Here is a 144179-nt window from a genome sequence, read left to right on the forward strand (position 1 = left end):
CAATACCTGTTTTTAATGAGACGTGTGGTTTTTCAAAATGAGTTATTATTTCTTAATAACAAAAAAATAAAACTTAAATTTTTTAAGCAAGTATATAGTAAAAAAATCAATTTAATTTTTCACAATTTTAAAAATAATGACAATAATACATATGAATTTTTTTTATGTCGAAACATATTTATAAACATTATTACAACAATTGATGGTAGATGTTTCGATCATGGATTTGAATTTCAAATATTGTGTTTTACTCATTTTATTTAAATATTTGCACGAATATTTTTGAAATAACATTTATCATCCTTAATAATTAAAGTTTTTTAATCATTTCTAATTCAATTACTATCAACTTAACTTGTAAAATTAACAATTAAAAATCCAATAAATAGTAAAAATAAATGCAATTAGTGTCAAATCTCCAGATTTTTGGTTGAAAATATAAGAATAAGAAGAAAATCAAAGAATGGGGTTAAGAAGTATTGAAAAGAATGCCTATAATTCAATTATATTAAATACAGTGTGCCGAACATTAATGGCATGGCCCCTTATTCAAGATTTCTAGCGTTAGGATATTGGTTTATGGCAGCCTACCCCTTTTTTATATAATCAAAATCATATGATAATGCATGCAATCAATTCTTCATTGGCCTCCATCAAATGTACCCATTTAAGCAAAGATTAAGAGACATGTGAAACTAGACTTCATTTATTGTTTTTACCCCCCAAATAACTTTAGAAAAAATTAATTATCAAATAAAAGGTATTTTATTGTTAAAAGGACGACTACTGATGTAATTATACACCATCGATGATTTATCATTAAAATTAAATTTAAAAGATTTTAGTTTTATAATTTTACGATGATACGTCGTTTTTTATCATGCAACAAAGGTAAAAATAACTTAAAAGGCTAGTATCAGTCTCCTCAAGAACTAACGTTGTCACCGTATCCGGTGTTGAAGAAGATAAAGGTCCCCGACTGATTTTTCATAAGTCAAACGACATTAGAATGTCCATCACTTTATTCTTCTCTCAGACCACATGCCAAGGAGCACAGAATAGAACCTTTGTGCGGTGCGAGATTTTGAAGACATCAGCTACGGGGGGGGGGGGGGGGGGGGTCTGAGAAACGGCAGTCCGCAGCAGCTTGTAGAGACACACGCCAAGGAGCTTCTTCCACCCAAAACAGATCTTCATCCCCTGGTGATAGTTCACTAGCCAAAAGATGCGCCGCTTGATTTCCTTCGGTAGTATGAATCTGAAGACCGAGAACAAAAGGGATGTTGAACAACCTTTGCTTCACTGATCCATGCACTGACTTCACTAAAATCTAGTGCGTTCGAGGAGAGCATTAGAAGAACTGAGCAATAGTCACCTTCAAAAGTTACATGCAAGAACCCCATGTCTATTGCTAACTGAACCGCGTGGACTGTCGCTACCGCTTCCACCGCGAAAGCTGAGGTGATGTTATTACTTCTTCTTCGACAAGCTCTCATAATTTTCCCTATTGAATCACGGATAATAACCCCTGACCAGGATATGTTTCTGTGTGCAAGAAATGGGTGTCAAAATTTACCTTCACCCTCGGTTCCTCCGGAGGTTGTCGTTACTAAAATCTCGCCATGCTTTGAAGAAGGATGATTCTCAAACATCCATTTGAGCCAATTGGAGAAGGTCCACTGATCAGTCAAAACTGGCCATTGAAAATGTAATCTGTCTCATACTGACTTTGCAAAAGTGTTAGAGTTTAACTCAAATTTAAAGTGATCCAAATTAATTAATATATAAATATTAGGAAGATAGGAAACTAGTAAATTTTTTTATTAAAGTAGATTTCTACTTTATTTAGTTTTTTTTGTGTAATAATGTATCTATTTTTATAAATATATATTAAGGGTTAGGGTTAGAAATCAAATTCTTTTCTTTCACCAAAATCATCATGTATTTTCTTCATTCATATTAATGAAATTCTTCTCCTCTGCCCGTGGTTTTTCCCTTTTGGGTTTTCCACGTAAATCCTGGTGTTTTTTGTTTTTTGTTTTCTTTTCGATCGTGTTTATTTGTTTGCCAACAATCATCGTTCCGATATTATAACAAATTGATATCAGAGTTTCGGGTTCAAGATTATGACAATAATGAAGTATGATATTTCGTTGTTGGATCGAAATACTAGGTTCTCGCTATGACAAGTGAAGATTCGGGATGTTCTTGAAGAGTTAGATCTCGACGATGCAATAGAAGGATTTGATGAGAAGTCGATAACACAATGGACGAATGAGGAAAATCGTAAGGATCGTGCTATGTATGATATTACTCGCGATGAAACATTTGTTAGCAAAGTTGGCACTTATGATAACCATGTCGATGTGAAGAATAAATTCAAGCCTAGAAAAAGCTTGGACTTGATCGGTGTCCGTTACTAGAGATTACCCATTTGAGGGGTATTGTGGAAGATGTGGAGAACTTATTCGTTGAAGTGAAGAATTTTTGTTGTTGAGTTTTGGTGTCACATCGAATTCATGTATTTTGTCTCGAAACCTTTGCATTTTCAGAATTCGTGTCAATGTGGAGATTTGTTAGAGTTTAACTCAAATTCAAAGTAACACAAATTAAATAATATATAAATATTGGGAAAGTAGAAAACTCAGTTTAGTTAAAAAGTAGAAAACTTTATTAAAATAGATTTATATTTTATTTAGTTTTCTTTTGTAATCATGTATATATCCCTATAAATAGATACTAAGGGTCAGTGTTAGATATCAAGTTCTTTTCTTTCACCAAAATCCTCTTATATTTTCTTCCTTCATATTAGTAAAATTATTCTCATCTGCCCGTAGTTTTTCCCTTTTGGGTTTTCACGTAAATACTTGTATTTTTTGTTTTTTCTTTTCGATCGTGTTTATTTGTTTACTATTAATCATCGTTATGATATCATAACAAATAATTTGTTATATTTTGACCCAAATTATAATTGGTAATTAAGTTGAATTTTATTGTAATTGTTTTAGGTAAGAATTCTTATGGATTAAGAATTCTTGGTGACTAAGTATTTGACTTTATAAATAGTGATAATGTCATAACCTAATTAGTAAAAGAAAATTATTTGGGAGAGATGTAATATTTCTGGGATCTTTGTAACTTTTGGAGTTTATGTTACAGATATAGTTTTGTAGGGATTGAGAGAGTTTTTGGGATACATCGGGTTTTGGTATCTATAACGGGGTTTTAGGATACATTTGATATCATGTACTTGTACTCTTTGTGTTCTCTACATCTATAATGGATTATTGTTCATCTCGCCCGTAAAGGTAAGCAAGGTTGAACCACGTTAAATCTCGTCTCATGTGCATGTCTTATTTTATATTGATATCGCTTTGATTATTTTTCTGCTTATATATTATAACTAGTGGTATCAGAGCTATGGTTCAGATTGTGAAGCTTTTAAAGGAATTTGTTGTTACATATTTTGTTAACGATTTTGGAGACATGTAAGGTGAATTTACTTTAACGAGTTTTCAGTTACAGAGAAGTAATTATCGATTGATATAGTGATGCTTCAATAGATATTACGTAAGAATTGAAGTTGTTGAAGACTTGAAGACCAATTTTTGGATGAAATTTGGGTCAAGGAGGAAGTTTGTTATATTTTAACTCAAATTATAATTAATAATTAAGTTAAATTTTATTATAATTGTTTTAGATAAGAATTCTTATGAATTCTTGGTGATCAAGTATTTGACTTTATAAATAGTGATAGTGTCATAACCTAATTAGTGAAAGAGAATTATTTTGGAGAGATGTAATCTTTCAGAGATCTCTATAACTTTTGGGGTTTATGTTACAAAAATAGTTTTATAGGGAATGAGAGAGTTATTGGATACATCGGGTTTTGATATCTATACTAGGTTTTGGGATACATATGATATCATGTACTTGTACCATTCGTGTTATCTACATCTATAGTGGATTATTGTTTATCTCGCCTGTGGTGGTAGGCAAGACCGAACCACGTTAAATCTCGTCTCCTGTGCATGTCTTATTTTATGTTGATATCACTTTGATTGCTTTCCTAGTTACATATTATAACAAGTGGTATCAAAGATATAGTTCAGGCTATGGAGTTTTTAAAGGAATTTATTGTTGCAGATTTTGTTAGCGATTTTGGAGACATGTAAGGTGAATTTGCTTTAATGAGTTTTCAGTTGCAGGGAAGTAATTCTCGATTGATATAGTGATACTTCAATGGATATTGCGTAAGAATTAGAGTTTTTGAAGACTTGAAGACCAATTTTAGGATGAAATTTGGGTAAAAGGGGAGATTTGTTATATTTTGACCCAAATTATAATTGGTAATAAAGTTGAATTTTATTGTAATTATTTTAGGTAAGAATTCTTATGGATTAAAAATTCCTGGTGATCAAGTATTTGACTTTATAAATAGTAATAATGTCATAACCTAATTAGTGAAAGAGAATTATTTTGGAGATATGTAATTTTTGTGAAATCTTTATAACTTTTGGGGTTTATGTTATAGAGATAGTTTTGTAGGGATTGAGAGAGATTTTTTGATACACCGGGTTTTGGTATCTATGTCGAGTTTTGGAATACATGTGATATCATGTACTTGTACTCTTCGTGTTCTCTATATCTATATTGGATTATTATCCATCCCACTCGTAGAGGTAGGCAAGGACGAATCACGTTAAATCTCATCTCCTGTGTATGTCTTATTTTATGTTGATATCATTTTGATTATTTTTCTACTTACATATTATAAAAAAAGCACAAGAACACACGATATGTTTATATCCGATTCTAACACTATAAAGACCTGACTTTTTACCACTCCAAACCAACCTGTCTATTCCATTAAAATTTCAAATAGGGATAATAAAAATTATTGTAGCATCTTCAATGCAAAATTGGCCACTCTTATGTTTCCTTCTACTGATTCATTTCACTATCAATTAAGTCTGAAACCCACGTCAATGTTCCATGCGACAAGCTAGTCACGTGATGGGGAGGGAAAACAGGCAGTCAAAACTCGTTCCACACAGAAATAGAATACCCCGAGCCCACCTTCCGCCATAGTTTCTTCTCAAGAAGGTCTCTCGCACTCCAAATGCTTCGCCAAATGTACGACGGATGAGATCCTAGAGGTGTGTGGAGAAAGTTTGTATTGGGATAATATTTGGAACAAACCAATCAGCTCACTAAAGTGGACAAATTAGGAATTAGTCTCTACCGTTATTTTGCCAAAAATGTGATATTAAACTTTGTTAAATCTTTAAAACCCATAACACCATTAACTTTCAGATTACTCATAACCTCCCACGAGAACCAATGAATGCATATTTTATAAGTAGACTTCTACCACCAAAATTGAGCCATGATTCCTTCAAGCTCCCTACAAAGACTCATAGGAAGAAGAAAGCAATTCATAGCAAAAAAGAGTAAGGCTTGGAGGACCGATTTTATAAAAACCTCTATTCCACCCTAAGATAAGAAACAATTACTCCATGAGTTAATCCGTGTTAAAAAAACGCTATTTCAAATACATAAACTCCTTCTTCTTTTGACGTTCCACTATTGTTGAAAGCCCTAAATACTTTTTGGGGTTCGACATATGCACTACTTCCAAAATTCGACGAACATCGCCTTTAGTCTCATCAAGAACATTGAAGCTAAAGAACATTGCTACCCTCAGATGAGCTTCTCCAAATACAAGGCAATCGTCAACAAATAATAAATGGGTAATAACCGGGACATACCTATTGATTTTGACTATATTCAACTGTTTAATGTCCTACGCTTGCCTAATAAGTGAATAGAGGCCCTCTTTCTAAAAAAATAAATAGAGGCCCTCACTATATAGAAGAAAAAGATAGGGGATAAGTGGATCCTCTTGCCACAATCTTCTTTGTGGTATAAAAGTGTCACCCGCTCGTCCATTGTTGATAATGCTCAATCCCTCATAGTATTGGAAACACTATTGGGAATGGGTATTTATAGTATGGAATTCTCACTTCCTTGTTGAGTGAAAGAGAACAAGGGGGACTCTCGCGCACCGCCGCCGCCGCCGCCGTCCGTCTCGTCTCGGCACAACATGGCTCGGCTCGGCTCGTGGTCGTGGTAATAGGTGTCTTCAACACGTCCGCGCGGATACTATCTTTTTAGAGAAAATTCTTGAGGAATTTATCTTTGAAAGAAACAAATGGAAAAATGTGAAAGATTTCAACTGATATTTATAGGCTGCTGAGGACAGTTTAAATTCAAATGATAACAACTGGTTTATGAGAGTTATCAAAAATTAAACAGCTTTTCCTAAATTAAATAAAAAAACGTTAAGATGTATCTGAACTGATTTCCAGCTTTGTACATAGGGGACAAGCTGTTAATATCAGGAGTTATTTGATTTAATTCCAGGGGTTACATGATATAATTTCGGGAGTTATAACATCTTAATAATGATGCAATGAACTTGGACTATTTTTTAGTCAGGTTCATCTAGACGTTTCAGCTGTTACAAAAGAAGAGATTTAATCCTGAAATTTTATGGACGATTTTAACCCTATTTCTAGCCTATAAATATAGGGTTATATTTAGCTTCTCAACTCACTCTCAACATTCACAATTCACTCTCAAAGTGTTTTTTGTAATTATTCTTTCTGTGCTTTCCGATAAGAAGAGCAATACCACCGGCAGTCCACTCTGATTTTGGGTGTACGAAATTCAGAGCGATCGTGTTAACCTTGGGAGACAGTCCGCCTACTGCAGTGATTATAAACATCAGGGCGAATTCGTTTCTAAGGCAGTGGTTATACCACGACACGGTTTACGAATCTGTTCCTTTTAATTACTGTTTATATTTCCAGTCAGTGCTAACGGTGTAGTTTTGCAGTTCATATATCCAACAGTTTAGAAACGAATTCGATATACTGCAATCATGTCAACACCTTTGAGCAAGCTTATTCTCGATCTTTCCAAACTCGATGCACTTGATGGAAAGAATTATAGAAGGTGGTCCTAGTGAATCCTGATTTTCTTTGAGCAGCTTGATCTTGACTACGTACTGCTCAAGCAACCACCTACCATACTGCCAACCCTACTGCCGGTAATGATACGGATGCGGTCCTTAATGATGATGCCTTAGCAATTGCCGCCGCCACTCTTGCTACCTACGAGAAGTACGAGAAAGATAATAAAACGATGCGAGGACATCTGCTCAGTCACATGTCAAATAAGTTATTTGATATGTTCCTTAGAGAAAGGAGTGCCAAGGTAATATGGGACACTCTCGAGAAGAAGTATGGTGCGGACGATGCGGGCATCAAAAAGTACGTTGTCGGTGAATCGCTCAAATTCCAGATGACAGACGACAAGACGATAATGGATCAAGTCTATGACTATGAGAACCTAGTCGCTGACATCATCGCCGAAGGGATGCAAATGTGCGAGGTGTTGCAATCCAATGTTCTCATTGAGAAGCTGCCCAAGTCCTGGTCTGACTACCGCAACTCTCTTAAGCATAAGAAAAGAGAAATTTCGCTTGAAGAGCTCGTGGGCCATATGAAGATTGAAGAAGCCAACCGTTTAAAAGATAAGCTTACTAATTCTATGAGTTATTTATCTTTTAGAGCTAACCTGGTTGAGTCTAAATTTAAGAAGATCATGAAATGTGGGAATCAAGACAAGAAGACGAAACCTCAGAAGGCTACCAACTTCAAAAAGTCAGGAAAGGCCAAACCTGAAGGAAAGACGCTCAAGTGTTATGTCTGCGGTTTACCCGGCCACAAAGCTTACCAATGCCAACACCGCTCAGATCGCCAGAATGACAACAAGCCACAGATGTACGTTGTAGAAGAAGATGATGAGATCATTGCTGCGGTGGTCTCAGAAGTTAATCTGGTGGAAAACAATTCGGAATGGGTTGTTGACACTGGCGCTTCAAAGCATTTCTGCGCAAGGAATGAGTTTTTCACCGAATTCGAGGATGGGAACGAAGGTGAACGTGTGTACATGGGGAACTCTAGCAGCTCTGAAGTGCTAGGTAAAGGCAATGTTTTGTATGTACTTGCCTTGCGTAGAAATTTGATAAGTGGTGGGCTTCTGAATAAGGCAGGCATTAAGTTAGTTTTTTAGGCAGATAAACTTGTACTTTCCTGAAATGGTGATTATGTTGGGAAAGGGTTTTTAAACAATGCTTTATTTGTCATAGAAACTCAATTTAATGAAAATAAAGCTACCACTTATGCTTATATTTTTGAATCCATTGATATGTGGCATGCTAGATTAGGACACATGAATATTCATGCTTTAAATAAATTGATAAATATGAATGTTCTGCCTAAACTAGATACAACTAGCTTTAACAAATGTGAAATTTGTGTAGAAGCTAAGCATACTAGACCTCACTTTAAGATTGTTTCTAATAGAAAGACTGAGCTGTTAGAACTTATTCATACTGATCTAGCAGATTTTAGAAACACTGAAAGTAAAGGAGGAAAACACTACTACATAACTTTTGTAGATGATTATTCAAGATATACAAAAGTTTATCTCCTAAGGACTAAAGATGAAGCTGAAAAATTCTTTCTTATTTATAAGGCAGAAGTTGAAAATCAGTTAGATAGGAGAATCAAATGGGTTAGATCTGATAGAGGTGGTGAATATGAATCTAATTTCTTAAAAGATATTTGTGAAAAGAATGGCATAATTCATGAAACTTCAGCCCCCTATTTTCCTCAACAGAATGATATAGCCGAAAGGAAAAATAGAACTTTAAAAGAGATGATGAATTCTTTACTAATAAGTTCAGGGTTATCTGATAACATGTGGGGGAAAGCCATTCTATCGGCAACTCATATCTTGAATCGAGTTCCTCATAAGAAATTAGATTCTACCCCATATAAATTATGGAAAGGATACACTCCTAATTTACAATATCTGAAAGTGTGGGGGTGTCTGGCTAAAGTGGGTTTGCCAGACTTTAAAAAGTCCACCATTGGACCTAAAACTGTTGATGCAGTGTTTATAGGGTATGCTACGAATAGTGCTGCATACATATTCATGCTTTTACAAGATTATTCTATTTGTGAGTCAAGAGATGATTTTTCTTTGAAAATACCTTTCCTTTAAAGGAACCGAGATTAAATGTCGAAACACAAATAGAATATATTCCATCAACTTCTTCTAGTAATCCTGCTAGGTCTTCTGAACAAATTGATTTTGAGCCTAGAAGAAGTAAAAGGCAAAGAGTTGAAACCTCTTTTGGACCAGACTTTATTACTTCCTTTATTTCTGAGATAAATGATTTAGACTCCATTTCAAATCCTATAATTTAAAATTTTCTATTAGATGAGGATCCTAAAACTTTTGAAGAAGCTATAAGATCTATCAATGCTAGTGTTTGGAAAAGCGTTGTTAATGATGAACTAGAATCGATAATGTCTAATCATACTTGGGAATTAGTTGACTTGCCTAAGGGATTCAAACCAATCTCTAACAAATGGGTCTTCCGGAAGAAACTAAGGCTAGATGGTTCGATTCAACGGTACAAGGTAAGGTTAGTCGTCAAAGGGTTTACTCAAAGGTTTGGTTTAGACTACTTTGATACATACTCTCCCGTTACGAAAATCTCAATGATTCGTGCATTATTTGCGGTAGCCTCTATTCATAAGTTACAGGTACATCAAATGGATGTTAAGACTGCTTTCTTGAATGGGGATCTAGATGAGGAGATTTGCATGGAGCAACCACTAAGTTTTGAAGCACCTGGTATGGAATGGAAAGTCTGTAGACTTAAAAAGTCACTTTATGGACTTAAGCAGGCTCCTAAACAGTGGTATAAGAAATTCCATAAAACTATTCTTAGTTTTGGTTTTGTTGTGAATGGTTCGGATGCTTGTGTGTATTCGAAGATGTTTGACACTGAATGTGTCATCATAAGCCTGTATGTTGATGACATGTTGATTTTCAGTTCTAACATCGAGTCCATTAACAAAGTTAAGAGTTTCTTGTCCACTAAGTTTGAGATGACAGATTTGGGAGAAGTTGATGTAATCTTAGGAGTCAAAGTTACCAAAACTGAAAAGGGATTTTCTTTAAGTCAAGCACATTATATAGAGAAAGTGCTAAAGAAATTTGACAGTTTTGATGTCGTCCCTGTTCGAACTCCTTATGACCCTTGCATACATCTTGTTAAGAATAAAGGAAGTAGCGTTTCCCAAACTGAATATGCTAAATTAATCAGAAGCTTAATGTTCTTAATGTACAATACTCGGCCTGATATTGCTTATGTTGTGAGTAGACTGAGTAGATATACTCATAATCTAAGTGGTGAACACTGGATTGCTCTTAAACTCTTACTGAAGTATCTTAAGGGTACTTTGGATTGGAAACTTGAGTTCGTTGGCTTTCCTGCGGTACTGGAAGGATATTGTGATGCCAACTGGGTTTTTAATAATGATGAGGTAAGCTCTAAGAGCGGGTATGTTTTTACTTTGGGTGGAGCAGCAATCTCGTGGAAATCATCAAAGCAAACTTGTATTGCTCGTTCTACCATGGAGTCAGAGTTTATAGCTCTTGACCTAGCTGGGCAAAAAGCCGAGTGGCTCAGAAGCTTATTAGCAGATATTCCATTGTGGGGAAGACCGACTCCTCCGGTTTCATTATTGTGTGATTCACAAGCTGCGATATGTGTGGCTAAGAACCAAGCTTACAATGGTAAGAAAAGACACATTCGCATAAGACATGAATCAATTAGACACTTAATAAAGAATGGAGTGCTCTCTTTAGAGTATGTGAAGTCGGAAAGGAACCTAGCAGATCCGCTTACCAAAGGGTTAAATCGGAAGTTGGTCCTAGATTCGTCGAGAGGAATGAGTCTAAAGCTCATTGTTTGAGGAACTCATGGTGGATACCCAACTTAGTTATCTAAGTAAGATGAGGTCAAACGAAACCATGGAAAGACTCATAGTGCACATTCCTACTGCCTATCGCTATGATGAATAATGTGCATGCCCAGGATGAGCTTAATTGCTCTTAATAAATTCATAGCCCAGGATTTGGGTGGTCTCAGTGAGAAAGACTTGATGAATTTACCGATTTTGGCTGAATATCTATTCTTAATAAGTTCATAACCCAGAGTGAGTGGGTAGGAAATGATGAACTTACCGACAGAAAGGTTGAGTTTGTTAAACTCTTAATAAATTCAAATCCAAGTATTTGGATGGTTCTAATGAGAATGACTTATTGAATTTACCGATAAATGAGGTTGAATATTTATTCTTAATGACTTCTTAGCCCAGAGTTTGGGTGATTCATTTATAATGAATTTGAAGAAAGTCACCATACCCTTTGTGAGGTTGAGCTTTTATAAAAGCTCTTAATTATTTCATATCCCTGTTAAGGGTGGTTTATATCGAGATAAACTTGATGAAATAACCTATGTAAGTGAAAGGGTTAGCCGCCTTCTATGAAAAATGTTGGGCCATTTTTCTAGCACACTTACTAGAATCCTGAGGTAAGATGACCAAATATATACTTTTGTATATATATATCTTACACATCGAGGACTCAGATGGATGAAGGGGTTAGTTGTGTGTTATGAGTTTACCCCCATCTTAGAAAGTTCCAGACTAGTTTCACTTATCTAAGAGAAGGATTGCTCATCATCACTATGTACTAGTTCCAGATACGTTCACTAGTGCTTAAGCAACTAATCTCGCTATTGCTCTTCTGGAAAGTTTGTTTTCGAGTTTCAGAAGAATTCTTTTGCATTAGTGGGGGAATGTTGGTAATGCTCAATCCCACATAGTATTGGAAACACTATTGGGAATGGGTATTTATAGTATGAAATTCCCACTTCCTTGTTGAGTGAAAGAGAACAAGGGGGACTCTCGCGAACCGCCGTCGCTGAGGTCCGTCTCGTCTCAGCTCGGCACGGCACGGCTCGGCTCGGCTCGTGGTCGTGGTCATGGTCGTGGTAATACGTGTCTTCGACACGTCCGGGCGGATACTATCTTTTTAGAGAAAATTCTTGAGGAATTTCTCTTTGAAAGAAACAAATGAAAAAATGTAAAAGATTTCAACTGATATTTATAGGCTGCTGAAGACTGTTTAAATTCAAATGATAACAGCTGGTTTATGAGAGTTATAAGAAATTAAACAGCTTTTCCTAAATTAAATAAAAAAACGTTAAGATGTATCTGGACTGATTTACAGCTTTGTACAGAGGGGACAAACTGTTAATATCAGGAGTTACAGGAGTTATTTGATTTAATTCCAGGGGTTACATGATATAATTTCGAGAGTTATAACAGCTGAATAATGATGCAATGAACCTGGACTATTTTTGAGTCAGGTTCATCTAGACATTTCAGCTGTTACAAAAGAAGAGATTTAATCCTGAAATTTTATGGACGATTTTAACCCTATTTCTAGCCTATAAATAGAGGGTTATATTCAGCTTCTCAACTCACTCTCAACATTCACAATTCACTCTCAAAGTGTTTTCTGCAATTATTCTTTCTGTGCTTTCCGATAAGAAGAGCAATACCACCGACAGTCCACTCCGATTTCAGGTGTACGGAATTCGGAGCGACCATGTTAACCTCGGGGGACAGTCCGCCTACTGCAGCGATTACACACATCTGGGCGAATTCGTTTCTAAGGCAGTGGTTATACCACGACACGGTTTACGAATATGTTCCTTTTAATTACTGTTTATATTTTCAGTCAGTGCTAACGGTGTAGTTTTGCAGTTCATATATCCAACATCCATTAATAATAATAGCATAAGAAACTGAGCAAACACGCATTCTCAACAACTCAATCTAATGTGCAAAAAATCCCATCCTAATCATTATTGCCCAAACAAACGACCATTCTACACGATTATATGCCTTACTCATGTCCAGTTTGAGCGTAAAGTAGCCTTTTTGTATCTCATGTTTCCGAATAAAAGAGTGCAACAACTTATAAGCAGTGATGATGTTGTCCAAGATCAATCGACCCAGAACAAAAATACTCTGGGTCTCATCAATGCATCTCTACAATAGACTCTGCATCCGATTGACTAGCATCTTGGAAACAATTGTGAATAACACATTGCAGAGACTAATCGGTCGATAGTGAGCTAACTTTTTTAGAGAATGGATCTTTGGGTTTTGTTGATATCCCGCATTTGGTATTGGCCATTGAGGAGCCCAATGCAAACTTCGAGATATCGGGGCCGATAATGTGCCAAAAGCGTTGGTAGAAAATTGCGACCATCCCATCTTCCTCGGAAGCCTTCATCGACGCCATTGCTTTCATAGCCAAAGTCACATCGTCATAAGTAAAATCTCTGTCCATCATCGCATTCATCTCCTGTGTGATGCAAGGGGCGATCCCTTCCAGTATCTCGTCATCAACCGGATTGTCGGTTGAAGTGAATAAATTCTGGAAATAGCGTCTAGCACATTCCTCTAGAGCTACATCACCTTCGAATTGCTCCCCCTCCTCAGACTCCAGGACCCTCATTTTATTTTGAATTACTCTAGAGTTATAGAACATTCCTCTAGCGTATAGCTCATTCTAATGTAAAATAATTTCACAAATCGTCCTAAAATGATAAGTTAGTATTCTTAAAAATTTTAAAATAAATATAACACTTGTCATTATCTTAAATCTACTCATAATTTATTTCTAATAATTATATATCAAATAATAATCCTCTTCTTTAATGAAGATATTATCATATCTTGGGTTTGCCTTTGAAGAATGGAGATGTGGAAAGTTTCTTTAAAGTCTCTATCTTAATGTTAAAGGGGAGATTAGGTGAAGGATTTGGATGACAATACAGGGTTAGTTGAACCTTGTAAGGAAGATAATAAAGAAGGGTTTAAAATTAATTTGACCCTCATATATACATTCTTCATGTTAGTCCTTAAAGAAAAAATTATTTGCAATTAATTACTCAATTTGTATTCTATCGATGAGTTACCCCAATAGATCAGTTTCATTAAGTTAAATGCTTATGTATTTCAGTAACCAGTTAACCAAGCATAAGTATTCCATTTAAACCCCTAAACTTAGTAGTTTAAATTCCAGAGTTATACAATATTAATCACCTTTTTGGATAAGGAGGGATAGATTGTTTGTATGTGTAGACTTCCTGAAATTGATCATCCATTTTGCAGTCCCAAGTATCCATAATTCATTGATTGACTAAGTGAGAGCACTTGTAAAATAAGTGCTCAAACACATGATTTAGTTTTAGTGTTGGGCACTACCTCTAGTGCAATTGGTTGTTCATTTCCTTTTCTTTTTTTAATCATTCAAACCTTTTCCTTGTTCCGACGATCTCTTAGTCTATTGAGAATGCACATACACCTTGTAAATGCTACTACTCGAACTCAGAACCTCTAGAAAAAAACAACACTCTCCTCTATCACTGAGACCACTTAATAGATTCTTGAAGTTTTCATTTAAATACTCTTATCCATATTATAAACGTACCCATATTAGACACCAAGTAAAATAGTTCCATAGAATGTCAAATGATACAAATTAATACAACGTAGATTAGAGTGAAAGCAGGAGTTGCTGGTCAATTATTCAGTTCGAAGTACAAATCTTATCTGCATAGTCTAATTTTACTCAAATCTGAACCAACTGTAAATGAAATATCTGAACTGGTAATTTCTTTCATAATCATTTTAATTAATCTTCTCATCCATGGAGGAAAGCAGCCCCCAGATTATGGTTCATGAACTGAAGACTTATCTTCTTCCTCCTTAATGGCGTTAATCATGGTGGCAACCTGGTTAATTCTTGGCCTAGACTCAGGAGCCTGGTTGACACATTTGATAGCCACATGCAGCAGATTCAGCATCTCCTCTTCACTCGCGCCCTCGGAAATCAATGCCTTATCGAAAACTTCGACCGTCCATTCTTCGTGAACCACAGAATGAACCCATGAAGTTAGATTGACTCCATCGTTCTGAACCAGCTTTCCGGTAAGTAGCTCAAGCAGAATCACACCGAGGCCATAAATGTCTGCTTTGAAACCATTAGTTGCAGTGTCCTTGGTTTGTTGCTGCATTGAAGAGGGTTCTTGAGGGTCCATGACCATCAGCCCGTATTCGCTTATGCAAGGTTCCATGTTGCTCTTCAGCATGATGTTTGAGGATTTCAAGTTACCATGATGGATTCCATCGCCATGAAGTTCATGGTGCATGAATGCCAATCCCTCTGCAATTTTGGCTGCAACGCTGAGTCTGCTGGCCCATTCGAATCTTCGTCCCGATTGGTTTCCTAAATTACATACTCGTTTAGCTGCTCAAATGCATACGTACCTAAATATGTTGATTACCATTTTGAATGAAGAGAAGAGTATGGTTACCATGGAGAAGAGTGAAGAGACTTCCATTCAGCTGATATTCATAAACCAGAAGCTTCTCATGCTTCGAACAATAGAAGGCGAGAGGTGGCAAGACGTTCAGATGCTTTGCTTGATCTAGCCTCAGCATCCTCTGCTTAAACTCGTCGTTCGAAATCATCCAACCTTTAATCCTTTTCACAGCCAACACCATCCCATTCTCGAAGATGACTCTGTAGAGGGTACCATGTTTTCCCCTCCCAAGCAACTCAGCCGGAGCTCTAAGCAAGTCCTCAAACCTCAAATCACTTACTGTAGGACTGGTCAAAACCACTAGTGAGGACGAGACCATCGCACTCTCGGTTGAATTGATCGAAAACTCGGATTTACTCACATCGGTTTTCAACTCAGCCGATGTAAAACTAGGCTTGGTGTCAACAAAGTCATCCACCGATGCTACCTGATTTGGACTTGGAGCTGGAGCTGCAACTCTTTCCACTTTCTTCCTAGTGAGCCTGAAAATAATCAAACCAACAATAACCAATCCCAAAGCAATATAACCTGAGAACATAAGGATATCCTTATTGGAAAGACCCTTAGATTTCTTTTTTGAAGTTGGACATGTCTTCTGTAACATTTCTCCACACAATCCAGGGTTGTTGAGATAGCAGTTTGCAGGGAATTTCTGACTCACATCAGGAATTGGACCCTGGAAATTGTTGTTTGAGACATTGAATTGATCGAGATTCGAGAAATCAAATTCCGGGATCTCCCCTGTAAGCTGATTGTTTTGAGCTAAAAACATCTGGAGACACGAAATCCTTGCCAAACCTGGCAGTTCACCACCAAATTTATTGTTTGATATGTCAAGTTGTATCAGGTTACCTAACATTGCCATTGAATCTGGAAGTTTTCCAGTGAACTGGTTCCCTCCCAAGAACAAACGAGTTAACTGTTTGCACTTTACAATATCAGCTTTGATTTCACCACCAATGTTGTTCAAGCTAAGGCTAAGAAGATTAAGCGATGCAGCAATGGAACCAACATTACAAATAGCAGTGACATTAAGAACACCTGATAAACTTGAATTATCAAGCACTATTTTCTTAACCAAGCTGTTGGTCTTATTGTCACAAGCTACACCCTTCCACTTGTCCCTGCAAGGATCCGAACTCGAATTCCAACCGATATTTGGGTCGTACCGGGCATTGTTGTTGGACAGCCCTGTAAAGAATGTAACCAACGAATCCCTGGCTGCATCATCCACTGAATCTGTCACATGAATGAGGAGAAACAATGAAACAAAAAGAACCCAGATTGGAATTTTTTCCATTTTTTTTCTTACTCTTCTTTGGGATGATTCTCTTTGAAACTTAGATTCAAACAGGTTAGGTATGGAAGTTTGAGTTTAAAACGAAACTGGAATTTTCATTGGTTGGGATTGTGGAACATGGAGGAAATCTCGAGGCTTTTGATGATTGCCGGAAATAATATAAAAGAGCTTAATGATCCATTTGGCTGAATATACAACAAGAATTTGTAGTTTTATGCACTGGATCAATGTTATAGAATCAGGCATTTGGCTTTCAAAGATATAAGCCGGCTGCAACTGGAAAGATGAACCTCATGTGTCATGGCTTTTTACAATGAAGAATATTCTTCAGTGATGCATAAGTATTCTTAGTTTGAATATCTTGTTGTGAGGTGATAGCATATTTTTGTAATACTCTATCTGAATTTATATGTTAATAGATAAAATAATGATAATTATACTAAAAAAAAGTTGAAATCAAATATTGAAATTTAATTCTTATTTTTTATGCATGAAATTAGATGATATATATTTTTATACAGAGCTGGCTTCATTAGTTTAACTTTATATTTTACTTTTTAAACCCTTTTTCTAACTCTTCTTTTGATTAAGATTTAAGTTTATTAAACATAGGCATGATAAGGATGGAATTGAACTGAAAATGACATTTCCTTGTCGGAATTTCTCAGGGATTGGCAATTGACTGAAAATGCCTTATAATATACGATTCTAACCAATTTTTTTTGGATTTGCGAAAATGACCAACAAATTCGCAACGCGAACTCTAATTTCGCAACTCAATTTCCAAATTCGCAACTCGATTTCTGAATTCGCAACGCGAATTTTGTTGTAGCAACTTGATTTTTGAATTCGCAACACGAATTTTAATTTCGCAACAGGTTTTAATTTCGCAACACAAATGTTTTGGGTATATAACTACGCAGCAGCAACAACTCATAACCTAAATCCCTAAATCGCAACTCATTGCATCTCCATCTATCACTCTTTCCGACAACATCCGTTCCTATATCCAACGACATTCTTCCCCATCTCTATTTTTTTTACATAATTTTATTTCTATATAATTTTTCAATGATTTCTCTCCCAAATTATCAATTATCAACTTAATAAAGGTATGTTTTTCTATAAGTTAGTGATGATATGTAGTTTATAGCTCGTTTGTTTAGTAAATTAATTTACAATTATTAGAATGAAATCATCTAATGTTGATCATGTTTGGATAGATTTGTGTTTTGGAGGGTCATGGGAGAATATTCGTGGTGTTTTACAATATATGCCTTTACCCATGAATCTTCAACTAAAATTGTCATTAAAAAGTTAACTTATGAAACTCTAATGTTACGTGTTGCAAAAAAATTGAATTTAGAGCCTTTACGTGGATTTAAGCTATCTTATCAGAGAAAATGTAAAGTTTATTTGTTAACCGACAATGAAGATGTTGAACGATTCATTGCTTACATTAGTGTTTCGCAAGAAGATGATGTTACATTGTAAGTTGTTGAACCTAGAAGTAGTGAAGTTGAGTCAGTAGCGGGTAGTAATCAACTAAGTTCTTCAACCCCAGTTTATGGTGCTCACAATGTACAACGTTGTTATGAACATCAAAATTTAATGGTTCCACCACAATTTCATCACCAAGAAAATTTTGTTTCACCACATTTCCAATACCAAACACAATCTCAAAACCCACAACATTTTCCTAATCCAAATCTCAATCAACTTTCAGCACCAAATTATGTTTTCGTATTGACCAGTTAAACGATTATGAGCCAACAGAAAAAATTGTGAGTGCTAGTCATTATTCAAAATTTGATCTTGGTCAATACCCAGACTTTGATCTTGGTCAATACTCAGATTTTGATGATGTTTCAGAAGAAGAAACAGACCCTGTGTGTAATGATTTTGATATTGGTCAATACCCAAATTTTGATGATGAAATAGCCGTTGCCGAGGAATATGTTGTTGATAACAATGAGGAGGAAGTTACGACTGTGAATGAACATGTTGAACATTCATTCTGTAATTCATATAACCCTGAAGAAGAAGAAAAGAAGAAGAAGTCCCCGAAGAAAATAAAAAAGAAAAGAAAATGCCACGTGAGTATAACTGGAATATGCCAGAATTACTTCAGATACCGGAAGAAGTTGGTAAAGATAGCAGTTGATTGTTACACACAAGTTATTTGTATCAAGAAAGATGATTGTTTTGATACAAAGGAAGACTTGAAGATAGCTTTGTATATGAAATGTGTGGAAGATGGCTATCAACTAAAAGTTAACAAATCAAGCAAAGATCGTTTCAAAACAAAGTGTATGATTGACAAAAAACTGTACGTGGCGTATGATTACAAAGAGGATAAAAGATTGCGAAATGTTTCAAGTTAGGAATTTTATTGATAAACATACATGTTCAAGAACCCAAGTTTTTCCTCACCATAGACAGGCAAACAAAAAGGTGTTGGGTGGTTTTCTGGCTGAGTTAATGTTTTTGAATGGCAGGGTATATCGGGGACATGAAATTATGACTAACATGAATGCTCGGTTCAAGATTAGTATCTCATATTCTCAATCTTGGAGAGCCAAATGTTATGCCTTGGAATTGTTGAGGGGGTCTCCAGAAGCATCGTTTGCCCAACTGCCGGCTTATTGTCACAATTTAAAGCTGAAAAATCATGGGTCGGTAACTCATATCAAAACAGATAGAGATGGACGCTTTGAGTTACTGTTTATCGCCATTGGTGTTGCGGTTAGTAAATCAATATAATTTTGTTGACTCATTTTTGTTAGTTACATGCATTTCACATTTAAATGATTATGTCTTGTGTATATTATTTTATAGATTCGTTCTTTTATTACTTGCATGCGCCCAGTTATTATAGTTGACGGAGCACATTTGAAAGGTCAATACCTTGGAGTAAACTTATTAGCAGTAGCCATGGATGCTAATAATGGGATACTGCCAATAGCTTACGGGGTTGGAAAATCTGAAACCTCTGATTCATGGACATGGTTTATGGGGCATCTTAGGGATTACATAGGTCCTATTAGCAATCTGACAATCATATCTGATAGGGCAAACTCAATTGACAACGCTGTTAGAAGGTGTTTCCAGATGTTTTTCATGGACTTTGTGGTGTTCATTTGTACATAAATCTAAAATCAAGGTCTGTTGGTATAAAAAATCACAAATGAACATACTAGAAGACTGTAAAAGCTTATCGGGAAGTAGATTTTAATAAGCATATAAATTGTTTAAGATGTGTTTTGCCTCAATGTGCTCAAACACTAGAAGATGTCGGGTTTGAAAGATGGTCAAGAGTACATCAACTTGGAGCAAGATATGGTTTCATGACGTCTAATAGTGCAGAATCAATCAACGCTCTAAGTCGTCATTCCAGGAAATTACCCATTACTATGTTAATGGAGTTTTTTCGAGCCTTTATTCAACAGTGGTACTACAAGAAAAGAAACCATACATGTATTATTTCTTTAAATTCGTAACTTATCATATATTTTACTAAGTATTATTTATTTAAATTTACAGGAACATTGGAACATCGTGTTACACCATGAACTGAAAAAAAGATAACGAAACGTGTTGTGAAGTTAACGTCATGTAGAGTTGAACCATATTCAAACACTTTGTTTGAAGTATTGAATAATAAATTAAATGGGCTTGTCGATCTAAATACAAAGACGTGTAATTGTATGAAATGGAAAACATCTGGTTATCCGTGTAGCCATGTTATAAAAGTTGCTCTTCATCTAAACCAAGATGATTCAAGCGCATACGCTATGGATTGCTACACTACAGAAGTATATCGACAGACTTATGCTGAGATTGTCTACCCTATTCCACATCCTTCTGAGTGGGACATATCAGATGACTTACAAACAGTTTTGCCACCAGTCATGGACAACAGGCTACCTGGCCGACCAAAAAATCACGATCGTATACCGTCTAAGGGTGAAGAGAAGAGGATATCGACATGTAGTCGGTGCAAGGAAAGTGGTCATACAAGGTTGACCTGTAGATCACCAGTGCCATCACAATCATCTTTTCCTCTACCAAAATATGGATCCTCATCAAAATCCAAAGCTCATATGGTGCCAAGCAAAAGGAAATCAAAATCGTAATCAAAATCAAAATCGCAAGGAAACCGGCTTCACCTTTTGGGACTTATTAACTTAGGTGATTTTTAAATGCAATCGTTGTATTATGTGTATTTTGTGTGAATGCATACATTTCAGTTAGACATTCATTAGTAACTTGAGTTTGAACATTGCTATGATCTGTTTAGTTGTTATCACTTATCAGATTTTTTATTGTGATTGTTGCGAAAATCAAATTCGCGTTGCAATTGTTGCGAAAGTCAAATTCGAAACGCGAAATCGCAACGTGAGTTGACTTTTGTGTTGCGAATTTGGCTTTCACATTGCGAATTTGACTTTCGCGTTGCGAAAGTGTACCTTCAACATGTATTTTTTGCCTTCGACATAATGTTGATTGAAATTTAAAACAACAAATCAACTTTTACAAATCAATTAAACAAGCAAAAAAATAAGAATTATTTACACATCAATTAAACAAATCAATTAAACAAGCAAAAATAATTCTTATTTCCTCATCAATTAAACAAATCAACTTTACAACTTTTACAAATACATCAATTTCACGCAGACAATTGTTTATGCACAAATACATCAATTTCACGCAGCTCACTTCAGGATTAGGATTAACCTGCAGAAACCAAACATTTGTTTAAACAACACTTTCTAAACATCTAAAACCAACAAACAACAAATTATCTAGGTACATAACCAAACATTTTCAAACCAACAAAGAGTATGTATGTTAACAACACTTGCTCAAACTTACAAATTTGTGTTGTTTATGCACACTTTCAGCACGCGGATACATGTAGGTAGCGTCTCGCATATATCGCTTAGCCATAAAATGCCGAAACCACAAGCCTACTGCACCTCTATCTCTATCTATGGGAGGTAGAAACTATTACTTCCTGTCGTCAAACGTTCCAAGCATATGCATACGAGATGACCACAATCCCCTCTGGCTCCATGTGTTTGTTGTGGCGCGGACTCGTCTCTGATCATTGTAACTTTGAACTTCTTTGGCTTCTTGTTTCCAAAATTAGTCCAATAATCAATCGCATCCAAATATTTAGCCAAATGAGCGCTCCATCCCTTACAAATAATATCTATCAAATAACACAATGGTATGTAATTCAACATGCTGTCATATACCATTGTCTTCAGGGATAGGAGCTGAAGCTTGACGAGAAGCCAATGACGACGTTCTAAAAGGGATAAACACCTGCAATCATAAATAATAATTCAATTGCGCACATCAAATTTTTATTTATGAACACCTTTAAAATATTCAAAAATAAATATTAACCTTATCGACCTACCACCACGCAGGATAAAGTTTAGCTTTTCCATTACCTAACACATATGAAATGTCTCTATGATCCTTCAAGTGAGCTACGTGAAAAGACGTTGGTATAATAGTCCATCGCGTATTTTTTTATTTTCTTCAATTTCTTTATTATCAGAAGACGTGACACACATGCATCAATATGTTGTTTTATAAAAAAAATACATATATTAGTGAATTTCATAAATTTAAAAAAAATTAATCAAAATGAAATATAAGAAGAATATAAGACTTACCCCCCGTCGAAGTAGCCATTGTCTTCAACCCCTAATAACACACCCCACCAAGACCGATCAAGAAACAAATGCATATCATCGTCGAGTTTGCATATGTCAGCGTATCACCCCTGGCTCCACTCATGTATATAAAAATCAACTGCAGTCTTAGCCCAAAGGGTATTATCCGAAATTGTGTCTGGTAGTGTTCTCCTCTCCACTTCAGATACCGGAATGGTACTGACTGGTAACTCATACGAAAGCCAACTCTCATCCATCATGTCGGGCACGTGAGGGGGTTTATCAATATGTCGACATATTATGCCATGTGAATTGGGCTCTCGAACGGTGGGAGGACCTCTTGAACAATGACAGGGGCCTTTTGAACGGTGGGAGGGGGGAGAGGCCTCTTGAAGGATGATATGGGCCTCTTGAATGATAGGAGAGGTCTCTTGAACGATGACATGTGCTTCAGGCTTCTTCTTATGGAGTCTTGGCACTATTGGGGTGAACAGAGACGTAATGGCACGTGCACGACGTCTGATGTGTGAACCCCGTCGTGCAAGAAAAACCTGACGTAAAGCATCTACCTTATTGGGCCGCTAAAAATAAATTAATACATAAATCAGTAAATAAACAAATAAATAATGCCGAAAAAAGGTTATTTTCATTTTTAGTATAGTATTAAACAAACTTACCTCATTGCGTAGAGTGTGAACCTCATTCTGCAACAATACAACAATCTCATAAAGCGGCTACCTCATCACGTAAAGTAGATACCTCACCACGTAAAGTACCATTGTCATCGCGTAAAACCTCTACCTCACCACGTAAAGACCGTAACTCATCATGCCATGCACCATTGTCTTCACGTAAAGTACCGAACTCCTCACGCAAAGCATTGACCTCATCACGTAACTCCCCTAACTCATCCCGTGGAGGTGGAGAACAGTGAGATAAATGTCGTGGCATCTTTGTCGATCGCCTATAATGAGGTGATAGTGGAGAAGAGGCTCGATGATGTGATTGAATAGGTGATGGCTCTAGTTGTGGAGGTGTATAATCGGCTCGATCAGGTGATGGCTCTGGGTGAGGTGATGGCTCTCGAAGTGGGGGTTGTTCATCATCTATGCCATCAAAAAAATGCTTACTAGCTTGCCACCAATCAGTGGCAAGCTCAGCCTCTGTAATAGATAGTTGGCCTCCTAACAATATAAAAGCTCAAACAAAGTTAAACGCCTACAAGTAATAACTTGTTTATATATGGTAGTATTTGTGTTAACTTACATCACTCATCGTCGTATATGGTAGTAACTCTTCCCAATCCAACTGTCGGATCCTCCTCCAGGAAATATCCCTAGGAATATCATTTGAATTTTTGATTGCATATGTCCGCATGCTGGGAAAAGCCTAAAAAATCCAAATCTACAAACAATATAATACACAAACATTAGTAATTTTTAAATAATTAATTATAATTTTTGGAAACATTATATATAAATTCTTACCTTAAAGGCCCAAATAAAGCCTACCAAAGTGTATTTGGAACCATGGCCACGCAAACTTTTTCGGTCCTCAAAAGCAGACGACAACTTTTTCCAGGTAGTTTTCCATAGATATGAACCCCACAGAAACAGGTTCCATGCATTTAGGTCCTCTACCAATAATATTAGGTCCTCAGAAATAGGTTGTCTGGCCTCTTTGCCTAAAAAGTCGGTATGCAAAAGTAATAAATGGCATACTCGGACAACATCGAGGTCATCCATCCGAGTAAAACCATCTTTAACAAATAATCTCTTCAAGTCGTCGACGTGTAAACTCGGCTTCACCTTTTCCAGCTCAGGAAAAACCCAAGATAACCATGATGGGCGGGCGATATGACTAGTGTACCGACCTACATCATCGTTCCGAAGTGTAAACCAATGATTAAGCAAAACTCCTCCTGCCCAAAACAAGTATACGCCGGAGGAAAATGAAACCAAATCTCTTCATCACCACGTTGTATCCTCTCGGGTAGATCATTAGCCATGGTCTAAAGAAACAAATGGGTCAACATAGCATCTCCACCCGGATGTTGTACTTTCAGCCATGACCCGAAGCAAGTATCATTAAACAATTTTCTTTGTACAGGTATAAGCGTCGACGCAATTGTAGTGGCTAAGCTTAATTTATTCCTTAAAGTCAATGAAGCCAAAAAAAAAATTTTACAAACACAATAAACATACCAAGTTAGATATACCAAAAACTACAAATTATACACTATAAACATACCAAGTCATTATTCTATCATAGTTCACAAAATGCATCAGATAACATTGTGAAGTTAGTATTTGTCTTTGTTTTTTGGTTGAAGTAATGCAATTCATTCAAGTTTCAATTTGCAGAAGAAGAATAGTTTTTGAAACTTAAAATCGCAATGCGAAAATAAAAATCGCAACGCGAAGTGAAAATCACAACGTGAAATGAAAATCGCAACGCGAAGTGAAAATCGCAACGCAAAATGAAAATCGCAACGCAAAATGAAAATCGCAACGCAAAATGAAAATCGCAACGCAAAATGAAAATTTAACGCAAAATGAAAATCGCAATGCAAAATGAAAATTGCAATGCAAAACTAAAATCGCGTTGCGATTTTCAGTTTCGTGTTGCGAATTTAAGTTTCAAATAGTCTTCTGCAAATTGAAACTTGAATGAATTGCATTACTTCAACCAAAAGACAAAACAAAGACAAATACTAACTTCACAAGGTTAAAGACTAAACAGTTTAGCACTATTGGCAGTAACAGAATGAATTTACTAAGCAATCTAAGTGAAATGGTTAATCTATTATTGAATTTACCAGTAAATTTATCATCAATTTAAATATGAAAAATCTAATAATAATACAAAATTTCAAAATAAAAATAAATAAAAAACTAACCCTCAGTGGTTGAATTTCCATTTCTGACCGTGAATGGTTGTGAGGGTGGCTTTGAGAGATGGAGATAGACGGATTTCGCCGGAGATGGGGACTGTTGGGATTTTTGGAAGCTCGAATCGATAACCGGAACGGTTTGCAAAGAGGGGTCAGAACGGTTTTGTGTTTTGGGAGTAAGGAGATTGAAAGATAGAGAATTGCACAACGATTTATAGTGGTTCGACTTTCTCAACCAAAGTTTACGTCCACTACCTTAGCTCCTCACCAAGGATTTTCCAACAAATTCACTAATTTGTTCTTTCTTTTGAGGACAAAGAGATAACCTTACAACTCCCTAGTTTTTCCGGGCTAAACTAGAACTTTTCCCTAGCTTTTACACGGGATAAGCTAGAACCTTTCCCCTTTATAAAAGGATCAGAAATATAAACAAGAAAACCTCTCTAAGGTAGGTTTTTACAAGATTGAGCTCACAAGAACAAAATATTTACAAGAGAAAGATGAAATAAGAATAAAAAACTCTTCTCTTGTGTTTGATTGCTTGGATAGTTGTTCTCTTGCTTCTTCAAGTGTCCTTAGGTTGTATTTATAGCTTGGAATGTGTTTGATGTTGTATATAGCCGTTAGGGATGTTTTGGAGCCGTTTGGGGATGATTTTTCTACTCAAAAAGGTTGGCCATAACATGGTGCATCGGTGCACTATCATGGTGCATCGATACCCCTTCATTAAATTTAAATAAACTAGCTGTTACAACCTTCGTGCATGGATGCACAGCAAGATGCATCGATGCACAGCCTTGATGCATCGATGCACAAAAGGATGCATCGATGCACTAATTGCATTCGGTGTTTGAGTGCATGGATGCACTGCATGGTGCATCGATGCACTGCAGGGATGCATGGATGCACTGCAGGAGTGCATGGATGCACTTTGACACCCTTTAGCATTTTGGCTCAAATCAATTTAATGGACTTTGAATTATTTTTGAAACCTTTTAAAACTTTGAATAAATTCAATTAAGTCCAAAAACATTTTGTAAATTAAATTCAAGTCCAAAAACCATTTTTTACTTAAATTGTTATATCAAAACATAGTTCAACAATCTCCCCCTTTTTGATATAACAAAACATTTAAAAATTTGTTTTTTGGCAAAACTCCCCCTTAATAAATTGTTTAATGAAAAAGATATCATCAATTGTTAACAATTGTTGGAAAATATATGAAAATGTTAAGCTTCCCCTTTTTCATTTAGAAATTGAATTTTTCAAACCAAACTTCTCTCCCTTTTTGTTATATAAAAAATAATTCAATCTTTGAAGTTCAAAATAACTTTGGAGAGTATGTAGTAAATTTGACATTTTAAAACTTATTTGAAAAATCAAAGCTCCCCCTCAATAAATGCATTCCAAACAAAATTTACCTTTAAGAACTTGACACTTAAACAAAATTGAATTTCAACAAAGAATAACAAACATGTTAGTAGCTCATGAAATTCAATGTATTCAAGTCTAAATTACTTTATGCAATACCGGAAGAACACCCTTACTGAAGTCGATAGCTGCACTGATACAATTCTTTTAGCCTGAAAAGATGAGTAACAGAGTGAGCTTTGGAAAGCTCAGTAATACAGAACTACCAGATGATGCTAATGAACGTGCAGATACAGATAAATATATATTTCCTTATTGTTTCCGAACATTTATAGATTTTTATGCTGAGTAGAGATCTTACTGATATTTCAGGTGGTAACGGACAATGAGCTTTCAGTTCAGAGAAATATTTCGGATGACTGAGTTTAGGAGATCAGAATACGTTATCTAGTGTGTTCCCAAAAAACCATGTAACTTTTCAGATCTTTTTAAAACATATATATATATACCCCCATCCCAACACAACATAGTGTGTAGGTTCCCCAGAACCATACACCCAACCCATACAACTTGTAAGACCCTGAGCACAAAACCAAGGAACCTGTGAAAATACTTCCTTCAACAATAACCCCCAATTAAAACATTTTTTCGTCATTAAACAGAGATATCAGAAATCAAAACAGAATTCAGAACAGATATCAGAACAAAATCCAGATCAGAAATCAGAACATAATTCAGGTCATGTATCAGAACAGAATTCAAGTAGGAAATCAAATAAAAATATATATATGATTAGGGAACACACCAGAGTTTACACATATTATTCAGAGATACTGGATAATTTTATCGGGTAGAGAGACATGAATCATCATTTTACCGATAGAATGTCGGAAGTTAAAATCACTATTTGAAAAGTTCATTAACTGACAGAATCATCAGTTATTCAATATATGATTTATCGGGATCATCTTATTCTGACACTTTTCTGAAGCTCTACGAAATCTGAAAGTATTCATAATCTTTACAATCTATGACGATTAATCTGATTATCGAATAACTCCATATGCAAACTTATTCCAATCTCTAACTTAATCCTCAGTCTTTGAGGCTACTTAGTTCATTTAGCAATCAAGTCCTTTATAATTACTTTAGGGTTTTTTTATAGTAATTCAGACTTTTGAATTTCATATACATATTACACTTCCGTTCAATTCAATTTGGTAGTCGTAGTTGATTTGTCTAATGAATATCCACTTCTTAATATTGAATGCGATCTAAAGTTTAGCTGAGCTGAATACTTCCAAAATTATCATCAAGCCACACTTAAGAAGACGAACACATATTCAAGTAATATCTATATCGTCCAGGTACTTACATATTATTACGATTGATCAACTCACTTAAGCTGTGTTCCATAACTTTTAAAGGTAGTCCAACACCTATGCTTATTTGGATTACTTAATTAATCCAAGACATTTACTTATTCTAGGTCATAAGGGTATTTTGGTCATTATGATGCTCAATCTTATTCCATTCATTTCAGAGCTCGAGGATATCCAATCATTCCTGATCTTGGTGATATTATTGGGTCATTTCTATTACAGGGGTATTTTTTGTCATTTTATAGATTCAGTGTATTTTAATCTTTTTCTTTCGTCCGATCCTACTATTAATTCAATCTTATCATTTAATTTTGTCCTTTCGAACAATTCTGACAGCAGAATACTCCCGATAAATTATTCTTCAGGTATTTATTCATTACTCAGATATTTTCGGGTCAAGTGCCTTCTCAGATTTTACTAACGGAATATCATGAATTTTTTTTATAAAGACATAATCTTAACAATTAAATTCGTACTTAATCAAGTTAAGTATAAATCCTCAAAGTACTTTCTCATTCAGGGTCAACTAGGACTATTTTTACCTCTCAATGCATTTTCATAATTTCTTAACCAGATAACTTCGGTATTAACTCTTAACGAACATACTTATAATTTAGAGATCATATGGTTAATTGCTTCCTCGGACATTCTCTGATCTTGAAATGATTCCTTAATAGACTTCTAGTATCTTGCATAAACCCTCTTAGGGTTAAAAACCGGTTATCCAGAATTTCCAAGTAAAACTAATATTTCTTATGCACATCACTAGTTTTATCAGATCAATATGTCTTTTCAGATTTATTAATCCACTTCCAGTGACAATTCTTGTCATTTTCCAACATAAGGGTAATTTCGATGTCTTTTCAGATTTTAATCCACTTCCAGTGACAATTCTTGTCATTTTCCAACATAAGGGTAATTTCGTAATTTTACCTAATCAAAATATTCTCATAATTTATCATCTAAGTACCTTTAATGAGATAAATTATAATCTACATATCAATGGTTGATTCTTTTATCACTTAATTCCAGAACTTGTAATTTAATTATAAGTGTCCTCTAATTTCTTATAATAGTCATCTGAGCCATATTCAGTTACCTACTTCATATCGTATTTGTATCTAGTGTAGAACTTCATTAATTACACATATGAGACCAAATATTTCCATTCATACATTTACCAATACCAACATGTTCTATAAAGCATAAAGAGGTAGTAATATATTACCTCGAATTTTGTACAATATCGGTCGACCATTTAAATTCCATTTGAATGCCCTCGATCTTTAATTCAAGTTCTAATATTTTCCTCACGATCCAAGCCATCAAAATTACTAACTTGTATCTAAATAATTTCTCTTGCCATAAAGATAGCTTATTAGTATTGAAATAATAATTTGGAAACCCAATTAGTATAATAGAATACTTGTGGAGCTACTTTAATAATTAATCAATACAATTAGGGATTGAACCGAATTAATTTGCGCTATTGAGCCATAAACTAAAACTAAAGGAAACTATGAGACAAGACAAAGTTCTTACCAAGCCTTGAGGACCCATGATACGATTTTCCACTTATTTTTTTAGCTCCACCAACATGATTTCCTGTTGGAATCATAACCCTATTTTCCCCACATTTCAATCTCATTTATTAAGGCAAAAAGTAAATCCATATTGAGCACTCCAAGAGATTCACGAACGTGTTCACGCAAAAACCCTTTTAGCCACACTGTCTTCTGCAACTTGCATCAGTTCCTTGCTATTTCTTCAAACGTTCTGGAGTCCTATTCTTCTAGTATTCAGTTGTAACATGCGAATCAATCATAGGACCAACTACAAAAGGAAGATGTTTTACATAGTCTAATTTGAAGTAATGGCGTCATATTTCATGGATTCACCACAACACCTTAGGCAAAACACGATGAACGTTTTTTTAAGAACAACATCCAGTCATTTCCCATCAACAGCAGTGTTAAGAACAACCAGATTAGCACTTAGAGCAGTATCTAAAGCTTTTTTCCCCTAGCCAGGAAAACATGTACTCCTCTGTCCAACATCTTATGTTCTAAACTATATATTACTTCATCTGTTTCAAATGCTTTTATAATTGTAATCCAATAAACTTCAGCACCAACACTTCTTAATAGAAATGTCAGCTCCATCAGCAACAGTGGTCCACCAGAAAGCGAGAGCTCGTGCGACACCAGCTGAAAGGCCTTCGACTTCATAAAACTGAGCGGACTCAACTTTGTAGCAGTGATCTACGATGTTCGTTTCTCAGAGGCTTGAATGACGTTCCGAGCAAAGCCGATACCATAAATAGTAGCATAAACGTTTCGATCACATGAATCGAAGGCAGGTCTCATGAAGAAGGTAATAACAGTTAAAACAGAAACCATTAAGAGAAGAGCAAAATGCCAACGGTTCTGTAAGTGATGGTGGTTTTGTAGGTAAATAAAAGGTGCATGGAGAGGAGTTCACGTCGTTGTCCATTGAGCAAATAATTTGATATAGTTTTTCATGCCATCTCAAACGTTGATTGTTTGGGGATTTTAAGCTTGAAGATAAGGGTTTGGTGGATATTGGCCGAAAGCGAAAGTTGGAGGTAATCTCATTATCATTAATTTAATCCCATCACAACCAACAATTTGTCCACTTCTACATATTCTATTATCCTCCATTTGTTTAATAAATAATGGTCTAATAAAACAATTATTTTCCAACCAATTTCATATTTAATCTAGAAAAAACATAACCCCTAAATTAGGGTGTTACAATTCTCCTCTCCTTAAAATAATTTCATCCTCGAAATTCATTCATGTCACCGAATTGCATAAATGAAACTTCTATCAGTTTTTTCATATCTTCAAGTAGCTTTTACAAAAGTATGGATCATCCACTAATCCTTACCCGTTGAGTATACATTCTTCATAACTCTTCCTCATTCCAATAAAATAATCAAAATGAAAATATCCTTGTAGAATCAATTCAGCCTTGGTTACGAAAATAGGCTCATGGAGCTGTAACATATTTAAATTTCATTTCTAGAGTTGGATCGAAATTTCTCAAATGAGTAACTATCACATGTCTAGTAATGTACTTCACAAAATTCAAATAAATGTTATTGGTATTCCTTTATGCAAAAGTAAAGTCTTAATGGATAAAAATTTAGGTTTGCTCGTTACATATAGGGACTCAACCTTGGAGTTCCGGCTCAAAGAAGTACGATTGTAGTCTAGGGCATGTACTGACCAAACATCTTTTTTTAAAATTCGATCGTCCGGTCTATCATGAAAATTTTGACTCAAATCAAAGCTCTGATATCACTAAATGTAACCCCCTCAGACCGATACGGGTAACCCGATCCGATCTAGAGTGTGACATTAGGGCCACCGGAGCGACCCACTGTAAAATCTCAGAAAATTAAAACTTTTTTTATCAGAAGATGTAAACTCATAAAATCATTTATCAGTATTTAGAAATAAAACAAATTTTTCAGACTCATATTTAAAACAAAATACAATTACATGCCCCCTAATCACATGTACCATACTCTGAAAATAGCACTGGAAGAACTCCTTTACTTAAGTCGATAGTTGCACTGGTACAATTCTTTTAGCTTGAAAAGATGAGTAACAGAGTGAGCTTTGGAAAGCTCAGTAATACAAAACTACCAGATGATGATGATGAACGTGCAGATACAGATAAATATATATTTCCTTATTGTTTCCGAACATTTACAGATTTTTATGTTGAGTAGAGATCCTACTGATATTTCAGGTGGTAACGGACAATGAGCTTTCAGTTCAGAGAAATATTTCGGATGACTGAGTTCAGGAGATCAGAATAGGTTATCCAGTGTGTTCCCAAAAAAACCATGTAACTTTTCAGATCTTTTTAAAACATATATATATATATACCCTATCCCAACATAACATAATGTGTAGGTTCCCTAGAACCATACACCCAACCCACACAACTTGTAAGGCCCTGAGCACAAAGCCGAGGAATATGCGGAAATACTTCCTTTAATAATACCCCCTAATTAAAACATATTTTCTTCATTAAACAGAGATATCATAAATCAAAACAGAATTCAGAACAGATATCAGAACAAAATCCAGATCAGAAATCAGAACAGAATTCAGGTCATGTATCAGAACAGAATTCAAGTCGGAAATCAGATAAAATATTTATATGATTAGGGAACACACCAGAGTTTACACATATTATTCAGAGATACTGGATAATCTTATCGGGTAGAGAGACACGAATCATCATTTTACCGATAAAATGTCGGAAGTTAGAATCACTATTTGAAAAGTTCATTAACTGACAGAATCATCAGTTATTCATGATATGATTTATCGGGATCATCTTATTCGGACACTTTTCTGAAGCTCTACGAAATCTGAAGGTATTCAGAATCTTTACAATCTATGACGATTAATCTGATTATCGAACAACTCCAGATGAATAGCTCCCAGAACCAATACTTATCAACTTGTCAATTTATTAACCTTCTAGGGTATTTACTCTTTAATACCAAATATTCTTATCCACGGATCATCTTCTGAGTCATCACTGAATAGATCTTAAGGAGACAAATAAATATTCTAATGGTCTTTATTTCATTTCCATGTTTCAACTATACCAGGAAATGCTGACATACTTGATTTGTGATTCATAATCCATAGGGATGATACATCATATAAGTTCATCCGAGTTTCCAAACTTATTCCAATCTCTTACTTAATTCTCAGTCTTTGAGGTTACTTAGTTCATTTAGCAATCAAGTCCTTTAGAGTTACTTTAGGGTTTTCTATAGTAATTCAGACTTTTGAATTTCATATACATATTGCACTTCCGTTCAATTCAATTTGCTAGTCGTAGTTGATTTGTCTAATGAATATCCACTTCTTAATATTGAATGCGATCTAGAGTTTAGCTGAGCTGAATACTTCCAAAATTATCATCAAGTCACACTTGAAAAGACGAACACGTATTCAAGTAATATCTATATCATCCAGGTACTGACATATCATTACGATTGATCAACTCACTTAAGCTGTGTTCCATAACTTTTAAAGGTAGTCCAACACCTATGCTTATTTGGATTACTTAATTAGTCCAAGACATTTACTTATTCTAGGTCATAAGGGTATTTTGGTCATTCTGATGCTCAGTCTTATTCCATTCATTTCAGAGCTCGAGGATATCCAATCATTCCTAAGCTTGGTGATATTCTTGGGTCATTTCCATTACAGGGGTATTTTGGTCATTTTATAGATTCAATTTATTTTAATCATTTTCTTCCGTCCGATCCTACTATTAAATTCAATATTATCATTTATTTTCGTCCTTTCGAACAATTCTGACAGCAGAATACCCCCGATAAATTATTCTTCAGGTATTTACTAAATACTCGGATATTTTCGGGTCAAGTGCCTTCTCAGATTTTACAAACGGAATATCATGAATTTTTTTTACAAAGACAAGATCTTAACAATTAAATTCGTATTTAATCAAGTTAAGTACAAATCCTCAAAGTATTTTCTCATTCAGGGTCAACTCGGACTATTTTTACCTCTCAAGGCATTTTCATAATTTCTTAACCAGATAACTTTGGTATTAACTCTTAACGAACATACTTATAATTTAGAGATCCTATGGTTAATTGCTTCTTCGAACATTCTCTTATCTTGAAATAATTCCTTAACTGACTTCTAGTATCTTACATAAACCCTCTTAGGGTTAAAAACTAGTTATCCAGAATTTCCAAGTAAAACTAATATTTCTTATGCACATCAATAGTTTTATCAGATCAATATGTCTTTTCAGATTTATTAATCCACTTCCAGGGACAATTTTTGTCATTTTCCAACATAAGGGTAATTTCGTAATTTTACCTAATCAAAATATTCTCATAATTTATCATCTAAGTACCTTTAATGAGATAAATTATAATCTACATATCCATGGTTGATTCCTTTATCACTTAATTCCAGAACTTGTAATTTAATTCTAAGTGTCCTCTAATTTCTTATAATAGTCATCTGAGCCATATTCAGTTACTTACTTCCTATCGCATTCGTATCGAGTGTAGAACTTCATTAATTACACATATGAGACCAAACATTTCCATTCATGCATTTACCAATACCAACATGTTCTTTAAAGCATAAAGAGGTAGTAATGTATTACCTCGATTTTCGTGCAATATTGGTCGACCATTTAAATTCCATTTGAACGCCCTCGATCTTTAATTCAACTTCTAATATTTTCCTCACGATCCAGGCCATCAAAATTACTAACTCGTATCTAAATAATTTCCCTTGCCATAAAAATAGCTTATTAGTATTGAAATAATAATTTGGAAACCCAATTAGTATAATAGAATACTTGTGGGAGCTACTTTAATAATTAATCAATATAATTAGGGATTGAACCAAATTAATTTGCACTATTGAGTCATAAACTAAAACTAAAGGAAACTATGAGACAAGACAAAGTTCTTACCAAGCCTTGACTCCACCCACGTGATTTCCTGTTGGAATCATAACCCCATTTTCCCCACATTTCAATCTCATTTATTAAGGCAAAGAGTAAATCCATATTGAGCACTCCAAGAGATTCACGAACGTGTTCACGCAAAAACCCTTTTAGCCACACTATCTTCTGCAACTTGCATCAGTTCCTTGATATTTCTTCAAACGTTCTGGAGTCCTATTCTTCCAGTATTCAGTTGTAACATGCGAATCAATCATAGGACCAGCTACAAAAGGAAGATGTTTTACATAGTCTAATTTGAAGTAATGGCGTCGTATTTCATGGATCCACCAAAACACCTTAGGCAAAACACGATGAACCTTTTTTTTAAGAATAACATCCAGTCATTTCCCTGTAACAGCAGTGTTCAAAACAACCAAATCAGCTCTTAGAGCAGTATCTAAAGCTTTTTTCCCCCTAGCCATGAAAACCTGCACTCCTTTGTCCAACATCTTATGTTCTAAACTATATATTACTTCATCTGTTTCAAATGCTTTTATAATTGTAATCCAATAAACTTCAGCACCAACACTTCTTAATAGGAATGTCAGCTCCATCAGCAACAGTGGTCCACCAGAAAGCGAGAGCTCATGCGACACCAGCTGAACGACCTTCGACTTCATAAAACTGAGCGGACTCGGCTTTGCAGCAGCGATCTGCGGCGTTCGTTTCTCGGAGGCTTGAATGACGTTCCGAGCAGAGCCGATACCATCAACAGTAGCAGAAACGTTTCGATCACATGAATCAAAGGCAGCTCTCATGAAGAAGGTAATAACAATTAAAACAGAAACCATTAGGAGAATAGCGAAAAGCCAACGGTTCTAAAAGTGACGGTGGTTTTGTAGGTGAATAAAAGGTACATGGAGTGGTGCTAGCGTCGTTGGCCATTGAGCAAATAATTTGGTATAGTTTTTCATGCTAGCTCAAACGTTGATTGTTTGGGGATTTTATGCTTGAAGATAAGGCTTTGGTGGATACTGGCCAAAAGTGAAGGTTGGAGGCAATCTCATTATCATTAATTTAATCCCATCACAACCAACAATTTGTCCATTTCTACCTACTCTATTATCATCCATTTGTTTAATAAATAATGGTCTAATAAAACAATTATTTTTCAACCAATTTCATATTTAATCTAGAAAAAAACATAACCCCTAAATTAGGGTGTTACACGCAATTAGGGAGAAGTACAGCCAACACAAGGTAAAGATTTGGTTGCATCAAACTAATACTATGAAAACCATGTTTCTTTGCTGAAATGTGCTGCATTTTGTTTTGGAGGGACAGTATAAATATGTTGCAAAGAAGTATTTCCCTCCTTCAATACCATCAGATTTCTTCCACAACTGAACATTATAAGGCATTTGATGACATCAGCAGCAGCACACCTGTTACGACATCAGCTTGTGCTCCATTATTACAATGCAATTAGTTTAAAAAGAAAAGGTAGATGAAAGGTACGTGTGAACGTGCATACATAGTCCATAGTAAACCAGTTAGCTGCTTCAACTTCAAACTCACAATTATGTAATAAATAACAAGACCTTGAACAATGTGTCTACTGAAAAGTATTTTTGTTGAAATTGAAAGAGCAAGATTGGTCGAAAGAGGATCAAGGCCTTATTATTGAACCTGCAAATTTATTGCAGGAAATTGTAGTGGAAACTTTTGGTGACTGAGTACCGAGTCTCGAGCCCGACCCAAAAACCCAGCAAAAATTAGTGGATTTGATATATATGAAAATTCAAATACTTTCAATATGAATTATCCGATACTAAATGATTCTGAGGCTCTGGATGAATTAACTCTGAATTTGACATATTGTTTGTTTACTGGCTCTGAATCATTCAGAATGTACTTCTGTGCTGAATCATTCAGCACTGTTTTACTGAATCAATCAACACTGAATCATTCAGAAGTACGAAATAATAAATAATCCTATTAAGAGGTAAACAAACTGCCCTGGGTATAAAAAATTATAGTAATTATTTTTTAAAAAAAATCAATGTAAGAAAGTGGGTAAAAGAAATGTACGTAAGTTCGACGCCGTTTTATCAATCGCTCAGCCTCTTTGGCGGCAATGGCAACGAACTTCATGGTAAAGTTCTATAATTCGACAAACAAAAAACAAAATGTTTGAAAAATCTTGCTGATCAAGCCAAAATGGGAGTTCACGGTCTCTGGGAACTACTGGCTCCCGTCGGCCGCCGCGTGTCCGTTGAAACTCTAGCCGGAAAGAAACTCGCCATCGGTAAACTCGAAATCCCTAAAACTTGCAATTGTACATTGTTTTAACAAATTATTTACTTTTTTTTATTTTAATTTTTTGAAGATGCAAGTATTTGGATGGTTCAATTCATGAAGGCGATGCGAGATGAGAAAGGAGAAATGGTTCGGAACGCGCATTTGTTAGGGTTTTTCAGGAGAATTTGCAAGCTTTTATATCTAAAAACTAAGCCTGTTTTCGTCTTCGACGGTGCCACGCCGGTTCTCAAGCGCCGCACTGTTATTGCTCGCCGTCGGCAGCGAGAAAATGCCCAGGCTAAGATCCGCAAAACCGCTGAAAAATTGCTCCTCAATCAAGTAACATTTCTTTCCCTTTTTAGGTTCATTTTTTAACTTTCTATGATGGAATGCTGAATTTTCAAGCTAATTTTGGTTATTTACTATTAGTTTTTTTTCTTCTAATTGTCAAAATAAAAGTAAAGTAATTGTATTTAATTAAAAAGGAATAAATTCCAAATGATTCAAGTAAATGTTGTTCTTTAATTTCTTAAAAATATAGTATTTGTATTAGTCTTTTTTAGATTAGAAAAAGGGTTAAAACTTGTAGCAACCGAATCAAATGAAAATTGCAAATTTCTTATGTTAATTTATTTTCTACATGTTGCCTTGTTATTATATAATTTGTAATGTGTGGTGGAGATAATGATTTTTCCCCTGTTTGCATCGAGCTTCATTCTTTTTTGGGTTATTATTCTATGTTTTATTGATTAATAGCTAAAACAAATGAGATTGAAAGAGTTGGCAAAGGATCTCGATAACCAGAGGAGAATGCAAAAGAATAGTAATAAGGGTAAGATGGTTTCTTCGGATAACCGCTCTGACACTAACATTCCAGGATATAATGCCAATGTGGAATTGACAAAAGAAGATGATGTAAAGCTGAAGGGAAAGTAAGCCGTCAATTGAATAGTTTCTTTTTGTTTTAAGGATATTATTTTACCATATTTGTTTTTAAATGGGCTTTTTTTCATTTTTGATCACTTTGTATCTAGATTAGAAGTGCCTAGTACTGCAAAGGATGGGGGCCACAAGGACAATGAAGATGAAGATGAAGATGAAGTGATAATACTGGTTAGAGCTTAATAACTATATACTTGTATTTTCTATCCTTGTAGAAGTGTTGCTTTTCACGTTTTATGCTAGATTGAACCACTTTAATGGAAGTATCACTCAAGTTCTTGTTGGAGAAGTACGCTATATTCGGGTTATCAAATAAAGTGTTTTTACTGCTCATTGCTTTTAATTTTTTTCAACTTATGTAGTTTATGATGGCTATTGTACTTGATTTGTTTGCAGCATGATATTGATGGAAATATTGATCCTGATGTTTTATCTGCCTTGCCACAATCAATGCAACACCAACTTCTTAAGCAGGTAGGGACCCCATATTTAGGCTGGTTTTGAGATTTTGCTGTTTCTGTGTAATGGATTTTATTTTCTCCATATTATTATAATTTGATGGTTGATATTGGTTAGTTGTTGTGTTTGATTAAATTGCAGAATGATGCTAAGGGTAAGAATATTCTACTAAATAACCCGAATCAATCTAACATTGAGAGGAGTAGCATAGAACATGACACTACGGCATCAATTAGTTGCAATCAGGAAAAGCTGGATGAAATGTGAGCAACATTTTTAGTTAAATTCAGACGAACTGCTCAGTTTGACTGTTTTGTTTTGATTGTTTTAATGAGTTAATTTAGGTTGGCAGCGTCTCTCGCAGCACAGGAAGATAGCAGCTTAGCTAATAATGCATCAGCATCAGTTGCAGCTATCCCTTCTGAGGAGGATGGTGATGAAGATGAAGAGATGATACTTGTAAGTTTTTCCTTCGAGAAAAGAATGATGACAGTATTGTGGTCAAATGTTTTGTTGCCCTCTTTGCTAACTCAAGTCTCTTTCTGTGGTTACTTGATCTTATTAATTCAGTCCTTTCATGATAACATATTTTTATATATTTCTTTATTGATCTTTTAATTTTATTTAACTTTAGCCAGCAATGCTTGGGAATGTTGATCCCACTGTTTTAGCTGCTTTGCCTCCATCTCTGCAACTTGATCTTCTTAGTCAGGTGAAAATATCTGTATAATATGGTTATATGTTTTTGTCATTTCTGGATTGTCGCTTCTTCTTCACAATATATTTTGATACTTATTGTTTCATTCCTGTTTATAGATGCGAGAAAGGTTGATGGCTGAAAATAGACAAAAGTATCAAAAAGTCAAAAAGGTAGATTCTTGATGATTTTTTTATATGCAATGAGAATGCATACCATGTTGAACGAAAGCTACTGGATTCTGCTGAAGGTGTTACTTGTTTAACTATCTTGTGTCTTCCATTTGCTCAATAACAATGACTATATTAATATTTGTTGGTTTATAGTTTAAGAAGCTGCCCCCTCCCTTTCTATTCATTTGAGTGCTGAGCTGTTTCTGCATGATTTTTTTTAAAAGAATTGGAGGTCTCGTTAAAAACCCCCTTCATAATTACCCTAGATCGGAGAGATTTCACGGCAAAAAGAGGAAGGGGGGAAAGAGTACCTCAGATTTTATTGATAGGGGATAAAAACCAGGATTACAGAAAATAGAAAACGAAAAATTCCAGTCTAACTGGTCAAAAAATAAAACCAAAACACAACCAAACCCCAAAATTAACCAATTCCCTTTTTTTCCAATTCATCTGCCTCCCTATTGGCATTCCTACTTACTGCATGATGGAATCAACAAGTTAATTTTATATCACTAATATCAGGAAGTCTTATAGAGTGGATTTGTTTCATTAATGACTATGTTAGGTTCGACCTAACACATTAAAAGTATGGGTTAAACCTACATATTTATATTTTATCAAAGCTTACCTCGTCGCTGATGCATTTTTTTACCTTAATCACTCTGATTTGGTAGATTTATTTGAGCCTTACGGGTTTTCTTTCCTTTAATCTCTTCTACTCTAGGCGCCTGAAAAGTTCTCTGAGCTACAAATACAATCTTATCTTAAAACTGTTGCTTTCCGTCGAGAGATAGATGAAGTTCAGAAAGCTGCTGCTGGGAGGGGGGTTGCTGGCGTACAGACGTCCAGGATAGCCTCTGAAGCCAACAGAGAATTTATTTTTTCATCGTCATTTACTGGAGACAAACAGTAAGTTGTAATTTTGTTGTTTTCCACATGACCATGCAAGCTGTGAACTTATTATTAAAACCCAGATTTTAATGCTTGGTTTGCATCTTCTTCAAACAAATACTGGTTCTTTGCTTGCTTTCTCTTTTTTGGGGGGTCGTTTTACAGGAGTAATAACTAGTTTGGGTGATACATTCTTAAATTTTCCAGGGTACTTGCATCTGCTAGAAAAGAGAGAGATGAAAATAAGCAACAAGAGATACATTCAGATCATCCTTCAGGTTCTTTGTGTAGTGTTAAACCAAGCTGTAAGTCTAATGTGTTAACAGACTCAGTCCCTGATGAATCTACTAGTGCTCCTGATGACGATGTTGGGACATATCTTGATGAGATAGGCCGTGTATGTGTCAGTAGAGTGAGAGGTATGGGGATTCGTATGACTCGTGATTTACAAAGGAACTTAGATTTGATGAAAGAGATTGAACAGGAAAGAACAAATTTGAATAAGGGTGTGAATCTGCAGTCTGTGCCAGATAAGAACAAAATTGACACTTCAAAGAGTGTATCTAGTGGAAACCATTTTGTAGAAATTTCACATGATGGTAACTCTGAATCTGTAAATGTGAATGAGAACCAGCAGTCTGCATTTAAAACTGAAGCTTGTATGGAAATAACTTTCGAATATGATGGAAAGAACGAGTATTTTGATGATGATGATGGTGATATTTTTGCAATGTTAGCAGCAGGTGATCCTGTGACACTACCTTCTCCTGAGGAAAAATCTTCGAGAAAGCAGGCTTTGGGTTCTGATTCAGATTTTGAGTGGGAGGAAGTTGTGGTTGAAGGAAATGGGAATGGTGTTACTCTTGGTATGAATGCTGAAAAAACTCTTTTGAACAAGGAAAACAATATTACTGATGAGAGTGAAGTTGAATGGGAGGAAGAGCCATCTGATGCTCCCAATAGTTCCTCTGTCCCTGTTGAATCGGGTAGAGTGCTTTCTAAAGGTTATTTGGAAGAGGAGTCTGATCTACAGGAAGCGATAAGGAGAAGTCTTACAGATGTAGGCGTTGAAAAATCTAATTATTTTCCTTCTGAAGTTGTTGAATCAAAAACCTTAGGAGAAAACTTGGATGAAGGTTTTGGATCTCTGCACGAGAAGGGTAATATGGATGGACCAAGTTTTCCAGGGGATAATGTTAATAGTCAGAATAAATCTTGTGAAAATTTAGATAGACTCCAGAAGCTGTACACTGGGAATGAACCAAATATATCAGAAAGCTTAAATTCTCCCAAGGGCCCATCACCTATACATAATTCTGATAAAAACATGACACTACTGAATAAACCTTCTGAAAGATCTGATGGTTCTCATTCTGAACAATCAAGGTGCAATGCAAGTTCGGAATTAGTTGCAACAATTGAAAGGCTCAATTTTCCTACAGGGAAGCACTGGGCTGCTTCTAAGGGAGTTGACAGGGTGCCCACCATGTCTGACATTGGGTTTAAGGACAGTTCTCATAGTTTGTATACAGAACATGGTGAACTTCCTGGTGCCATTCTGGTTGATAAGAAAACTGGTTCTGAAGATGAGCTGTCTAACCTGGTCAGTGATAAGAAAAGTAATGTTGTTTTGGGTCAAGATAACAAAAATAATTTTGAATGTAAACCATCACAGCAATCAATTGAGGCAGTTGGGTCATCCATTCCCCGGGTACAGTCTTATGTGAATACAATAATATCTGATATTCACATTGAGCAAGAACTAGCAGGGGATATACCTTACAGAAATTGTGTCAACGAAGCAGAGCAGCATAAAGACATGTCTACCATTAAGAACAATGATAGTGAAGAAATTAAGTTCTCGGAGACTAGCTTGGATGAGGAACTGCTAATTCTAGATCAGGAATGTATCAATATGGTAGATGAGCAGAGGAAGCTTGAACGTAATGCAGAATCTGTGAGTAGTGAGATGTTTGCAGAGTGTCAGGTGGGTGTTCTGAATTTTTGTTTGCATTTTAGAACATTCATTGTCATGATCAACAGATCGCTTGCTTTGGCTTGTAATCATCTTTTATGGATTCTGAATGATTACTAACATGGGGAAGCCAAATAGTTGGTAAGGTAGCATTCAAGTCTATAATACAGTGACAAGGGTCTGAGATATAAAAATTGATTATATATTTCTGAACAATTAGTTGGCACATAAAAATCCAAGAGACGTGCTACTTGAAATTTATGTTCACCACGCACATGTTTGGTTATTTCTCTCTCTTGTAACTTACATACTAGGGTCTAGCTTCTTAACAAAAGGGATATAACATGATAGAGAACAAACATGAAAATTTTATCTAACTTGGTTCATATTGAAAGATTTAGGTGTCTTTGAATGTTAAATTCTCTATGCCTAATATCTGTTGACATGACGCTCTGCAGGAATTGCTGCAAATGTTTGGCTTACCCTACATTATTGCACCAATGGAGGCAGAAGCTCAATGTGCTTATATGGAGCTTACAAACCTTGTTGATGGTGTTGTCACTGATGATTCTGATGTATTCTTATTTGGAGCACGAAGTGTTTACAAGAATATATTTGATGATCGGAAATATGTGGAGACTTACTTCATGCAGGTCAGGATCTTGACAAAGCTACAAAGCAGTTATTTTCTTCTTGCACCTCAAATACTTTTCATTTTTGGCAACTCTTTCATGGTGCAAGATTAATACCAGTTCTCATTTCTTTTTTAGGCTTCATAACAGTAAACGTGTTCTGTGAATTGGGTGGATTTGGGGTTTTCAAAAGTATTGCTAGTTTTTCTAGAATCTTTCCAGTGCAAACTTCATCTGTCATGTTCTGCTTCCTTTTTCCCTTTTGGTGGTTCTCTGGGGCCCTTATCACATACAATATGTTCGTGGTGTTCTTACTTTTTATTTCTTTCCAGTAAAGATTTTTTACTGTTGACTTTTCTTTTGCATTATTAGGGCCTACGTTAAGTGCCTTGTGTGTTCATTATGTTTGTCTTCCCCCCTTCCGTTTCCCTCGATTTTCTGGTTTACTTATTTCTCTTGTTCCAGGACATTGAGAAGGAGCTTGGATTAACAAGGGAAAAGTTAATGCGAATGGCAATGCTTCTTGGGAGTGACTACACTGAAGGGGTTAGGTGAATAATGGAGGCATTTTGACTCTACTGATTTCATGAATTAAAAGAAATATAATTTGACCGTTTAATTGCCAACTCCTTTCCTAGACCTGCTTCATTTGGAATCGTTTCTTTTTTTTTTACGTTTGGATTTCTTATCAATATTTAGTTCTTAGTTGGTGCTCTTCTGCATTGATAACCTTCAAGTATTTGGTCTTTAACTTATGTACATTCTAACGCAGTGGAATTGGTATTGTTAATGCTATTGAGGTAGTGAATGCATTCCCAGGAGAAGATGGACTTCATAAATTCCGGGAGTGGATTGAATCCGCAGATCCTACTATCTTGGGGAAGCTTAATGTGAAAGAAGGATCCAGTGCAAGGAAGAGAGGGTCTGAAAGAAGGACCGGAGATCAGAAAACGTTTCAAGCTGACAAGAACAAGCAGTCTACTGATTGTATAGATGACATAAAGCAGATTTTCATGGACAAGCATGTGAATAACTTGTTTCCTCGTTACTTTCTATTTCCTTTTTATCACAAAAATATTATTTTTTTCCGTGTTCTATGAATTTAATTTCCTATAATGTACAGAGGAATGTGAGCAAAAACTGGCATATACCCTCTTCATTCCCAAGTGAAGCAGTTATTTCTGCATATTCTTCGCCACAAGTCGATAAGTCAACTGAGTCATTCACATGGGGAAGGCCAGATCTTTTTGTCCTTCGCAAGTGAGTTACCTTACAATCCTTACAATTCGATCTTAACTTTCTTTAAAAATGACTTTAAAGTATTGTTCATGGCTCTGCATTTTAGCAAACACTATAAGAACAATTCTAATGTTAACACCTTTGCGGTTCTTACTGGAGTATGCTCTGTGCTTGAATGAAAATATGTGATAATTGTTTTCTGATCTGCCTTGATTGTATGCAGACTGTGCTGGGAGAAATTTGGATGGGGTAGTCAGAAATCGGACGAGTTGCTTCTGCCTGTTTTAAGAGAATACGAAAACCGTGAGGTTAGATTATTTCTCCCTTTATCATTTATGCTTGGTCTCCACGTGACTCTAAGCATTCACAGCATCACCTAGTAAAGAATCATGAACAGTAGTGGTATTTTTCATGGTTTTTTTTTTTTGGTTCAAGGGACTTGTCAGATGAAATTCTTGATACATTTTATTTTACTTGTTTAATGAAGACTCAATTGCGAATGGAAGCCTTCTACACTTTCAACGAAAGATTTGCGAAAATCCGTAGCATGAGAATTAAGAAAGCAGTTAAAGGAATCACCGGAAACCAGTCGTCGGAGCTGATAGATGATAGCATGCAACAAGGTTCTAAAAGTAGGAAAAAGAGAAGAGTTAGCCCAGTCCAAAGTGGAGATAAAAATCAGGGGAAAGTTCAAACATGAAAAGGAACATTTCTCAATGTCAGAGCAAATCCATGGAGAAAACAGTGCCTAAGACATCAAGGAAACGGCAACACTCTGGTAAGGATGTTCCATCTCAAATGAGCACTCCAGAACAACAACAGATGTCGCAGAGGCTAAGAGCCCCAAACAATCAGATGGGAATGGAAGAGGTAGAGGTCGTGGTGAAGGAAGAAAAAGGCGTAAAGCAAGTCGTGATTTTCAGCAGTCTGAAACCAGCTCTTCTGATGATGATAGTGGTAATGATAATCGGGAAGTTGATGAGAAGTTAGATCAGCCTCGTGAAGTGCGAAGGGTAAGCTATTTTCATTTTCTTGGTTTAATTGCCCCTGAAAGGAACTCCGAGTGAACTCATTTTGGGGATATTAATGATTTGCTTCAACTCTATTTGTTTCTTCAGTCCAAGCGAACTCGAAAAGTTGTGAGTTACACCGTGAATGACCTAGAAGATGAGGCTGAAGTGAGCCATAAAGACTCCTCTGGTGAAGACGCAATGGAGAAAGAAGCAGGTAATGGTGTAAAAGAAAAGATCCAATCTGAAGCTAGAGAGCCTTCTTGGCGATCGATGGAGACTATCTTGAAACAGGAGGTGGATTCTGCATGGATGAGAGGGCAACTGATCAACCTGATGAAAACCAAGAAGTTGATCCCTCTGAAACTGAACCAGCTAATGATTACCTGAAAATGGGAGGCGGATTTTGCACTGGAGAAAGAGACGATGATCAACCCGAGGCAAGCCAACATGATCCCTCTTTTGAAACCGAACCGACTAACGATTACCTGGAAATGGGAGGTGGATTTTGCATGGAAGAAAGTGAGACAACCAAGGATCTAGATACTGGTTACTACCAAGATCCTGTACAAGCAACCGAGTGCTTTGCTTTTATGGACAAAGCCAATGATAATAATAAACCAATTGTTGCACCGTGTCTGGACTATCAAAATGCTGCAAATAAAGATGATTGCAAGGAAAGTGCACCACTTCAAGAGACAAGCTCAAGTGGTGTCAGAGCGACATTCATAGGCGGTCTAAGGGCAATGCCTTGCTTGAAGAGAAAGCGCCGGAAGAGGTGAACTGCAGTCGAATTTCTGGCTTGTCTGAAACAATTAGAGCATGCAAGTTATCAATCTGTTTTCTCTTGGGACTTGTGTAAATTAAAAATTCTCTAGACTCCGAATATTGGACTATAGATGACAAAATCTCAAAGCTGAATTTCAAGAAAGTTCCAAGACTTTCATTCATCAAAGTATACCTCAAAAATGTTTGAAACAAAACAATTATTTCTTCTATTAACAAAATTTAAAAATATAAAATGTCACTAAACATAATAGATATGGAACACGTTGTAATGTTTGAACTAGCTCTTATCTCGACAATGTTAACCCTGTCAAATGTTCAGACTTCATGCTCAAAGGGTGTTAAGATGAGACGAAAGTACAATAAGGAGAGTTATTTTAACTGAGGACGCGGAAAAAATTATGAGAACCCGGATTGCCCCATCCAATTTCAATAAGCTTATTTGGAGCCCTCATACCTCGGCTAGATCGGGTTACAGTTGACTGCTTCTTCGGAACAAGATCCCTAGGGATAATGAAAGAATCTTGAAGACCCTTACCAAACTTCCCGTCATGTCAAAAATCAAGATCTTTGGATGGAGGTTTGTCATGATGCGGTCCCAAATGCACCTTTCTGAGGAAGCCTGCCCCTTCTGTGGGGATACTTTGGAAACGTTGATTCACGCCCTAAAGGACTGCCCAAAATCGAAGAACACTCTGCAACACTCAAGCCTTAGGACCCACATCATCGAGTGGCAGGGAGCGTCCTGCAAATATTGGTTAGATTGGTCTGCTTCGCAGTTGGATCACATTGGAATGGCAATTGGTTGTGCTTCTTTGGAACTTATGGAACAGGCAGAACAATTTCTTCATGATGGAGATACACTGAATGACAGAGAGGTGATCATTGCAGCCTGAAAATCTACTCTGAATTCCTTGAGGTCAATGAAGGCTGGACACACAAACCGACGACCACATTCCGCTCTCGAATGGTATAAACCGCTAAACTCTACCATTAAGATTAATGTTGATGGGGCCTACAGCACTTCTAGCAATGTTATTGTCATCGAAATTGTTGCAAGGGATAATCATGGAATGGTGGTTGGTGGGATGTGTTGGCAAATCCCCTACACATTCACTGTCGGGTCCGCAAAAGTTAAAGCGTTCACGCAAGGGATCAAGTTTGCACTTGAGATTGGTTGGAACATCGCGATCATCGAAGGCGATACGATTTCCATTATCAATAGTCTCACTAATCAAAGCGACACAGACGGATTGTTACTCAACGAAGCACGAGGGTTCCTTGCCTCAAACAATGGGCTTAAATATTTTATTAACCGAGAGGTAAACAAGGTGGCTTACAACCTCACCCAATTTGCTTTTTGAATCCCAATCCTTTTTGGTTTTATCATGACGAGTCAGATTATATTAAAACAATGTAATCTATGACGCAATTGGAATAATGAAATCTACGTTCCTAAAAAAACTCCCTCTTAATGTATATTAACCAATGTTATTTTCCCATTTAATAACATGATGACACGTTATCATCTTATGAATAAAAATTAAGAAAGTATGTTCTAACCAGATAGAAATGTGTCATCATTTAATTGAAGATTAAATTTATTTTAATTGAATTAAATTATGACCAAATTGATAAATGTATAAATATTAAGGATTAAATATGAAATTACTAATATTTTTAATTGTCACGTTATCTCATCCGTTTAAAATTAACGAGTAGTTTGATTGGAACATTTAAATAGTTGGATGGTTTAATTGAGAAAATCGAAATACCGATAAAAATGAAATGGGTAATAATGAGTGGTCACCATGTAGTTTACCCATAGTATGATATTCTGACCATGACAATTAGTTAGAAATAAGTGGTTAGGTAAGAAATAAGCGGTTAGGTAATATGATGTATCGTAGCCGTATATAGAGAATATTATCTGTTTTATTTGTTAATTAGAAAAGTATTGTGTTGTCACGGCAAGTGGGAATTTGTCAGGTACAGCTTGTTATCTAGGAGTTGAACCAAGTAAACACTTGTATAACTGCATCTACAACTATATTTTCCAATAACCTGATCAATTGGAGAAAGTGTGAGATGTTCATCTTTAAGTAGGTTTTTTTTTATTAAGATAAGGTAATTATAAAGTAGCATATGTTCTAAATACTTTCAACTATTTGATAATGAAACTTTGCTACAGATTCCGATATTCGAACCTATGACCTCAAGAAACAATATTGATTTCTTTAACCAATGAGGTAAGTTGATTCGTACTTCATCCTTAAGTTAAAATCGGGAAAACGTGATCCATTTGTTATATAAGAAAGTGTAAGAGGTTCATCACTTTATTATAAGGGATTTGTTTCACGGAAAATATTATTATTAAGGGGATTAATCTTTTTGGAATTGTATTCTCATATTTGGTTCACATAAAAGATCATTATTAGGTAATAATTTATTACCAATAGTGGTATTTTGGATAAAATGGTGGGAGAATGTCATTACCTCCAAATTTTAGGTAATGAACAATTCTACCACTTTGGATTCGAATACCCCTAAAATAATAAATTTTTCATATAGAACCTTCTAAATTCTTATTCTTCGTAATTTACTCAAAATTATAAACTTAATAATAATAATAATATACAAAGAGTTTAATTTAGTAAAATGTTGATAAATTTGTAAAGTTAAAATTATTTATATTTTTAATATTAGTATATTAATTATTTATAATTTTATGAGGTGAAATATCATTTTGTAAAAATATAATTATTTAAAATAATATTTAATTTTGAATTATTAAAAAACTAGATCTATACATTAAAAATAATATATTTTTCAATTGAGATCACAATATATTTTTCATATATATGATATTTTAAATAAATATGATACTTATGAAAATTATTTAAAATTATAAATTGATATACTAATTATATTTAAATAAATATTTTTTTTTTAAACTTAGATGATGTAATAATTAAAATATTTTTTAAATTTTCATTCAAATATTTATAATTTATAATTTAATTAGTTTTAGTTGTTAAAAAAATATATCACAATGATAATTTGGTAAAATGCATTCAAGTAATCTTATTCTCAATCAAACAATAATCTTACATTACTAATTATAGAATTATATGTTAAATATATTTTTTTTCTTTAAACTTAGATGATGTAATAATTAAAATATTTTTTAAATTTTCATTCAAATATTATAATTTATAATTTAATATTAAGTTTTAGTTGTTAAAAAACATATATCACAATGATAATTTGGTAAAATATGCATTCAAGTAATCTTATATCTCTCAATCAACAAGTAATCTTACATTCTTAAAAAGCAAAACTAAACAGTGTGATACACATTCTCGGAGTAATATTATTATAGTAATCTTATTCTAAAGATAATCTTACATTCTGTGAACCAAATGCATCATAATTGGAGAAAGAATAAGATATTCGTCCCTCGGCTATAATTTTGGAAAAAAATTAAGGCGTTTATTCCTCCATGAATTGAGAAAGCATGAGACACTTTTGACAAGATACCATCTAACCTATATATGTTGGGCTGAATTTTTACAATAATGCAGTTGAAAAAATTAATTGCTCGAATAATGTACCCAAGAGATTATTTTGTGAAATAGGATGAATGCTAAAGTGTATCCCGAAGTCGCAATGTGATCCAAGCAACTTACCGAAGACGCATTGGAGTCTAAGTGTTTTTCTATGCTCGACAAAACCCATGAAGACGCATTGAAAACATGTTCAATGTACAAATGATAAATTACACCATTCTTCATTCAACTTTACTCTCTCTCCTATTTTACTCACTGTACTTTTAACTTTTTCAATTTAATCACTTAACTTTTGGTTTGCTCATATTTTGGTCACTCTAATATGACATGGATTATTTAAAAAAATTATATGATGTGGCATAATTTATTAATATTTTAATGCCATATAAGATTATAATAAAAATAAATTAATTAAAAATCCAAATTATACCCTTAATTTTAAACCCAAACCCTAAATCCCAAAATCATACTTAAACCATATATCAAACCCTAAATACCAAGTTACAACCCCACCTTCAGCCTCACTCTCTTGCCGGTAGACGATGGCTCATCGACGGTAGTTCATTTCTTCACTTTTTTCTAATTTTGACTGGAGCCTTTTAATGCTTTTCATCATAGTCTTTTATGACTGCATTTTAGTCCGTATTTTCCGAACATACATAGGGCTTGATTGGGGCATCATCTTTTTGCACGGAATGAGAATCGAATTTGTGATTTCAGTATTGGGCACTCTGGTAATAGGCTTCATTGAAGTGAAGCTTTATTCATGTCGACTGGACACTTGGAATTCAATGCTACTGCAATGTTTTGGACAACAATTTCAATTAGAAATTATGTGAGCACGATGTTGGTTTCTTTAGTACACAAATTCAATGCTAGAGCTGATGGATCAAATTGGCTTCCATCTAATAACTTGAACAATGGTCGATGAGTGATCAAAATAGGAGTAAAACAATCCATGTCATTGTAGAGTGATCAAACTAGGAGTAAAACAAAAGTTGAGTGATTAAATTGAAAAAATTAAAAATACAATGAGAGAATTTGGAGAGAGAGTAAAGTTGAATGATGAATTTTGTAATTTACCCTTTGTACATTTACATTGTAATGAAAAAAAAGTGAAAAGATGGGGAAGACGCATGGAAAGCCATGCATCTTCCTTTGGCAATCGTGCGTCTTCGAGGGGTTCAGTTGGGTCGCTTAGACGACAGCGCGTCTTCGGAGTACACTGTAGCATTTGTCCGATTTTACGAAATAATTTATACACAGTATTATTCGAGTAATTTTTTCCAATGCATTATTTGAAAAATTCGGTCAATAAATGTTGAATTGTTACAATAATGCAGTTGAAAACAAATAATTGCTCAAATAATAAAACATCAGTTATTGAATATATACAAAATGAATGATTATGTATTTTTATACAGAAATTCTGAATGGTTCTTATCAGCTTCGAGAGAATTCAAGTCTTCATAATTTTACATGCTACTGCTCAAAAAGGGGTAAGCTTCAACCTTCAAGTTGTAAAACTAATCTGCAGAGTAATCCATCTTCCTCCAACTTTCAATATAGAGGAGGTAGTCTATTTCCTCTTAAGAAGATGATTTTAGTGTTTTTTAAGGCTTGCAGTGAACCGTTGATTTTGTTAATTTATTATTATTGTTATTATTATCTCTGCAGATTATTAGAGTCTTTAACTAAATTGCTAAATAAGAAGGAATTGATTTTTTTTATATATCGGCTGAGACTATGACCAATAATTCTATTTGTAAACACTAATTTTTCGTTTATTATTATTAAAATTATTATTATTATTATAAATATTATTATTAATATAATATTATTATTATTATTTATTATTAAATATATATATATATATATTACAAATTATATCAGAGGCCCAATCCCGTTTACAAGCCCAAATCCCAGGCCCAACCAAAACCGACCCAGACCAAAATGAAACCCTAAACATTTAGGGTTTCAGCTAGGGTTTTTAAACCCTAGCACTGCTGCCGCCGCCTCCAAGATTCCAGAAGAGCCCAGCTGCCGCCTCCAGGTGTTCCACCCGCTGTAGCCACGACACCACCGCCTCTTCAAGACTCCAGAAACACCACGCCGGCCGTCCACGTCGAGCTATGGGGTGTCACCACATAGTTTGGTGACTCACCAGAACTCATCTCTGGAACCGGTCCAACGAGAGCCTCGGTGGTGGCTATAAAAGCCAACCCAACTGTAAGAAAAGGGCGACCACAGCAGAAAACAACAGCAACCAAGAGAAAAACAGAAAGCAAAAACAAAAAAAAACAAAAAAAGAGACAGAGCCAAAACAAGCGAACAACAACCCCAAAAACCACAAAAATAAACAAGGAGAAGACGGAGAGATACTTACTGCAACATCACCGAAGCCTTCACACGTCATCGGAAACCTTCGAAAACCGAAGGTATTTTCGTAGATTTGCTCCGATTGGAAGCTTTTAAGGAAAAAGAACACCGGAAACGGTTTTAGATCGTCCCGATCTATATTTTGGTGTATTTTTGTAATTTCCGGCCACCGTTAACGGTGGCCAGCGGCGGTGATCGGCACCGGAGTACGGTGGCCTATGACTGTCGGTTTCCCTCCGGTGAGGGAAATTAGAGAGAAGCCAGAGAGAACTCTGGTTCTTCATTTTAGAGAGAGAAAGGAAAGAGGCAAATGAGAAGCTTTGGCCCTTAGGGGCCGGTTATGAGGGTATGTGCGTAATTTCCTTCACGGGAAAACCTCGTCCGCGGTCACTTCGAGTTTGTATTATTTACAAATTAGTCACTACAATCAACTTCTAATTATTTAAATTTAGTCTTTACTTTTTATTTATTTAGTCCTTATCTGCATATATTTATTTAGGGTAAATACCTAATTTAGTCCTTTACAGTTTAGTAAATATCATTTTAACCCGAATTAATTAAATAAGGCTAAATTATATTATTAGCACTTAGATCTTTTTATCATTCGAGTTAGAACCTTTAATTTTAATAATCATTATTTTAATCATTATTAATAATAGGGTTAATTACATCATTAGTAATTATATTTTTATAATACTATAAATAAGGGCTGTAAATTTTAATTTTTAATATTTTTTATTTATTTAATATGTTTAGTCCCTTTAATTACAATTTAATTTGTATTATTATCATTCAATCCAATATGTTTAAATGATTACTTTAATTATTATTTATTATTATCTTAGTCATATAATATATATAATAAATAATATTATTTATTTATTTTCTTGTTTTCTATGAAATAAAAATCCTATTATGAACTATATATGTTAATTTTATTTTATTAAGAAAATGATTTAGGTATTTTTTATTTTTTGCTCTTTCTAATATTTTTAAATAAATAAATATCTTACTATATTAAATAAATTTTTTATTTTAGTTATTTATTTATATCGAAGAAAATAGCTGTCTTAAAGCACCTAGAAGCTCTTTTCTGATATTTCTAAATAAATAAATATCTTATTTATATATATTAATATATTTTCTTAAAATTATAAATTTGAAATAAAAGGATTATGAATTAAATATATTTGAATTTTTTTTAATAATAGAGACAATTTATAATTAAAAAGTACCAATTTTGGGCGTTGTAGGGGTGATAATCCTTCCCTAAACGTAACCGACCACGAATCCCTTTTTATTTCTAAAAAGAATGAATTTTTGGTTAAAACGCAGATCAGTTTATCTTTTAACTGATGTTTTCTTAAAAACTCTTTTAAAAGATAATTTTTAGGTATTCGACCTACCTGACCCAAAAGGCCGATGGCGACTCCCAAATTATTTTAAAAACCATTTAATCACATTATTTTCCCGCCAAATAAAAAATTCGTGCCCGGACGAAAACCGGTTACGACAGCTTGGCGACTCCGCTGGGGACTGTCAAACTTTAAAATCAATTGTAAATTGTCTCTATCAGTTGGAAATTAAAAATTCATATATTTAATTTTTAATTCTTTTCTTTCAAATTTTTATTAGTTATTATTTTTATATTATTTTATTAATATTGTTTTATTTTTATTCAGATATTAATTATTTTATTTGTCTGTTAGAGGTTTGAACATTTCTCCTCACACACAACACTTGCATTGCATAACATAAAGCTCTATAATTGAGTTTGTCCCTTTTAAGTGGGAGTGAAAGCGACGTCTTCGTGAGAATTTATTCTCCGTGTCAGACCTAGCAAGTAACTTTCGGGATTCATATGTTCTATGTCTTCGTGAGAATTTATTCTCCATGTCAGGCATAGAGAAATGTGTCCCCTTGATTTGAACTCGGTCTGCTTAAGTCTGTAGTGGACTATGATTGAGGGTTGGTAGCCCAAGGGGGCATCAACAAGGACAATTCGAGTACCTTTACTCCTAGAACTAAAACCCTGCATATAATAAACCTTAGAACTTCTCCTAATCTAAGACAGCACTGAACCTCTATCCTTAGGTGTACACAAAGGAGAAATAAGCTTTAGCTTTTAATTTTTTAATTTATTATAAATGCCTGCGAACTAAAAATCATGCGGTTAGTTTAATTTTTCCAAACAAAGCATGGAACTAGAAAGCATGAGGTTAAGATTTATACCTTGATAGATAGATTTTTTCATTAGTTGGTACTAACTATTTTATTTTTTCTCATTTCTTTTGTTTGCATTGCATGATCATAGCATAACCAAAAGGTGTCTACTGGAAAGATTGTTCATCGTATTGGAAAGAAATCGTAAATGGAAAAAAAGTTTTATGATCAAACAAAATATGATGCGGCCAAGAAAAGACATCCTGAGGAAACTCCAAGGATAGAAGCAAGCTATGCACCCAAAGATCGTATGCCCATTGAAGAGAAAAAGGAGATACGAGAAATAAGAGAGCAAATGACCAGGATGATGGATAGAATATTTGTTTTGGACAAAGGAAAAGAAATTCCTGCACGGAAAGAGAAAGAGCTCAATGAACTTAACCCTGCAATTTCAGATACGCAAGGGACTTCGATTCTTAATCAATTTGAGAAATTACCGACAGTCATCATTCGTATTCACAAATCGTCTGGAGATATCAAAGAAATGGTGACCACTGTAAAAGCTCTCAGAGATGAGAAGAAATTATGTAATCAGAAATCATCAAAGTTGGGTCTGCTCCCGATGTCTAAAACTCAGGTTCAATCCAAGACAAAAAGTGGTTCTCATGTTGATGCTATACCTATATCATATAAAGAGTTGTATGAGAAGTTACTTGAAGCACGAGAAGTGGATCCATATTATATAAAACCGTTCCAACCTCCGTATCCAAATTGGTATAACATCAATGTTTATTGTAAATATCATGCCGGAGCTCAAGGACATACCATTGAAAATTGTCTTGCCTTCAAACGTCAAGTCTAAAGTCTTTTGGATCAGGGAATCTTGCAGTTTATGATAAATGATCAACCTAGTTTGGTAATTGAAGATCCTGCCAGATCAACACCAAATGTATTCAAAGGTAATAGCATCAGTAGGGACGTCCAGACGGAAGAAGATTTGCTGAGATTCGAAGCCCAAATATGTCATTTGAATGATCAAAACGATAAATTGAGCACCGAAATGGAAAGCATACAGGAAGATTTCCAGAAAGTCAGTCAAGCCTTTCGAAATGCTGGCATAGGAAACACCCTATAAGAGTGGATCACAGGGGTACCAAGCTGAAAAAGAATTGTAACATACATGAAGGTCGAGCAAAGAAGTTTTATCATGATTTACGAGTTGCAGAAGAAATACGCAATACGTCTGTCAGTGAATTGAAAAGATGTCAAGTCGAAAATCAAGTGTTGAATAGTGCTATGACCAACATGGAAGCATCATATCAGATCTATCAGCATGAGATTGATACTGAATTAAAAGCCAATATAGACAAGAACAAGGCATTGAAGAAATGTTTAGATGATTATGGAGATCTTGTACGAGAACTTTTTGAACACAAAGATTCTCTCACAAGAAAAAATGAACAATATTGTTTACAACTTCGAGAATTGACACAAAGGATGAAGGAAAAAGACAATGTCATGAATGAAGCTGCTGCTCAAGCAAACAATGTGGCTCATAAGCTGGTAGACTTAGCTGGCTTCACGAGAGAATTAAAGCAGATGGATAACTCTACACCTAAGTATGAGTGGAAGTTAGTTTGGCTTTTAAGTGAAATAGAGAAATTAGGAGTGAAAGCTATTCCCTACATGTAAAAGTTTTGTTTGATGTACCGAAACTTTTGTATTCAATGAAATCTGTTCTAAGATGATCACTCTTGAGTAAACACCTTTTCATATATGCATTTTCATTTTGCATCTTTGCATTTTTCATTTTGCATTCATACTTTTATGTTTGCCTTTGAATTGCACATTTTGCATTCTTATTTTTCCATTTATGCATTTTCGCATTTACATTACATTTGTTATTTTAAGTATTTTTATATACATTAAATATAAAAACATGTAAATAATTCATGAAAGGTTCTGTAACAGTAAAAACCAAGACCATTCATTCATATTACTTTACTATCATCATGAAAACAATGGAGCAATCTTATAAGGGACTACAAGACCAGTGGCCAGAACAATTGACATGGTTACCTCGGGATACAAGGAAAGAAACGTCAGATTCAGTACCATATGGATCAGATCAAATTATTCAGGGAATGAAATCTGATAAAGAAGAGATAACTGCTAAAGAGAAATCGTGCTATCAAATTGAAGAGTCGAGAAAGATAACATACCCTGGGGCATCCCACTCAAACCCAAAGAATAGCCTCATTAATTATTCACAATATGAGGAGAGAGTCAAGAGGACAGAGAAAGCAATCAGAAACATGAAAGATGTTAGTGCCCACCACAAAGAATTAGAAGCAAGAGAGCTCAGCTTGGTTCCAGATTTGATTATTCCCCATGAATTCAAAATGCCTGATTTTCAGAAATATGATGGCACCAGTTGTCCCTTAATCCATTTGAGAATGTTTTGCAGAAAAATGGAAGGATATTTGAGTTCTGATGATCTATTAATTCACTCTTTCCATGATAGTCTTGTTGGCCCAACAGTAGTCTGGTACAATCAGTTGACCCAAGAACATATCAAGAGATGGGTGGATCTAGCTGATGCATTTTTGGGACAATATCGGTATGTTAAAGGCTTAACTCCAACACGTATGGATCTTCGAAGAGTAAAGAAGAGAGCCAATGAAAGATTTCAAGAATATGCCCTAAGATGGAGAGGAGTGGCAGCACAAGTTCAACCTCCCATGTTAGAAGAAGAGATATCACGTATGTTTCGTGATTCCCTTCCCGCTCCTTTCTGCGAGTTGATGCAGGCAAATCCGACAAAGGAATTTGGGAATCTTATGACAAGTGGAGATTTAATTGAGAATGTAATTAGTGAAGAAAACTCAAAAGTCACATCGAAGAGCCCGACTGATCAGAAAGCAAAAGCTGATCATGTGAATGAGTGTCGCATCCAGAATCCCCGCAACTGCAAAAGAAAAAGAGCAAGTAACTGTTCGGATCGACCAAAGAAAGTCATGCGATCAAGAAAAACTTTGGAAGTGTTCCAAACTTCCATTTCAGACTTGTATCCTCATTTGGTTAAAGGTCAATACATCACACCAAGACCAACTAAAGTGACATCAAACCCTTCTGCTCATAGCCATGATCAAAATAGTGTTTGTAATTTCCACTTGGGGGTAAAGGGGCCTTCTATAGGCAATTGTAGGCCACTATTAAAAGAAATTGAGATGCTTGTTGACAAAGGGGTTTTGACACAAGAAATGATCAAGAAATGGGGGGCAAATGAAGAAAAGAACCCTAATCCTATTACATACCCAACATTATAGGAATAATGAGGCATGATGCATAAACAAGTGGAAGTGTTATCTACCACTGTAGTACTTTCTATTTTCAGCATCTTGTTTGAACTTGTTTTTTATTTTGTTCCTTTCTCCGCCTTTTGTGCAATAAATAAATTTGTGTTGCTTAATAAGGTTATAAGCATTGAATCAATTTTGTAATCTTGCAGTTCTTTGAATATCAACTGGATTAAAAACTCTTCATGATTAGAGTTATAATCTTTGACAGAATATCAGGATTGAAAACCAGAAAAACAAGGACCATTGACCTTACCTCAGAAGAAATACACCCAAACACTATCCTATTACAAATATGAGATAGCCTACTCCTATTGAAAGGAATTACAAAAAGGCTTGGTATTTATATATAGGAGCGTACAACATGGGGCATCATTGGTGTATTACATTACAAAACCGACTAAAGTATTTTTCTATTGATGACGTTCAATGATGAACGTAATCTTCACAAATAGGTAAATCTAGTTTAAGTCAGTTGAGAATTGAATTCTAACAAAGATTTTCTGAATTCCACTAAACACCTAGACTATAACAGGTTCTTCTTAACAAGCTTAAGAAATTGGATTTGACACCCATGTTATATTATTATACAATAAGCTTGAGTTGTCCCTCTAGAGCAATTGGTTAATCGCCCTGGCTTATGGATAATATTCAGCTAGTCTATATTACTATTATATGCAATAAAGCTGTCCCTCTAGAGCAATTGGTTAATCGCCCTGGCTTTATGGATAAGTTTCAATTAACTTGATAAAAGTGATTATTATATACAATAAGCTGAATCAGCTAGCCAAATGGCAAATGTGTTAAGAGATGGACTAAGGGAGTTGTGAAACACCTGTTATAGTCAACTTCACACAATCACTCAGAAATTTCATTTTTAGACCGATATTTTTGCACTACTTTGATTAGATGAGTCTAAATGAAAGATTCCATAGAATTGAAATGGAAGGATTCTAGAAGGTCTAGTGATTGGCAATCCTAGTTGCGTTATTTTGTACGCAACCGGTTAAAATACCAAGTCCTCAAAGTGAGACATGTGACAAGGTTCACAAAGAGTGAGAGATGAGTGACAAATAGGAAGGCCATCCTGAAACCAAACCAAATCTTGATACTTGTCAAAGAATTATAATTATCAAACATTACAGAGTTGTTTATTCTTTTGATATTCTTTGAATTCATGCTTATGATTTGATTCTATTGTGAACCTGTGATAGGCAACATTTTACAAAATTATTTCATTCTTCAATAAATAAAGGAGAAAAACATTTTCAAACAGGAAAGTCTCAAATGAGGAAGGTCCTTGAAGCAAGACGATGCATATTCTACCTCTGTTGTAGAAAAAGAATGAACGAGGCCAGAATAATGAAGCACTTCACATTTTTGAAGGCAAGTGGTCCAAGAAGCCAGAAAGTCTGAAGAATTGAACTTGTGACACTCTCCTATGACATCATTAGCAATCCATCAGGAAAGATTATCATTTATCTCATGCTGAGGTCGATAAGCATCACCAGAAAAATTATTTTCCCCAGCCATCAATCCATGTTCTCTAGAAGATTACATCATAGAGCCATGAACAAGTCACTACCTGCACTCTGGTTATACTGTGATGCTGACTCAAGTCTTGATACATCATTGCTACTTCTTTCATGCCGATCATTTTCTTTGTCAAGATGATATCCATTATGCCCTTCAGAAGATTACTGAATTTGAGATTGAGAACTTATGGCACAGAATAAGACATTGAAACAGATTCTACATTTGTATGCCTTTCATATTGGGTAACATTGGTTACATGATTCTAAAAGATGAGATAACCAGTTTTACTATAAGCCAAACCTTTCCATGGTTCGGGAAGAGTGGGATATTGCAGTACATATTTGGAGCAATAGAAAGACAGTCGTTATAGCAGTCATTGCAAGAAAAGACACTAACAAAAATCTTCTAGTTCATCCTGATGACGTTTATTTCTTCCAGTAAGGTTGTTACATTGGATGCCATCGACAACAAGGTTGAATCCTCCAAATCTACTCATCAACTGCTCCAATTGATCACTATTCAGTTCTTGCACATCTGTTTTCAAAGGTATGCCAAGACATTAGAAGGCAACCTCTGCATCATTGATCCCAGAGAAAAGAGACAGGACATTGATACCACCATGGAACATGTCTCTATACAGATTCTCGTGTATGGTTTTTAGGGAAACCTAGAAGCATTTCCACCTCATCAAGTTCAAGTGGAACAATTTTATTCCTTCCAACCCATACCAGATTCCATTTTCAGCACTCATCAAGAACATACTTCTGGACACTAGAAGATGGCTCATCGTCATAAGCTTCAAGAGCCTTACAGATCATTTCTGTCAATTTGGCACTTCCTGTACATGTTTATAAACAGTTCAACTTTGTTCTTGGATCCCAGGAAGACCATCATTTCTTTTTCAATGAAAAAAATATCATGTATAGTGCATGGAGAAAACAAGATAAGAGGAAATATGTTCTCAATTGGCAGATTATGAATATAGCCCCTTTTCAGTGTAGTAGCATGAAAATGCTTCGAATCTACAAATTCTGGCTCTACGTCGAATAAGTACTGTGATATTCCAGTCCAAACATTAACTAGAGCAAGTGCCATGTGCTCATAGTAGAAATAAGAAGACCCGATAGCATCTTTTGGAAGTGTTTTTTTAGTTATCCGATCTGGTTTGGTATGAACCCTAAAACCAATCATTGGATTTGAAAGATGAAGTTATTCATAGTAGAAATAAGGAGACCCAATAGCATCTTCTGGAAGTGTTCTTTGAGTTATCTGATCTGATTTGGTATGAACCCCAAAATCAATCATTGGATTTAAAAGATGAAGTTGCTCATAGTAGAAATAAGGAGACCCAATAGCATCTTCTGTAAGTGTTCTTTGAGTTATCTGATCTGATTTGGTATGAACCCCAAAATCAATCATTGGATTTAAAAGATGAATTTGCTCATAGTATAAATAAGGAGACTCAATAGCATCTTATGGAAGTGTTCTTTGAGTTATCTGATCTGATTTGGTATGAACCCCAGAACCAATCATTGGAATTGAAAGATGAACTGCATGATCGTCTTCATTAAGAAGCTTCTTTTTCAAGTTTCCTCTGCTTCTTCCTTTTCAAAAATCATAGCCCAAGTTTCGCCTTTGCTTGTAATTGGGATCATTGCATAATGGCTTCCTATCTTCTACCATAAGAAGTGCGTCAGCAGCCTTAGCCATTTGATCAACACATATAAAATCTGTCAATTCTGCAATTGATGAATCTATACCACATCTCTTCATGGTTATTGAAGTCTTAGCCTCTGAGTATCCCATTTTCATCAAGTATAATAGTTTATTCTCCTCATCAGAATCAGAATTCAGAATTTCCTCGGTATCAGAAGAACTATCAAATATCTGTGAAATCATCTTGAAAGATCGCTTCATAATCAGATGAGTTGTTATCAGAATCAACATGTTGCATGGGTGTGGATTTTTGATGAGCGTGTACCATTGTATATGTAGTCTTGCCATTGCATCAGATTACTGTTTGCATAAATTGGTTTCTCTCCCACAGAAAAGTATTTCAGAGATGGCCTTCACTGAAGATGATAAGCCACTGTCAGCCTGGAATGGATTACCAAGCTATTTTTATACTCTGTCTGATTAAATCCCTCCAGATACAGAAAATGGCCACCTCATTCAAAAGACACATATTCAGCGTTTCTGTCAGAATGATTAAGCTTCTTAGTTTGTGACAACATGAAGAGAATTTTAGTTACTTGATAACACTGTTTAGTGACACCAGAATGAGAGCATTCAAGATAAACAATTTGGGGCACGAATGTTGGTGGCATCTTGAAAGTCCAAGTTAGACAGATCCATGTGGGACATCTTGAGGGCCAATTTCAACCAGTATGAATATTTGGGCATTTTTGAAGACTCGTCTCAACAAAAAAATAATGATTGAGCACACTTTTAACATCTGTATCAGCAAATGTTGGGGCATTTTAAAGGTTCCTTCTAACATATCCATGTGGGGCATTTTGAAGGCTCAAATTAACAAGAAACAAATGTTGGGGCATACTGAAAACCTTTGTTAATCAGAATCAGGAATGTTGATGTATCCTGAATGTTTATATCAGCAAAATGCTAGGGCATGTTGAAAGCCCTTTTCAACCAGAATGAAGAATGTTGATGTATTTTGAACGCTCATATCAGTAAATACTGGGGCATGCTGAAGGCCCACAACATCATGTGTCCAGATCATTGATTTGAACAAATATTTTCAATGAGACAAAAAGGTATGAAGAATGAAAATGGTGAAACAGTGACAGTCGAGCTGATTATACATAATTGCTTCGTTTATCAGGCAGTTGCATTAGAATCTTGTTGTTGAACAAATATCTACTCAGTAATTATGGTTTCAAATACCCAATCTTCTTAACCGTGTTTCACATGACATCGTGTTCCTTGTTAAACTACATCACGGTTGCATGAATAAAGATGGTCCCCAGGAGACTACTCGATCCAGGGTTCAGTTCCTCAAGATCTCAGCTTTGAATTTTGCATCAGTGATAATTGAAAATATTTCTTTGAGGTTCCTGGAATTTAGTTTCAACCATACTATTGAGGTTATGAAGTTGTTTTTCACATCAGTTTTTGTTTACTTGATGATATTAAAGAGAGAAGCTCAACTTACACATATTACCCATTCCCACTGTTACTAGGGTTATCATTTCCAAGCCATGCTGAACTGAATTTTTATCTATTTTGGGGTTTTATCATGTGCGTTTCATCCCCAGCAGCAAGAATTCTACGGATATCGTTCTGTACATGGATCCTATAGCTAAAGTGTTTCTACTTTCTATAACACTCAGTTATAGAAGAAAACATAATCAGTATTACATTTCCCTTTGCCAGAGATGATATCAAGATCAACATATCACTTGTATCCCCATTGAGTTTTGTTCTCAAATGGTCTTGTGACACCATACAACAGCTTTGAACACTAGGCAAAGAGCTTCAATGATTGAGAAATCTTGGCAGAAGCCACAGAAAATGATGAATGTGTTGTCAAATGCTTCCTTGACCAACAATCCGAGCAAAAACCACAGGAAAAGATGAATGTATGTCAAATGTTTTACGAACCAGTGATTATGGTGCTGACCAATGTTGCAATCATATGGTTTTCATTTATTGATCCAAGATGAAGTTTGTCTTCTTCAACCCCAAGATTAAAGTGAGATATAATGAAGATTTCTTTCCAAGGAGAGCTGAAATTTTAAACAAGAAACTAATGGGGTCAGCTAAGGTTGAACTATAGGTTATTGTTAAGCATCTCGACATGATATTGGTCCAAGTTGCCTTATTCGAGATCTGATTATATGTGGAGACATAAAAGGAATTGGGATAAATTCTCCTTATGATGTGTTTCAAAAGTCAAATCAGAACAGACTCTACTCCCCTAATTAATCCCCGCTGAGTTAGGCATATCTACATCTACACTCTTCAAAGATGATAGATTCTCTTTTTAAAGATGATAGATTCTCTTTTCAAATATGAAAGCTTTATTGGATTTTTACACAAGTCCAAGCAAAGAAAGTTGGTTTTATCCAAGACAAAATGGGGCATCAGGGTCATAATTTTGACTACGACAAGAATTCCACAAGTGAAACATTTCTTCTGAGACTTAAATGAAGCAAAGAAAATGCAAAGATACAAGTTGATCAGGTGATTCTGTAGAAATGCAAGCTTGACAGCATAAGTTTCTACACTGATATCCAGAGGTAGCCCTGGCAATAAATGATGAATTAGAGGAAGACCAAGTTCACCACTTTGAAGACGAATGAAGATTGCATCAACATTCATGCATTCATAAAGAATATCATTACAGTAGACAATGCATCACATTGATACATCTGAGTGCATTCAAACATGAGTTTTACAGATCTTCGAAAGAACGAAGGTAAAAATACCTTACAAGAAGAAGGTATTCAAAACCAAAAATACAGGAATCACGCAAACATCTGAAGAAGAGATGGACGCAATCCACAAGAATGAGCATTATCTTGAGATTAGGGCATGTTACCTAATCAATATGTTATTTCAAAAACATAATGAGAAAACGATTTCCATAGTTTCTCATTTTATCTTTTCTAAAAATGAAATTGTTGAAAAGTAAGAAAACGATTTCCTTAGTTTTTTTTACTTAGTAAACTATTTCCCACATCTGTAGTCCTACAGTGCATGATGTTTCCAAAAAGCCTTCGGGAGCTTTTTGATGTTTTCAAAGCCTTAGGGTCATCTGTAAGTCCTGCAGTGCATGATGTTTCCAAAAAGCCTTCGGGAGCTTTTTGATGTTTTCAAAGCCTTAGGGCATCTGTAAGTCTTGCAGTGCATGATGTTCCAAAAGCCTTCGGGAGCTTTTTGATGTTTTCAAGCCTTAGGGTCATCTGTAAGTCCTTCAGTGCATGATGTTTCCAAAAAGCCTTCGGGAGCTTTTTGATGTTTTCAAAGTCTTATGGTCATCTGTAAGTCCTGCAGTGCATGATGTTTCCAAAAAGCCTTCGGGATCTTTTTGATGTTTTCAAAGCCTTGGTCATCTGTAAGTCCTGTAGTGCATGATGTTTCCATAAGCCTTCGGGAGCTTTTTGATGTTTTCAAAGCCTTAGGGTCATCTGTAAGTCCTGCAGTGCATGATGTTTCCAAAAAGCCTTCGGGCTTTTGATGTTTTCAAAGCCTTAGGGTCATCTGTATGTCCTGCAGTGCATGATTTTTCCAAAAAGCCTTCGGAGCTTTTTGATGTTTTCAAACCTTCGGTCATCTGTAAGCCCTTCAGTGCATGATGTTTTTTAAGACCTCTGAAATGATGTTTTCAACTTCAGTCTTACTCAAAAGTAGTCAAACGAAAATTATTGTTTTTTTCGTCTTTGCTCTATTCTTGTTAACACAAGAATGAGCAAAGAGGGCACTGTAAACACTAATTTTTCGTTTATTATTATTAAAATTATTATTATTATTATAATATTATTATTAATATAATAATATTATTATTATTTATTATTAAATATATATATATATTACAAATTATATCAGAGGCCCAATCCCGTTTACAAGCCCAATCCCAGGCCCAACCAGAACCGGCCCAGACCAAAAAAACCCTAAACATTTAGGGTTTCAGCTAGGTTTCTAAACCCTACACTGCTGCTGGCCGCGCCTCCAAGATTCCAGAGAGCCCAGCTGTCGCCTCCAGGTGTTCCCCCCTGTAGCCACACCACCGCCTCTTCGAAGACTCCAGAAACACCACGCCGGTCGTCACGTCGCAGCTATGGGGTGAGTCACCACATAGTTTGGTGACTCACCAGAACTCATCTCTGGAACCGGTCCAACGAGAGCCTCGTGGGGCTATAAACCACCCCACCTGCAAGAAAGACGACCACAGCAGAAAACAACAGCAACCCAAGAAAAACAAAAGCAAAAAAAAAAAAACAAAAAAAGAGAGACATAGCGCCAAAACAGAGCGAACAACCAACAACCACAAACCTAAAAATAAACAAGGAGAAGACGGAGAGATACTTACTGCAACATCACCGAAGCCTTCACACGTCATCGGAAACCTTCGAAAATCGAAGGTATTTTCGTAGATTTACTCCGATTGGGGGCTTTTTAAGGAAAAAGAACACCGGAAACGGTTTTAGATCGTCCCGATCTATATTTTGGTGTATTTTTGTAATTTCTGGCCACTGTTAACGGTGGCCGGCGGCGGTGATCGGCACCGGAGTATGGTGGCCTATGGCTGCCGGTTTCCCTCCGGTGAGGGAAACTAGAGAGAAGCCAGAGAGAACTCTGGTTCTCTCATTTTAGAGAGAGAAAGGAAAGAGGCAAATGAGAAGCTTTGGCCCTTAGGGGCCTGTTATGAGGGTATGTGCGTAATTTCCTTCACGGGAAAACCTCGTCCGCGGTCACTTAGAGTTTGTATTATTTACAAATTAGTCACTATAATCAACTTCTAATTATTTAAAATTTAGTCTTTACATTTTATTTTATTTTATTTTAGTCCTTATCTGCATATATATTTATTTAGGGTAAATACCTAATTTAGTCCTTTACAGTTTAGTAAATATCATTTTAACCCGAATTAATTAAATAAGGCTAAATTATTATTAGCACTTATCTTTTTATCATTCGAGTTAGAACCTTTATTTTATAATCATTATTTTAATCACTTATATAATTAGGGTTAATTACATCATTAGTATTATATTTTTTATAATACTATAAATAAGGGCTGTAAATTTTAATTTTTAATATTTTTTATTTATTTTAATATGTTTTAGTCCCTATTTAATTACAATTTAATTTGTATTATTATCATTTCAAATCCAATATGTTTAAATGATTACTTTAATTATTATTTTATTATTATCTTAGTCATATAAATATATATAATAATAATATTTATTATTTATTTCTTTGTTTTCTATGAAATAAAAATCTTATTTATGAACTATATATGTTTAATTTTATTTTATTAAGAAATGATTTAGGTATTTATTTATTTTTTAATATTAAAGAAAAGAGCTGTCTTAACTAGAAGCTCTTTTCTAATATTTTAAATTAATAAATATCTACTATATTAAAATAAATTTTTTGTTTTAGTTATTTATTTATCGAAGAAAAGAGCTGTCTTAAAGCACCTAGAAGCTCTTTTCTGATTTCTAATAAATAAATATCTTATTTATATATATTAATATATTTTCTTAAAATTATAAATTTGAAATAAAAGGATTATGAATTAAATATATTTGAATTTTTTTTAATAATAGAGACAATTTATAATTAAAAAGTACCAATTTTAGGCGTTGTAGGGGTGCTAATCCTTCCCTAAACGTAACCGACCACGAATCCCTTTTTATTTCTAAAAAGAATGAATTTTTGGTTAAAACGCAGATCAGTTTATCTTTTAACTGATGTTTTCTTAAAAACTCTTTAAGATAATTTTTAGGTATTCGACTACCTGACCCAAAAGGCCGATGGCGACTCCCAAATTATTTTAAAAACCATTTAATCACATTATTTTCCCGCCAAATAAAAAATTCGTGCCCGGATGAAAACCGGTTACGACACTATTCATTGCCTTTGACGAGGCATTGTGTTGGAAAAATAATTGGGGTGACATAATTTGAATCTAATATAAAATTTACCCAGAGGAATAGATAGAGATAATTTTAATGTTTATATTATGAATTTTTTGCCCCCAAAAATGGGAAAATTCTCGTTTTCTCGAATAAAAAATCGTTTCGCAAAAAATAATCATGAATATATCAATAATTTACCATTCAATTTAAAAAAAAGAATCGTTATTGTAGGATACCATCAAATGTTCCTTCGAAATATTATAGGGACCAATACATGCCTGGATCCATGTCAATTATTTTTTTAATATTAAAAAAATATTTTTGATATATAAATAATTTTTTTACCGAACCTCCTAATTAAAATTTTATATTTTAAAAAAGTATTTTAATCTCCTTTATAAATTCAATCACATGTTCTTGATAATATTTAATAGTCATTTTCTTCATAATTGACATATTTTATTTTCACATGAGCATACTTATCAATGGTGGATCATAAGTAGAACCAAGGGGGGGGGGGTTATTGTCACTTAATTTTGGAAAATTATTATTAGTCCCTCAAAGTTTTAACTTTTTTATCTGGTCTCTCAAAATGTTTGAAAGTATTTTTTTTAAGTTTCTCGTTAATATATATTTATAGTAAATAAATTAGTATCCTCAAAATATAAATATATTTAATTTAGTTTATTATAAAAATAAATAAATATAAGTGAATGAATCTTTTTTTAAAGAGAAAATAACCTCAGTGTCCAAAAATCCCATATAATATACGATTTTAACCAACTTTTTCCGGATTTGCCAAAATGACCAACAAAATCGCAATGCGATCGCTAATTCGCAACGCGATCTCCATTATCGCAAATTCGCGTTGCGATAGTTGAAAATCGCGTTGCGATGGTCTACAGTGTCGTTGCGATACTGACTATCGCAATGCGATAATACAAAATCGCAACGAGATACTGACTTTCGCAACGCAATTCTGACTTTCGCAACGCGATAATACATAATCGCAATGCGATTTTCAAAGCGCCATTAGTATCCTGGCCAAGTATTTTATTTTTAAATTCTATACACGAATATTAATATATTGGAACACTGAACCGTCCATATCCGTAATCGCAACTCATAACCTAAAACCTAAAATCACAACTCAGTCCCATCTCCATCTCTCACTCTCTCACCCATCTCCGACGAAATCCGTCCCCATCTCCGGCGAAATCCGTCTATCTCCATCTCTCAGAGCCACCCTCACAATCAAAATGGAAAATCAACCAACGAGGGTTAGTTTTTAATTATTTTCTTTTTGAAATTTTTGCATTATTATTAGGTTTTTCATATTGAATTGATGATAAGTTTACTGGTAATTTCAATAATAGATTAACCATTTCACTTAGATTTGCTTATTAAATCAACCGAGAATCGCAACGCGAAATGCAAATCGCAACGCGATTTTAGTTTCGTGTTACGATTCTCTCGTTGCGATAGTCAAATTCGCGTTGCTAGTCATTTTCGTGTTGCGATTTTCATTTTCAGAAACTATTCTTCTTTTGCAAATTGAAACTTGAATGAATTGCATTAGAAATAAGTGTTGCAAATTTAAGTTTGAAGAATAAACTACTACTCTTTATGTTTATTATTGTTTTTGGTATATCTTCACAGTGTAGTTTTTGGTATATCTAACTTAGTATGTTTATTGTTTTTGTAGAACTTTTATTCGGCTCAATTGACCTTAAGAAATAAAGTCAGCCTGGCCAAACAATTGCGTCGAAGCTTTCACCTGCACAAAGAAAAATGTTTGAGATACATGCTTCGGGCCATGGCTGAAAGTAAAACATCCCGGTGGAGATGCGATGTTGACACACTTGTTTCTTCAAACCATGACTAGCGATCTACCAGAGACTATACAACGTCGTGATGAAGAGATATGGTTTGATTTTCCACCGGCGTATACGTGTTTGGGCGGTCTACGCTTCGGACACGATGATGTAGGTCGGTACACTAGACTCATTACCCGCCCATCATGGCTATCCTGGGTTTTTCTTGAGCTGGAGAGGTCGAATCTACACGTAGAAGACCTGACAAGATTGTTGAATAAGAAAGATGGTTTTACTCGGACGGATGACGTCGACGTTGTCCGAGTATGCCTTCTAATTCTTTTGCATGCCGACTTTTTAGGCAGAGAGGCCAGACAACCTATTCCAAATGATCTAATCAAATTGGTAGAAGACCTAAATGCGTGGAACCTGTTTCCGTGGGGCTCGTATTTATGGAAAGCTACATGGAATAAGTTATCGTCTGCCTTGGATGATCGAAAAAGTTTGCATGGCGATGGTTCCAAATACACTTTGACAGGCTTTATTTGGGCCTTTAAGGTAAGAATTTTTATATAATGTTTCCAAAATTATAAGTAATTATTTAACAATTACTAATGTTTGTTATTATATTGTTTGTAGATTTGGATATTTGAGGCCTTTCCCGCCATGAAGACATATGCAATAAAAACTTCAAATGATATTCCCAGGGCTATTTCCTGGAAGAGGAAACGGACCTTGCAATGGGAAGATTTACTACGGTATACGACAATAAATAATGTAAGTTAACATAAATACTACCATATGTTTATAAACAAGTTATTACTAGTACACGTTTAACTTTGTTTGAGCTTTTATATTGTTAGGAGGCCAACACTCCTCTACAGAGGCTGACACTCACGGAAGCTGAGCTTGCCACTGATTGGTGGCAAGCTAGTAAGCGTTTTTTTGATGGAACGGTTGATGAGCAGCCTCCACTTCGGGAGCCATCACCTCGCCCAGAGCTATCACCTCACCCAGAGCCATCATCTGATCAACCCGACTATACACCTCCACAACGACAGCCATCACCTATTCTGTCACATCATCGAGCCTCTTCTCCACCATCACCGCAAGATAGGCGACCGGTAAAGATGCCACGACGTTTATCTCCATGTTCTCCACCTCCACCTCAACGGGATGAGTTAGGGGAGTTACGTGATGAGGTCAATGCCTTGCGTGAGGAGGTCTGTACTTTACGCAAAGACGATGGTGCATGGCGTGTTGAGGTGTCTACATTACGCGGTGAGGTAGCCGCTCTACGTGAGATGGTAGCATCGTTGCAGAATGAGGTTCATACTCTACGCAACGAGGTAAGTTTAAGGTTTTTCATACTCGTAATTCATTCGGTTGCTGTCAATACTACTAAACTGTTTTTGTTAGTACTTCTTTTTGGTTTTGTTTTTGTCTTTTGGTTGAAGTAATGCAATCCATTCAAGTTTCAATTTGCAGAAGAAGAATAGCTTACTTTCGCAACACGAAAATGACTATCGCAACGCGGAAATGGCTATCATAATGCGAAATGAAAATCACAACGACAAAATCGCAATGCGAAATGAAAATCGCAACGACAAAATCGCAACGCGAAATGAAAATCGCAATGCGATTTGTGTTTCGCCTTGCGATTTTTTCGTTGCGATTTCATTTCGCATTGCGATTTTGTCGTTGCAATTTTCATTTCGCATTACGATTTTGTCGTTGCGATTTTCATTTTGCATTGCGATAGCCATTTCTGCGTTGCGATAGTCATTTTCGCGTTGCGATTTTAAGTTTCGTGCTGCGAAAGTAAACTATTCTTCTTCTGGAATGTTTATATATGTTGTCCTTTTAAATGTTTATATAAGTGCTTACTTCTGGAATGTTATCTGAGCATTTTGTGAACTATGATAGAATAATGACTTGGGTGAATACAATGCTAGTTTGAAACATATTTGTCTTTGTTTAATATCATGTCTGTTTATTACTGGATGCGGCCCGATAAGGTGGATGCTTTACGTCGGGTTTTCCTTGCACGACGGAGTTCACGCATCAGACGGCGTGGACGTACTATTACGTCTCCGTTCACCCCAATGGTGCGAAGACTCCGCAAGAAGAAGCCCGACTCACCTGTCATCCCTCAAGAGTCCCCTCCAATCGTTCAAGAGGCCCCTATCCTCCCTCAAGAGTCCCCCCCACCGTTCAAGAGGCCACTGTCATCGTTGAAGAGGTCCCTCCCACCATTCCAGAGCCCGATTCACATGGGGTAATATATAGAAGTATTGAGAAACCCCCACCGATTCCGGACATGATGGATGACAGTTGGCTCTCGTATGAGTTACCGGCTAGTACCCTTCCGGTATCTGAAGTGGAGAGGAGACAACTACCGGAAACAATTGTGGATAATACCCTTTGGGCTAAGACCGTAGTTGATTTTTATCTACATGAGCGGAGCCAAGGGTGTTATACTGACATAAGCAAACTCAATGATGAAATGTTTTTGTTGCTTGATCGGTCTTGGTGGGGTGTGCTATTAGGGTGAAGACAGTGGCTATTTCGATGGGGAGGTAAGTATTATATTTGTCTTATATATGATTTTATTAATTTTTTTAAAAATTAATGTAATTCACTAATATATGTATTTTTTGTAAAACAGCATATCGATGCGTGGGTGTCACGTCTACTAATATAAGGAACTTAGGAAAATAAAAAAATTCACGATATACAATAATGCCGGCGGCTTTTCACGCAGTTCACTTGAAGAATCAACGAGATGAATCATTTTCGTTGGGCAACGGACAAGCTAAACTTTATCCTGCATGGTGGGAGGTCGATAAGGTTAGTGTTTATTTTTTAAATTTTTTAAAGGTGTTCATAAATAAGTGCGCAAATAAATGAATTATTACTTATGATTGCAGGTGTTTATCCCTGTTTTGGAACGTCGTCATTGGTTTCTCGTCCAACTTCAGCTCCCATCCCTGAAGATAATAGTGTATGACAGCATGATAAATTACATATCACTGTCTGATTTGAGAGATATGATCAAGGGATGGAGCTCTCATTTGGCTAAATTCTTGGATGGGATTAATTATTGGACTCATTCTGGACACAAGAAGCCAAAGAAGTTCAATGTCACAGTTTTCAGAGACGAGACCGCGCCACAACAATCGCCGGGAGCCAGAGGGGATTGTGGTCCTCTCGTATACTTGTGCTTGGCGCGTTTGACGACGGGAAGCACAGAGTTTCTACCTCCCACCGATAGAGATAGAGCTGTAGTAGGCTTGTGGTTTCGACATTATATGGCTAGAGCAATATATTCGAGACGCTGCCTACCTGCATCCGCCTTATGAAAGTGTCCATTGTTAATTGGTAAGTCAAATGCAAGTTTTGTTAACATATATACTCCTTTTGGTTTGAAAATGTTTGGTTAAGTACCTAGAATTCAATAATTTGTTGTTTGTAGGTTTTAGATGTGTAGGAAGTCTTGTTTGAGCAAATGTTTGGTTTCTGCAGGTTAATCCTTAAGTGAGCTACGTGAAATGGATGTACGGGGTCACAAAGTTGTTGATTCATTGATTCAATTATTTATGAAGAAATAAGAATTATTATTATTTTTTGATTGTTTAATTGATTTGTAAAATATGATTTGTAAATGTTGATTTGTTTAATTGATGTGTACATAATTCTTATTTGTGCTTGTTTAATTGATTGAAATGTAATAGTTGATTTGTTGATCTTCAATCTGCATTATGTTGAAGGCAAAACAGACTATCGCAACACGAAACTGACTATAGCAACGAGAAAATCGCAATGCGAAATGAAAATCGCAATGCGAAATGAAAATCGCAACGAGAAAATCGCAATGCGATTTTCATTTCGCATTGCGATTTTCTAGTTGCGATAGCCATTTTCGCATTGCGATTTTTTGTTTCGAATTGCGATAGCCATTTTCGCTTTGCGATAGCCATTTTCGCGTTGCAATTTCCCCGTTGCGATAGTCAAATGAATGTCTAATAAGTGATAACAACTGAACAGATCATAGCAATGTTCAAACTCAAGTTACTAATACATGCCTAACTAAAAATGTTAAAAGTGCACACATAAAATACACATAATACAACGTTTGCATTTAAAAATCACCTAAGTTAACAGTCCCAAAAGGTGGAGCCGGTTGTGATTGGGATTTTGAAGATGATTGCGATTTTCAGAATCTCGTTGCGAAAGTCAGAATCTCGTTGCGATTTTGTATTATCTCGTTGCGATAGTCAGTATCGCATTACGAATTAGGAAAATTGCAACGCGATACTTACTTTCGCAACGAGATAATACAGAATCGCAATGCGATTTTCAAAGTTCGCAATAGGTTTTAGTTTCGCAATACAAATTTTTTGTGTATATATCTACGCAGAAGCAACAACTCATAACCTAAATCCCTAAATCGCAACTCATTCCATCTCTATCTATCACTCTCTCCGGCGACATCCGTTCCTATATCCGTTCCTACATCCGTCCCCATCCGGCAACAGGTCTTAGTTTCGCAGCTCGTTTGTTTAGTAAATTAATTTACAACCATGAAATCATCTAATGTTGATCATGTTTGGATAGATTTGTGTTTTGGAGGGTCATGGGAGAATGTTCATGGTGTTTTACAATATATGCCTTTACCCATGAATCTTCAACTAAAACTGTCATTAAAAAAGTTAACTTATGAAACTCTAATGTTACGTGTTTCAAAGAAATTGAATTTAGAGCCCCTAAGTGGATTTAGGCTATCTTATCAGAGGAATGGTAAAGTTTATTTGTTAACCGACAATGAAGATGTTGAACGATTCATTGCTTACATTAGTGTTTCAAGTGATGATGTTACATTGTATGTTGTTGAACCTAGAATAAGTATTGTTGGGTCAGTAGCGGGTAATAATCAACTAAGTTTTTCTCAAAACCCACAACCTTTCTCTAATCCAAATCCCAATCAACTTTTAGCACCAAATTCCGGTTTTCGTATTGACCAATTAGACGATGATGAGCCAAGAGAAAAAATTGTGAGTACTAGTCAGTATTCGAAATTTGATCTTGGTCAATACCCGGACTTTGATATTGGTCAATACTCGGATTTTGATGATGTTTCAGAAGAAGAAATAGACCCTGCGTGTAATGATTTTGATATTGGTCAATGCCCGAATTTTGATGATGAAACAACCGTTGACGAGGAAGATGTTGTTGATGATAATGAGGAGTAAGTGGAGGCTGTGAATAAACATGTTGAACATCCATTCTGTAATTCATATAATCCTGAAGAAGAAAAAGAAGAAGAAAAAGTCCCCGAAGAAAAGAAAATGCCACGGGAGTATAACTGGAATATGCCAGAATTACTTCAGATACCGGAAGAAGAGTTGGTAAAGAAAGCAGTTGATTGTTACACAAAAGTTATTCGTATCAAAAAAGATGATTGTTTTGATACAAAGGAAGACTTGAAGATAGCTTTGTATACGAAATGTGTGGAAGATGGCTATCAACTAAAAGTTAACAAATCAAGCAAAGATCGTTTCGAAACAAGGTGTATGATTGACAAAAACTGTACGTGGCGTATGATTGCAAAGAGGATAAAAGATTGCGAAATGTTTCAAGTTAGGACTTTTATTGATAAACATACATGTTCAAGAACCCAAGTTTTTCCTCACCATAGACAGGCAAACAAAAAGGTGTTGGGTGGTTTTCTGGCTGAGTTAATGTTTTTGAATGGCAGGGTATATCGGGGACATGAAATTATGACTGACATGAATGCTCGGTTCAAGATTAGTATATCATATTCTCAAGCTTGGAGAGCCAAATGTTATGCCTTGGAATTATTGAGGGGGTCGCCAGAAGCATCGTTTGCCCAACTGCCGACTTATTGTCACAATTTAAAGCTGAAAAATCCTGGGTCGGTAACTCATATCAAAACAGATAGAGATGGACGCTTTGAGTTACTATTTATCGCCATTGGTGCAGCGGTTAGTAAATCAATATAATTCTGTTGACTCATTTCTGTTAGTTACATGTATTTCACATTTAAATGATTATATTTCTTGTGTATATTTTTGTAGATTCGTCGTTTATTACTTGCATGCGCCCAGTTATTATAGTTGACGGAGCACATTTGAAAGGTCGATACCTTGGAGTAAACTTATTAGCAGTATCCATGGATGCTAACAATGGGATATTGCCAATAGCTTACGGGGTTGGCAAATCTGAAACCTCTGATTCATGGACATGGTTTATGGGGCATCTTAGGGATTGCATAGGTCCTATTAACAATCTGACAATCATATCTGATAGGGCAAACTCAATTGACAACGCTGTTAGAAGGTGTTTCCCAGATGCTTTTCATGGACTTTGTGGTGTTCATTTGTATAGAAATCTAAAATCAAGGTCTGCTGGTATAAAAAAGCACAAATGGACATACTGGAAGGCTGTAAAAGCTTATCGGGAAGTGGATTTCAATAAGCATATAAACTGTTTAAGACGTGTTTTGCCTCAGTGTGCTCAAACACTAGAAGATGTCGGGTTTGAAATATGGTCAAGAGTACATCAACTTGGAGCAAGATATGGTTTCATGACGTCTAATAGTGCAGAATCAATCAACGCTCTAAGTCGTCATTCCTGGAAATTACCCATTACTATGTTAATGGAGTTTTTTCGAGCCTCTATTCAATAGTGGTACTACAAGAAAAGAAACCATGCAGGTATTATTTCTTTGAATTCGTAACTTATCATATATTTTACTAAGTATTATTTATTTAAATTTACAGTAACATTGGAACATCGTGTTACACCATGGACTGAAAAAAAGATAACGAAACGTGTTGTGAAGTCAACGTCATGGAGAGTTGAACCATGTTCAAACACTTTGTTTGAAGTACTGGATAGTAACTTAAATGGGCTTGTCGATCTAAATGCAAGGACGTGTAGTTGTATGAAATGGCAAACATCTGGTTATCCGTGTGGCCATGTTATAAAAGTTGCTCTTCATCTAAACCAAGATGATTCAAGCACATACGCTATGGATTGCTACACTACAGAAGTATATCGACAGACTTATGCAGAGATTGTCTACCCTATTCCACATCCTTCTGAGTGGGACATACCAGATGACTTACAAACAGTTTTGCCACCAGCCATGGACAGAAGGTTACCTGGCCGACCAAAAAGTCACGATCGTATACAATCTAAGGGTGAAGAGAAGAAGAGATCGACATGTAGTCGGTGCAAGGAAAATGGTCATACAAGGTTGACATGTGGATCACCAGTGCCATCACAATCATCTTTTCCTCTACCAAAATATGGATCATCATGAAAATCCAAAGCTCATATGGTGTCAAGAAAAAGGCAATCAAAATTGCAATAATCTTTTAAATCCCAATCACAACTGGCTTCACCTTTTGGGACTGTTAACTTAGGTGATTTTTAAATGCAAACGTTGTATTATGTAGATTTTATGTGTGAACTTTTAACATTTTCAGTTAGGCATGTATTAGTAACTTGAGTTTGAAAATTGCTATGATATGTTCAGTTGTTATCACTTAATAGGCAATCATCTTAATGTCTATCGCAATGCAGAAATTACTATCGCAATGCGAAATGAAAATCGCAACGAGAGAATCGCAATGCGAAATGAAAATCGCAACGCTAATTTTGCAATGCGAAATGAAAATCGCAACGAGGGAATCTTAATGCGAAATGAAAATCGCAACGCGAATTTAATTTCGCGTTACGATTCTCTCGTTACGATTTTCATTTCGCGTTGCGATTCTCTCGTTGCGATTTTCATTTCACATTGCGATAGTACTTTTTGCCTTCAACATAATGCAGATTGAAATCAACAAAATCAACCATTACATTTCAATCAATTAAACAAGCACAAATAAGAATTATGTTAACATCAATTAAACAAATCAACTTTTACAAATCACCTTTTACAAATCAATTAAACAATAAAAAATAAGCAATAATTCTTAGAGAAAATAACACTTCTACTATTGAATCAACTTTTGCAGCCATACATCATTTTCACGCAGCTCACTTCTGAGATTAACCTGCATAAACCAAACATTTGCTCAAACAACACTTTCTACACATCTAAAACCTACAAACAGCAAATTATTGAATTCTAGGTACTTAACCAAACATTTTCAAACCACAAGCCTATAAACATACCAATTGTTTATGGACATTTTTATAACGCGGATGCAGGTAGGCATCGTCTCGTATAAATCGATCTAGCAATATAATGTCGAAACCACAAGCCTACTGCAGCTCTATCTATATCGGCGGGAGGTAGATACTTTATACTTCCTGTGATCAAACGGTCCAACGCCAAGCATACGAGAGGACCACAATCCCCTCTGGGTCCTTTCGTTTGTTGTGGTGCGGTCTCGTCTCTGCTAACTATAATATTGAGCTTCTTTGGCTTCTTGTTTCCAGAACGAGTCCAATAATTTATCGCATCCAAGAATTTAGCCAAATAAGAGCTCCATCCCTTAATAATATCTCTTAAATCAGCCAATGATATGTAATTTATCATGCTGTCATATACTATTGCCTTAAGGGATGGGATCTGAAGCTCGACGAGAAGCCAATGGTTACGTTCCAAAACAGGGATAAACACCTGCAATCATAAGTAATAATTCATTCATTTGCGCACTTATTTATGAATACCTTTAAACTCAATCTAAAATAAACACTAACCTTATCGACCTCCCACCATGCAGGATAAAGTTTAGCTTGTCCATTGCCCAACGCAAATGATTCATCTCGTTGATTCTTCAAGTGAACGGCGTTAAAAGACGTCGGCATAATTGTATATCGTGTATTTCTTTTATTTTCCTTAAGTTTCCTAATTATTAGAAGACGTGACACCCACGCATCGATATGCTGTTTTACAAAAAAGACATATATTAGTAACTTACATAAATTTACAAAAAAATAATCAAATTAAAATATAAGAAAAATATAAGACTTACCCCTCCATCGAAATAGCCATTGTCTTCGACCCATAATAATATGCCCCACCAAGACCGATCAAGCAACAAATAGATATCATCGTTGAGCTTGCATATGTCAGTGAAACACCCCTGTCTTCGCTCATGTAGATAAAAATCAACTGCGGTCTTAGCCCAAAGGGTGTTATCCATAATTGTGTCCGGTAGTTGTTTCCTCTCCACTTCAGATACCGGTATGGTACTGGCCGGTAACTCATACGAGAGCCAACTTGAATCCATCATGTCCGGCACGTCAGAGGGTTTCTCAAGAATCCTACATATGACGCCATGTGAATCGGGCTCTTGAATGGTGGGAGGGACCTCTTCAACGATGACAGTGGCCTCTTGAACGGTGGGAGGGGACTCTCGAGGAATGATAGGGGCCTCTTCAACGATAGGAGTGGACTCTTGAGGGATGACAGGCGAGTCGGGCTTCTTCTTGCGGTGTCTTCGCACTATTGGGGTATACGGAGACTTAATAGCACGTCCACGCCGTCTGATGCGTGAACTCTGTCGTGCAAGAAATACCCGACGTAAAGCATCCACCTTATCGGTCCGCTAAATAATTAAATACAAATATCAGTAAATAAACAGACATGATATTTAAACAGTGAAAACAAAGACAAATATACTTCAAACTTTCAACCAAAAGACAAAACAAAGACAAATACTAACTTCACAGTGTTAAAGAATACACAGTTTAGCAGAATTGGCAGCAACCGAATAAATTTACTTCAACCAAAAGATAAAACAAAAAGACAAATACTAACTTCACAGTGTTAATAAACAGTTTAGCAGTATTGGCAGCAACCGAATAAATTTACTAAGCAATCTAAGTGAAATGGTTAATTTAAGTGAAATTATGAGTAAATTTATCATCAAGTTAAATATAGAAAATCTTAAACTTACCTCGTTGCGTAGAGTATGAACCTCATTCTGCAACGATACTACCATCTCACGTAGAGCGGCAACCTCACCACGTAAAGTAGACACCTCCACACGCCATGCACCATCGTTATCGCGTAGAGTACCGATCTCCTCACGCAAGGCATTGACCTCATCACGTAACTCCCTTGACTCATCCCGTGGAGGTGGAGAACAGGGAGATAGAAGTCGTAGCATCTTTTCCGGTCACCTATCATGAGGTGATGGTGGAGAAGAGGCTCAATGATGTGACGGGATAGGTGATGGCTCTCGTTGTAGAGGTGTATAGTCGGGTCGATCAGGTGATGGCTCTGGGTGAGGTGATGGCTCTCGAAGTGGAGGAAGTGGAGGCTGCTCATCATTCGTTCCATCAAGAAAACGCTGACTAGCTTGCCACCAATCAATGGCAAGCTCAGCCTCCGTGGGTGTCAGTCTCATTAATGGAATGTTGGCCTCCTAAAAATATAAAAACTCAAACAAAGTTAAACGTCTACTATTAATAACTTGTTTATATATGATAGTATTTGTGTTAACTTACATTATTTATTGTCGCATATGGTATTAAGTCTTCCCAATCCAACAGACGTTTCCTCTTCCAGGAAATAGCCCTGGGAATATCATTTGAAGTTTTTATTGCATATGTCTTCATGGCGGGAAAGGCCTCGAATATCCAAATCTACAAACAATATAATAACAAACATTAGTAATTGTTAAATAATTAATTATAATTTTGAAAACATTATATAGAAATTCTTACCTTAAAGGCCCAAACAAAGCCTGAAAAAGTGTATTTCGACCCATCGCCCCGCAAACTTTTGCGGTCATCAAAGGCAGATGACAACTTAATCCAGGTAGCTTTCCATATATATGAACCCCACGGAAACAGATTCCATGCATTTAGGTCCTCTACCAATAATATTAGCTCCTAAGGAATAGGTTGTCTGGCCTCTCTGCCTAAAAAACCGGCATACAAAAGTAGTAGAAGGCATACTCAGACAACATCGACGTTATTCATCCGAGTAAAATCATCTTTCTTATTAAACAATTTCTTCATGTCGTCGACTTGTAAGTTCGGCTTCTCTATTGACTCATCAGGAAAAACCCTGGATAACCATGATGGGCGGGTGATATGACGAGTGTACCGGCCTACATCATCGTGTCCGAATCGTAGACCAATGATTAAGCAGAACTCCTTCTGCCCAAAACAAGTATAAGCCGGTGGAAAATGAAACCATATCTCTTCCTCACCACGTTGTATACTGTCGGGTAGATCGCTAGTCATGGTCTGAAGCCACAAATGGGTCAAATTAGCATCTCCACCCGGATGCTGTACTCTCAGCCATAGCCCGAAGCAGGTTTCCTCAAACAATTTTCTTTGTGCAGGTGAAAGCTTCGAAGCAATTGTAGTGGCTAGGCTAACTTTATTCCTTAATGTCAATGAAGTCGAAAAAAATTTCTACAAAAACAATAAACATACCAAGTTAGATATACCAAAAACTACACTGTCAAGATATACCAAAAACAATAAACATAAATAGTAGTTTATTCTTGAAACTAAAATTTGCAACACTGTTTTATCTTTTGGTTGAAATGAAAATCGCAACGAGATAATGAGAATCGCAACGCGGAAATGACTATCGCAACGAGAGAATCGCAACGCGAAATGACTATCGCAACGCGAAATGAAAATCGCAACGAGAGAATCGCAACGCGAAATGAAAATCGCAATGCGATTTTGGTTTCGCATTGCGATTTTTATTTCGCGTTGTGATTTTCTCGTTGCGATAGTTATTTCCGCGTTGCGATTTTCATTCTCGAAACTATTCTTCTGCATTACTTCAACCAAAAGACAAAACAAAGACAAATACTAACTTCACAGGATAAACAGTTTAGCAGTATTGGCAGCAATCGAATGAATTTAATAAGAAATCTAAGTGAAATGGTTAATCTATTATTGAAATTACCAGTAAACTTATCATCAATCTCAATATGAAAAACCTAAAATAATGCAAAAATTTCAAAATAAAAATAAAACAAAACTAACCCTCGGAGGTTGATTTTCCATTTCTGAATGATTATGAGGGATTTTTGACTGTGAATGGTTGTGAGGGATTTCGCCGGCGATGGGGACGGAAATCTTCGGAGATGGGGACGGATTTCACCGTAGAGAGTGAGAGATGGAGATGGGATTGAGTGTTGTGATTTTAGGTTTGAGGTTATGAGTTACGATTATTGTGGACGGTTCAGTTTCCGATTTATTAAGAAAAAATTCGTGTTTGGAATTTGAAAAAAAAAATACGCGTTAATACGAATGGCGCTATGTGAATCGCATTGCGATAGTAAGATTCGCATTGCGATTTACGTATTCGCATTGCGATTTTCCTAATTCGCATTGCGAATTATGAAAATCGCAACCCGAATACGTAAATCGCAATGCGAATTAGGAAAATTGCATTGCGATAGTCAGTATCGCATTGCGATTTTCCAAATTCGCATTGCAATTTACTTATTCGCATTGCGAATTGGGAAAATCGCAACGCGAAATTGGAAAATCGCATTGCGATAGTCATAATCTCGTTGCGAATCTGGAAACTGATTTGCGATAATGGAGATCGCGTTGCGAATTAGCGATCGCATTGCGATTTTGTTGGTCATTTTGGCAAATCCGGAAAAAGTTGGTTAAAATCGTATATTATATATGATTTTTGGTCACTAAAGTTATTTTCTCTTTTTTAAAATGTTAGTTTATCCTACGAGCTACTTTTTTCTAAAATGTTTTTATTTTAATATTATTATTTTTTAAATGTTATTTCTCAAACCATACTAATTTTGGTTTCCCTTTTTTATAGTATTTTTAATTACAAATTTTCATTTGGAGGAAAATCAAGTTTTCATATTCTTTTAAAATTTTAATTAATGCGAAAAATGAAATAATAAAACCAACAATCTCATATAATGTTTAAATAATTTTAAGTTCATGTCTATAAATTTATATTATTTTATTCAAATTATTTATAATTTCTTATATTAAAAATATTATAAATAAAAATAATTTATAAATTTTGCGTTATTTATATACCCATTACATGATATTTTCTCTTAAGAAATTGAAGGCTAAGAAAAGACTGAATATTATAAAAATATATATATAAGGATTTGTTTGGTTCTAAAAAATATTTTTTATTTCTATTTTCGTTTTTTGTTTTTATTTTCAGAAAATAATTTTCATTTCAATTTTTTGAAAATTAAAAAACATGTTTGATTAATATAAATGAAAATTTGAATTCAAAACTAAAATAGTACAAATGTATGTGGTATCTAATTTTTTAAAATTAAAATAAATAAATAGTTATTCAATAATTAAATTAAACTATAATTATTAAAAATTTCATTACATAAATGTAACTTGTGAGTTATGTAAATATGAAACAATAAAATTGATAAGCAATTTCATTACACAAAATTTATTTTAGTTTATAATAAGAATATAGTGTTAATGCATATTGGACATCAATTAAATTTTAAAAATACAAAAAAAAATATCGTTATAAGCAATAGCACACAAAAGTGTCATTAACATAAAAAAATATGTTTAGTGGTAATTGAGACCCTCAAACTTTTGAGGAAAAAATAATTAGTGTAGTCCTTGGATTTTTTCTGTACCAAATATGATCATTAAACTTAGATTAAAAAAAATAAGTTAACCCTTTAAATAACGAAATCCAACACTGACTGTCACGACGCTTATATGACAGTTCACAAACTTATATGAAAATTTATAATATTGATTTGATATGGCAGTATTCGATGATAATGTGGTAGCTGAACTTAATTGATTATTTTAGAAACTCTAAGGATTTATTTATTTTTTTAAAAAATAAAAAATTATTTAGATTAAAAATATAAACAATTATTAATATATTTAATATGTTGAGTTAATCGATCGACGAATATAGCCAAGAGGGGGTGAATTGGCAATTAAAATTTCGGTGGAAGCTTTTGCAGAAAATTGAAAATATATGCACAGCGATTTAGAGTGGTTCGACTTTCTCAACCAAAGTCTATGTCCACCACCTTAGCTATCCACACTAAGGATTTTCCACAAATTCACTAATTTGTCTTTCTTTTGAGGACAAAGAGTAACCTTACAAATCCCTCAAGAATTATACCCCAAATTCTTGAGAACACTCTCTCCCAAAGAGAACAATATAAATTTTGCAAACTTACAAGATAATCCTCACAAGGAAAGATGTTTGCAATGTTCTAAAACAAAGAAAGAACACTCAAGAATAATACAATTCAGTACAATAAGTGTTCTTGAAAGCAAATATGAATATTGAATGAAATTTGGCTTGAAAATTTTCAAACTTGAGGTTTTATGCTTTCTCTTTGATTTTCTCTTGATTCTTGATTCTTGTTTTTGATCAATGGCTCCAAAGCTTGTTTAAATACTCCTTCAATTGATTCTGAACGTTGGGGATGATTAGTGGAGTCAATATAGCCTTTTAAGTGTGGAAACAATTAATAAAATAAGTTGGGAGCGTGTGTGCATCGATACATAGTCAAGGTGCATTGATACATCAAGTGTAAAATTCAAATATTTCGACCGTTGGCTGTCCAAGTGCATCGGTGCACTAGGGTGTGCATCGGTGCACTAGGGTGTGCATCGGTGCATAAATCAACTTCGATGTTTCAAAATAACCAGGGTGCATCGATGCATGTCTTGTGCATCGGTGCATAAAATCAATTCGATGTTTTAAAATAGCTAGAGTGCATCGATGCATGGTTTGTGCATTGATGCATAAATTGCATTCGAAATGGGTATGCATCGATGCATTAAATGAGTGCATCGGTACATCCCTTCATAAAATTGATTTTTGGCTCATTTTTTGTTCGAAACACTTTGTGAAAATTGTTTCAAAAATAGTTTAAGTATAAAACACAATTTTACACTTTAGTAAGGATTAAAATTGAACTTTGAAAGACTTGGAGTAGTATTTTTATATTCAATTAATTAAATAGAATATACTTAGAAAATCATTTGGAAAATCTTAAAAATCCATTTACACTTAATTTATTATATCGAAACATCAAAATGTTTTCAACACAATACATTAAAAAATATCATTAAATTATTAAAAAATTAATTTAAGGACTATATTGAGTGTAAAAATTATTTAGAGATCATATTGATTTTTTACGAAAGTTTGAGGTTTTAAAATATCATTAAATCAATAAATTATTGTTATAATGATTTAAAATTGTATAATTTAAATTAAAAATTTTGATATCATATTTTCTTATTTTTCAAATATTAAAAATATTTTTTTTATATTTTTATATTTTCACTTATGTTTTTTTAAAAAATATTTTTTAATTTTATAACTAAATACATTTTCTATTTCTATTTTTTTTAAAATAAAAATAATTATTAAACTCAATTGGCCTTTCACTTTGAGAATCGAGCTTTCATTAAAAGTAAGAAATTATTGTACAATACAACGCCAGTGGCTGATAAAAAGAAAAAACAAACGGTTTGGTTTTTCGAAATTATCACATGCGACTACTTTAATATACTATTAAAAAAATGTGTTATTAGTTTTGTTATTATTCAAATAATAAAATTAGTAAAATATTATCATAAACATTATTATTTCTATCGATTTTATTATTATTGGACGATTTAAAAAACGCTACTAGTTTTTTTTATTTTTTCTACTGATTTTATTATTGTTGGATACTTTACCAAAAATATTAAAAAAATATTGATGTTTTAGATATAAATAATAATATTTTAGGTAATTTTTTACTAATTTTTTTATTTGAATAATAATAAATCCGATAACACTTTTTTTTAGTTGTATATTTAGAGTGTCGAACTATCTTATTTGTCTTCATTGGGGCTTTTATTTAAGAGAAAATAACTTTAGTGACCGAAAATACCTTATAATATACGATTTTAACCAATTTTTTTTGGATTTGCGAAAATGACCAACAAATTCGCAACGCGAATAGATAAATCGTAACACGATTTTGGAACCTGTGTTGCGAAATTGGAGTTCACGTTGCGAATTTGTTGGTCATTTTCGCAAATCCAAAAAAAGTTGGTTAAAATCGTATATTATAAGGTATTTTCGGTCACTGAAATTATTTTCTCTGCAATGCGATTTTCAAATTCGCAACACTAATTACCGATATAGGTAAACAGTACTATCGCAATGTGATTTTCAAATTCGCAACGCTAATTACCGATATAGGTAAACAGTACTATCGCAATGTAAACAGTACTATCACAATGCGATTTTTAAATTCGCAACGCGATTTTCATATCTGCGTTGCGATTTACATATTATCATTGCGATTTACATATTCGCGTTGCGATTTTGGAACCTATATTGCGAAATTTGAGTTCACGTTGTAAATTTGTTGGTCATTTTCGCAAATCAAAAAAAATTTAGTTAAAATCGTATATTATAAGACATTTTCGGTCACTGAAATTATTTTCTCTTTAAAACTTCTAGTGCAAGCCTCATTAAAAATATTAGATAATTTGTTTTAATATTAAATTTTCAATTAATAACGTTGTCAACTTTTTAATAAGGATTTTTTTATTAATTTAAGAGGTTTACAAGTCATAGTATTTATTTAAAAAAGTTAATTATTTAGTAATAAAAGTTTAAATATCTTGTGCACTCATCGATGCAATGCTCGAATCTAAGTCTTCTAATTATAATAATATTTTTAACTGGTGAAATAATTTGATCTATACAATTTTTAATAAGGATTTTAATATTAAAAAATTTAAATAATAATAAATTATTTTAAAATTAAAACACATGTTCCACCAATAAATGTTAAATAATGCATCGACGAAACTTACTATTAGATTTAAATTTTAAAAATAATATTTCTCAATAATATGTCACGATTATATAATATTTATTTATAATTTTTTTTATTATTGATAGAATACACATATTATACACATAATTATTCAAATTTTAAGTTTTAAAATATAATAAAATTATTATATATTTATTTATTAAATTTATATAATGAGCTATAAAATTAATATTATTAAAATATGTAATAATAGATTCTTCTATATGAATAAAATTTTAATAGGACAAACATATACACCATAATGATACCAAGTTTTCCTCGTTGAAAACCAAGATCTGTTTCTCTCTCCCCCTCTGGTTTTGCAGGTTTTCAGCTGCTAAAGTATAGATTTTTCTTTCAAGCAATACAAAGCCTGGGTGGAAAAAGCTTCCTTTTAAGAAAAGAAAAATGGGGCTAAGTTCCTACATATGGAGTTCAGTTCCTTTTGTGGCAATGATAACAGTGGAGTGTACAGATGTGGGTATATCAGTGATAAGTAAAGCAGCTTTGAGCAAGGGAATGAGCAATATTGTTTCTGTTGTTTATTACAACGCTTTGGGTACTTTGATCCTTCTTCCTTACTTCATCTTTTGCAGGTACCGATTCCCCCTTTCATCACTGGATTGTTACACTTTGAATTTTTCTTCTTTTTTATGGAGATTTCTTTACAATTTTGTTGTTGCAGAAATAAGCAAGCCTCTTTGACTTTGTCACTGCTTTGGAGATTCTTCCTCTTAGGCTTGATAGGGTAATGGGGAATTGAAATTTCGACATCTGTGTTTAATTTCTTTTCTTTTGGAGTGTTGTTTTCCAATTTTGAGATCTCTGCTGTAAGAAAAGAACAAAATTTGTGACAGTTGACATGTTTAATTTGCAGAAGCTCAGGGCAGATGGTGTATCTTACTGGAGTCAAATTCAGCTCACCTACTCTCTCTTCAGCTTTAGCAAATCTTATCCCTATTTTCACTTTCTTTCTTGCTGTCATATTCAGGTACCATGAACACCGATCTAAGTTAAACACTGTGGCATTTTTCAACAACAAAATCTGGATCGAAATTCCAATATCTAGCTATTTATGTTACTCGAACTCGGGTGTATCTTTATAAAATTTTAAAATTTATCTGATACAGGATACATTTATATGTCAAGAAAAATGAAGAGTGGAACAAAATAACCCACAAACAAGCATATGTTACTGTTAAGATTAAATCAGATTGATTAAATTTCTTTATAGGATGGAAGAGTTGGAAATAAGAAAAAGAAGCAGTCAAGCTAAAGTGTTGGGTGCCATTGTAGCAGTAACAGGAGCATTTGTAGCAACTCTCTATAAGGGTCCTCCAGTGCTCATCAACTCATCATCTCCTTCAAACTTTCTCCAGCAACCTTTGTTCTCACAGCAAACTAGGTGGATTATTGGAGGTTTTCTTATTTTATTGGTTTGCTTTTCATCTGCAACATGGAATGTTCTTCAGGTGATTCAAACATGAACCATCAGTTCCCATTTTTATGAATGCTTGATGAGTTGAAATGATGTAATTGCAAATGTTATACATGATATTTTGAGAAAAATGAGGAGTCCATGGGATAGCTTAGGAACTAATTAAAAAAGTAAAGTTGAAGAAACTGATGTGATTTTGATGATTTCAGACAGCCACAGTGAAGGAGTACCCAGATAAGATGACGATTGTCTTCTTCTTTACATTCTTTATAACAATCCAATCTTTGGTTTTCTCTGTGATTTTGGAAAGAAATCCATCTGCGTGGACTTTGAAGTCTACTGAAGAAGTGGCCGCCATTTTATGCACGGTAAATTCCCAACACCATCAACTTTGATATCACATGTCAATACCGTTCAAATAAATTTCTAGTCTCATAAGTTTTCAAATAGTTAAAAAGTACTCATTAAACTTTATCAAATCATTACAAAATAAACATTAAATTTATCGAACTGTTATAAAGAACCAAGTTGATGTTTACAAGGGATGAAATTTGCAGGCGATATTTGGAAGTTTGTTTAGAATAGCGATACATACATGGTGCTTACAAAAGAAGGGACCAGTATATGTTGCCATGTTCAAGCCCTTAGGAATCCCTGTTTCTTCGCTCCTCACTGTCACATTCCTCGCCGAGTCTATTTTCCTTGGCAGGTATGGTTTGCTTTCTCGTTTTTTCAATTAAATACTATCTTATTCGGGTGAGTCTCAAATATCTTGATAGAGTAGTTTCAAGCTAAAGTTTGTTTCAATTGCAGAGTGATTGGATCAGTAATCATTTTAGTGGGATTCTACACTGTGATATGGGGACAATCCAAAGAAAAGATGGTCTTAGAAAACGAAGCCTCTCGCCTGGAATCATCCCACCCCAAGGCCCCTCTTCTTCACGACGTTTAGTAATTTGTATATACCACCAGTTATATATCCTGGATTCTACTCTTCTTTATCTTGCTTTTTGCTGTATCTGTCGGGGAACATGAATATTACTATAAATCTTCTTGTTTCAATTTCTTTTTATGAGATGCCCACATGGAAGTCGACCCACCTTGTCCTCTTTATGAGCCAATAGAAAACCCTTCATTCACTGTCACTGCATCGCTTTCCATGGTGGGAAAATGGGACAACTGAGCCACGATCTTCACACGCAGCACTTCAGCCATCCCCATCCCCTGGAGCTAATCAATCCCCAAACCCTAAGCCACCCGGCCCCATGCTCAGCCTGCAACCTCCAAATCCAATCCTGCGGGTGGATGTACACCTGCAGGCCCTGCAACTTCACCCTCCACGCTTCCTGCACTCAGCTGCCTCGCCTCATCTCTCATCCGTCCCACCCCGGCTACTCCCTCAGCCTCCTCCCCACACCGGCTTACTCCATCGGGTATTTCAGCTGCGATGCTTGTGGTCAACGGGGATATGGATTCAGCTACCATTGTAATCAGTGTGAGTTCGATATCCATTCCCTGTGCGCTTCCAAGCCTTTATCTATCCGTTGTCAGTCTCATCCTTGCCAGCTACAGCTCTTCTTTTACCCTCCTTATCAAACCAAAGGCTTCTCTTGTGATGCTAGCCATCAGATTGGGTCCAATCATTGGCTATATCGGTGTAGTACTTGTGAGTTTGATGTTCATATGAGTTGTGTTAACACCGCTGCAACTACATATACAAGAACAACTACAAGTAGTGCTAGTGCATGTAGGAGCACGCCCAGACAAGCAGGGAATGTTCAGATTCAGGCATGGAAACCGTTTACAGGGTCAGTTCAAAGCAATAATCTGCAGTACTATAGAAATGGAGTGGCTGCACCCATGAACAATCAATGTTATAATAATGGACAAAACAATGGAGCGGCAGCGGGGAACGGTTTGATGGGCGTTGCGGTCCAGGGGTTTGTGGATGGAGCCGCTCAACAAGTTGGTCAGAATATTGTGCAGAGTTTGATGGGTGGTGGTGGTGATGATAATAATTCATCTTCATCAATATTGGGTCTTCTCTTTTGAGTGGGATGATCATGCATTCATGCTCTCAGTTACTTCCATCAACATCATCAATAATAATAATATTATCAAGTTGAATTGGGTTTTCTTTCTTTCTTTTTAATGTAATAATCCTTTGTTTTGGGACTACGTCTGTATATTCGAGTGTCGAAATCTTTGGTTTTATGTGAACTGAAACCACTAGTGTTCTTTATTCTGCAACTGTTTTTCAAACTTGTTCTTGCCACTTGCCATTGCCTAAACTCAAGTTTATTTATTTATTTTTTATAGCCAAGTGACAGTAAAATATAAACCATACGCTCCATAATTTATGTACACGTACAAATTTAAATTAAATTATTATATAACTAGGGACGAATATTTGATTAATCAAGTTAAATTGAATTAAAAGATTTTAAGTTAATGAAAATACGAGTTTTATTTTATAATTCAATTTTTATTAAAAAAAAACTTGAATTGAGTTGTTCGAATTTCTATTTAAGTTTAATTGTAAATATTATTAATATTATGATATTAACTTATTTCAATTTAAATAAAATAACAACTTACGATATACATATATATTTCTTCATTTTTTTTTTCATATGTGATATACATACATCATGAGAATTTGAGATACTCGACTCAAACTTAAAAGTTAATCCACTGATTACTAAAAAGTTTGACTTATTTGAATCATATTGTATAGTAAAATTTTATTTTAAAGCTTTCAAGTCGAGTCGAATTTTTTAACGTCGGGTTAAATAAAAAATCATTTTTTATTGGAATCAAAGTTTACGATTATCAATTAATACTAAATGGCGTTTAAATAAAAATATGAAATAAAACATAAGATAAAATATTATGAAGCAATATGGATAAAAAGATTTAAGTATTTTGACATCCACATAAATATAAACGTAGGGTAGTTGTGGACCAGATAATCCCTGCTCTAGTCTCATTCTATTGACATCACTACACCACAACCTCAATTGACATATTTTTAAATTTTATTTAAAATATATAGAATATGTATCTAAATGGATAAAATATATATGTTTCACTATCATATTTTTTTTATTAATTTCACAAAAATAAATGAAAAGGCATTAATACTGTCGCAACCGTCTTTCGGTTGGGCCCCGAACTTGGGCTTCGACTTAGGAAAATGTGGATTGGAGTCGCCACCGATCATTTATTTAAAAATAAATGGGTTGATCGGATACCCTATTTCTTACCTGATCTGCGTCTTACCAGAGATGTGTCGGATTCGGGAGTCGGTTACAGTCAAGGAAGGGCTAGCACCCTTGAACTGCCCTTTCGGTACTGTGTAATTTCCAGTTGTCTTTAATTAAGAAAATTGAAAGTTAAATTAAAAGGTAAAATATTGATCCAAATTGCTTACCACTGATTGTTTGAAGTTCTCTCAAAAAGCCAAGGAAAGGGTTAGGTAATGAAAGTAATAAAATAGAAAAATAAGGCGAACAAACGAAATAATACAAAAAAAACAATGTATACAAAAAGGAAAGAATGAAATATGACTAAATATAAAATAAAATATGCAAAGGAAAAAAACGAAAATACAAATAAAGAAAAAGAAGAAAATATAATAAAATATAAATGGATAAAAAAAATACACATAATAAAATAAAATATAAAACAATGAAAATGAAAAAAAGAAAAAATATGCGTAATATACATATAATAAAAATAACAATTATAATAGTAAAAATAGTAATGAAATAATAATGATGAAAATAATAAATAATATATATATATATATATATATATATATATATATATATATATATATATATATATATATGTAGAATATAAAAATACATAAAAGATATAAAAATAAAAAGTAAAAAAAATGAGTAATACATATATAATAATAAAAATATAATATAATAGCATAAATAAATAATAATAATAGTAAAAAGTAAAAGGGGAAATAAATAAAATAAAAATGGAATAAATAATTATTGAATGAAACGAGAAATATATATATTAAAGTATTAAAAAGGAAAAATATCAATAATAGGTAAAATGAATATATATATATATATATATGTATATACATACATAAATACGACAAAAATAAAATGTTAATAGAAATATAATTATAAGATAAAATGAGTAAGGTTGGTAAATAATAAAAAAATACATATATAACGTATAAAATTATAAGATGTAGTAGCTAGATAAAGAAATGACCAAAAAGTTAATTAAAATAATATATATGTATTAACACTAAGTATATAGATGAAATATATAGAAAATACGTGTATATATATAATTACATGATATGGAATAAATAAAAAAGGTTAGTATAAGTATTAAATTGAATCAAAAACAAGTTAAGTGGCTAAATTGAAAGAAAATCAGAATTAGAGACCAATTCAAAAGCAAATTCGGGGTCAAAATAATTCTTTAAAAGCAGCGAGGGACCAAAAGGGTAGTTTACCCTATTTTATTTGAAACACGCTGGTACATATGCTAAAAAAGAACTAAAAAACTTTCATTTGGTCCATTTCCAAAAGCCAGAGCCGTCCCTTTTCCATTTTCTCTGTGATGTTCTTGAGCTTCCAAGAACAGAGGCCGTGGGTTCCTAGAAACCGGTCATCAGCCGCCACAAGCCGCCTCGCCGGCGCCGTTGAACGGCGACGGCCGTCGTTCATCGGCGGCAAAATCACGAAATTTTTTATTTTCCAGTAGCTTTTCACCTCCTCGTTTCAAAAATCCAGACAATTTTTTTCAAAAAAAATCAAGCCTCGGGGGCTAGATCTACGGAAGTAGATCCTGAAAACACCCCTTATTCATCGGCTAAAACGCTTCTTTTGGGTTCTATTCGAACAAAATATGGAATAACTATGCATGCAAGACGAAAAAAAGAAAGGTATGATTTTTGTACCCTTTTATTTCTTCACAAAATGATTACAAAATGCTTGTGTTTACTTCGACTGGCTCCTGATTTCTCTCGATGTTCCCGCGTGAAAGCTGTGTAATTGTCTATCTGTCTCTTGTATGATTTGTGGGTAATCTCTCTCTGTAAAAACCTCTCTCTTATCGTGAGAATTACATGTTTATTTATAATCAAAAAACTACACTTAGAATCCTATTTTAACTAGAATCCTAATCCTTGTTGTCTTCTCTTGTGATTTGTTATTGCTTTATGCGTGACGTTGGTGAGGTTGAGGAATTCACGGCGCTGAGAAAACCGGATGAGGGAAACGTGGGTGGCGAGGACTCGTGAGGCAAGGATTGCGCCGCTAAAGAGGGAAGCTGCTAGGGTTTCTGGAAACCCTAGCTCCAGCTGGGTTGCGTGCGTGGGCTTGCTATTGTATTTGGGCACCAATTGGGCCTGAAAAAAATGTAAATAAATGTATTAGATATAATGGATATAATATAATTTATAATATAAATCTATATTATATAATATAATGAATGATGAAATTTAGTGTCTTCAGCTGCCCCTCTTTGCTCATTATCGTGTAACGAAAATAAAGCAAAGATTAAAAGACATAAATTTCGTCCCTATCGAATATCCTCTGTCGTAGAGTTGCAATTCGATGTTAAGACTGGTTTTTAAAACACGAGATGACTCCCTCGTCGTGAGGTTGAGTTAAAACTGGAAGATTCTAAGCCTGAATCCTTCGTCGTGAAATTGAAATCGAACTCGTGAAGTTGAAATCGAACTCAGAGTTCTGGAGGTAGCTCATGGATCGTCTTCTAGCCAAAGATACTTCGTTGTGAAGCTGAAATTGGGAAATTGTTTATTGACAACCAGCGGTCCCTTCGCTGTGAAGTTGAACTTGCGTTGTTTGGAGTCCAATATCCTTCGTTGTGAAGTTGAAATTGGCTCTGAAATTGAGAAGTTGACAGTCAGCGGTCCCTTCGTCGTGAAGTTGAACTTGTACTGTCTTGAGTCCAATATCCTTCGTTGTGAAGTTGAAATCGAACTTGTTTATTGACAACCAGCGGTCCCTTCGTCGTAAAGTTGAACTTGCGTTGTCTGGAGTCCAATATCCTTCGTTGTGAAGTTGAAATTGGCTCCGAATTTGAGAAATGTTTGTTGACAACCAGCGGTCCCTTCGTCGTGAAGTTGAACTTGCGTTGTCTGGAGTCCAATATCCTTCGTTGTGAAGTTGAAATTGACTCTGAATCTGAGAAATGTTTGTTGACAACCAGCGGTCCCTTCGTCGTGAAGTTGAACTTGCGTTGTTTGGAGTCCAATATCCTTCGTTGTGAAGTTGAAATTGACTCTGAATCTGAGAAATGTTTGTTGACAACCAGCGGTCCCTTCTTCGTGAAGTTGAACTTGCGTTGTCTGGAGTCCAATATCCTTCGTTGTGAAGTTGAAATTGGCTCTGAAATTGAGAAATGTTTGTTGACAACCAGCGGTCCCTTCGTCATGAAGTTGAACTTGCGTTGTCTGGAGTCCAATATCCTTCGTTGTGAAGTTGAAATTGGCTTTGGGTAAAACCTGCAAAGATGTGCATATATGCGATGGTATGGATGTCATGCTCTTAGGTATGCCTAGAAATGTATGGGCAACATATGTTATTCTGGGCTCTGGAGAGAAATCTTGATTTCCGGTGGCCTGTCGTTGTTGACTCTTGAAAGCTTGAAGTTCCGATCTCTGATCTTGAATTCTTCAAATGTCTGAATCTGATGTGCCCATTTTGGTTTTTTTTTTTTTGGAGATGCTCCTCAACCATCTCAAGCATGTGCATGAGCCTTGATCGGCTTCTGGGTACCTGTACTTTTCAATGAATCTTTGTACAGTAATATGCGATTATCTTTCATAAAAAATAAATAAACCATTAGGTTTAAATCTAATTCAAGATGCTCGAAAGGAATTGGAGGAAAGATGGTCTTTATTCATAAGGGAGGAGAAGAACAAATAATACATGGCAAACATTCTAGAAGACGAATACACAATGATGTGTAAATGAATGTTTTAGATCTCAATAACGTGCGCACTTCTGAGCTGAAAAGCCGTTTGGTGACTTTGAATGCAGCCTTTGCCAAAGGATCTTTGAAAATGCGACAACGTTTGGGAGAGTGCAACATTTCTTCGATTTGTTGAGCTCGTAGAAGATTCATGTGCCGGGATGTTTCCACCGTTAATATCCAAATCGCCCTTTCCGGGTTTTCAACTTGGACCCATCCTTGGTTGCAAGACGCCCTTTGCGGGTTTTCGTCTTGAACCCACCTTATTTTCTCTTCTTTTTTCCTCTTTTTCTTTTTTCAATTTAGGGCGCCCTTTCGGGTTTTCACCCTAAACGTTCTTCTCTTTTCTTTTTTTTTTCAACTTAGGACGCCCTCTCGGGTTTTCATCCTAAGCGAAGTATTTCTTGACTGCGTCCGAGTTAATGGGATGTGGCAGCTCAGGTCCGTCCATTTCAGCCAGGATAAGGGCTCCTCTGGAGAAAGCCTTCTTCACGACATAAGGTCCTTCCCAATTTGGCGTCCATTTTCCTCGGAAATCTTTCTGGACTGGCCAAATTCTTTTTAGCACTAGATCCCCTTCACGGATATTCTCGGGCGCACCTTTTGTCGTGTGCCGGATCATTCGTTCTGATAGATTTGACCATGATGAATGGCTTTCAGTTTTTTCATCTATCAGATTAAGCTGATCATATCTGGATTGTGCCCACTCTGCATCATCAGTTTGACTTCTGACAAGACCCTGAGAGACGGAATCTCGATTCAATGGGTAGCACTGCTTCCATTCCATAGGCTAGTGAAAATGGAGTTGCCCCAGTCGATGTTCGTACCGAGGTTCGATAAGCGAACAAAGCAAAAGGCAACTTCTCATGCCAGTTTTTGTAGTTTCAGTTGTTTCTCCACTATCTCTTAATATTTTTGTTTGCTGCTTCTACTGCTCCGTTCATCTTTGGTCTGTAAGCAGTGGAATTGTGATGTTTTATATTGAACTGTTCGCAAGCAGCACTCATCATCTTGTTGTTCAAGTTTGTTGCGTTATCGTGATAATCCTTTCGGGTAGACCATACCGATATAATTTCTTTCTTCAGAAACTTGCAATAGTGGATTGGGTGACACTGGCGTATGACGCAGCCTACCCATTTCGTGAAATAGTCAATTGCTACGAGAATGAAACGGTGACCATTCGAAGCCTTCGGATGGATTTGCCCGATAACGTCCATGCCCCACACAGAGAAAGGCCATGGTGACGTCATTACATGAAGCGGATGGGGTGGAACATTTATCTTGTCTCCATAAATCTGACACTTATGACATCTCCTAGCATAGTTGATGCAATCACTTTCCAGTGTGGACCAAAAATATCCGCATCTCATTATTTGTCTTGACATCATATGCCCATTTGCATGTGCTCCACAAACTCCATCATGTACTTCTTCCACTATCATTTTTGCCTCTTCAGCATCGACGCACCTTAACAGAACTTGATTATGGCTTTTGTATAAAACCTCCGTCAAGGACGTATCCAGCTGCCAACCTTCTAAGGGTTCTCTTATCGGTTTCGGTGGCTTTTTCTGGATAACTCCGATGCTTGATATACTGCATAATGTCGTAGTACCAAGGCTTAGTATCTTTCACTTCTTCAATTTGGTAACAATGAGCTGGGTACTCATACGATTGCATGTTGATTGGCATCATTTCAGACTCCCCGCCAGCCTTGAATGTGGCTGCCAAGGTAGCTAAAGCGTCAGCCATTTGATTTTCCTCTCTAGGCATGTAGTGGAAGGTGACTTCGTCGAACTCTTCGAGCAGATCCAACACTAGTTTTCGGTATTCTAACAGCTTTATATCCTTGGTTTCCCACTCTCCTCGGAGCTGATAGATTACTAAGGATGAGTCTCCATACACCCGCAAAGTCTTTATATTTTGCCCCAGTGCAGCCCGAATTCCCAAGACACAGGCTTCATATTCTGCCATGTTATTGGTACAATCAAAGTTCAGTCTGCTGGTAAATGGGTAGTGACTCCCTTCGGGAGACTAGGATTGCTCCGATGCCATGTCCTAGTGCATTTGATGCCCCATCGAAGTGCATCTCCAGGAACTGTCCGTTGAAATGCTTGCTTCCTAAAGATATGGCATTAAGTCTTCGTTGGGAAATCAAAGTCCAGCGGCTCATAGCTCTCATCGGTCTGCTTGCCAAAAATCGGATATGGCGCTGCCTTTTACCGCTTTTGGCTCACGTATTCGATGTCAAATTCAGACAAAAGCATCTGCCATCGGGCTAACCTTCCGGATAGAGCAGGTACAACATGTATTTTAGTGGGTCTAACTTGGAATCATCAGCCAAGTGGTGTGATACACATGTATTGTCGAAGTCTTTTGTAGCCCATACCAGGCATAACAACCTTCTCAATAGGAGGATATCGGACCTCGCAATCGGTGAACTTCTTGCTTAAGTAGTAGATGGCTCTTTCCTTCTTCCCAGACTCATCGTGTTGACCCAGGACACACCCCATGGAGCTCTCGAATATGGAGAGATACAAAAACAAAGGTTTTCCTGGGATAGGGGACATCAGGACAGGAGCGTGGGACAGGTACTCTTTTACCTTCTCAAATGCAATTTGACAGTTTTCATCCCATGTTCCAGGGCTGTTTTTTCGGAGAAGGTGAAAGATCGGATCACACTTGTCAGTTAGCTGAGATATAAATCGGGCTATGTAATTCAATCTTCCTAAAAAACCTCGGACCTCCTTTTGTGTTCGGGGAGGAGGTAGACTCTGGATGGCCTTAACCTTATCAGGATCACCTCAATGCCTTTTCTGCTGACTATAAAGCCTAATAGTTTCCCGGATGTCACCCCGAAAGTACACTTGCTAGGGTTCATCGTAACCGAATTTCCTCAATCTTTGGAAGAGCTTTCTCAGATTCTCGACATGTTCATTCTCTCGGTCTGTGCCTTGACAATCATGTCGTCGACATAAACCTCGATCTCTTGGTGCATCATGTCATGGAACAAGGTCACCATAGCTCTTTGATATGTTGCCCAGCATTCTTTAATCCGAAAGGCATCACTTTGTAACAGAAAGTTCCCCACATTGTGACGAAAGTGGTCTTCTCCATGTCTTCGGGATGCATCTTGATCTGATTGTACCCCGAAAATCCATCCATGAATGAAAAGTAGGCGTTCCCGGCCGTATTGTCCACCAGAGTGTCTATGTGTGGCAGAGGAATTGTCCTTGGGACTGGCCTTATTAAGGTCCCGGTAATCGACACACATGCGTACTTTCCCGTCCTTTTTCGGCACAGGCACTATGTTGGCCACCCACTCAGGGTATTTGGCCACTTGGAGAAAACCGGCATCAAATTGCTTCTTGACTTCTTCCTGATCTTAAGGAGCATTTCTGGTCGCATTCTTCTCAGTTTTTTGCTGCACTGGTTTGAATTCTGGTTTGATTGGCAGTTTGTGAACTACCATATCTGTGTCTAGTCCCGACATGTCTTGATATGACCAGCAAACACATCTTCGTACTCCTGAGTAAGGCTATCAGGTTTTTCTTGCTCAGTCGAAAGAGTTGTACCGATTTTAACCTCCTTTCGATCTTCCTCAGTGCCCAAATTTAAGATTTCGATCGCCTCCTCATGTGGCATTATTTGCTTTTCTTCTTTTCTATCATTCTCAACAATTCGGTAGGCAAGTTGTACTCTCTTCATTATCGCATTCTTCAAATTCCCCAAGACAATGGTTGATTCAAAATCCACCTCCGGATCAGGGTCTTAGTGCCCACATTATCGTTATCTGGGAACCTGAAAGGAGGAAGATGTGTATGTGTGAGAGATAATATCCCACACGGAATGGTCAAGAACTAACTTTGAGAGTAACTGGAAATGAAGTACTGGAATGAAGGAGATAGATAATGAATATAGAAAAATTTGTTTGCCATGGAAAAGAAAAAATGCATCCTTTATTAAACTTAAACAAAACATTTTATTCACCCTTACAAAGATCACCTATTGCCCCGGGTATAAGCAAATAGGGATGTTCGAATATTACTCTGAAAGATTCTTGTAAACCACAGGTAGTTCTTCCACCGACCAACTGCTAGCACGAACCCATGTGGCAGAAGGCATATCCCGATCTATCTCCGTTGTCAACATCTTCTGTGGTCACGGCATTAACGTTCAAATCTTCCAAGCCGTTCCTAACTCGGATATGGTGGTCTCAAACACATAACCACCTGACTTGAATGTTCTGAAAAGCGGCGGAATGTTCGGCCTAGGGTTTGCTTGACCTCCATCCTTGTACATTTGGAGAGTCGAGGTCTTGGGATTCTCTTTCCTTCCGCCACAAATGTGGCATTCACAAACTCCAAAGAGCGGAACGACATTCTACCGCTTCCTCGTCTACTTCGACCTCCATCCTTGTACATTTGGAGAGTCGAGTCTTGGGATCTCTTTCCTTCCGCCACAAATGTGGCATTCACAAACTCCAAAGAGCGGAACGAACATTCTACCGCTTCCTCGTCTACTTCGATGTATGGAGCCTCGTGGTCACGCTTGCCACGATATCTTCCTCAGCGTTGATAGTTACTAAGGCTCCGTCAATAACAAATTTAACCTTTTGGTGCAACGTGGAGGGTACTGCACCTGTTGATGAATCCATGGCTTCCCAAAAGACAGCTATAAGACGGCATGATATCCATCACAAGGAACTCAACATCATAGGTGGCTGGTCCGATGGTCAATGGTACCTCGATCTTTCCGATACTCTCTTTTGGTCCCATCAAAGCTCGGACCACATTCTGACAAGTTTATATGGAGGTATCGATTGGTAGCCTCTTCAATGTAATGAGGCATCACGTTCAGGGCTGAACCATTATCGATTAAGACACTTGGTAAAAGCGTGCCTCTTACAGTAGGTAGTAATGTGTAACGCCTTGTTCGGCTATTCCTCGGATGGAATCTCATCATCTGAAAACGAGATGAGATTATCAGCTTGAATATTGTTCACCAGTCGATCCATCTTGCTGATGGTATGTCTTGTGGCACGAACGTTTGATTAAGGACATTCAACAACGCTTCAAACGCTTCTCGGTGTGTTCCGAGCTTAAAAATAGTGCTAGCATTGAAGTACGTGTAGGTAAGTTGTGGAGCTGTTCTACAATGTTGTACTCGCTGTGCTTCAAGATCTTGAGGAACTCTTTAGATTCTTCTCCTTTATAGGTTCATTGACGACTAGCACATCTTCTTTGAATGGCTCCAGTGGTCTTGCCCCACTTTACTATTACCTCCTCCGGAAGTACTCACCTGACATTCGTACTTCCATGGCACTTGCCGATTGTCCTTATATTGAAAAGGCCGCGGTGCGGGATTACCACCTTGGCTGGTGTTGTCACTGTCATGCTTGCCTTAGGGGTAATTATCAAAGGACTACCCCTAACAAATTTTATCTGATGATTCTCCGGTGGCACAAACGTGCTTCCAAAGAATCTGAATTTCTTCGTAAAACTCCAGCTCCTTTCGATCCATCATGAGCTGTACTAACAATCTGAACTCTGGGCAATCTTGCACTTTATGCCCTTCTTTGTTGTGGTAACAACAATGGATACCATCTTCATTTTCTGTATCTGGATATGGTGCAAGAAATCCTGCCTTTACCATGTGGCTCCATACCCAAGCCAAAGGAGATTTAATTTCCGAAACACTTGATTTAATTCCTTCCCCTTCAGTAGTAATGGCATTGATTCCTGTCTCCTGATGATTGGGCAAGGGATTCTGGGCGACGTTTGGTGCTCCGGAGTTAAAAGTGATCCAATTCTTGTTACGCATTCGTTGCACAAGTCCTTGAATGCGAGACAACTTTCAATCGAATGCCCCTGCACACGCCATGGTATTCGCAGTGGGCGCTCTGTCATACCATTTCGGGTAAGGGGGATTTATTGGGTTCATAGGATAAGGGACACTGCATGAGTGTCGAAGAGCTGTTGGTATAGTTCTTATACGTCATGGGAATGGGATCAAACTGCTCCATTTCCCTTTCTTCTTGGTTCCTCTGGTTCTGTCTAGAAGTACCGGATGGTACAGCTGCTGTGGAATTGAACTTGAGATCGTAACCCCCTTGTGACGTTGTAGGTGTTCACATTGTTGATCTCTCGCTCTTGTTTTCATGGGAGGTTTTTACTGGAGTCTCCTCCTCAATCTTTCCTTGTTTAATGGCCAACTCGATCATTTCACCTGCCATGACTAAATCTGAGAAACTTCCCGACGTGATTGCTACCAAGTGCCCGAAGTAAGGTGCCTCAAGGTCTGTACAAACGCTTTCTTGTTTCCTTTTCATCCAAGGGTGGATGAACTTGCACAGATAAATCCCTCCATCTCTGTGCGTACTGTCGGAAACTCTCCATTATGTTTCTTCTCTAGGCTTTGTAACATGACCCGGTCTGGTCTCATATCGTTGATATGCTTATACTGCTCCAAGAAAGACTTGGCTAAGTCTTTCCACGTCTTGATATGAGTTCGGCTAAGCTGGTTGTACCACCGAATAGCTGAACCGGACAGGCTCTCCTGAAAACAATGGATCAGGAGTTGGTCATTCACGCCATATCCTGTCATCTTTCGACAGAACATAGTGATAGGGCTGAAGGGCAACTGTCCCGTCGAACTTCTCAAACTCAGGAACTTTAAACTTTGGTGGAAGCCCAAGTCGGAACTAGGCTCAGCTCCATTGCGTCCACTCCATAATAATCATGGTCTCCTGGACCATCTTTATTTGATCTTCTAAATTTTTATCTTTTCTTCCATCTTTTTGGCTTTATCTCATCGAAGTCTGGGACATGATATCATCCGGATGATCATCAGGGATGATTGCAGAAGTTTGCATCTTCACAGCAGGTGCAACTTTTGCTTTGGTAACGAATGAGTCCCCGGGTAGTGCTGCATTCTCTTTAGTAGCAGATGTGTCCCCGGGTAATATCCGGGGTGAGAGAACCACTTGCGGGGTTGGTGGTATGGCCACCCCCTCGGAAGAGATGCCCTCTGATGCACTAGCTTGCTGTAGACCGACAACTTGGCTACGATTTGGTCGACCAAGGACTCCTGATTTTCTTGATGGACTCAAGAGTACTTTCACTGTTCTGAGCCATTATCTTCTAGTTCCTTTTGAAGTCTGCCATGTGCTCTTGATCTTCTCCATTCTGGCTTCCATTTGTCTCTTTTTTGCTCGGTATTGTGAGGGTGATGTGTATCTGTGCTGTGGTGGTAAGCTCGGTGTCTGAGACATGTTTGTTAGTTAATACGAATGTAAAAAAATGGAAAAAAAACAATAAAAACAGACATGAAATATAAAATGCAAAATGCAATGCATGATGTATGCAATGGAGGCATTGATCCAGAAAAGTGTTCATATTATAAATAACCCTTGTTCAGACAAAAATGTCTTATCTTTTAAGAGACATAAAAACAGATTAAAGGTACATTCGGACTAAATCCTCTAGACCCCGAACGACTTCCAGTAGTTTGACAAGTCTTCAGCCTTCATCTGTCACTGGTTGAATGCCTTGTCGAACCACACCAGCTTCCCTTGCTAGGCCGTGAAGATGACGGGCTGCTTTTTGCACTTGATCCAGGAAATCTCGGATGGTTGCGTCTCGGGCCCTCACCCTCGCTGTGCTTGTTCCCAACGGAAACGCCATTGTAATCCTCCGTCGAAAGGCACTATCTGAAGCTCGTTTGCTTGCCTCTTGACCCATCTACAATAGCTTCTAACTCAGCTATTGTCTTGTCATCTTTCATGTTTTTTTCTAAGTCAGCTACGAATCTCAAGCGCTGGTTCTGATATGACTATCTGCCAAGCGTCTTTGGGCAGTCTCATTTGTTCTTTCCAAGCTTTCATCAGGCCCCTCAAACTCCTTTTCAGGCTATGAGCTTCGTCTTTCCAGTATTCAGAGGTTACCTTCAACTTGGAGTTATCCTTGACCTTATCTTGATACCCTTTCTCAAGTCTTCGAGCTCAAAAACGGACTCTTTTTTGTTCTTTTTCCAATTTTTCTGCCCGATCTTTCTGAGAGTCAGCATCAAGCTTCCACTGATAACGTTCAGCTTTAAGTTCCTTTATCCTTTGCTTCAATCATTATTCACTGCTTCAACTCGGTTGGCTATCTCGAGTTCAGAAGGGACATGCCTGAGATGTTCTTCCATGGTCCGGGTGTATCACAGTCTGGCACAGGGATGTTGTCATTCTTTCTTAATCTTCGCCACTCCACATAATCCGGAGTGAGCATGCTTCTGGCAGCTACAACATCCATCCGGAATACTTTCCTCCACGAATCGGCTGCTTCTTTGATCATCTTTTTATAGCTGTCGCCGTGATACTCAAACTCTGACCTAGCCAACCCGCATGTTGCTGGGACAAACTGACGTGCTCCATATTGTCTAAGTGCTAAAGCGGAGCATACCCGATGCTCCCCAAAGTCCAAGTAAGGTCACAGTGTCGGAGTCACCACATCGAAAAAGAACATCACTGAGGAATAACCAAGGGGCTCTCCAGACATATCTCGGTCTTGAAGATGCGTAAAGACCTTCATCCATTTTCTTTTGAAGCGCCTCATGCCATTTAAGGTAATAAATTCACCTAGAGGTGAATAGGTGGTGCTGAAACGGCGGTAGGCAACCCCGTCAGTCTTCCAGAAGTGGCTGTGAATCCAGACCTGAAGGAGCTGAATGCACCCGGGTGAATCTTCCTCCGCCAGTTCTTCGGCAATGGTTGAGCGATCGAAAGGTCTCAGCCAAGATGGCTGGTGCTGGGTTTAACTCGTTTAGAAAGTTGCTCAAATAGTTCCACCACGGCAGCGTCAATGCCCCAAAGCCTTCGGAAATATGATCAAACCGTACAGACCCAGTGCAAACAGGTCTATAGTCTTCCACTCATCAGGGTGGTTTTCATTAGTTGCTTTATATGGATCCACTCGATTCCTTCCCGCTACCTTTGTGCCGGAGTCGATCAGTCACCCACTTTTCATCAACCCCTGCAATCTTGGCCAGTCCGTTCTTGAAGGGCTGACTTTGATATGTTTAATATATGCCCTCTCTAGTTTGATGCTTTCGCAGTGCAGTAGAGTAGTATACTCTTCGATAGTAGGCACCATGTCTTACTGGTTAAAGGTGAAACAACTATATCTAGGGTTCCAGAATTGAATTAATGCTCGGAGTAAGGGGCTCATCAGTCTTGACATGGAGCAAGAGGGCGATATCACCATCGTTGGCTGAACTTCTGCTTCTGTCATTTTTCCAGCTGTCCCAAATGTTTCGCAGCTCTTGGACATTATTCTGTTTCAGGCTGACAGCGGCATAATAACCAGTTCTGACACAGTTTCCCTGAAGACTGTCTCTTCTCTTTCTGAGCCTTCTCGGCCCATAGTCGTGCCTCAGCGTTTTCAATCTCTTGTATTACAACACCTTTGTCCATTAATTCGAATTATTTTGTGTATAACAAACGCTTTTTAGGGATCAATAGCCTCTTGTAATGATGCAAACGCTAGAAAACAAACACAAAGGCAAAAAAACGTTAGTAAAATAAAAATACAAATAAAAAATGACGGAAGGAGAAAGCGCAAAAAAAAACATGGTTAGGGTAAAAATATCCTAGGTTTTGGAACGTGGTTCGGGGTAGGCTCTAATTCTTCATGGTCTCCGGTTTAGGTTTTAAAAAACGGTACCCGAGTTCTCCTTGTCGGTGCCCCCTTGGGCTTGCAGACCCTTAGTCCTAAACCCATCACAGGCTTGTGTGGACTAAGTTAAACTCGAGGGGACACATTCCCTTATGCCCGCACGGTGAATAAATTCACACGAAGACATAAGGTATATGAATCCCGAAGGCTACTTGCTAGGCCCGCACGGTGAATAAATTACACGAAGGCGTCGCTTTCACCCCACTTAAAATAGAATTGGAGCTCGGGTATAGAGCCTTAGATGAAAAAAAAAAAAACTTTGAAGTCTGAAATCATGAGAAAACGATTAGTCCAACTATTTACTCGAAAATATAATCAAAAGTAAGTAAAAGGATCGAAATATACCTTAAAATTTAAACTTACCATTTTCGTAAAAAGACAACTGGAAATACCTTAGCCTGACTCGCTTACCTGTGGTCCCCAGCGGAGTCGCCAAGCTGTCGCAACCGTCTTTCGGTTGGGCCCGAACTGGCTTCGACTTGAAAATGTGGATTGGAGTCGCCACCGATTTATTTAAAATAAATGGGTGATCGGATACCTATTTCTTACCTGATTGCGTCTTACCAGAGATGTGTCGGATTCGGGAGTCGGTTACAGTCAAGGAAGGGCTAGCACCCTTGAACTGCCCTTTCGGTACTGTGTAATTTCCAGTTGTCTTTAATTAAGAAAATTGAAAGTTAAATTAAAAGGTAAAATATTGATCCAAATTGCTTACCATGATTGTTTGAAGTTCTCTCAAAAAGCCAAGGAAAGGTTAGGTAATGAAAATAATAAAATAGAAAAATAAGGCGAAACAAACGAAATAATACAAAAAAAACAATGTATACAAAAAGGAAAGAATGAAATATGACTAAATATAAAATAAAATATGCAAAGGAAAAAAACGAAAATACAAATAAAGAAAAAGAAGAAAATATAATAAAATATAAATGGATAAAAAAAATACACATAATAAAAAAATATAAAACAATGAAAATGAAAAAAAGAAAAATATGCGTATATACACATAATAAAAATAACAGTTATAATAGTAAAAATAGTAATGAAATAATAATGAAAAATAATAAATAAAATATATATATATTAGAATATAAAAAATACATAAAAGATATAAAAATAAAAAGTAAAAAAAATGAGTAATACATATACGTATATAATAATAAAAAATAATATAATGCATAAATAAATAAATAATATAATAGTAAAAGTAAAAGGGGGAAATAAATAAAATAAAAATGGAATAAATAATTATGAATGAAACGAGAAATATATATATTAAAGTATTAAAAAGGAAAAATATCAATAATAGGTAAAATGAATATATATATATATATGTATATACATACATAAATACGACAAAATAAAATGTTAATAGAAATATATTATAAGATAAAATGAATAAGGTTGGTAAATAATAAAAAAAATACATATAACGTATAAAATTATAAGATGCAGTAGCTAGATAAAGAAATGACCAAAAAAGTTAATTAAAATAATATATATGTATTAACACTAAGTATATAGATGAAATATATAGAAAATACGTATATATATATATATATATAATTACATGATATGGAATAAATAAAAAAGGTTAGTATAAGTATTAAATTGAATCAAAAACAAGTTAAGTGGCTAAATTGAAAGAAAATCAGAATTAGAGACCAATTCAAAAGCAAATTCGGGGTCAAAATAATTCTTTAAAAGCAGCGAGGGACCAAAAGGGTAGTTTACCCTATTTTATTTGAAACACGCTGGTACATATGCTAAAAAAGAACTAAAAAACTTTCATTTGGTCCATTTCCAAAAGCCAGAGCCGTCCCTTTTCCATTTTCTCTGTGATGTTCTTGAGCTTCCAAGAACAGAGGCCGTGGGTTCCTAGAAACCGGTCATCAGCCGCCACAAGCCGCCTCGCCGGCGCCGTTGAACGGCGACGGCCGTCGTTCATCGGCGGCAAAATCACGAAATTTTTTATTTTCCAGTAGCTTTTCACCTCCTCGTTTCAAAAATCCAGACAATTTTTTTTCAAAAAAATCAAGCCTCGGGGGCTAGATCTACGGAAGTAGATCCTGAAAACACCCCTTATTCATCGGCTAAAACGCTTCTTTTGGGTTCTATTCGAACAAAATGTGGAATAACTATGCATGCAAGACGAAAAAAAGAAAGGTATGATTTTTGTACCCTTTTATTTCTTCACAAAATGATTACAAAATGCTTGTGTTTACTTCGACTGGCTCCTGATTTCTCTCGATGTTCCCGCGTGAAAGCTGTGTAATTGTCTATCTGTCTCTTGTATGATTTTGTGGGTAATCTCTCTCTGTAAAAACCTCTCTCTTATCGTGAGAATTACATGTTTATTTATAATCAAAAAACTACACTTAGAATCCTATTTTAACTAGAATCCTAATCCTTGTTGTCTTCTCTTGTGATTTGTTATTGCTTTATGCGTGACGTTGGTGAGGTTGAGGAATTCACGGCGCTGAGAAAACCGGATGAGGGAAACGTGGGTGGCGAGGACTCGTGAGGCAAGGATTGCGCCGCTAAAGAGGGAAGCTGCTAGGGTTTCTGGAAACCCTAGCTCCAGCTGGGTTGCGTGCGTGGGCTTGCTATTGTATTTGAGCACCAATTGGGCCTGAAAAAAATGTAAATAAATGTATTAGATATAAATGGATATATAATATAATTTATAATATAAATCTATATTATATAATATAATGAATGATGAAATTTAGTGTCTTCAAATACTGACGATATAAAATGAATAAATTATAATAAATAGATTAAATTCGTCAGTTAAATCTTTCAAAAGATTACAATACATCATATTTTATACAATCGACCTACTACAAATCATTGAATAAAAGCACAACTAATTAAAAAATATATATCGGGTGTATTTCTTTATAGATGAAAACGAAAGTTGAATGAGTAAACATATGTAATAAAGGATTAAAATTTTAAAGGGCCATGCTGGATGTATTCAAAAAGTCGTCCTCTAACAGAACAGTAGCAGTTGTTTGATGAATTATTTGATTAGTCGTGAAAAAAACTTTATTTTCTTCATTGCTTTTTAGAAAATAATAGAATTATCATTTCGTCCCGTGCTAATAAATAATTTAAGGGCCACTTTGACATTATTTTTAAAAAGTAAATTTTAAATATGATGTAGAGATTAAATTTTAAAAATGGTATTCAAAAGCGCATTTTAAAAGTAAATTGTTTGAGATTACTTTTAAAATGTGAGTTTGAAAATATAAAATGTCTACTATAGATATTATGTTGTAAATTAAAAATATAACATTTAAATTATAATTTCACTTAATTATAAGAAATTAAAAAATATTATTATATATAAATTATATCAATTTAAACCATAATAAAAATAAAAAAAATATAATGATAATAAAAAAATATTTTATATAAAACACTATTAATATTTTAATATATACATCATGAATAAATTTAAGTTAGTCTAGTGGTTAAGGTTCAAATGGGTGTGATCGTATCAGCATCAATGCACTGGATCTCATAAGAACTTCACCATTAAATGTGTTTGGACGAGAATAGTACTAAGATGGATGACTTTCCTAGAAGTCCTCGATTTGCATCATTCATTTATATATATTATCATGAATTTTATTTATTTTTAAATAATTAAAATAAATTAATTTTTAGATTATGTTTATATTAAACTATTAAAATAAAATAAAAATATATAATTGACTGGAGTTCATACATTAATAAGAGTAAAAATATAAATTTACTTTCAAACTTAAAGTTGGAATGAAAAAGCTAGAAACTAACTTTTGAGATTTAGTTTGAAATCATCATTTGCATTGCAAAACCCTTTTTTAAATTTTTATCATTTGACATTAGTTTTACGTCAAAACGATCTTTTTTTTTAACTAAAAGTAATTTTAAACCATATTATTAAACGGGACCTAACTCTAAACATAACCGAAAGATTCATTTCATTATATTCATATGTTGATAAAATGAATTCCCAACTATTAATTGGTTAGTAAAATGAATCATTTAAATAACGTCTAAGATTTAAATAATTATATTATAAATAAAGTAAACTGAATTAAAAAACATATCTTAATAAATCTATTTGTAGCAGACACTCACCCCTGACCTGAGTTTAACTAAGACTAAAAAGTAGTAATAATAATCAAGGCCGTGGTTAGGTTGTCGGGGGTCCTATGTAAATTCTTATAAAGAGGCCTCTATTTTTTAAATATATTCGATTTCGGGGCCGCTATTTTTATTACTCAATTTTGGGGCCTCTATTTTTATGCTTCTTAATGACAATAACTGATAGATATATTCGATTTTGAGACCCTAAGCGGTTGCCCACCTTGCACACCCTCAACCACGCCCTAATAATAATAATAATAATAATAATAATAATAATAATAATGTATATGGACTTGTACGAATGCATAAAAATGTCTCAAGGTCTAAAGAAAAACCGGATAGTTTGGTCCAGACATGCAGAGAGAAGCGAAGCCCTTCTTGAAATGGAAATGAAAGAAGAGAGAAAGCCCAACAAAGAAAACAATAACCATAAGAGAAGCAGAATTCGGATAATACCATCAACTCAATCCTTTCTGTTCCACTTCACTCTCATCCAAAAGCAGAATTTTGAAGAATTAAGGGTGGAAAAAATGGCAACGCTCTCCGCATTCTCAACTCCTTTACGTTTAATCTCCAACACCCTTTTTAAATCTCCCGAAAACCTCTCCTTTTATCCCAATTCCATCCATTTTCAGACCAAAGTTTGCTCCTTTTCGTCCAACAACTTATCCTCCAAAACTCGTCAAGGGACTTGGAAACTCAAGTCTGCTGAAGAAGAAGAAACAGCTGTTGCTGAGCAACAAGGCTCTGTTTCTGTTCCCGTCTCTCCTTCTGACACTCTTAGAATGTTTCTTTAACTAATGGGGAATTGTTATTATATTTGTCAAATGGTTGCTTTAGATAATGCTTTGATTTTGAACTTCTTTCTGGGTTTTGCTTATATGTTTTGATACCGAATACTGGAAAAATGTATATCTTGTTTCATAGTAGTACTTAATCTCCACTAGGGTGCATCTTTCTATTACTTATTGCATAGAGTTTGAATTCTTGAAATTAAGCAGAAATCGGTTTCATTGACTAGTTTTGCTTGAAGTTGTATCTTTGTCTGCAAATATATATTCCCTTGGAACTATTCATTAATAGGTCACTGACTATCGAACTTGATTGTATAAAGGCAGATGGAATGTTGAATGAAGCTAAAATTTCAAGTGTGACTAAGGCATTAGAGGTATATAATGATCCTTTTAATTTATGTTTTGCAGACAAAAAATATCATTTTGATAGGCAGCTTGGTAGATTTATTTTCAGAATGAATGAAGGGGAGGAATCTAACTTCTTATTTCATCCGGTGTTTCACTCGATCCCTTATAATCATATTGATATTTGGTTGTACAACTATGTTTCTGTGGATATTATTGATGGCAGATTCTTTGATTTTGTTTGAAGGATAACCTATAACTGAATCCACTTCGATGATTTATTTGTTCCTTGTAGGGAGCTGAAGGTGTTTCTGTTGAAAATCAACCCAGCCCATTACAAAGCACAATCTACCTAATTCATTTTATCCAAAGGCAACACAACGGAAGCTTCTCAACTAGTGTGGTTAGGAATATTTCTCAATTTATTTTTCGTCCAGCCACAGTTGTCTCCAACCGGATTTCAACTCAATTCACAAGGCAGTACAAGACCCAAAACACGCAATACATAATTATCACAATTTTTTATTTTAATCATTTTATTTTAGAAAAATAAAAGAAAAAAAACACTAAAGTAAAAAAAGAAGAAAGAAAAAAACTTTTACTTATTTTTTCCTTTTCTTTTTCTTTTACTTTTTATGAAACAAAATGATTAAAGTAAAAAATTGTGATAATTGTGTTTTGCGGTTTTGGGTCTTGTGTTGCATTGTGGATCGAGTTGGAATCTAGTTGAAGACGGCTGTAATTCGACGAAAAAGATGTCGACAATTGTCTCTCTTTACCCATTCTTATCTCAATAAGAATATGACAAAGACGACGGTGATCCGTCAAAGAAACAAATGATCGCTTTGTTTGAAAGGAGAACATATCCCAGCGTATGGCAAAATTGCAATAATGTGACCAGTTAAGGATGAATTTTAGCACCCAAGTAGAGAGGAGTCATCTAAGTACACACATTGGGGCATTACCAAAAGCCCAGATCACATGGAGATTACAAGGTTGAGATCAGAAGACATTGAGAGTGAGTCTCAGACTTGGAGTGTTAGGGCAACCTGAAAATGAGCAAAGCTTACCATAACGCAAACCGTAAGTTTGTCGTTTTAATTAAAATTTTATTAAAATGGAAAATACATTTTTGGGTGTCCAATAACACCCTAATAAAAAATTGGTGGCGACTCCTCGAACCACATTTTTATCACTAATTGGTCACCCAAAAATTATTTTGAAACGAGACCTCCTTTCTTCACTGCCGAAAAAAAATTATTTCGACAGGTGATAATAATGTATGGCTATGAATATTTCTCGATTTAATATTTGTATGGAGTAGGTGGTAATAATTATGACTAAGAATATTTCTCAATTAATATTTGTATGGTGTATGTTGCATGGTGAGGACTATAATACCCCCTTGCATTTGGGTTATGCATCTTCCAAAAATTTGAGTGTAGTGTCTTGAGTACAAGTTATGAGTTTTCTATTAAGTGTTTATTTCTCTTTAAATTGTGAGTAGTCTTTAGAAAGAATTGTAGTGTCTTTTATTATAGGTATAATACAAATAATTTGTTTACTTGTTTGAGTCCAATATTAGTAAGTTTAGAGTTGTATACTCTAAACTTTAATCAACAATTCTCAGCCTGAAGGTTCAAGTCCTTGAGGGTATTGGTACTGTTGAGGTGAGTGTTATTTTCGTTGTGCTTGATATGTCTCGTATTCAAGCTTTCATCACTTCCCATGAACATCTTTGAATTCATGGTCCAACGGACAAAAATTAAACAAAACATCAGTGTTCTTTCTTTGTCTTTATTACTATTTACGAGACCCTTGTTCTAGGACTCCTTACTTTGATCCATGCTTAATTCATCGAGTTTTCCTGTCTTTATTCCCTTCTTTCTCAGTTAACTAAACAGACGACGGTCCAAACTACCGTAGTGGCATCCAATTACAAACATTGAATTTGAGCTTTGATGATGAAGAAGACATTGTTATGCATATGTCCAATTTAGATTTTGAAAAGTTTGCACTTGAAGTTCTCGGCTCCTCTATTTTCATTCATCTATTCAACAATGGTAGTTGAACATGAAAATATGATATTTTGATAGAGAAAATTTGTTCAAATTGGTAATGTAAGCCAAATTGCTTATATCGAGTTCAGTTCACAGCTTGATTTGTAATTCAAAGCTTGAAATTCGATTGAATCGAATTATGTTTGATATGAATGAAAATGAGGTGACATAAAACTAAACAAACCCACCAAATGCCACAGCCTTGTACTACCAACTTTGTATTAATTCTTACACATAGGAGGAAAGTGCACCAGACCAGCAAAATCGAAGCTGGCAGCTACTAACCCATCTCTAGCTGGACGCCTTCTGAAAATAAGAGCCTGACCTCACCACTCACCAGACCACTGTCCAACTTGTCTGAAAATGTCAAATTTCTCCACTTTTAGTTAATGCCAAGGTTGTTGTAATATTTTGTCTTCTTCTTATGTGTTCATAAAATTCTAACATAATTTTTATACTCTTAAAACTTACTAACTATAAAATTTTAAAACTCAAAATAAGATTCTTCAGTTCCAAATATCTATATACTTCAACTAACAGTCTAACATATACGATGTCAATCTTGCACATGACATGTAGGAATGATGTTCCGGTGCACACTTATCTAATTCTGTTATTAAGTGGGCCAAACCAAAGCATGGTCTTAATAAATATCATTCCTTACTGTTTCAGATAATTTATTTATCATCACTCACATTGCAGAGAAAAGAAGTATGGGTATAGGGATGGGCATGAGACCGAACTCAATGGGTTCCGACTAGATCGGGTCGGATTTTTTTAAAAATTCGAGTTTGGGTCAGGTTTTTTAAATGTGATGTTCGGGTCGGGTCGGATTCGGATTTGGGGTGAAAATATCCGATCCAACCCAACCCGGAAAAAATATAATTTTACCTTATATATTTAGGACTAATAACAATAATATCTCTCTCTATATTATTTTTTCAATTAAATTATTGTTTTTATTAAATAAAAATAATATTTTTTTTATTATTTTAGGTCGGGTTGGATCGTGTTCGGATTTTATCTTAAAAAATCGGATCGAGTTCGGGTCGGGTGGAGGGTATATATTTTTGGGTCGGGTCGGGTTAGCCGAAACCCGACCCATGCCCATCCCTATATGGATCCAAATAGTAATCATAGCCATAACGTAGTTATGTTATGAATAGTAATCATCTCTTGTTCTTGTTCCAAGTAAGATGAAGTCATTAAATCATTTTGAGATTTAGAGTTAAATTATAGAATTTTTTAAATCTAGTCTTAATCTTAATCCAAATATGTTTCTTGTAGGGATTGGATTAATGAAACGAATCTTCTTAACCTTAACATAAATCCAGCTTTACCGGCTAATAAAACAATAACTATGAAATTCCGAGGTTTAAAAACAACATAATCGTCCCTTCTAAGGGTTAGAAATTACTGTGTATGCAGCTTTAGCAACCGATTCAAGTAAATTTCGAGGACGAAATTTCTTATTAGGAGATGAGTGTTGTAACGTCCCAAATATCGGGTTAGTAGTTTTGGGCAAACTCGAGATTATTTAGACAAGCCCATTAAACTTATATGAAGCTTGGACCAAGTGAATGATGAAGTTGGACTTGAGTTAAGCCTAAATGTTAGAAGAATGAGACATTTTAATAGTTGAGTGGAAATGGAAGGACCAAAAAAGCTATTATACCCTCTTAAGATTAAAAAGCTTATATTTTTAATGGTGATGATGTAATTTGCTTACCCACTCCCCTTACTTCCTTCCTTTTCATCATTTTCTTATTCCATACCTTTCTCTTATTCTCGATCTTTTTCTCTTTCAAGAAAACTTAGCAAAGGTGAAAACTTGATAATCCTCCAAGCTCCTTTTGGAATTTCTAAGGTAAGAATTGAAATCTCCTTGCCTCAAGCTATCATACATGCTCTCAATCTTAAAGTTTAGTCATAATAGCCATAGATGGGGTCTAGTGAGGTTTAGGAATTTAGGAATTCTAACTCGCTTTAATGTAAGGTGAGTTTAGGAAAGAGCATGTTCATGGTAGATTCTAGTATATGGTGTTTCTAAGCATGAACAATGACTCCTTATAACCCCTATCCACTTATGTAAGACTTAAACATCACTTAATGGCCTTAAGGGAGAAAATGGGTAGGGTTAAGTTACATATTCATGCCCAAAACAAGGCATTTATGGACAATGGTATCAGTACTACATGAACAATATCGATATTGTTCTTTGAATGGTCAAAACAATATGGTGTTTTAGCTGAGAGTATCGATACTTATTTGATAAGTATCGATACTCAAAGGGTAGTATCAATACCATTTTTAGGTTTTAGATTATAGTAGTCAATTTTGGTATCAATAGTCAAGGGAGTATCAATACCATGGTGAGGGTATCGATACTCCATGTAAGACTATCAATGCTCAACTAATTTTTCAAACATCGAAGTCATTTTTGGTATTGATACTTGGGGTAGTATTAATAACCTTATATAGAAGTATCGATACTCTAAATAAGAGTATCCATACCGAGTAATTTCCCTAAACATCAAAACTATTTTTTATATCGATACCTAAAAATCGGTATCGATACCCAAGAGATCAATATCGATACTGTAAGGCTAATACTGATACCCTCGTCATGATTTGGGTAAGGAACTCATCATATCTCAAGCATTCTTTGTTAAGGGATCAAGGTCATCTAAAACTCCATAAATAAGATTCCAAGTGAGAATAACATTAATGATTATAATTACATGTAGAAACGATATAAATTAGGAAATCATAAAACTAACATTTTATGGTGTTAGGGAAACAATCAAGATAGTTGGGTTACTCTAATAGTTAGGTAAACATTTGTGGGGAAGAAAGTTTGAGCAAGTATCAATTAGTACTCAAGGCACTTATTTGTTGACCGAGCGTAGATTCCCCAAGTACTCATATGGAGTAGATTGATCGGGTGAACATTTTGATGTAGAAATTTTGGATCTCACCCTAGGTAGGGTAAAAGGGTCTATGTCTCTGAGATGTAAAGAGACCCTATGATCATACCATTATGCCTACATTTATATATAAGTTTAGTTTAGCATCTCTACATGCTAATATTTACGTCTCCTAACATGTGCATGTAATGGACATATATAGTATAAATTGGTTATTATTATGGCATAGAGCTTGTGAGTTTAGTGTCTGGAATTTGTTTTCGTGTGCAGGTTCTTAATATGAGCATTCGAGGAGCTTATGGCGTAGCCTAAAATCCATATCGACACCATCTTTTGAGTACGTCTTGAGTATATTTTTAGAAGGCGTGTATTGTATATCTTCTGTATTTGAGTCGTAATTGTATTTTGATATACACTTTTAAATCACTTGGTTGTATTTTGGGGGCACCCGTATTTGTAAATTTAAGTTCATGATAGGTGTTTTTATATGATCTTGTGATTTTTTTAAAAAGAAAAATTTTGGGTTAGCTACTTCAATGTTCCGGTATAGCGTACTAATTTATCAGTTTTCAGATCATATTGGATTAGGCCGTTATATTTAGTGATATCAAAGTGTTAGGTTTAGCCGTTCCTAAGACCCGCGAGTTAGAGTCAGTAAAGGTCTATATGTGTACATACTCCTAGAGTATTAAGAGTACTTTTCTGTCTGGAATAGCGATAATAACTCATTCTTTCCCTATTAATTTCAGAGAAAAAGTATGGATGATAACACAACTCCTAGTCATGATTGTAGAAACGAGAGTCGCATCTCCTTAACTAGTGACACTGGCGATGAGTTTATTCCAGACTCTGAGTTTGAGGTTTCAGGATACATTGAAGTTAACGAGGTAATATTCTTAGAGGTCTTATGGCGACCTTGAAATATATATTGAAGGTTATTCCTAAGACTCCAAATGTATCATCTACCTCATTCTCACCATTAGCCCCGCCAATAGTATCTCCTTAGGAGTCCTCAATTAAGAGACTCCGCTAATTCAAGACAATTGACTTCCTTAGATCAATGATGATAACCCTATAGCTACAGACTAGTGGCTTAAAGAGATCCTCCGCACATTTTGACACTTATATCTGACCCTTGAGGGTAATTTAGAGTGCATCACTGCCCTACTAAAAGGTGATGCCATAGAATGGTATGAGACTATAGAGATGGTTATGATACCCGAGAGACCGACATGGAAGCACTTATTATCTGATTTTCGATAGAAGTAAATTAAGGAGGCACATATCGGTAACTTGAGATATTAATTCCTCCATCTGACCCAAGGAGACATATTAATGTTGAGTATGAGAGAGAGTTTCTCCGATTGAGTCAGTACGCGGAGGAGTTGGTAACGTTTGGGTACCACCGCTGCAAGAGGTTCAAAAAGGGCCTCCACCTTGATATTCTCACCCACCTAGCTGTTAACCCACCTAGGATCTTCGTCGAGTTGATTCGTCCTACCAAGGTCATCGAGAAGGTTTTGGGGATGAGTTTCAAAGCTTTAGTTACTATTTTAAGATAGATTTAGAAGATGATAGAATCTTCGAGGGCCACCCAAATACTGAGTAAGAAGACTAAAGATTCTCAGGGTTCATAGAGGACCCTAGCGAGCCAGTCCAAGATATTGACCCAAAGCACAAATCGCAAAAGTAAACCAGGGCCTTGTAGGAGACCCTTGTTGACAGCGTTAGTGGCGACTGCCAGGGGATTTATGAGTATGTCAATCCTAGTCTGCCAGACTTATGGGAAAAGACACATTAGGACATACATCTCAGGACTATATGATTCTTCGGTTGTGGTTGGATAGATCACTCCATTAGAGACTACCATGAGGCTCATAGTATAACCCTAGTACCAACCAATAGGCTATTTCAGTTAGTTCAGAGGGTCGAGGTCCCTCGAGAGGTGGGAGTTTCATTTCTTGATAGCATAGTGGAGGCAATGTTAGATTTATGGTCGATTTGGAGCCTCGGGTAGCCTCACGCTAGTATGTAGTTCGAGCCTAAGAAGTGTATTACACGATTGATGTGATATCAGGTACTTTTACAGTGTTTTCTATTCCGGTTACGTCATTAGTAGACCTAGGATCCACATACTCCTATATATGATATGACTTAGTCTAAGAAAGAAATCTTCCAGTTGAGGACTTAGAGATGGGAGTCAAAGTGTCTAGTTCCCTAGGGTTAGATTTTCTTGTCGATAATATCCACCGTCGTTGTCTAGTTGAAATTCAAGATCAGATTTTTCTAGTCGATCTAATAGAGTTACCGTTTAGAGTGTTTGATATGATCTTAGGCGTGGATTGAATTTCAGGGCACGATGGTAGCTTGAGGTGTAAGGCTAGACAACTCAAGCTTAGAAAAGATGATGAAACCAAAGTGATGATGTTTGGTGAGAAATTTGGGTGTTTAAGGATTGTTTTGGTAGTAAAGGCGTAAATGATGATCGATCAGGGTTGTAAAGTCTTTTTAGCTTATGTGATCGATGCTCAGATTTTCATCCCGCTATCAATGATATTTGGATCGTTCAAGACTTTCCTAATGTGTTTCCAGAAGAATTGCCAAAATTATTGGCAGACAGAGAGTTAGAATTTGGCATTGAAGTATTATCAGATTTCGCTCCTTTGTCAATTGCTCAATACTACATGGCATCGAAAGAACTTAAGGAGATAAAAGTTCAACTCCAAGAGTTGTTGGAGAAATGTTTCGTCCAACAAAGCATTTCTCATTGTGGAGCTTCGATCTTTTTTATAAAGAATAATTATGGGTCAGTCGATGAGGTTGTGTATCGATTAACGACAACTGAACAAGTTGACTATTAAGAATCAATATTCATTCCCTAGGTTAGATGACATCTTTGACCAACTTTAGGGAATATATGTGTTCTGTAAGATAGATCTATGGTCGGGATACTACCAGTTGAAGGTCATTGATGTCGATATAACAAAGACAATGTTTAAGACGAGGTGTAATCATTATGAGTTCCTTGTGATACCGTTTGGACTCACTTATGGCCCAGTTACATTCATGGACTTATTGAATAAATTTTTTTACCCATACTTAGATCAGTTTGTGGTGATCTTTATAGATAACATCCTCGTGTACTCGTGATATGAGGAAGAGTATGATATGCATATTCGCATAGTTCTTCAGACCCTCCGAGACTGTCAATTATTTTTGTCAAGTTTGGGAAATGTGAATTTTTGTTGTTTGAGGTTTTATTTATGGGTCATGTTGTAGTAGCAGATTATACTCGGGTTGATTATCAGAAGGTCCAAGCCGTATTAGAGTGAGAATTACCAAAAAACGTGATCAAAGTACGTAACTTCTTGGGTCTTACAGGGTACTATCGTCAGTTTATAAAGAATTTCTTGATGATAGATGCCCTAATGACTAAAATACTTCAGAAGGGAGTTCTATTTGTGTGGGACGAGAATCAACTAAAAAACTTTAAACATGTGAAGATCATCTTAACTCAAGCCCAGTGTTGACCCAACCGAAATCAAGAAATGAATTTAAAGTGCTCAGTGATGCCTTGCTTAATGGCCTAGGGTGTGTGCTTATACAAGAAAGAAAAGTGGTAGTTTATACATCTTACCAACTCAAGCCGCACGAGCGCAACTACCCCACCCACGATTTGGATCTTACAGTGATACTTTTTGTGCTTAAGATCTGGAGGCATTACTTGTTTGGTGAGAAGTGTCATATCTTTACTGACCACAAGAGCCTTAAGTACCTAATCAAGTAGAAAAGTTGAATTTAAGGTAGCGTAAATATGTTGAGTTACTAAAGAATTATGATTGTGTGATCGACTATCACCTAGGGAAAACAAATGTTATCGTTGATGCTTTGAGCAGAAAGTCGATGTCTAAGTTGTGAGCCTTATTAGCGTGCATGAGTCTGTCTAGTAATAATGGATTATTACTCGAGCTTCAGGTAGAACACTAGGTAGTGAGTGAAGTTAGAAGATTATAGGGTTTAGACAATCACCTTAGGGCTCGTATTGAGTGAGTTCGTCGAGATAAAGCCCCATGTTTCAAGTTACGAGGTAGGGACATGTTTTTCTTTAGAGGTCGTTTATGTGTACCCGCTGATGAGAAATTACATAGTAAGATACTTCATGAAGTACACTATAGTCCGCTCTCAGTTCATATAGGTAGTAACAAGATGTATCAAGAGTTCTGACCGATGTATTTGTGATCGAGTATGACAAGGAAATTTGTCTAAGGTCGTTACGAAGTGCTTAGTATGTCAACAAGTTAATGAGGAACAATAGGTTCCATCAGGGTTACTCTAACCGATTCAAACTTTGTAGTGGAAGTGAGATAGAGTGACAATGGACTTCGTGATCAGGTTACTAATGACTAGACAAAGCCACAGTGTAGTGTGGCTTATAGTTGACTGGTTAACTAAAACAACATATTTTCTCCCAGTTCAAATGAATTATATCTTAGAGAGGTTAGCGTAGCTCTACATCCATGAGATAATATGGTTACATGGATTTTTGACCTTAATCATATCCGATAGAGACCTTCGTTGCACTTTTCAGTTTTGAAAATCTTTTCAAGAACCCTATGAACCAATTTACACTTTAGTACCATATTTCATCCTCAAACATCCCTGTTTAGTCTGAACGTGTTATTCAAATCCTAGAAGACATGCTTAGGTACATCATCATTGACATTGAAGGTAGTTGGGAATATCATCTGCCGCTAGTGAAGTTTGCGTATAACAATAGTTACTAGTATAGCATCCAAATGGCACGGTATGAAGCTTTGTATGGATTCAAGTATAGGACTCCACTTAGTTGGATCGAACTTTGTTAAGGAAAAATAGTAGGTTCATATTTTATCAGGGAAGCCAGAAGGAAGGTTCGATTGATTTAAAGTCGGTTGAAAGAATCTTTTGACAGACAGAGGTCATATGCAGACTTGAAATGCAAGTATATCGAGTTCGTCCTGGGAGACAAAGTGTTCATTAAAGTGTCTCCATGTAAAAAGGTTTTTCGTTTTAGACACAAAATAAAGTTAGCCCTGCATTTTATAGGACCCTATGAGATACTTGAGAGGATTGGACCCATGGCACACTGGTTAACCTTACCCTAAAGTTAGAGAATATCTATAATATATTCCATGTGTCCATACTTAGAAGGTATCAGCCGACCTTTCCCACATCATACTGTTAGAGCAAATTAAAGTAAGTCAATACATGACCTACGAGGAAGAACCAATAAGGATATTAGCAACACATGTGAAAAAAATTTAAAAAAAATAAGAAGAGTCCCCTAGTAAAGGTTTTATGGAGGAATCATGGTGTCGACGAACCAACGTGGGAATTCGAAGAGGACATGCAACTTCTGTGTCCACATTTTTTCTATCTAAGTCAATTTCATGGACAAAACTACTTATTAAGAAGAGAGAGTTTTAAAGTCCCAAATCCAGGTTAGTAATTTCGAGCTAACCCGGGATTATTTAAACAAATCCATTAGATTTATATGAAGCTTAGACCAAGTGAAAGATGAAGTGAAGCTTGGGTTAGTCCCAAATGTTAGAAGAATGGGGTATTTTAATAGTTGACTGAAGGACCAAAAAAGTTATTATACCCTATTAAGATTAAAAAGAACTTATATGTTTCAATGGTGATGATGAAATTTGTTTACCCACTCCCCTTACTTCTCTCATTTTCACCATTTTCTTGTCTTATACCTTTATCTTATTCTCCATCTTTTTCTTCTTCAAGAAAACTTAGCAAATGTGGAAACTTGATAATCCTCCAAGCTCATTTTAGAATTTTAAAGGTAAAAATTGAAATCTCCTCACCTCAAGCTATCATTCTCAAAGTTTAGTCACAATAGCCATAGATGGGGGTTTAGGAATTTAGGAATTCTAACTCATTTTTGGGGTAAGCTGAGTTTAGGAAAGTGTTCATAGATTTATTTTGGCTTATTAATCAAGATAATAACTCATTTTCCTATGTTATGCTAGTGAGAGAGATTGGAGATGGTTCCAAAACCAAGGGCATGGATAAGTTAGCTCTTGGTTGATTTGTGGACATTTTCATCAGCTTAAAGGCTAAGAAAACACATTTTTAACCTTCATATCATTTTTGGATCACTAGGTGCACTCTATTAGCTTACACTAGATTATGAAGCATATGAGCATGTTCATAGTATATTCTAGTATATGATGTTTCTAAGCATGAAAAATGACTCCTTATAACCCCTATACATTTACTTAAACATCAATTAATTGCCTTGAGGGGGCAAATGGGTAGGGTTAAGTTACATTTTCGTGCCCAAAATAGGGCATTTTTAGGCAACGGTATCGGTGTGTTATGAACAATACCGATATTGTTCTTTGAAAGGTCAAAAAAATAGGGTATTTTAGCTAAGAGTATCGATAGTATCCCTATGGTATCGATACTCAAAGGGTAGTATCGATACCCTTTTTAGATTTTGGATTTTAGTAGCCAATTTGGGTACCGATACTTAAGAGAGTATCGATACCATGGTGAGGGTATTGATACCCTAAATAAGTGTATCGATACTCAAGTAATTTTTCAAACATCGAAGTCATTTTGGTATCGGTACTTGGGGTAGTATCGATACCCTTATATAGAAGTAAAGATATTGAACAATTTCCCTAAACATCAAAGCTATATTCGATATCGATAACCATAAATGGACATCGATACCCCAGAGATCAGTATCGATACTATAAGGCCAGTGTCGATACTTTCGTCATAATTAAAGTAATGAACCCATCATATTTTAAGCATTTTTTGTTAGGGAATCAAAAGGTCATCTAAACTTCATAAATCAGATTCCAAGTGAGAATAACATTAATGATAATAATTAAATCTAGCTATGATATAAATTAGATAATCATAAAACTAGCCTTGTATGGTGCTCGGGAAACAATAAGGTCAGTCGGGTTACTCTAATAGCTAGGTAAACATTTGTAGGGTAGAATGTTCGAACAAGTCTTAATTAGTGCACAAGGCACTTCTCTATTGACCGAGCGTAAATTCCCCAAGTATATGGAGTAGGTTGGTCGGGTGAACATTTCGATGTAGAAATTTCGGATCTCACCCTAGGTATATAACACCCCCAACCCGTACCTAACCCGGATACGAGTCTGAGGTGTCACATTGACTTTTCAAAACATATATATTCATAAAAACTATATGAAACTTTAAACTTTTATTACCATAAAATTTATATATACATAATTGAGTTCGACACATTACAAAATTGATCAGAGCATGCGTAAATTAGACCTTTGTACATGCCAATATTTTTGACCCAACAAAATACATACTGTAAAATTTACTTCTGATATGATCTTGGAGAGAAGATATGCTGCTCCACTAATCTTAAGGTTGATCCTCTTGCTTTCCTGTACCTACATGTAAATCACTTATACGCTAAGTCATCGACTTAGTGAGGCATGAACATATAATAAGAAATTTCTAAAAATATGAACATGCAATTAACTATTAATAACAATTATGTTTATCATATATCCACAATGCAATATATATGAATCACTATAAACGATAATTAACATGTTAACATATGATCATGCACATAGTCTTTATATTTTTATAAACCCATGCACATTATTGAGAACTCAAGGTATATGAGTACTTTGAGGTTGTGCACACATATGCTGTCACCACAGCTCGTATAAAATTCCACTAAGTTGCGTATGAAATCTGTGTCCCGAAGGACCTATCCATATGTTCCGAAGAACTTAGGTAACTGTCCATATGTCCCGAATTACATAGGTAAATTGTCCATATGTCTCGAAAGACATAGGTAACCCTCGACTCTTGGCATGCCAACTATACCTATAGCTATCATGTCACATATCATGGGCACCATTGTTATGTTGCATATATTCATGTATTTCTATCACTTCTCTTATAATCACATGTTCCTTTTCTTCTGTCACATATCATATGTATAAACATCTATTTCATATCATATCACATATCTTATTTCAACTTTCCAAGTCAATTCATATTACTTGTCACATATATCTTATCACCTAACTTATCTTTTATACTCGTACTATTATATATATTACTCCATTTCATACATAGTCACATGTACATATCACTGTCAATTTCATATCCCATAACATATGTTATTTGAATATGTTCGTAAAGAGTCTATATTATTCATCAAATCATATGCACACATATATAAAGTATGCATGTATTTATAATGATTATCATGTATGCAGGTTCATACTACTATGGTATGAATACTAAAATAGGAATAGACTTATCACAAGTCTTAATTCCTTTTAACTATATTCATAGTATGCACTCACTTGACCTCACTTAGTTCCCAAATCAACCTCTAATATATCATTCTTTGAATAGAATCCTAATTAGGTTATCGTTTCGGAACTTGCTTGCGTTCGATGTCTTTTTTCTTGGCTTCCACGCATGAAGAAGAGAGGAGAAGAAGAGAACTCTAGAAGCTTGCTTATTTCCTTCACTTCCACGTGTAACACATATATAACCCCACTCAATAATTATCTTACTATCAAATTACCATTTTGCCCTTTCATTTTTCATTCTTTGATATTTAATCATATACCAAATTTTCAATATAAGTCACCATACTTTTCAATTTATCTACTTCGACCAATAAATTTTGAAATATTTCAATTTAGTCACTAACCCGATATTGAGGATGTTACAAATCTCCCGTCCTTTAAGAAAATTCATCATCGAATTTTCACTGCACTAATAGATGAAGTTACTTTCTACACATCTCTTATTCCTATTCACATATTACCTCTTCAGTTAAACTCTAATGTTATCATAAACTCGACATTCATCATCTAATCAAAGAGAATATAATCCTTCAACTATATTTTAAACTTCCTTAATACATATAACTAAATTCTTACCCTTCTGACTACAACCTTAGATCTTCATCATAGATGATTAAAACATATACTTTTCAAAATCAACAATTTTTCTACCACACTATACACAATTTTTTCTTACTTCTATATCAAACTTATAATCTACATTTTCATATGACCATTATCATATTTGTTCTTTTAAATTCCCTTATTTATTTATTCCTTCTCAAATTAATATCTCCATATATCATATATCATAGATCATATCTTTTTCTTTATCTCTCATACTCCTTTCATATCACTTATACTTATCCTTAACTACACTCGTTTTTGTATTTTTCATAACTCTAATATTTAACACTAGTTGCACAACCTTATTCTTTATGAAATCTTCATTCAAATAACAACATACTCATCCCTTTTTATCCTCTTAGATTTTTCTGTTCATCCTTAACTTCTGTCAAAAATACAAATCCTTTAATTTAATACATTCACTATCATATTACCTTATTATTCAACCCAGTTCTTTCAATCAAAATGTAAACCTTCATCAACCCATCCACATATATATATTCTTCCCAATCAAATAACTCTCCTCCATTTCCTTAACTTAACAAACTTTCATTCTTACTCATCCATAATACACTTTCCTTGGTTCAAATTCAAACATTCCATTTACCTTTGTCTTATAAACTGATCACGGATACACATATTCTTAAACTCTTCCAAAACAATATCCTCATCACTTAAGAACGATAGAGATCCTTTAACATTATAATTTCCAATCAGTCTGAACTAATTAGATTTACCCTTTTCAATTTACAATCTACATTTGCATACTAGCTATATAACTAGTCCATTTCCAGTATTACTTCAAATCCCTCAAAGGGTAACTCAATCAAATTAGCAGGGAATTCAATTCCCTGAATCCAAATGGTACACCGTCAACATATTTTATTTACATGAGTATTGTGCTTTAATGGATTTGTATCAACAATATTACTACAATTATCTTCTAACTGAACTCTTAAATTTCTCACCAATTTACTACTCATATATGAATATGCATGCCAGATCAACTAATATCATAATGCATTCACTATACCATAGAAAAATATCTGCTATAATCTTTGGATCATCATCATCTTTATTAATATTGATATTATATACTCGAGAAGTTGAGTGTAATTCCTGCTGAGTAGAAGATTCTGTCTGATTTCTTCCTCTACCTCTACCCCGTCCTCTCTGAGACATCGAAGCAGTTCGCTCTGGCTGTGCATGCTCTCCTATCCCCAATGGATAATCTCTCATGAAATGTCTTGTTTCCCCACATCGAAAACAAGCTCTGGATTTTACTTTACATGTCCCACCGTGATATATTCCACAAGTCTGACAATGTCTCTGCTGTGCTCTTTCATCACCAAACCCTACTGATTGAGTCTGTCCAGCTCTCATCTGATTTGATCTCTAGCTAAGGATGCCACCGACTATGACTGAGCTTGAGACCAAAAACCAATATCTCAGCCTCTCTTAGGTAGTGCAGAACTTAATGAAGTCCCAGTTCTTTTGGACGGTTGGGCTCCTTACTCCCCAAACCGTTCATTATGAGCTCTCTCTAGAGCTTTAGCACAATTTACTACTTCTTGAAATGAGTACAGGTTAAGCACAATCAATATTTCCTTCAACCTCGGGCGCAAGTCCTCACAAACCATTCACACGCTTCCTTCACGGTTGGAATCAACTCAGCCATAAAACAACTTAACTTGTTGAACTCGTACTCGTATACATACAAAGTGCGATTAATCTTTTTCAGGTTCAAGAATTCTTGCTTCATTTGCTTGTTGAACTGATCTTCTATATACTTGTGTTTAAATTCTTCTAAAAACAAATATCAGGTCACTTGATCACTTGTCATTCTCATAGTGACATTCGTCCACCAAAATCTCGCTTGCCCACGAAGCAAGGAGAGTACTCTGTCTAACTTTTCCATATCAGAACAATGAAGTCCCTCTAATATAATCTTCACATCATTAAGCCAAAGGTCCGCAACAACCAGACCTTCCTTAGCTTTATCTTTGAATTCAGGAACTCCTAATCCCTTTAACTCCTTTGCTACATTCATTCTTTGAACAGAGGGAGCAGGAGGTTGGAAGCGCGTCAAGATGACGTCCAACGTCCTAAAGAAAATGATTGATCTTGCATAGGAACTCCAAAAGGTGCATGTTCTTCACCTTGCCTGGCCAGGGCAGGTGAATTACTACTCTCAGCTAATCTATCATCTCCCACTTCACCTCAGAAGCTATCTTGTCTGGACATCTAATAAGATATAACCAAATAGTTCTATTAGCAAAACAATATACACATTACCCTTATCAGATCAAAAGTTTTCACATTTATGTTGGCATATACACCTATAAAGACACTCTAGACTTCATTTTATGACTAGAATCGGCTAAACCTTAACTCTGATACCATTAAATGTAACACCCCTAACTCATACCCGACCCGGATACAAGTCTGAGGTGTCACATTGACTTTTCAAAACATATATATTCATAAAAACTATATGAAACTTTAAACTTTTATTAACACAAAAGTCATAAATACATAATTGAGTTCGACACATTACAAAATTGATCAGTGCATGCGTAAATTACACCTTTGTACATGCCAATATTTTTAACCCAACAAAATACATATTGTAAAATTTACTTCTGATCTGATCTTGGAGAGAAGATATGTTGCTCCACTAATCTTAAGGTTGATCCTCTTGCTTTCCTGTACCTACATGTAAATCACTTACACGCTAAGTCATCGACTTAGTGAGGCATGAACATATAATAAGAAATTTCTATAAATATGAACTTGTAATTAACTATTTAATAACAATTATGCTTATCATATATTCATAATGCCATATATATGAATCACTATAAACGATAATTAATATGTTAACATATGATCATGCACATACTCTTTATATTTTTATAAGCCCATGTACATTATTGAGAACTCAAGGTATATAGTACTTTGAGGTTGTGCACACATATGGTATCACAATAACTCGTATAAAATTCCACTAAGTGTCGTATGAAATTTATGTCCCGAAAGACCTATCCATATGTTCCGAAGAACATATGCAACTGTCCATATGTCGCGAATGACATAGGTAAATTGTCCATATGTCTCGAAAGACATAGGTAACCCTCCACTCTTGGCATGCTAACTATACCTATAGCTCTCATGTCACATATCATGGGCACCATTGTTATGTTGCATATATTCATGTATTTCTATCATTTCTCTTATAATCACATGTTCCTTTTCTTCTGTCACATACCGCATGTATAAACATCTATTCATATCATATCACATATCTTATTTCAACTTTCCAAGTCAATTCATATTACTTGTCACATATATCTTATCACCTACCTTATCTTTTATACTCGTAGTATTACATATATTACTCCATTTCATACATAGTCACATGTACATATCACTGTCAATTTCATATCCCATAGCATATGTTATTTGAATATGTTCGTAAAGAGTCTATCTTATTCATCAAATCATACACACATATATATAAAGTATGCATGTATTTATAATGATTATCATGTATGCAGGTTCATACTTCTAAGCTATGAATAATAAAATAGGAATAGACTTATCACAAGTCTTAATTCCTTTGAACTATATTCATAGTATGCACTCACTTTGACCTCACTTAGTTCCCAAATTCACCTCTAATATATCCTTATTTAAATAGAATCCTAATTAGGTGATCATTCCAGAACTTGCTCGCGTTCGATGTCTTTTCTCTTGGCTTCCATGCATGAAGAAGAGAGAAGAAGAAGAGAACTCTGGAAGCTTGCTTATTTCCTTCACTTCCACATGTAACACATATATATAACCCCACACAATAATTATCTTACTATCAAATTACCATTTTGCCTTCTTTGATATTTAATTATATACCATATTTTCAATATAAGTCCCCGTAATTTTCAATTTATCTTTTTGACCAATAAATTTGAAATATTTCAATTGAGTCACTAACCCGATATTGAGGATATTACAAGGTAGGCCAAAAGGGTGTATGCCTCTGAGATGTAGCGAAACCTTTCGACCATACCATAATGTCTACCTTTGTATGTAACTTTTGCTTAGTATCTCCGAATTCTAATATTTACGTCTCATAGCATGTGCATGTAGTGGGCATATGTAATATAGATTGGTTATTAGTGTGGCACCGAGCTTGTGAGCTCAACATTTGAAATTTATTTTTGTGCACAAGTTCTTATGAGGAGTGTTCGAGGAGCTTATCGTGCAGTCCACATTCCAGATTGATACCATCTTTTGAGTACGTCTTGAGTATATTTTTAGAGGGCATGTAATGTATGTGGATCTTCTGTGTTCTAGTCGTAACTATATTTTAATATATATTTTAAAATCAGTTGGATGTATTTTGGGTGCTCCCATAATTATAAACTGTTGAACTATATTTTGATATAACAATTTAATGCAAAATGTTTTTGGACTTGAATTAATTTTATTCAAAGTTTTCAAAAATAATTCAAAGTCCTTAAAACTTGGAATTGAGCACAAAATAATTTTCTGGACAAGAAGTACCGATATTGTTCTTACAGTATTGATACCTCATGAACAATACCAATATTGTTCATATGGTACCGATACCAAGGTAAGGGAAGTATCGATACTCACTAGGTCGTATCGATACTACCAATATTGCTCAAATTTCATAATTAAAAAATGGTACTGATACCCAAAAAAATATCGATACCCAAAGAGATACCGATACTACTTTACATAGTAGTACCGATACCATAGGCATAGTATCGATACCATCAGGCCCTAACGGCTAGTAACGGCTAGTTGATTTAAAAATAACAAAGGTAGTATCGATACTCCCTTTAGGAGTATCGATGCCCTTTGTACTGGGCAGTTTTATTTTGTAGAGATTTCATCCCCAAATGGCTAGAAAACATTCCCAACGGCTAGAAACGGCCACAACTTCATTTCAACATATAAATACAAGTTCAAGACACTTGAAGAATGGTTAGAACACCTATCCAAGCATTCAAACACAAGAGAAGGATTTTCAATTCTTATTTTTCTATTCTCTAGTAAATATTGTGTTTTAGTGAGCTTTAATTTGTAAACACCTACCTTAGAGAGGTTTTCTTGTTTATATTTCTTTTCTTTGTGAAAAGGGGTTTGGTTCTAGTTTAACCAATAAAAAAGCTAGAGAGTGTAAATGTTATCACTTGATCCTTTAAAAAGAAAAAACAAATCAGTGAATTTATTAGAAAATCTTAAGAGAGGAGCTTAGGTAGTGGATGTAAACTTGGTTGAGAAGTTAAACCACTATAAATCGTTATGTAATTTGTCTATCTTTCTAATCTTCTTACTCCCTAAACACAAAAACCAATTCAACCCCTCTTTGCAACTCTTTCGGTTGTCAATTTGAGCTTCCGCAAATGCCAACATAAACTTAAATATTTTATTTCTGTTTTTTGTTCATGATGGGTATTTTTATATGGTCTTATGATTGTTTCAAAAAAGAAAAATTTTGGGTTAGCCACTTCAGTGGTCCCATGTAGCGTACTAACCTATCGATCTTCGGATCATATTGAATTAAGACGTTACATGTCACATCATCACCACAATGGTTAACAATGAAAAATGTTGGTTAATTGGCTACATTAGGCTTATTTTATGTGTTAAAGGGCCACATTGAAAGAAAAAAAATGGCCATATTGATTTTTTTTCAAATGTACAGAGACCTCTAATGCCTTTTTGCTGATTTTTTTTAATTATATTATGTTGTATTGTTGTTGTTATTCTTTCAAAACTTCACATCTTTCAAAGTTATTTGAAATTTCTAGAGGAATTTCTCCGCAGATCGAAACTTTTGAAATTTTATATTAGTAGGTTGGTTACAATCTCTTGGCAAGATCTCAGCATACCTACATGATATATCAGCCAAATCTGCTATATAACAACTATATTTATTTGCCCTGTCAACCTACAAACATTATTCTAGACCCGAAGCCAACATTTGATCAATGTACGAGTCACTACGAATGATTGGAGAAGGGATCTTTTTTCTCTCATATATACATTGTCTCTCGTCTTCTCACTATTCATCGTCTTTCTCAATTCATCAATCTTCATCTCTTCCATAAAAATCATCAACCACAACTAATATAAAACGTGATAATAATTGTTTAATGTGAATTTAAAGATTAAATATCTTTTTTAATCAAAAACTTAATATAAACATTACAAGGGTATAACGTGATAATAAAAATATAAGGCGTAAGTAAACAAAAGGTGTCCAACCTATGTCCGTTTTTTAGTTTAATGCCTAACGTTTATTTCGTTCCAGTTTATTGTCTAACGTTTCAATCCGTGACTTAAAATGGGTCAAGCTTTGACGGACCGTTAAGTTTGGTCGTTAACCCATTAAAAATGTCACCTGACATATTTTTTTAATATTAAAAAATGATTTCTGAAAATAAGAAATGTGTCTAATGTCTATTTCGTTCCAGTTTGGTCTTAATGTTTTTCCCTCTCTTCCCCTTCTCCACCATTTTTCTGAAATTGAATTCAAGAACTTAAGTTAGTCTTGCACATACATATATATCCACCAATTAACTTTTCGTAGTTCGTTTACTTCAACTACTTCCCACCTTTTTTGTTGTCCGTTTCCTTGCTCTTCTTGAGTTAAATCGTCGTCATTTAACTTGTTGTTGTTGCTACCAATTGAGCTCTTGCTCATGCTTTCTTTATGAGCATTTCCATTTCATTTCCAAAACATACAATCATACAAAACAAACCAAAATAAGAAGAAAAACCATCAGTTTTAGCTGGTTCAAAGTAAATGAAAGATAAAACAATGTTAAGAGGAGAAAACTCAGATTCAAAGCCAGAAGGAGAGAAAAAGACAAAGATAATGAAATTGGTTTGATGGAAAAGAGGGGGGAAAAGGGAAAAAGAGTGAAGGAGAAGATAGTGAAATTGATTTAGGATTAAAAGGTAAAAAGTTAAGGATTTGATGGGAAATTAATTTATTATTTTCATAAATAAATTTTTAGTATTAAAAAATATGCCAGGTGTCATTCTTAATGAGTTAATGGTCAAATTTAACGTTCTGTCACGCTTGAACCATTTTGAGTCACGGAATAAACGTTTGACATCAAACTAAAATGAAAAAAACGTCATGTACTAATATGAAAAAAGCATAGGTTGGGCAAATTTGTATACTTCAGCCAAAATATAATGTAGCGAAGCCTTGAATCTAGGTATTGGACGGTGATCCGGTGAAGCTGGGAAGCATCATTTATGAAACAAGCAAGCAAATTAGAGGTGCAACCTCTATTTAAACCACCTAACCACTGCACTCAAGTGTTAGAATTCACTCACCAATGGCTTTCAAAGCTCTGCTGCTGTTTGTATTGCCCACTTTTCTGCTACTCTCAACAATTGTGTCTGTATGTCCTCATCTCTTTACTCAAACCACCAAATGATATTTATTTGTCACTCATCTTTTTCTTTTCTTTTCTTTCTTCCCTTTAGGTTGCTTCCAATGAAACTGGAGAGAAGATTGAGGTGCTTTTATCAACTTTACTTCAATGCTTGTCTTCTTTGTATAAGAATCTTAAATGTGCTTCTTTTGATACATTAGGCTAATTAAGTTGGTAGTTATTGCTTTACTGAAATTCTTGCGTATCACTCTTCAGGTCAAGGTTGTTGCTCCGGTGAAGCCTCCTACTCTAGCCCCACCATGCAAGGTCCCTACTTCGCCATATACGCTACCAACTCCGGCACCGCCAACCAAGGCCCCTACTCCACCATATAAACCCCCAGTTCCTGCACCACCAACCAAGGCTCTTACTCCCCCATCTCCTTCACCACCACTCATGCCCCCTACTCCAACACCCCCATCAAAGGCTCCAACTCCACCATATAAGCCCCCAACTCCATCACCAGCACCCCAACCAAAGCCCCAACTCCTATGCCTCCAATTAAACCCCCTACACCACTATACAAGCCACCGACGCCTACACCTCCTTATAAGCCACCAAATCCACCATTGCCACCAGTTAGGACAAGAAAGGGTAATTTTTGTTTTAATCTTTTCGCCACTTACTACAGTTAAATCTAACATCAGCTTTTCCATAACTCGGGGAACTTTATCTTTGATATTTTTTTGTTCCAACACTTGTTGGATGGCAGATTGCATCCCATTATGTAGAGAGAGGTGTAAATTACATTCAAGGACTAAACTGTGCTTGAGAACATGCATCACATGCTGTGATAGATGCAAATGTTGTTCCACCAGGTACTTATAGCAACAGAGAAATGTGTGGCAAGTGTTAGACCGACATGACAACCCACGACAATAAACCCAAATGTCCTTGAAATACCAGAGGATGTTTTCTTATATGTAATAGCTACAAGCTTGGTGTAATATGTTTTGTGAGAATGGTTTTCTTTTAATCCTATAACCTATGAACTTGTCAAAATAGTTTTAATTTATCATATTTGAAGATTTAAATATTGAGTTCCCTTCTGGCTTCTGTTCTCGTAATGAAATTTTCTGTTCCAAAATTGGAATAGTATCTGTATGCAAAAATTGAAGTTCAATAATCCCAATAACTACTAAACTTGGATGGAAGAAGCCCACCGTGGAAGCTTATGCCTAAGGTCCATTTCTGTCCCTACGAATACAATGATTATTTAAGTTGAAAAAAATATTATTTTGGTATTTTTTTTAGAAACACAATCTTGGTAAGATTCTTAATTAACATTAAATTTTAGTTTTAATCCTAAAACCTTAGTTTCACATAATTAACTTTCATCATTAATTAATTGAAATGATTTATTTAATTAATTATACTATAAAATCAAGTTAATACGAATTAAGATATAGATATTAAATCACAAATACAATATAATAGTGGGAGCCTCATATCAAAAGAAAATCTAATTATTGACTTCTAAGATGTATTGTCATTTTTCCAAGATGAGATACCGTAATTTTGACTGCACTATTTATTTATGTATTTATATATTTATTCATATATGTATTTTATTTTATTTTTATTTTTAACTTTTTAACTGTAGATATCTTTCACAAAAATTACTCTTAATCTAACGGTGGACATCCTACTACTCTAACTCCCTTACTCATTGTATATGAGAATACGATTTTGTTGATGTTGTTGCGAGATGTATTATGTCATGAGCTGAGACAGTAATTTTGGCTTCACGACAGAGAAACCAAAATTAAGGGAAAAGATGGATGTAGGTGGGATCTTGGGTAACAGAGACTCAAAGCAAGGCAAATTGAACATACCCAGAAGACGAAAATGGGTGAAGCGAAGGGAAACATGGCTGGTTATACTTGGTGTCATCCTCCATGCTGTTTACATGTTAAGCATCTTCGACATCTACTTCAAGACTCCCATTGTCCACGGCATGGATCTCGTCTCCCCTCGCTTTTCTGCTCCCGCTAAACGCCTTGTTCTTCTTGTTGGTAATCCCTTTCTCTTCTTTCTCCTTTTTAAGTTTCTAAGATTCGATTTTTTTATACAAATAAGTCTTTTTTATGTTGGGTGATTGATAATGAGAAATTACTTGTTGAGCTTGCTGCAAATCTGGAAATTTAGCTTATTAGAAGTAAAGAGCATTCGGGGTACGTTAGTTATTCCGCTTTGTACTAAAAAAACTAAGTTTTGATATGAAATATGAAAAGTTCAATGGTGTCCTGTTCATGGTAATTGTGATGCATCAACGGTTAAGGTTTGGAACTTTGTGTTTTCCTCAATTGGTTAATTCATCTTTTAATGTTTGGTGTAATTGCTATGCTTTGGCTAAACTATATCATTGCAGCGGACGGTTTACGTGCTGATAAGTTTTTTGAGCCGGATTCAGATGGGAATTTTAGAGCACCCTTTCTAAGAAGTGTGATTAAGAATCAAGGTCGATGGGGAGTATCTCATGCTCGGCCTCCAACTGAGTCAAGACCTGGACATGTTGCTATAATTGCTGGCTTTTATGAGGACCCTAGTGCTGTTACAAAAGGTTAGCATTTTAAGCATTGTTTAATCACCTTGGTGGAATTGAAACAAATTTTCCCCTTTCTCAAGCTTTGTCATTTTGGGTGCAGGATGGAAAGCTAATCCTGTCGAGTTTGATTCGGTTTTCAATCGTAGTCGGCATACAATTTCTTACGGTAGCCCTGATATTGTTCCAATATTTTGTGGTGCTTTGCCGCATAGCACTTGGGCTACATATCCTCACGAGTTCGAAGACTTCGCTACTGGTCTGTTTAAAATTCTGTGAAAGGCAAATTTCTCTTATAAGTTGTGAAATCATTCTAAAAGCAATGAAGTAAGCTCAATGTGAAAAAAATAATAAAAAGGGTTCAGATCAAACTATTTTCTATTGAACTTTTAATTAAATACAACTGCTAGTCATTTTAGATATTTCTTCTTTGCTTCCAATCATACCTAATTTATTTCTAGTCCAGTTAGATTACACTTACATGAAAATACTATATGTTGAGACCTTGCAAAAGTTCAAACTATATTGTATCAGTACTCTTATATACTTGGCTTTCTTGAAATCCTTAGATCATGATGTTCACTAATGTTTGTATTTCATCTTTTGTGATTTTCTCTCTTGTTCAATGCTTATTCCAATTGATGTAAATGCAGATGCATCCTTTTTAGACGAATGGTCTTTTGATCAATTTCAAAACCTTCTGAATAAGTCTAACGAAGACCCAAAGTTGAGAAGGTTACTTGAACAAGATAATCTTGTTGTATTTCTGCATCTACTTGGTTGTGATTCAAATGGTCATGCACATCGTCCCTTTTCATCCATTTACCTCAACAATGTAAAGGTTGTTGATCATATTGCTGAACGTGTTTATAATCTTCTTGAGAATTACTACAAGGACAATCGTACATCTTATATCTTCACGGCTGATCATGGAATGAGTGACAAAGGTTGGTGAACTCTTTTATATACTTCACCTTAATTACTTATGTTATCTTGCTCTAGGCTGTATGAATGAAAATATTTTGATATGACACCTAAGCTTGAAATCTTATTCGACGTAAGGTACTAAGGTGTGTCTACCACTAGGCTATACCTTGGCCATTGTAACATGTAACTTCTTACTAGACATCAACTAGTTTGCTACTCCTTGGTCCTTTCTTCTTGCATTTTTTTAATTTGATGTTTCTAATTAAAGATTCTAACATGATTAGCCTTTGATTACTAGGAAGTCATGGGGATGGGCATCCTACAAACACGGATACTCCTCTAGTTGTTTGGGGAGCAGGTGTAAAACATCCCAGGCCAGTCTCTGAAAAAGAGCACTCTGATCATGTTCTTCGTTTTATTGATCAACATGTGCATGACGCACCAACACCTAAAGAATGGGGCCTCGATGGAATTGAAAGAGTTGACGTCAATCAAGCTGACATTGCCCCCCTCATGGTTGTTTAATCTTGATAAAATATCAATGTTTTGAAGTTTTTCTTTGAAACATGTTTAACCCACATTGAACTGACACACACTTGAATTTTTGTGGCAGTCAACTCTTCTTGGTTTGCCTTGTCCAGTCAATTCAGTCGGGAATTTACCACTAGGTTATGTTGACATGAAAAAGGTGAGTCCAAATACTTTTCATTAGAATACTTCTTTGCCATTTGTTATGGACTTGGATGGTTTTTTTACCCTCTAATATATGGACTAATGATTTTTCAGTGCGACTAAACAAATGTTCATTATAATAAATGTGTGGAGAACTAATGAAACTTTCCATCATTTAATGTTCAGGAAGAAGAAGTAGAAGCTGTGCTAGCTAACACAAAACAGATTCTAAACCAGTTTCTGCGCAAATCACGTATCCTTTTCTTATACTAATTTTATTTCAGTGCAATATGATTCTTATTTCCCCAATAATTCCTTGAAAAGAACTTATTGCAAAGTAAGATAATTTTCTTTCTCTAAGGTTTGTTCCTCTTGAAATTTAAGCTTAGTTCTGTGGGCTCAAACTTTGTGTATTTACTCAGCAATACTCTTTTTAAACTTTTCTAAGCATTTATCTGATTCTGACCAATTAAGATCTTATTCGCTCTTATCTACATGTTTTTTATTCAATTGTTGGATATTCCATTTGATTGTTAACATGTGGAAGTAGTTACTGGATTATGGTTTTTCTTTTCATAATTCCTTTCTTTGACAAACTTAGATATCAAACATTCACATTCACTATATTTCACGCCTTTCAAGCCACTTGCGCATTATTCCTCCATGTTGAATCATATTGAGGATTTGCTAAATGCTAGAGACTATAAAGTTGCCATGCAGCTATCAGAAAATCTAAGAAGCTTGGCACTGCAGGGGCTTCATTATTTTCAAACTTATGATTTGCTGATGCTGATGACAGTAATCACTCTTGGATATATTGGTTGGATGGTCTTTCTTGTTCTTCATGTTCTTCAAGCTTATACTTCATTTTCCAGAGATATATTTATGGAGGAAGCGGTTCATCAGAAATTTAATACAGGAAAAGTAATGCCTATGGAATCTTAACCACTTTTAAACTTTGCAATTACAAAGGAAAATTTAAATAAAATCAAATGAAAATGTTTTTTTTCACGAGTTTTATGAAGTTTGAAGCTAAAAGGCCTTATGGTAATTTAGTTACTTAAGAATTACCGTATATCTTAAATCTAACAAGAACCAAATTGTGCTCCTGTTTTCTTTGTGCCTTTTTCGGTTGTGCTTCGTTTAATATATTTATTTCATGATTGGTTTCTCTCCTTGCTCCTTTTTTTTCCATCAAACATGCATTTTCTAGGAACACGAAAACTGTTCATTTCTTCCAGTTAGTTGTTACATTCTCACATATGAAATATGTCATCCTATACAGCAGGCTCAGCTATTTGGGTGCCTGTTTATGGCAGTCGTCAGTCTTCTACTATTTCTGGAGGGGACCCCTCCACTTTACCATGCATACTTCGCCATGACGGTATTTCTCTGGACGCAAATACTTGATGAATATAAGTTTATAAAAGCACTTTGGAGACACTTAAGTGGGAAAAAACCGGACTTTGTCATTAAACTTCTGGCCATTGGTGCGGTCTCACTGATCATTCTTGAGCTCCTGGTATGGTAGTTCAACATCCTTTTGTTTTTGTTATTATCAAGTGAAAGTTGTGTTCTAAACCACTTTTTATGGTACATTGTGCAGGTGCATAGCTTCACTGAGAGAATACTCTACACTTGGTGCTTCCTTGTAGTTGGACTTATAGCTTGTATATATCTTTACAAGTTAATTCCTTGGAGATCCGGAATTCCAGTTTTTATTTGTCTCGCTTGTTGGTTCTTGTCTCTATTTACTTTAATGCCTGCAGAAATTCCTGATAATAATAAGTTGGTGTGAGTTGCCTTCCTTGTTCCGCCTTTATCATGATTTTTTTCTTTTATTTAAAGAAATGTGAAATATTTTGGCAAAAGACAGTTTTCTGGAAGAGGATTTAGTAGAACGCCATAATCATTGTGATTTCTTGGTAATAGTCTAGGAAGTAGATCGTGCTAGATGAAAACATTCTAACCTCATAATTTCCAGTGTGTGTTTCTTGAGAGTTAGTGTTTAGACGGGATATTGTAAAGGCAAGTGTCATTGAACCAAAGTGTGATCTTATAACCATCGTTTCCACTCGAATTAATCTTATCAAATCTTTATGCCAAAAGTTCGATTCCTTATATATATTGATAAAGTTTAATTCCTTAGAATGAAAAGAAATGATAATATTAGCTATTACAATTTAAATGATAATACTTGTGCCTTATGGAATTATGCAGAATTGCTAGTGGAGTGATGATTGTCGTAGTAGGATTAACTGCAAAATGGCTTGACCTGCATGCTGCTGGGAATAAATGCTGGTACGGCATCTGTAATCATGAAAAGAGGCAACCAGGTTTCCAATGCACTTTCAATTACAGGTAGGCAACATATCCCTCTACCTTTTTGCTGGAATGATAAGCTCATGTCTCATCTTAACAGAATCAAACATAAATGCTTTTTTTACTGCTTGATATCAGGCTCTTTTGGTTGGGTTATCATTGGTGATGGTGTTTTTATCTACCTCTCACAGAACAAAGAAGCAAGAACTACACACAATACACCAGCTGATGAACTGGTTCATTGCTGGTATACTTTTATTGTCTTCTGTTTTCACTAAATTTTCAGGCTCGTCAATAAAGCTATTTTTAAGGCATTGACCATTTATAATGTTATAAGAAACTATTTTTCTTAACTTGAATTGGAGACCTTTTTAAGGTCATTTTCTCCACATTCGGCTGTAATACCTTGAAATGCTTCATTGTTGGGTCTCCACATGTCAAACATGTGCATGAGGTGCACATGGTTAGCATATTTGATTAAATGGCTGTAGCCTGTAGCCACTGAAAACTATAGGTTTTTGTTAAATTCCCAAAAATAAGTGGGACTTTCTTTAATATGTATAATCAACATCTATGTTATTCAGACTTGGGTGTTAGTATCATATACAAGTATGTTTCCAACATGGGTATATTCAATTTCTTTTTTCATGAAATGGGTATATTCAATTTCTTTTTTCATGTTTTTCTATGTATTTGGAGGGGCATATCCTCATATCTGTATCCAGATATGCAACAAACATGGGTGTTGGACACATGCACTTCAAACAATGAAGAGTCGTATTAACATTGTGTCCCATATACATCTATTGGGTGTTTCATTATCAAATCTTCCATTGATCTTGTGCTTGCCAATGGTTGCACATCGACTGACTGCTTAGAGTATTGCAAGTTGCTACTGCAGACTCATTAAGTCATAACCACACAGATTACATTGAATCTTGTATTATAAAAACATACATTATCTTCCATCAAAGGTTCCCCTAATTTGTTTTTCCTTTTTTGTAGGTTTCTCGATGGTTCTCCCATTGTTTTCAGAAAATGGCCTCTTGTCCAGACTCAATTCTATATTTCTTGGTTTTGCACCACCATTCCTTCTACTATCTATTGGGTAGATCTCATTTTAAACTCGTGTCATCATGGTGCTCGTTTGACAATATTCTACAATTGAACAATATGATGTATGTTATGATTTTCCCCCTTTGTTTTGAAACCGTACAGATACGAAGCTGTCTTCTATGGTGCACTTGGTCTTGTACTAATTGCATGGGTTTTATTTGAAAACTCACTTCTTTACTTGAGTAAAGTGAAAAATTCTTCTGCTTCAGGGAAGAATTTGGAAGCAAGTGTCTCACTTGAAAGCAATGATAGATATTTGCAGCTGTCTGATATGAGAATTCCGTTAACCTTTGTGAGTCATCTTTCAATACATGTTCTATTGTTCTTCATTATTTGCATATGAATTTGTTATTCATGTATTTCTTTTGAGGAGCTGTGATTGCTATAGGCACTTTATGTTACTCGTACTCTGAGTTTTGATACTGGCATGGTTAAAAGTTCTTATTTTTCCTTTTATTTAGAGGATGTTGGAGGTCATATCCCCATAAACATGTGTCAAGCATGAGTATTTTAAAAGTCGGAACAACATAGATTCACTTAGTTTAGAGGATATTAAAGTTTGTAATCTTGGTGCTGATGGATTGTCCTTGGTAGATGGTTTTATTTAACGTGGCTTTCTTTGGCACTGGAAATTTCGCAAGTATTGCTAGTTTCGAGATTTCATCTGTCTACAGGTTCATCACTGTTTTCAGTGTAAGTCATGGTTAAACCACCAATGTATCTTTTATGATTTCTTCTTGGATCCCTGCTGAACTGATTTACTTTCAATTGCAGCCCTTTCTGATGGCAGCACTCCTTATCTTCAAGTTATTCATACCATTCCTTCTTGTCATGTAAGTATTTCGGTTTCAGAAAGATGTCAGATCGATCAATGATGCTTCGGTGACACTGGCTTCATGACCATTGTTTTTCAGCCATGCATGCTACTTTCCTTTTGAATCTGTCTATGGGCTATTATTAAATTTGATCTCTGTTTAGTCTTTAATCATTGCACGTTATCTTTAGAAGCTTCATTGTGGCTTCATAACTAAGGTGACGTGTTTAATCTCTGTTTCCCATACAAAAATGCAAGGTGAAATTTGGTTCGTATCGATATGTTGGGAGTATTATTGATTTAAAACTATAATAATTTTTGGTGAGCAATTGAGGGTTTTGCTTTTGGAATGTAGAAAATGCTAAAGACGCCCCTTTTCATAAATAATGTTCTCAATATCTTAGAAATTATCTTTTATTTTCTCATTTGTTGTTTTATGTTCTTTGAGAAACACAGATGTGCATTCAGTGCAATAACCAAACTACTTAAAGTTCCACGGATAGGGTGCTACTTCCTCGTTATTCTGTGTTCAGACATGATGACCATCCACTTCTTCTTCCTGGTATTAAGACATTTTCAGAAATAAAGTTTGTTGCAGCTTATTCTTTTGATTGATATTTTAGCCTCTTTTTAACCTTGTTTTGCTTGAAAGTAGAGGAAATTATGTGAGATCACCTCGTATGTTATAGTTATTTCCTGAGGACCTCACCGATTCGCTATTCGGGTTGTTAACAGGTGAAAAACACGGGGAGCTGGATGGAGATTGGTAATAGCATCAGCCATTTCGGAATCATGAGTGCCCAAGTTGTGTTTGTGCTGCTACTTTTTGCTCTCACAAATATATACACGAAAGACATTGAAATCAGATCAGCTAGTCGAGATCCTCGAAAAGTAATGTGATTGGTGAGAAACTAGAGCTCGTTGGAATTATAAAGAGCTAATCAAATTTATTTGCAAGGTGAGATCTTAGACTTTCAGACCATTGATGCAAGCCATGGATTTAAACTTTGTTTCTTGCATTTCAAAATTGAAGTTGATATGAGAAACATTTTGACTCTTCCCATTGATGCAAGGTCAGCTTTGTATTAACAGACATGAGAAACATATAGATTAATGGGATTTTCCACCTCTTCCCATTCATTGATATGAATCATTTTGACTCTTTTAAATTGAAGTTGGCTTGTTTTTCTGATGTACTTTTTTTTAAAGATGGGTTTTAGTCATAGATTAATGGCTTGTTTCTATTCAAATTATTAAAAAGTGGGCATCATGGGACCTTCTCACAAAGGAAATCTCTCTATTGATCAAAAGGGTCAAATTTACTTATTGGTCGTTACATTTATATACTTTATAGATAACAATCATGATTCTAAGACCGACAATAACATGCATAAGGACTCGGTTTATAAATCTAGTATTGAGCAAGAAGGGGATATTATTCTCTCTCTTACTCCATTTTACACTCTTCAAATCTTCATAAAAAACGATTACCGACCAACTATCATATCTCCATCGGCTGTTATTTTGAATCCAAATTAAAATGAGTACCTCCTAGACTTAATAACCACATTTTCCATCAACAATGGCCCTTACATTTGTATGTCGTGCATCAAACGTCACCATAGACGCCTAAAGAAACTTAAACGAAAAGACGTTTACCGCTGACTAAAACCATTATCCAATTCCTTAGCATCTTCTCTGATGCCGACATTCGCTTTTTTTTCCAAGTCGTAAATTCCAGGAAACTGCTCTTGTCTACTTTATATGTTATAATAATATTATACCATTGACTTGCTCAATCAAAGGTCTCCTCCAACAATACTAATCAAAGATCAAAATCAGTGGCAAACAAAATGAACCAACACCTGTAAGTAATCACTTTCATTCTTTTTTTTTCTGTTTTGATTTGCTTAACTTTGTTTATAACTACAGATTCTGCAGTGGGTTAGAGGTTGCTAGCTTCATTGTCAGCTCTGGGTTGCTCAGACTTTCCTGGGCTAAAATCTTGGATTGTTATGTGGGATTCAACCAAAATGAGCCAAGAAATTCTGGGTTTTCATTAAGATGGAAATGTTATGCAGAAGCTAATGTTAACGTCATTGTTTTCATTACTTCTCCTATTTGTACCAAATCTCACCTTCAAAACTCAAAAGAATCGATTCCTTCTACGGCTAATAAGGAGAGTTTTCGAGTCTTTGAATTCCTCTGCAACAACGGCAACTCTTTCTGTATCCATAAAGCAGCAATTTCCCTTTTTGATGATCACTTTGACGAGCTCTTGCAGTTGAAAACTCAGGTTTGGTCTCTTTCTGATACTTGCTTGTAGTCTTTGTAAAGATTGGATCAAGTGTACAACCCACATTTTGGGGTTACTTCAAGTTTTCAGCTGAGTCAAACAGCTAAAATAGTTGCGAGTTCCATACAAGATGAAATGAATCTAATTGGTACATTTTGGGGTTACTTTTAAGTTCAATGTTTAAACTTTTGCATCTACTTCAGGCTGTAACAATTTCCATGTTAATAACAATCTCTAATTAATGCAGTGTGGAAGGAGTGCCAAGCCCTTAATTTTAACAGGGAATTCATTAGGGGGATCAATTGCCTCACTCTTCACCTTATGGGTGCTTGAAAGTCTTGATATATCGACGGTGAAACGGCCCCTCTGTCTCACGTTCGGGTCACCTCTCCTCGGTGACAAAGGGTTCCAACAAGCCATTTCACAACATCCTACATGGAATTCATGTTTCCTCCATGTTGCTGCAACAAGCAAAGACTCCATCCCAGGACTCTTCATTGTTCCATCCCATTATCTTAATTCCGCGATTGAAGCTTCTAAATACGGTCATTACAAGCCTTTTGGTACCTTTCTTTTATGCTGTGAAAACGGATGTGCTTGCTCTGAGAACCCAGAAGCTGTCTCTGAGGTACTGATGCTGTTCAGAACGGAAGCTGCTGCCAACGAAGAACGGACGATCGATGTTTATGGCAGGATAGTTGAACAATTCGAGTCAGTGATAATCCGTCAAGGCATCTCACAGCTTGGTAAGCCGATGTTGAGTTCGCTTCAAGCTGGAACAACCTTGCTAATAGAAGCTATTAGAACACGAAAAGAACAGGTAGATCGAAGTTCTTTCTATTGTATGGAATGTTGTTCCGATTCTTCATTTCTCCATATTCGAACATCTTACATATACAGTAGTCCAAGTAGCATAGCTTATAACTGTCTATAATCTAACTTTGTAGAATCATCAGCAAAAAAGCAATGAATTGGACAACCTGATCAAGAAACTGGAAGAATTGGAAGTGACATGTATGTTGAACAAGAGGAAGGTATTTGACCCTGCAAAGAAACTAAATGACATGAAAATAAAAATGGCATTTCTAGAATGGTATAAGAAGTGTGACAAGGTTAAAGAAATTGGTTACTATGATTTTTTACAAGAACCGGTCAGCTCGATCGGATCACGATATCACCAAGCACAAGAAATTCCTCACGAAAAACTGGGAAAAAATCGTTGCCCAAGCCGAGAAAAAGCCTCAGAAACAACTGGTTCACCTTGAATCACGGTGGCTGTATTCCGGTACAACATGTCGGAGAATGATCGAGCCACTCGATATAGCGGACTACTACCGAAATGGCGGAAGGAACTATGTGACTAACGGCAGACCGCATCATTACATCAAGTTGGAGCAATGGTTGGAAGAAGACGAGAGACAGAGCGGGGTTTCAGTCGACAGCAAGCAGAAACAAAGTGTGGATGTTATTCTAACGTACGATTCTTGCTTTTGGGCTCAAGTCGAAGAGGCTCGAATACGCTGCAAATCAATGGAGGCTGTGGATATCGAGTTCGAAGAGAGGGAGTCTTCAAGGCAGAAACTGAAGGAGTTTGAGGCTTATGTCATGGAACAGATCAATAAATCTGCGGTATCTTCTGAGATTTTCTTGAAAGGTAGCAGTTTCATGCAATGGTGGAAAGAGTATGAGAAGATAATGGAGCCTGATTACAATTCACCATTGACAAACTTCGTGAAGAACAGTAAATTTCTGCAGTATGGTAGTGGATGCTTGACACTCGATTAACAAATACCAGTAATAATAGTCTTAGAGTGCATGGAATGTAATATTACCGGTGGTATAAAAGATTATCAGAGAATAGATTATTGAGAATGTTGTATTTTTTATTTGGTTGGTTTAATAGGAATGTAAGATTATCGTGTTTGGTTAAAGGAACAAAAGATTATTGGAATGTATATTTTACCAAATTATCCTTATTATATATTTATTTTTTTAACAAGTACTATAATATTATTATAATTAATTTATATATTTTCTTTAAAAATTTTAAATTCATAAAATTTATATAATTTTTTTATAAAATTAAAAAGAAAAATAGGTTTAATGAAAGAGTAAAATTTTATTATAATCCTTGAACTTCATATAAAATTCTAATTGTAGATTTTTTTTGTAAATCTAAAATAGATTAAAGATAAATTTTTAATTTAACCTTCGTAGAATTTTTATTATTCAACGACAGACAGAAGAAGGATAATTTTGAAAAAAATAAAGGTATTTTAATCCAAAACGCCGATATCCTAATAATACCTAAAGGAAGGGATAATCATATTCTCGATAATAAAATATTACCGAGAATAAAATTACCGACCAACCAAACGAAAGAATGAATGAAGATTTCATTATCCAATAATATCTTAGGCCGTGAATCAAACGGCCCCTTAATAGATTGCCGTGAATAATCTTAGAATGCTACAGCTTTTGGCTTCAACGAAGGTCTATGTTTTCATTCTTTTTGACGTGACCGTGTCCAACCTGTATTCAAATATGTATGATTGTAGAATTATGATCTATTAAATATACAATTTTTTTTCCAAAAGAATTAAATAAATCAGAATTCAAATAATATGATTGACATCAGTTTAATGTAATGTGACGTAAAACACATGAAATTTACATTTGTTATAAGAAAGAAGAAATGGTAAAATGCTTGAAGTACAGCCATTATTTTATTGCATAAAACATTGGAAGAAGAACAAGAAAACAACGATGAAGATGGCAACAAAATGAAAGGTGATAGATGGGGACAAGATGTAGCTGTGTTTTGAATGGGGAATATGAGCTGTTTTTAGTCTACACATCCAATTAACCCACCTTTCAGTAGGGACCAACATGCACATGCACATGAAAACACTACCACACACCTTTTTTCTAAAAAAATTAAAATATTATATTTTTTGGGTTAACTTCTTATCTTTTTTTTTTTTATTTTGTTTAATTGATGATGACATCAATTTTAATACTAATTATTGACTGTAAGTGATTATTAATTTTTTTGTTTTTTTTATATTATTTTATTTATTTATTTTTCTTTTTGAGTTTTTTTAATTTTAAATAAAAATCTATGTCTTTGTGACATGTTTTTCTCTACTCTTGTGACATTGTTTTTACTTTTGTGGCACGTTCCTTATGGTTTTTAGTATATTTTTAGCATATATCTACAATCATGTTGGTGCTCGCACAAAGATCCTCACGATATTTATTTTCTGATTGATTTGTCAGTGGTCATGTATTGTCGATGCTCGAGCAAAGTTTTTCTTTTAGTGTTGACGTCATTCTAAGATTTTGCTTTAGTACGGATTTAATATTTTTGTTTTATGTGTGTTTGTTTTGTGACTATTGTTCCCAATTTATCTATGAATGTGTTATAATTTAATATTTTTCTATTATTTTTATTAGTTAATTGCATCATACGTCTTCAATCTATGACCATCATTTTAAATTGGTTCATAAACTTTTAAATATTTCAATTTCATCCTTAAACTATGACTATCATTTTAAATTAATCCTCAAACTTTTGAATATTTCATTTTCATCCCCAAAATGTGATATTCATTCAAAATTGGTCCCTAAACTTTTTGAATTTTTCAATTTTATCCTAAATTATATGTATATACTAATCACATCTCTTGTTAATTAAACAATTAG

At 35.4% G+C, this 144179-nt stretch overlaps 8 protein-coding genes, 1 long non-coding RNA gene and 2 pseudogenes across 10 annotated transcripts; 7 read left to right on the top strand and 4 right to left on the bottom strand.

Moving 5' to 3' along the window:
- Positions 1-14743: 14743 nt before the first annotated feature.
- On the bottom strand, positions 14744-16770 carry LOC120121754 (probable inactive receptor kinase At2g26730). The gene is made up of 2 exons (XM_039141044.1): positions 15389-16770; positions 14744-15300 (listed from the first exon to the last, which is right to left on the bottom strand). Exons 1-2 carry the CDS (start codon positions 16695-16697, stop codon positions 14744-14746), a joined length of 1866 nt encoding a protein of 621 aa, XP_038996975.1. The 5' UTR covers positions 16698-16770.
- Positions 16771-29658: 12888 nt separating this feature from the next.
- On the bottom strand, positions 29659-30717 carry LOC120121758 (annotated as a pseudogene).
- A 3790-nt stretch (positions 30718-34507) lies between these two features.
- On the bottom strand, positions 34508-36682 carry LOC120121759 (annotated as a pseudogene).
- On the top strand, positions 36660-45782 carry LOC120121740 (DNA repair protein UVH3-like). The gene is given in 21 exon segments (XM_039141034.1): positions 36660-36836; positions 36918-37168; positions 37586-37761; positions 37864-37942; positions 38168-38245; positions 38372-38493; positions 38575-38689; positions 38865-38942; positions 39047-39100; positions 39825-40009; positions 40199-41978; positions 42425-42619; positions 43064-43149; positions 43371-43623; positions 43722-43858; positions 44061-44145; positions 44325-44508; positions 44511-44669; positions 44672-44850; positions 44956-45112; positions 45115-45782. Coding segments are annotated over 21 exon segments (4956 nt in total). The 5' UTR covers positions 36660-36748; the 3' UTR covers positions 45630-45782.
- A 774-nt stretch (positions 45783-46556) lies between these two features.
- On the top strand, positions 46557-46997 carry LOC120121760. Its single transcript, XM_039141047.1, has one exon. The coding sequence runs from the start codon at positions 46557-46559 to the stop codon at positions 46995-46997; it is 441 nt and encodes a 146-aa protein (XP_038996978.1).
- A 6416-nt stretch (positions 46998-53413) lies between these two features.
- Positions 53414-87381, top strand: LOC120121746 (WAT1-related protein At5g40240-like). The gene is made up of 10 exons (XM_039141038.1): positions 53414-53424; positions 55837-55845; positions 58615-58631; positions 85306-85497; positions 85587-85649; positions 85779-85892; positions 86136-86373; positions 86549-86707; positions 86897-87048; positions 87153-87381. Exons 4-10 carry the CDS (start codon positions 85310-85312, stop codon positions 87289-87291), a joined length of 1053 nt encoding a protein of 350 aa, XP_038996969.1. The 5' UTR covers positions 53414-53424; positions 55837-55845; positions 58615-58631; positions 85306-85309; the 3' UTR covers positions 87292-87381.
- On the bottom strand, positions 85786-105400 carry LOC120121748. Its single transcript, XR_005516014.1, has 3 exons — positions 105390-105400; positions 94787-94790; positions 85786-85921 (listed from the first exon to the last, which is right to left on the bottom strand). It is a non-coding gene; the product is annotated as an uncharacterized LOC120121748 (long non-coding RNA).
- Positions 87486-88405, top strand: LOC120121747. The gene has a single exon (XM_039141039.1). The coding sequence runs from the start codon at positions 87510-87512 to the stop codon at positions 88389-88391; it is 882 nt and encodes a 293-aa protein (XP_038996970.1). The 5' UTR covers positions 87486-87509; the 3' UTR covers positions 88392-88405.
- A 24254-nt stretch (positions 105401-129654) lies between the features above and the next one.
- Positions 129655-130575, top strand: LOC120121749 (uncharacterized proline-rich protein-like). 2 transcript variants are annotated; one of them, XM_039141041.1, is made up of 6 exons: positions 129655-129743; positions 129835-129867; positions 129999-130049; positions 130098-130145; positions 130209-130376; positions 130495-130575. In XM_039141041.1, the coding sequence occupies exons 1-6, from the start codon at positions 129684-129686 to the stop codon at positions 130552-130554; spliced, it is 420 nt and encodes a 139-aa protein (XP_038996972.1). In that variant the 5' UTR covers positions 129655-129683; the 3' UTR covers positions 130555-130575. The 2 variants fall into 2 exon arrangements, with proteins under 2 accessions (XP_038996972.1, XP_038996971.1); XM_039141040.1 differs by having other exon boundaries at positions 129999-130145.
- Positions 130576-131515: 940 nt separating this feature from the next.
- Positions 131516-139328, top strand: LOC120121741 (GPI ethanolamine phosphate transferase 1-like). Its single transcript, XM_039141035.1, has 18 exons — positions 131516-131797; positions 132154-132345; positions 132431-132586; positions 132981-133274; positions 133553-133770; positions 133868-133942; positions 134113-134179; positions 134528-134850; positions 135212-135448; positions 135533-135720; positions 136147-136280; positions 136379-136495; positions 137254-137356; positions 137467-137656; positions 137959-138057; positions 138139-138197; positions 138635-138740; positions 138914-139328. Exons 1-18 carry the CDS (start codon positions 131560-131562, stop codon positions 139076-139078), a joined length of 2961 nt encoding a protein of 986 aa, XP_038996966.1. The 5' UTR covers positions 131516-131559; the 3' UTR covers positions 139079-139328.
- A 617-nt stretch (positions 139329-139945) lies between these two features.
- On the top strand, positions 139946-142361 carry LOC120121751 (senescence-associated carboxylesterase 101-like). Its single transcript, XM_039141042.1, is given in 5 exon segments — positions 139946-140045; positions 140111-140474; positions 140722-141294; positions 141422-141610; positions 141612-142361. Coding segments are annotated over 5 exon segments (1788 nt in total). The 5' UTR covers positions 139946-140031; the 3' UTR covers positions 142260-142361.
- The last annotated feature ends 1818 nt before the right edge of the window (positions 142362-144179 follow it).

The sequence above is a fragment of the Hibiscus syriacus genome, unplaced genomic scaffold, assembly GCF_006381635.1.
Source record: "Hibiscus syriacus cultivar Baekdansim isolate YM2019G1 unplaced genomic scaffold, ASM638163v2 tig00110379_pilon, whole genome shotgun sequence".
In the NCBI taxonomy this organism is placed as follows: domain Eukaryota; kingdom Viridiplantae; phylum Streptophyta; class Magnoliopsida; order Malvales; family Malvaceae; genus Hibiscus; species Hibiscus syriacus.

Bases quoted from the DNA above. Each gene is read 5' to 3' on its own strand.
- LOC120121754 (XM_039141044.1), bottom strand. From the start codon at position 16,697: ATGGAAAAAATTCCAATCTGGGTTCTTTTTGTTTCATTGTTTCTCCTC. The intron at 15,301-15,388 runs GTAACCATACTC...TATGTAATTTAG, and splicing joins TCTCTTCACTCTTCTCCATG to GAAACCAATCGGGACGAAGA.
- LOC120121760 (XM_039141047.1), top strand. From the start codon at position 46,557: ATGAAGGCTGGACACACAAACCGACGACCACATTCCGCTCTCGAATGG.
- LOC120121746 (XM_039141038.1), top strand. From the start codon at position 85,310: ATGGGGCTAAGTTCCTACATATGGAGTTCAGTTCCTTTTGTGGCAATG. The intron at 85,893-86,135 runs GTACCATGAACA...ATTTCTTTATAG, and splicing joins TTTCTTGCTGTCATATTCAG to GATGGAAGAGTTGGAAATAA. The intron at 86,708-86,896 runs GTAAATTCCCAA...TGAAATTTGCAG, and splicing joins TGGCCGCCATTTTATGCACG to GCGATATTTGGAAGTTTGTT.
- LOC120121747 (XM_039141039.1), top strand. From the start codon at position 87,510: ATGGGACAACTGAGCCACGATCTTCACACGCAGCACTTCAGCCATCCC.
- LOC120121749 (XM_039141040.1), top strand. From the start codon at position 129,684: ATGGCTTTCAAAGCTCTGCTGCTGTTTGTATTGCCCACTTTTCTGCTA. The intron at 129,868-129,998 runs GTGCTTTTATCA...ATCACTCTTCAG, and splicing joins AAACTGGAGAGAAGATTGAG to GTCAAGGTTGTTGCTCCGGT. The intron at 130,146-130,208 runs GCTCTTACTCCC...CCCCCATCAAAG, and splicing joins TTCCTGCACCACCAACCAAG to GCTCCAACTCCACCATATAA.
- LOC120121741 (XM_039141035.1), top strand. From the start codon at position 131,560: ATGGATGTAGGTGGGATCTTGGGTAACAGAGACTCAAAGCAAGGCAAA. The intron at 135,449-135,532 runs GTATGGTAGTTC...TACATTGTGCAG, and splicing joins TGATCATTCTTGAGCTCCTG to GTGCATAGCTTCACTGAGAG. The intron at 138,741-138,913 runs GTATTAAGACAT...GGTTGTTAACAG, and splicing joins CCATCCACTTCTTCTTCCTG to GTGAAAAACACGGGGAGCTG.